This window comes from Beta vulgaris, chromosome 3, assembly GCF_026745355.1.
Source record: "Beta vulgaris subsp. vulgaris cultivar EL10 chromosome 3, EL10.2, whole genome shotgun sequence".
NCBI lineage: Eukaryota > Viridiplantae > Streptophyta > Magnoliopsida > Caryophyllales > Amaranthaceae > Beta > Beta vulgaris.
The window spans coordinates 48,190,753-48,332,505 of NC_079204.1; the positions used below are offsets into that span (position 1 = coordinate 48,190,753).

Below are 141,753 nucleotides of genomic sequence, written 5' to 3' on the forward strand. Positions count from 1 at the left end.
TCGTTATTTAGCTTCTAAGCCTAAATATTAGCTAGCGCTTATTAAGGTCATAACGTTCATTATCTTGTCACAACGGTCAATAAAGGTCATTACTTTCTTTGTCGTTAGTAACTTCGTAAAATGATTCTTTAACAACTAATTAGGTGAAATAACTCTTTTAGTTATGCTTTTAGAATTATCGAAACATTAAAGTTATATTATTACATATTATATAACTATTTGAAAGCATATTATTATTATAGGAGTTCATAGTTAATATCAATTAATCGTCTATTATTAATAAATTAAGTCTAAAGCTATAATAGAACCATTGACATTATTATAATCTTATTTAATCACTTAAAACTAATAAATCAAGCTAACTAGTTATTATAAGTAAACTTAAGGATTAGTGGAGTAATCATAACTTAAACTCATAATATAAATAACAAGCTTATTGGATTAATTTTAATTAAATCAAATAGCTTAGTAATCATGAAATATAGCCCATTAGTGGTTTTAGGAATCAAGTTAAGTGGTTTAATTAAACAAACTACTTCAGTCTATGAAACAAGTTCAAAACATCCTATTAGCCCGACAACATAATAAAATTCAGATTATAAACACTTAAGTTTAGTTCAAAAGTATTCTCCTAGGCCCAAACTAAAATAACTAATAAAATAACTAAACTTGGGCTTAGATTAATGAACTTAGGAAAATCAAAAAAATTTAAAAGGAGTAAGTCATTACCTCTGCGACTAAGAGCAGGAAAGACCACGAACGAGACAGAGAGAGAACGCTCTGGCAAACGGCGGTCGATGGCGACGGTGAGCAGCGACGCGACGATGGCGCGATGGCACAACGATGCTGGGCGACGGTGGTGCTGCGTGGTACAGCGACGCGCGAGGAAGAGGAGCGAGCGAAAACGAAGAGCGCGAGGAAGGAGGGAGAATGTGAGGGTGTTGTGGCCGGCGGAGTTCCAGCGAGCGTGCAGGTGGCCGGCGACATCGAGCGCGACTGAGACGCAACGTGAGTGGTGTCGCGTGACAGGTGGTGCCGGTGGTGGTGCTATGGAAGGCCCGAAACAGAGGACAGAGTGAGAAAATTTGGGGTTTTCTTTTTGGGTTCCTTTGGTCACATTTTCCGGCAAATTGTGACTGAAAATTCTAGTTAGTTCGTAGGTGGTGGTGAGATGAGAGGATGAGAATTGTTGTTGATGGTGTTCTTGGTGAGGCCATTTATAGGGGAATTAAGAACACTAAATCAGTAGTTGGGAGAAAGTAAATATTCTGATTTTTGACTTGAGGAAGCTAAGAAGATAGATTGGTGACAGAATTTTTGGCTGAAGAAAAAAGAGGGATGGTGGTGGCATGCTTGCCAAGTGGCCATGGAAGGGTAGAGAAGAAAGCAAAGTTATGGAGGATTGACCATAGAAGCTTTTCCTCTTTTTTTTTCCTTTTTATTTTGTAACCCAAAAATCAAAAAATTTGCTTTATTATTTGTTTCGGCTAAGAAACTAATCAAAAGAATAATGTATTTTGGGTGAGAGTCAAATCCCGAGTTAGGTTATAATTTCGAGTCTTGTCACTGCCAATCCTGCAAAACAAGGAAAAAATGGCCCGAGGGTGTTCCCAGGAAAACCCCTCCGACGCTCAAGTCAGTTGAGATTGAGGTAGAGAGAGAAAGTAAGCAAATCTAGAGAGAGATGCTCTGGTTTAGTTAGGTGAGAATTGATCGAATACCTGTTCATTATTATTGATGAGATTGTTGGTATTTATAGTGTTAGAAATCTCCCAGACAGGAACCCCTTTTGGCCGGGGAGCATTCCAATACCTAGGGAAGCCATCACCTTTTTAAGGTAAAGCTGCTGTGTTCCCTAAAAGCTGATGAACCTCCTTTGACCGATAGGGCCTAAGCCTTGAAGGAAGTGCCTTCTGATATTTATTGGGCCAGGTCATGGGCCCAAACATTATTCATTCTACTTGACGTGGCTTTGTAAACTTTAGTGAAATGTTGGTATTTTGTGCTCTAGTGATTTAACAACAAAGACTAACCTTCTTGTTTAACCCATGAAATTGAAAAATATAAATTATCGTCACATAGATATTAACATTTTAAGTTGGTAAATTTTATGTTGACATTCTATAATCGTTTTACTATATTTTGCTTGGTTAGTGAAACAATAAAATAATATTTTAACTATATTATTATAATTAATTATTTACTTAAACACGTTTAAGTTTTTAGGATATTACAAAACTAGCCCAAACAGGGTCAACCCTCATGAGTTAGGGGGTAAGAAGGAGATCCTAACCTATAAGGAACCTTCCAGAGACTGGAAACTGGAGATTTATACCCAGAAGCAAATATCTAGATAATGAGAGTCGAACTCCCAGAAGCAAAGCTTTCCTAGGGATTTCGTTGTAAGCTTTAACTTTGCATTTTGTACTTGTAGTAATTATGGTTTCCAATGGGATAATATGTTATCTCAGTTAGGAAAGCTTTATTTCAGATTGGAGTATGTAATGAATTTGCTGGTTTAATTTAAGTTGTTTCCTTTTGGTTAAAAAAAAAAAAGAGAGAGTCGAACTCCCAACCATAAGGGGATCCTAATTTTTTTTTACCCTTAGATTACAAAATTAATGTCGCGTAGGAAAAATGGTTAAACCGTAAACCAAACCGCACCAAACCGTTTTGCGTTGTTCGATTTAGGTTGGTTTGAGAAAAAGTTGTGTTTCGGTTGAATTACATCCCAAACCGCACCAACCCAAACTGCAAATACCCCTAATTTTGGGTACCCAAAAACCCGTTTATAGTTTTCGTTTAGCATATGCTTATGAAGGTAAAGTACATAGGATCAATCCAAGCAAGGAAAAGATAGCAATGATGCAGCAAAGTTACCACAATTCTCTCATGAGTATTCAGTGCGTCAATTCCACATCGGGTTCATCAATCTAAACTCCCATCCAATTAATTTATAGGAATTGGAGAGACTTAAGGGATTCTCTTTTAAAAGACAAAATTGGCTTGAACATCACAAATTATAGCTCGGGTGCACCTAAAATCACAAACTTTAACTTGTAATAAAAACACCACAAACTATTGGTCTAGGTGCAGACGTGCAGTGCGTCTCATAAATGATGCTGGAGGTATTTTTTCTTGCCATAAATAAATTTCATATTTTTCTCTCTTAAACTATTCTTCTTGAGGAAGCAATATGAAAATTGTTCCTAGAAGGCTAAGGGGTATCATGAAAAAGGTATCTCCGACGTTATTTATGATACGCATTGTACTGATAGTTTGTGGTGTTTTGCCTACTAGTCAAACTTTAGGGTGTTGAGTGTACCTGAACAATATTTTGTAGTGTTGAGATTATTTTTGCCTAATTAAAAAAGTTGAATTGCATGTGGTGCAAAATTTGTACAAGCTGCAACTTATTAGCCTCAGATGTGTTAAAAGCAACTGGCCATGGGCCATGGGCCATGCCCTGAATACGAAAACTGAGATCCTCATCACACAACTCTGCAAACTGCAACCACAACAACAGAATAGCACAGAGCTACGATGCTACATAACTTAGGGGGTGTTTGGTTCACTAGTTTTAGGTATGAGGTATGGGTTTGGAATGAACAAAACCCATACATAGTGTTTGTTTAATTTATTTCTAAATTTTAAACACCATACCTCAAACCCATAAGGTATGGGGTTTAGAAACCCATGGGGGGAGGTGGGCATGGCTCATACCTAGGGGTGTGCAAAAATATCCGATCCGAAAATCCGCCGATCCGATCCGAAATTTCGGATATCCGATCCGATTTTAAGATTTCGGATATTTCGGATCGGGTATCCGGAAAAAATTTCGGGTTTTCGGATCGGATACGGGTCGGGTTTTTTCAAAAATTTCAACGGACCCGATCCGAAAACCCGGTGATCCGATCTGAAAAGTTCGGATATCCGAAAATTTCGGATCGGATTCGGATCGCAATTTTCCCGATCCGAAATTTTCGGATATCCGAAATTTCGGATCGGATCGGATCTGACATTGAACACCCCTACTCATACCTTACCTCTAGGTATCAAATAAAAGAAGATCTTTCATTCCTAAATGAAACCAAACACATGGTATTAAGTATCAAGTTCCAAACCCATACCACTTTGATTTCATTCCTGATTCCAAACCCATACCATTATATGAACCAAACACCCCCTTAAGACCCTTTATTGGAATCAAAGTACCACGCACAAACTTAGTACCTAACCATTGATGCTACGCATTGAAATTAGGTTTGACGCTACAAGTTAGACATGGCAGAGAGCCAGAGAGGTGATGTAATTAGATATTAGTACGATTGTTCTAAAAGAAAAAAAACTCAAAGAACAATATAAGCTATATGGGCCTGTGACCCAAATTTGCAGCCTGCAGGTACCAAATGTTATCTAGTCGGGTTATGGATCAAATATTTTACTACTTCTCAAAGCAGGTACCTAGTATTGACTATTGAGTATCTTTAAATTACATCCTACCACTTCTTAACTCCATAACGTCTAATTGTTTTGTTTTTGTCATATCTTCTTACCGTGTGTTTGGTTCATTTTTAGTAAATGAAAGGAAGAGAAGGTGAGGAATCAGAGGAGAGAGAAAAGAGTGTGGAATTTTATAATGAATGTCATGTCATCTTTTTCTTTTGGGAAATTTCCTCAGGTACCCCTGAGGTTTGACGTAATTCCCAAATTACCCCTCACATTTGGGGAATTCCTCAGATACCCCCGAGGTTTGTGTTTGGGTCTAAAATACCCTTACTCTTGACGGAACCCTAACGCCGTTAACTTTTTTTTCTCTCTTTCTTCAGTTTCTCTCCTTCCTCCCACCCTCCTCCATGGATGAACCTCCAAGCTTTCTCTCCATCCCCCACCATCCCCCACCATCCTCCAAACTTTCCCCAATTTAATTTTCTTCAAATAAAATAATAAAAACAAAATTGAAGGAGGAAGAGGAGCAGCCACCGTGGCTGCTCCGATGGTCGGCCATAAGCCGGGGAGGGGAAGTGATGCAGACTGCCGGTCGGTGAGCAGTCGAGTCGACGAAGAAGGTGGTTGTAACAGCCACCACGTGACGCACACCGCGAAGCAGCTTCATGCTGCTGGCTGGCGCTGGTACTTTGCTGCCGGCGTTGGCTCGCGATACCGGCAAGGTGCCGGTAAATTTATCTGAAGGGGTGGCCGGAATTTTGGGCCGGCGAGATGCAAGCTGTTTCGCGTGAAAGCAGCCTTGTACTGCTAATTACTTCACGTGATTTTTCAAAGTTTTAAAAATAAAAAAAAAATTTGGAAAAAGTTCCTTAAAATCTGCCATGATTCATGGGCAGTTACAAATTTCTGGAAAAGGTTAGGGCTTTAGAGTGGGGTGGGAGGAGAGAGAAAGCTTGGAGGTTCATCCATGGAGGAGGGTGGGAGGAAGGAGAGAAACTGAAGAAAGAGAGAAAAAAAAAGTTAACGGCGTTAGGGTTCCGTCAAGAGTAAGGGTATTTTAGACCCAAACACAAACCTCAGGGGTATCTGAGGAATTTCCCAAATGTGAGGGGTAATTTGGGAATTACGTCAAACCTCAGGGGTACCTGAGGAAATTTCCCTTTTCTTTTTAACTAATGCCATGTCACATTTTTCTTTTATTTTTGGGGCTGATAACGGTACAAACCAAAGTTCAGTACCTTAAGTTAACAGACATCCATTTTGAGTACTCTAACTGGAACTTTGAAAAGTTCAGTACTCTAACTGAAACTTTTTCTAAAGTTCAGTACCCTCTAGTATCCTTAACTCTTTTTACTACCCTCCATCACTAGTTTTTTTTTTTCTTTTTTGAAGGTTTTTCCATTATTCTTTACCCTTCTTTTCATTTCATCTCTTTTCTTCTTGATCTCAATTGTGAATCTTTGTAGGGGCTCAAAAAATGATAAAACGACGTAGTTTAGAAAGGAGGAAGATCTAATCTCTATTCTCTATAAGAATCTAGAAGACCACGAAAGTATTTTCACCCAAACGACTATGCATCAACGAAAGTTGGTACAAAACCCTTTCTAAAAACCCCAATTATCCTTCAATTAGGTAATTTAAACTTGTTAGACTTTGATTATCCCTATTTTCTTGTAGATCGACCATTGACTTGGCTTTACTATATTCTTAGGACGTGTTTTTTAGAAGTTATAAATATAGTGTGAAGAGTGGTTGTGCCTTATAATGACACAGTAAAAACCTCTTATCAACATTATGAAAAATTTGAATATTATAAAAAGTTCAGTTCTTGATAGTTTTTCAAGATCCAATTATTCTTCAAAGAAGCTCTCTAAAAGAATTAATTAGGGCGGAGGAAGTGAAGGTATGGAAAAAATAGTGGAGGCATTAGAAATGGAAGAGAGATGCTGGATGATGAATTTTTGAATTATATTAAAACTTATTAGAACTTAGATAAATTTATTAGAACAAAACTATTTTATTTAAGGTGAAGTGAACACACGCAATATTGATATTTGCACATTCGCTAGGGGAGCACCTTAGCTTAATCCAAACTTAGAATTAGAGAGAATATTCTAAAATCATCTCAATATAAAAGAAATAACAAAATTATGTTGTCTTGTTTGATTCGTCTCAATGAGTACTGAATTTATATTCAATTATTATAATTTATATTTATATGCAATGAATTTCTTCCAAAAAAAAAAAAAGATATGCAATGAATATATAATCACATAAGTGAATTCCTCTCAAAAAAAATAATCACAGAAGTAAATTGATAAGTGTGCCAGTCAAAACAAGAAAAACAAAAAAGAACGAAAAAAGTGTATTTGATAAGGTAAAAAAAAAACACACTAAGGGTATGAATATTGGTAGTCTTAAGCAAAGACTATGCAATAATGTTGAAAGAAAAATATGGAAGTCTTGGAGTGAGTTTGATGATCAAAGACTCCATTCAAGACTATGACATGTAAGGAGTTAAATTTCTAGCCACTTAAAAGTTGACATTTGTCTTTTTTTAAAAAGAAAATCAATTTAAAACATAGTATGTGGAAAATTGAGGGATAAAATATAGAATTATAATAAATCTGGAGTAAGGATAGGAGTTAGCTTAAGTGGGTAGAGCGCTCCTCCTTAGCCCCTGAGGTCAGAGGTTTCCTAATGTGACGTAATCTAAAGTTTAAAGTTGAGTCTAAGTTGATGTTTGCACATTCGCTAGGTTCACACATTAACTCCAAACTTACACTTCTATCATAAATAAACTACAGGGAGGGGAGACCATCACTAGTGATGAAAGAAGTGTGATCAATCTATCCATATAAAAAAAACATGCAATATTTAAAGAAAAAGCAAATATTCAAAATACAATTTTCCTAATTTTTTTCCCCTTCTTTTCCGCAAATTAGATCATGCACCGAGGTGCAGGATGAGCATCCTGCACCTCAGTCAAAACGGTGCCGTTTTGTGTGTTTGAGGAGGGGCCAAAATTTGGCTTTTTGGCGCCTTTTGTGAAATGGGCCAGCTTGGGTTATGTCATGCAAAGTCATGCTGTACTTTGTAATCAATCAATCATTCTCTCTCTTTCTCTCTCATTAATTTTAGAAGAAGCAATTTAAATCTCTCTCAATTTTTTTCTTCTTCACTGATTTTCTCCATTAGTTTCATAATTTTCTTTTATGTTTTTTTACCAAAAGATTTAGATTGTTGGATTTTCGGTTTTGCATTTTATAAATCTTTACAAGTTTCATGGTACATAAGTTGGAAAATGGAGGATATAACTGAAAATGATGAAGTTTCAGTAGACAATATTGGTCTTCATAATGCAATGGAAGATTTAAGGAATGAAGGAGAAAGGGAAGAAGATGAAGTAGCTAAGGAGAATGGTATTTAGCTACGAATTTTTTTTCTAATGTACAAATGCGTGTTGGATGATGTGCAAGAGTATAGGAGTGTACAGTTGGGCATTTTCAATGTTCAAAGTGTTGACTTTTAATGTACAATATTATTTTATGTTTTTAGTTAGATACGTCAGATATCCCATGAAATGTCATTTTGCGCAGACAATTTTTTACTTTGGTAATTACATAAGTCAGTCATTCACTTTGTCTCTCATTTATTGTGGTAGAAACAATTGAATGTCTCTCATTTATTTTTCATTTATTGTTGTAAAAACAATTGAATGTCTCTCATTTATTTTTCATTTATTGTGTTCTTCATTGAAGTCTCCCTTATTTTCATGTATGTCTGTCATAAATTCCGGGAAGTTGAAATTATGTATGTATTCCTGTTTTGCATATGTAAATGTGTGATGTGTTTAATGTTACTCACTTTGACGATTAGAAGATAACTAGAAATATACATTTAGGGTATTCCAGTGATCATATCAATGGCAGCCAATGTACATACGTTTATATGTGGGGTAGTATTATGTTGTTGGTGTGTAATAATGCAAATTGTACATGTTGTTATGTTATAATTGTTACTTTATTTGTCTATAGAATACGTTGAGTGCGAGACATCTGAATTGATACACAAAGAGGTGGTTAATGATGAAGAAGCTTACAAGTTATACAATGACCATGCATTTAAATGCGGATTTGGTATCCGTAGGGGAAAAGTGTGTTGGAGATATGATACGAAGACCATCAGGCAACGTTTTTTGGTTTGTAGTCGTGCAGGATTGAAAGACATAAATAGTGGTGTGCCTAAGGTATGTGTTATGTTTGTTTTTAATATAAGTCATGATAATGTGTACATTAATTTGATATATTAGTGTTGGGGGGTTGTGATGATCATTAATTCAAAGCTAATGTTCACTGGAGTTTACTTGAGGGATTTGGTATATATAGTGATGATCATTATATGTAGGTCATGATATTAGTAAACATTAGGTAGTGATTTCAAATGATTGTAAAAATATTGGGTTAAGATGTATATTGGGCTAAATATATATAATAGTGTTGTGGAATGGTAATGATCATAACTGGAAACGAAATGTTCAATGGAGTATACTTGATGTTCTTTTTTGGCACAGGCATATACTAAGCTTGATCAACGGTGTGGATGTAAAGCGTACATTCAATTTGATGTATCCAAAGAGTCTGGACTTTTCATTGTTACTAAGCACCATATGATTCACAATCACCCCATGGTGCCAGTAATACAAAGACATTTAATTAGATCTCATAGGAAAGTCACTGTTGAACAATTGCACATGATTAATAATTTGAGAAGTTGTGGTGTTGGGGTTGCTGAAGCTGTGCGTGTATTGAGGAAGGAAGCTGGGGGATCTGCCAATCTTGGGTTTGCGCACAGGGATGCTTATGATGCAGTTGCTGCTCAAAGAAAGAAAGAACTTGATGGTTGTGACAGTAACCAGTTAATTAAGAACTTTTCACAAAGGCAAGCAGTGGAATGTGATTTTTACTATGACGTTCGACTAGATGCTATTGGCCACTTAATAAGTTTTTTTTGGAGAGATGGAAGAATGAAAAGGGATTATGAAGTGTTTGGAGATTTGGTTGTTCATGATACGACGTACCGAACGAATAAGTATGGGATGATTTGCGGTCCGTTTGTTGGGATGAACCATCACCAAAGGAATGTGATGTTTGGAGTTGGTTTCCTACTAAATGAAGACACCGATTCGTTTGTGTGGTTGTTTGAGTCTTTTTTGAAAAGTATGGGAGGTAGGTCGCCTATAACCATAATGACTGACCAAGATGCCGCCATGGCGAAGGCTATAAGCATTGTCTTTCCCAATGTTATACATCGTCTTTGTATATGGCACATAGGGAAAAATTCCATCAACAATATAAAAGGCTTGAGGGGGAAGGCTGGATTTGTGGATCTATTCAATTATGTTTTAAAACATTGTGAGACCAAGAGTGAGTTCAAGCACTATTGGACAAGGTAAAGTAGTTTTATTTGTTGAATTGGTGTTATATTGTTCATTGTTGTCAGTCAATGTTCACTGCATAATAGTTTTGTGTTCATTTGGTGGTTTGTTGATCAATGATATTTTTGTTGATTAAATTAACAAAGTAATGTTCATAGTGGCAAACTTAATGTACAAGTTGTTAAATGACAATGTACAGTAAGTAGTTGATAGTAATTATGATATTGTAGCTCAGTAAATGTCATGATGTAATGTACATAATATATGTGTATGATTAGAAATCTATGTTCACTGAATGAAATGCAATGTTCATTGAAATAAAGCGTATGCTCACTGGATATATAACAGTTGTTCTCTGTATTATGTATGCAGTATGACTACCAAGTACAAGTGTGCTGCATGTCCTTGGTTGATGAGGTTGTATAAGTTAAGGAAGATGTGGTGTCCTGTCTACTCCAAGGATTACTTCTCGGGGGGGTGCTGTCATCTCAAAGAAGTGAAACCACAAACCATTCTTTGAATCAAAGGCTCCATAGAATGCAAGGCCTTTGCGATTTCTACAAGGTGTTTATAGATGTTGTTGAGGAGTGGAGGGATAGGGAGAATGGTGAAGATTACAATGCACTTAATGGCAACAAACATCTAGCATTTGTAGATGTTAAGTTACTCAATGAGGCAAAAAAGATATACACTGTGGCTGTTTATCTGACATTCGAGGAAAATTTCATTAGAGGTGCGTCATTTTGCCAGAAACTAGTCAAGTATGATCCCCCTATTTTGAATACCATGTAGGTCGCACTGAGAAATAATACTTAATGCATCTTGTTAGATTTGACCAAGAAAATATGACAATTGATTGTACATGTAAGTATTTCACTGAGATGGGTCTATTATGTTCGCATTCATTGAGGATTTTCCACATTCATAATGTTGAAAATATCCCCGAAAGATACATTTTGGGTAGATGGGCAAAACATGCTATGTGTACAAGAGTTGACGATGACGTGGGCAAGGATGTAAACATTGTTCAAGCGTCGGTGTGGCGTGTTCAAACTACTAGGGATGCTTTAGCAATAATCAATTCAACCCAACATGACATAGCTGCTAGGAAGGTTGTGGAAAATGCTTTAAGTGATTTGAAGTCAAAGGTTGTGTTGCTTATTGGGAAGGTTGATGAATCTATCACAATTGATGAAGTGACAAATTTGCTATATCCTGTTGTGAAAGACCCACCTAAAAAGAGGAAGAAAGGAGCTAGGAATGTAAGGTTGAAGAGCACTGTGGAAAAACAGGTTAATAGGTTAAGAGGGTGGAAGAAAACTGCTGAGAAAGCTGCATTGAGGAACAAGGCAAAAGCGCAAAAATCTGTCCAGGTACTATTTGTACATTGCAGTTGCACAAATGTTCATCGGTTATAGTCGCATGTTCATTATCTAGTTATTTGGATAGTAGGATAATATGATGCATATTTTTTGCGTGCATAGTTATTTTTTTGTATTGATGTACACTGGTATTATGTGTGTTCATCTGTTATTGGTACATGTTCATTGTATGATTGTATGTATAGTTTGATACGAGCATGGCATATTTGAGTGGACATGCTAACAAGATATATATGGTATATATGGGGATGTTCAATGTGTCTTGGTGACATTGTCCAATAAGTATATTTTGAATGTTCATTGTCATTAAATGTTAATTAATTTATAATTAGTTTTAGTCAGCTAACATTGGCTAATACAGGAATACATTGATATACCTGAAGAGTGTAATGTAGCTCACTCACACACAACAAGTCTCTTCTTGATGTGTATGGACCTGACGATTATTTCCATATTAACCACATCCCTGGGGAAGGTAGTAATGTTGAGCAGCCGCATCATAAAGCCGCTTTGGAAGCCTACCATGAATATTCTGAGAAGCTTTTTGGTAATTGAGAATCGATATTTATTGTCAGCTAACATGAATATTTTGATGAGCTCTTTTGGGGGAATGAAACGTAGTCCACAGTGAATGAGTTGTTGATACACTATTTATTTTTTGTAATTCATGTAGCTCATTCACATTGTACTTTGTCCAAAACACCCAAAAACGTGCTTGTAATTCTTCTAGTAAAGAGGTATGTAATTCCTCTTTATATAATTCCTCTTGAAAGAATATTTTGATAATACAATGCTTATAAATCTTATATATGTTAATTTTAGGTAGTGAACATGAAAGAATTGATAATGTACATGATAAAAATATGAGTAAAGAGGTTTTTATTTGAAGAAATGCTTGAATATGCGTATAATTACGATTGAATGTGTAAGGAAATTGAGTGAACATGTAAGGAATAGCAATGTGCAAATCACACATGTGATAGTATATGTGGCAAATATATTGAAGTTAGCAGATACAAACATTGGAATGTTTACCTGCGCAAAAGTCAGTAGGTCTTGCTATACAAAAGTATTATAGAGAAGAAGTATCAAGCAACGGTATTGTATTGCTAATACAAAAGTATTACTAGAAATGTCTGGGGGGGATCATAAGTTTTGTTTAGTTCAACAAAAAGCGAGCATTACAAATGTCTGATAAAAGCGCGGAGGTGAAGCTATGTGTCCTTGGACTTCCCTTTAGCATGCGCCTTGGCACGATCAGCAACCCACGAAACACGGGTGTTGACTATGGTCATGAGAATGTCAATGCAGTACTGAATTCTCAGTTGCTTGATCATGTCAAACTGGGGACAAATTAATTGTGTGAGGGCTTGAAATATGAGTAATATAATGCAGTTCTACCAAACTTGCAGTGAATATTATTGTAAAAGCAATGTACATGTCACAAGGCATACAAACAACATCAAAGCAAGAAGAATGTACATGTGAATGACATACAATGAACATAAACTGTATTACAATGTACATGTATATGACATACAATGAACATAAAACTTTAATGTACATGAACTAGACATGTAATGATCATCATTGTAAAAGCAATGTACATGTCACTAGGCATACAAGCAACATCAAAGTAAGAACAATGTACATGTATATGACATACAATGAACAGAAACCTTATTACATTGTACATGTGTGAAAGTTAAAAAGTAGTAAACATGAACCTTGTATGACATACAATGAACATAAGGCATGTGTGGGAGTTAACAAGCAGTGAACATAATATAAACCTTTAATGTACATGAACCAGACATGTAATGATCATCATTGTAAAAGCAATGTACATGTCACTAGGCATACAAGCAACATCATGTAAGAACAATGTACATGTATATGACATACAATGAACAGAAACCTTATTACAATGTACATGTGTGAAAGTTAAAAAGTAGTAAACATGAACCTTGTATGACATATAATGAACATAAGGCATGTGTGGGAGTTAACAAGCAGCGAACATAATATAAACCTTTAATGTACATGAACCAGACATGTAATGATCATCATTGTAAAAGCAATGTACATGTCACTAGGCATATAAGCAACATCAAAGTAAGAACAATGTACATGTATATGACATACAATGAACATAAACCTTATTACAATGTACATGTGTGAAAGTTAACAAGTAGTAAACATGAACCTTGTATGACATTCAATGAACATAAGGCATGTGTGGAAGTTAACAAGCAGTGAACATAATATAAACTTTTAATGTACATGAACCAGATATGCAATGATCATCTAAGTAAATACAATTTCGATGTAAAAGACATGCAGTGGATATGAACATATTAAGAAGTATATTTTGTGTGAACAATGAAGACATATGTAGACAAATAATTTCTTACATTATCAGCTGTGAGGCCAGTTTCAAAGTTGTCTTCCCATTCGCCGTTGTATTTTTCCATATGGCGCATCGCATAAATGCCACAGTCATAAGTGTTGACGTTTGTTCTCCGTGGCATTTCCACTATGCGAGGTCTTAGAGGGCTGCTTATCATGTTGTAGCCCAGGGATACCAGGAACCTACCATAAGCAATTGCCTGCACACAAGCAGTAGGTGAGAATGCTGCAAAAACATGAGTCAGTGCTTGAGTTAAGTGGTGGGAACTTACAATTTTAGCTGGGTAGTCTTTATACTTGTCGTGAATGGAGACATTTTCTGGTAAAATTTTGTTGTCAAGTATATCCAAAGTCATCTTGTTGAAGTTTAAGCAAAAGACATAGAAGTGGTCTGATGCGCACACAGGGAAGAAAACCTGCGACATAAGAATGTACAATAAACAGCATCCAAAGAACAATCAGTATAAGGATAATGTACAATGTTCAGTTACCAATATCGGAGTAGAGAATACTGGTGAGAGTAATGTACATGTGGATAAATACAATGTCCAATTAAGTAAGTCACAATGTACAGCATAACATGTGAATGAGCAGGGAAGTGGACATGTATGGGAGAAAAATAGATAAGTAAATAATTCACAGACATGAGAGTAATGACAGAGTAATGTACATATGGGGAAATAGAATGTACAAGTGAGAAATGACAATGTACAGCAAGCAGTTTACATTATTGGAACAGGGAAGATAACATGTAAGACAGGTGCTGAACCATAGTGATCAATGATGCGAATGTCAATGTACAACAAGTAATTGAGGTGATATATTCACAGATGTGTGAAAAGCAATGTACATATAGACAAAACCAGCGAACATTGTAGGATACGAAAATGTACATACTACTATGTGGCAATGTAGAGTAAAACACAATGACAGTTATGAAAGAGCTTACCAAGTCAAATTGGTTGACATTTGTAATGCCCTGGTCTCTGCACTCATAGGTGAGCCTTTCAACAAATTGCTCCATCCTTGTATTCTCAGTGAGCCTTGCAATCTTTCTATCTTCTTGCTCTTGCTCAGGGGTGCTCGGGGGAGGATTTGAAGCATTGGGGAACAATAAGTGCTAATAAAAAAAAAATACAAGTTTATAAAAATATTTGTTAATACATAATAGATAGAACAAGTATATTAAAAAAAATAAGAAATAAATGAAAGTGATGTACATGTGCTATGGTTGAGAAGAAAAGTCGTTGAGTTGAGCCGGCCATTCGATCCGAGTTCCTTTGGTTGAGGATACGTGCCCATGCATCAAGGAAGCCGTTCCAAATTTCGACGTCGTTCCCCAAAGTAAGGAACTGGGATCTGTTGAGGAATGTGTCACCGTCATCGTAGAGCAAGTCCCTGAGGTTGATCAATAATTCAGTACAAGGAAATTATACCAATGGTTTAATATTAGTAGATCATAGAGAAAATAAATCCAATGTACATCATATATCAGTAGTTGTATACTAGCCAGTGTACATTGAAGTCAAAAATATGCAATGTACATCCGAAGGTATACAATGTACATTACAGAATAACAGAAAGTACATGAAATCATTTTTGTAAGTGGGTTGTGGATATTAGCCAAAGTAAATCAGTCAAAAGGAAGTAGTTTGGCAAGTAGTTTATAACTTACTCATTATCTCCAGCATCAAAAGCAAAGTCTGCCAAGTAGGTGTTGTCTATTTGTCGCTTTCCTCTTTTCTCTTCTATTAGGTGGGAGTACTTGACCAAATATGGGGATCGGAATATTGCGGGTTTGATGATTGTGCGGCGTGGCCTTGAGGCTTCTTCATTTCTAGATTATGCATATTCAAACAGAAGAGATACGAGGGATGATGAGTTAATTGGGGTGCAAGTAAATTGAACTTGGTACTGTACAAGAGATACAAGGGAATATGAGTTACCGAGGTGGGGGGGAATGATCTTCTGACCCTGACTCGTCACTTCTTTGATAAAGAAACACATGTAGTAGAAGTTATGATGTGGCAAGGAAGAACGTATGACGTGGCATTGGAAAATGTTAACAAATGCATACCTCATTGAACTACTCAGAAGCGAGTCAGCTGGATAATCCTCCAGTCGCAGTGGATCATCATACAGAACACTATGGGTTTAAAATTAGCAATGACCAAGAGAACCCATACTAACACACTAAGCATTGTACAGTGATCAACCTTAATAATCTAATGAACATGAAGGGAAGGTCAATGTACAACACTATATGATTAGTAGATTTTCGGGACAAGAGAATTGATCACAGTGATCATTAAAACCAACACAATGTATAGTAGGAAGGGTACATTGATCAAATAAGTTGATCATATGCCCCTGTTGAGCAACCACAATTCACCATTCTTGTGTGAGGTGATAGTAAGTAGTACAATGAACAACCAAGGTAACAAAGTCAACATCATGGGAAGTTAAATGTACAACATAAGATTATGATTATAATACAGAACATCAGTAAGCAAGATGATCAACCAAGATATTTGTGATCATTAGTAACCAACACAATGTACAACAGGAGATGCAGTTAGCATACAGCCCAGTGAACAACCACAGTAAGCCAATGAACACAATATAATAGAAGAATGTACAATTCCAAGCAAATTTCAAATGAACAATTATATACCTTTCATGTGATTGGATGTGAGGCTGTTGTGTAATTTCATCTACTTCAGCGTTGGAACTGGTGTAAATTCAATCATAAATAAATTAAAAATCACTGGGATATGTTTACTTAGAAAAACACTCACACAAAGGAAATAGTCATGGAACAAAGTAACTAGTTCATGTTAGGAAATTAGTAAAATCCGGGGACAATGAGTCAAGTGAACAGTAGGAAAATTAGTCCACATAGGGATTACCCCATAGGCGGATCAGTGTTAGACTTGCTGGTGTGGAAGAGTTTATCAACATGTATGTCGTCGTGATCTTTAAAAATATCAGCCAGTGATAGGATTGGGGAAAATGATGAAGATGGTTGATCTTGTCGCGCTGATGGCCTCCCGACACCCAACTCCAAGTCCAGGTTGAAACTTGGGGCCTCAATATCACATACTGGTTCTTTTGGCTTCAGACGTGATTGTACAGCTTGGTCCACAATTTCCCAAAGCTGTGATGAGAGGAAGAAAGCGCTGTCTTGACTCATAATGGAGGGATTGTCTTGATCATTGAGAGGGGGGGGAGGAGGATGGTTTGGTGGTTGTGCGGCATTCTCGTAGCGAGTGCAAATCGCCTGAAGAATGGTTGGAGCAAAGCTGCTGACCATGGGATCACCAGTGAGTTGCGGGCCTTGGTTGAGTAATGCCGTCAACTCAATGAGATTTGCCGTGAACTTGGAACAAACATTCATTAAGTTTGATTTCCAAGTCTGAAAAAAGATAAGGAAACGTTAGAATACTGAAAAACTGTGATAAATATGTAAGATGTAGAGTTGGTACTAATGAAAGGGCCCACCTCAAGGTCAGTGGGTGGTTGTTGGTGCTGTTCATGGTGTGGTTGTTGTTGTTGTCTGTGTTGTTGCTGCTGGTAATGAAAAAAGCCATTGTACAATCCATTAATACACAATGTACAAACAGTAGAAACCTAATGTACAATATAGGGATGGCAATGTACAAATATAACAGAGTGTATATTGTTGAATGTACACGCAGGTGGTACCGAATGTACACTAGTACCCAATGTACACTAGAAGGAAGGTAATGTACAAATATATATGTAGTGTATAGTTCAGAACAGAAGGCAGCATTAGTATTCAGTCAGAAGGCATTACCTGTTGCTGTTCATCTTGTTGGTGTTGTTGGTGTCGTTGGTGGTGTTGTTGTTGATCACGTTGCTGCTGAAGTTAAGAAGTCAAATATTGTAAGTAAAACAAGGTTATGTACATTATAACAATCACAATGCAGAACAAGGTTATGTACAATATACAATCCATTTGTTAACAATGTACAATAAAGGCAATGTACACTACAAGGAAAGTAATGTACAAATATATATATAATGGTTAGTGCACAACATAAGGCAGAATTATTATTCAGTCAGAAGGCATTACTTGTTGTTGATCATCTTGTTGTTGTTGTTGTTCATCTTGTTGTTGTTGTTGTTGATCTTGTTGTTGTTGGTTTTGCTGGTGAAGTAGAGTATTGTTAGGACAATGTACAATTAAAAACAACACAATTTGAATGGGAGCAGAGAGGATGCATTACTTGTTGTTGTTGTTCATCATCTTGCTGCCCGTGCATGGGAGCAGGGATCCTTGGCAGAACAGTCCCCATGCCAAGTCCCGACCGGAACTCGTAAGAAATCCTGCTGCGGATAATTTCCCGCTTCCATACAGAGAGGAGCGGGAATGCACGGGGAGGCTTGTGGAGTTCTTTCTGTAGACGGTCGAAATAGCAGACCTAGAAAATAGTAGAAGTATAAATGTTTGAACTGCACCAATTAAATGATTACTGGAGTATATAAGACAACTGACATCCGAATGTACATGAAAGTAGATGTACATTAAAAGAGCGGTTGCCCACAGTGAACAATAAAATAGTTGACAAATGAACAAGAAAGCAAACAACAATGTACAACAAGTAGATGTGCACAGTAATGTACAATGGGATAATTAAAGTGAACAATAATTATGTACAATCAAATGGGATCAGTATAGTAATTGAAACAAAAACAATGTACAATTAAGGGGGAAAACATTGAACAATCAGGTAAATCACAATGTACAAGTAAGGGACGTTGTAGGGTATAATAAGATTCATGGCACTGTACAAGGAACAGTTAGGTGAACAAGTATGATTAATGTTCAGATTAATGTACAATAGGATAATAACAGTGAACAATTAGTTATGAAGCAATGTACATATGTAAAATTTCAATTTTTTTTTTTAGTGGGATATTGTGTACCTGTAAAAAAGGCAGAGGACCAGCAAAGAATCTAGTGGTGTCCTCTTGCCAAGAACAAGCTGAATGAAGCAATGATTCAATGGTGTACTTGCACCAGTTGTAGTTTGGGATGTTGTTGACGTCAATGGTAGTTGACAAGAAACCTGTCAGAGGTTGGGGGTTGAGCGTTGATTTAATGCAGCAGTTAACGGCCACGACTAGGAAGGTCCTCTTCCAGTTGTCCGTTACTGGCACTGCGGCATCAGCAAGGTGCGTCGCCATCGTAGAAACGTATGGGGAACCCCTCTGGACGCCAACATATTCCCTCCACTCCTCCAGCATAAGCCTGTAGTCAGCAGCATCATTATCCTTGTTGTCATCAACCAACAAGCCTCCCAGTGGAATCCCATACACCAAGTGCACATCGATATCTCTGATTTCAATTTCCCTACCTCGGCGAAGCATGAGGGATCCACTACCAACAGAATATCTGCTAAGAAGCCTAGCACAGAAGATAGGGTCATTCTTTGGCATGTCTAATTCCAGTAGACCGCGAAGCCCATATCAATGATTGCTTGCCTCTTCTGTGGTTGATTAGCAATAGCAGCAAGGAAGGCTTTGAATGGAGCAGTACTTTGCCTGACTTTGACACAGGGCTCAGCAGGGGTTTTCGTTTTTTTTGGTGGGGGCTTCACATCAGGTGGTGAATCACTACATTGTACATGTGTAAAAAATACAGTGAACATTTAAGCAGAGTCCATTGTACACAGGTGGAAATGAGATTACAGGTCACAATGTACATACACCAATTACTAATGTACATGCGCATGGAAGACCAGTGAACATGCAATAGAATAATAATGTACATTAAAAAACACATATGTACCAAATCATCCTGACTAGGAATGTGACAACATAGTATTTATTCATTAAACATAATGTCCATGCATGTGTAACAATAAATTAATGTAGATTACAGTTCGGAATGTACATGCATAGGATACAAGTGCACGTTGAATCAGACTGTATAGGAATGTGTGAGAGTAAGTTAATGTACATGACGGTTCACAAGGTACATACACCCAATATTAATGTACATGCACATGGAAGACCAGTGAACATGCAATAGAACAATAATGTACATTAAAAAACACGTGTACCAAATCATACTGACTAGGAATATGTGACAACATAGTATTGTTCATTAGACTGAACAATATTGTTCATGCATAACAGCATAGACAGAATAGGAAGGTGTGAACATACAATTGTGTACTAATGTACATAAACCTAATATTAATGTACATGCGCAAGGAATACCAGTGAACATACAATTGTGTACTAATGTACAAACACATAACACATATGTACATGCACCCAATACAATTGTACATACAGAAGAATACAAGTGTACATGCATTGAGCACCTTACCTGGACTTAGTAGCTTTGTCCTTGCCCTTGCCTATTTTGATCTTGAGGGCCTGCTCTGGGGCTTTCCTCTTTCCAGACTTTCTTGGAGCTGCTTCAAGTGGGGCCTTGGAAGTTCTTTCAGGGATCTTTTCTTTCCCCTTTGCAGCCATTGTGATCTTTATTCTCTTGCTGGGTTGGGTGCTGCAAGATATAATTAGGTTAATATTTAGGCAGGTGTAAACATTGACATAAAATAACTGTATTGTATGGAGAACTTACGGCTGGGCATTTTTCCTCAACCTTGCCCTCAAAGTAGCAATTGGAACCCTGCACAACAATAATTAATGTAAATTATAGTAAGTGAAATGAACATGGAAAAAGTACTAATGATCAAATAATATATTTACATTGTACAGCAAGTACATATAATATAACATATTCCTTACTCTTCTTCATTTTCTGATTCATCTTCTGCAGGTATATTTACAGGACTGTGATGGGGTGATGATGGTTGTGAAATTGGTCTGTGAGTGACAGAGTCAGTAACTGGATAAATTAGTATTAGGTGAAAAGGAGACAATTGTAGAACGACTTACATCTCAGTATTTCTGGAATTGGGCCAGAATCATTAATTGGGGGCCTGCCATTGTACATCAAAAATACCCCAATGAACATTTGTGGGAATAGCAATATACATTATTCATTGATCATTATGAAATGACCAATGTACAAAACAAATGAACATGTATCTAATTACCAATGAACATGATTACATCTAATGAACACAAGTACAATTAGTATGTGGTGAAAATAAGACAATTTACCAATGTACAATAAACACAAGCACAACGACTTACATCTCATTATTTTGTGGAATGGGGCCAGATTCAGTAATTGGTGGCCTGGTATTGCACATCAAATATAACGAAGTGAACATTCATGAAATTACCAATGTACAATAAACAATGAACATGTATCCAATCTACCAATGAACATTATGACTTACAATGAACACAAGTGTAATATCAATGTACAAGTACTTACATATGAGGATTGAGTGGGATGTTCTGAGTTTCAGGAATAGTGGTGCTTGGATCAGTAATATGTGGCCTGGCATTGTACCAAAAAAATGCGACATACAAGTATAATATCAATGTAGGAGGAACAATTATGACATAAAATGATCATATGTATAATATCAATGTACAAGCACTTACATATCAGTGTTTGTTGGGATGTTCTCACTTCCAAGATTAGGGGGACTGATAATGAGATGAAAACGCAATGAACATTAGATGTAATATCAATGTACAATGAAGGCAATGAAGGCAATTATTACTTACATATAAGATGATATAAATGTACAATTGAGACAAAGCTGACAGAGTGTACAACAGAAATATGAACAGTGGGAATATGCACAGTGTGTACTTACTTCTCAGCAGTTGTGGGATCAGCACCCTTCTCAATAGTGGGCGTACTGGGGGGGCTGTCATTTTACATGGTCAGTTAGTTTTTCAACAAGCAAGCAAATAAGAATGTACAAACTATGCACCTTGGATAGAAGGTGGAGTTCTTATTGTAATATATACAAATGTACAAACATGAATAGACTAAAGTACATTGCATTTAGGGGAATGTACAACATAAATATGAATTAGTCAACTTACTTCTCAGCAGCGGTGGGATAATGTTCTGTGATAGGTATGGGGTCCTTCTCAGTGGTTTCCTTCTCAATAGGGGGCCTAGTGGTGGGGCTGTCATTGTACATGGTCAGTAGTTTTTGAACAAGCAAGCAAATAAGAATATACAAACTATGCACCTTGGATAGAAGGTGGAGTTCTTTTTGTAATATATACAAATGTACAAACATGAATAGAGTAAAGTACATTAAATATAGGAAAATGTACAACAATAATATGTAGACAAATGTTGATCAATGTACATATCAAGTATGAAGGAATGTACATTTCTATTCAGACATTGTACAACATGGCTTAATAGAACGTACTGGAGGGGACTGTCATTGTACATGCTCATTTAGTCTTTGAACAATCAAGCAAATAAGAATGTACAAACTATGCACCTTGGATAGAAGGTGGAGTTCTTTTTGTAATATATACAAATGTAGAAACATGAATAGAGTAAAGTACATTGCATTTAGGGGAATGTACAACATAAATATGAAGTAGTCAACTTACTTCTCAGCAGTGGTGGGATGATGTTCTTTGGTAGGTATGGGGTCCTTCTCAGTGGTTTCCTTCTCAATAGGGGGCCTAGTGGTGGGGCTGTCATTGTACATGGTCAGTAGTTTTTGAACAAGCAAGCAAATAAGAATGTACTAACTATGCACCTTGGATAGAAGGTGGAGTTCTTTTTGTAATATATAGCCAAAATTGTCAACAACTACCTAATATATATCACTTTTCATAAACAACTACCTAATATAAACTTTTTCTTATACAACTACCTAAGTTAATAATTCCGTCAACGTAACACTACCAAAAACGTTAAGTTTTGAAAATTCCGTCACATGTGGCCCACCTTTCCTAATTTCCCACCTTTTACTCTGCATTTCCCTCCTAAAACTATCTAATGCATTATAAAACCTCGAAAATCTGAGATTGTTGTCAACAGTGGGCGAAAATTCAAGATCCCCTCCTTTATTCACTGAAGGATTATAATTTTCAGGTAAGTTTCCCTTCGTTCCTTTACCTTTTGATATTAGGGTTTATGGAATTGTGTTTGTGGTCAAAAATTGAATGTCATTGTTGATATAATTGGGGAATTGTACTGATTTGAAATTAGGGTTTTTATAAATTGGGGATTTGTTAATTATGATAAATTTCTGTTTTTTTGGCTAATTATTTTTTAATTTGTTGGATTAAAGGAATGGGTAGCACATCAACAGGTTTGTCCAATAGAGTTCTTCCCAAAATTTGCAAATGTAAGATTGGTGTGGCAACTCTGACATCATGGACCAGCGATAATCCTGGGAGGAAATTTATAACTTGCAAGTTCTATGATCGCATTAGAAAAATCAGGCATGGCTGTGATGTGTGGGAGTGGGTTGATGAACATCAAGAGGAATGGCAAAGGGTGCTGATTAATCAACTGTTGTTGGAAAAGAAGCTGCTTGGTAGTGATATTGAAGTACTGAAAGCTGAGGTTCATAAACTGGAACAACAAAGGATGAAGCTTGCTAAGGAGAATGAGAGATTGGTGAAGAAACTGAAGGCAGGTAGCAGGGAGAAGAGAGGAAGTGAGAGTGGAAGGATTAACATTTTCTATGGGATTTGTTTGTTTTGTTTTCTGTAATTTGCTATGGATTATGATGAAGAAGTTTGATGTAGCAAATTAGGTAGGATTAATCAACTGTTGTACTAGGCATTTTATCAACTGTTGTGAACTTGGAATGGTTAATCAACTGTAATGGTTTCTTTTTCTTCAATGAGAAGTACTAAGTAGTAGTTTGTGTGAAAAGATTTAATTGTGAATTTGCATTGTTGTGCACATTAGATTACTCAAAAAAAATCCAACAATACAATAGGATAAGAAGCTTTAATTGTTAATGCTAAAAATTGCTCTTAACATACATTACATTAAGTTGTGTTCTTAGTCCAACAGTAGCCAAAACAAATGGCACAAATAGCCAAAAAATATTATTTCAGTAATCTTTGCAAATTACACTTGCCAAGCAGGCTTTTTAGCAGGCCCCTTTACAATTTTTTCTTTTTTTGGCTTCTTGACAGCTCCCTTTTTGGCAGAAACTTGTGAGGATTTTTCATCTTGTTGCTTCTCTTTACTTGGCTGCTTCTTCACCCTCTGCTGTCCACCTTGTACTTGATTTGATCCTTGGCTGCTTTGTGTCCAAGGTGGGATGGACTGGGCTACTTGGGCCACCTTGATGTTTGGTTGAACTGGGCTACTTGGGCCACCATGATGTTCCATCCCATGGGGTTACTAATGCATTCAGTTTCATAAACCTAACACAATAGCTAAACATATCAAACACAAACTGAAAAGTTCAAGTTTCTATAAAAACACATTCATAGGACAAGTATATTACCTTCCTTGTTACTCTGGCCTCCTTTCTACCCCTTTGAGCAACTGTCCAAGGATCCATGTTAAATGGTCTACCTCCCTTGGATTTTTCCTTTGGAGGAGCTGGAGGGTTGTTGCACTTGGTCCTGTAGTGGCCCAACTGACCACAATTACCACATTGGTTCTGCCTCTTAGGCCTCTTAACATAAGTGCTTTGCTTGTCTTGTTTTTCATCAGCTTCTTTTTTTCTTTTCTTAAGAGAAGGTCTGCCTGGCATCTTTCTGATTGGTGGAGGTAATGGATGAGGGAATTCAGTGGCTTTCCATTGATTCATTCCAGGCATAGGTTTTATATAAGGACCATATGCTTGCATATATTTCTCTCTGCTATAAAAGGGATCCACATAGTCCTCTGGTTTCCCCCTAATTCTGAGTATGCAAGCATATGCATGTATGCAAGGAATCCCTGTCATATCCCACTTATTACATGAACAAGACCTATCTCTTAAGTTAACTACAAATCTATCATGCTGGTAATCAACTTCCCACTCCCCCACTCTGGAAGGCACCATCACACACTGCTTAGTTCTTCTTTCACCCAACTGAAAACCTTATCAACAAAAGGCATAAACCTCCCAGTATAGGTTTGAACCCCATCCCATTTCTCTGTATTTCTTTTCATCACATACCTTCTTATCCATTCAAGGCATGTGATGATTGGTTTATCCCTTGCTTCCTTGATTACTGAGTTAAAAGTCTCACAGAGGTTGTTAAGCAACAAATTTGACTTTGACCTAGTAAGGAAGGCATGTCTAGCCCAATATTTGGGAGGAATTGCAGCTAAGTAGTTATATGCATCTTGGGAGAGGAACTTGATAGCTGCCATCTCAGCTATGAAAGTAAACTAACAACAACCAACAACATTCAACCAACAGATAACTTAATCAATACAATTATCAAGAATAAATATACTATGAACTACATTTAACACATAAAGACTAACCCTTGAACTTGTCCTAGCTGCTCTCCAAAATGACTCTTTGAATGCTGTACCAGAAAATTGAAGCTTGAAGTTTGCCCAAATGTGTCTTACACAAAATCTGACCTCAGCTTTTGGGCAAACTGTTTCAACAGCATCAATTAATCCCTTGCAACAATAATTTAGAAATAGGTCAGCAACATATACAAAGTACAACTTTTTTTTTAAAATAAAGAAGTTTAATTGCTCACCTTTTGTCTGTCAGACATAACAGTCAAGCCCTCTCCATTGTGGAATCCTATGTCATTAATCAAAAGCTCCAAGAACCATCTCCAACTTTGCTTATCTTCAACCTCAACAACAGCCCATGCCACTGGGAATATTTGTTATTGCCATCCTTAGCCACTGCTGCCAATATCATGCCAGGTATGCTCCCTTGAGATGACATCCATCAATACCAATAAGAGGTCTGCAACCCTCTGTAAATCCTACCTTACAAGCCTCCATGCACACATACATTCTCTGAAATGTTGGAGGTGGATTTTGTGCTCCAGTCACTGATACAAGGGCTGATGATCCTGGGTTGTATTTCAGGATTGCACTAGCATAATCATACACCCTTTTGTACTGATCAGATGCATCACCATATATGCTTAGCTTAGCCCTAACCCTTGCAAACCAAGCTCTATGGTACCCAATTGTCACCCCTGTGTCAGTGAACACCTTATGTATGAATTTTTTTAGCCTTTCACCTTGGTCATCTCTGAAGTAATTTATATACTTCTCTGCCAACCACTCAGATGACACTTTACTATTTGCATCAACATGACCACAAGTATGCTCAAGGTCTAGAGTTTTTATTTGCATTGTCATCTCCCTTGGCAAACTCACTGCATACACCTTAAACTTACACTTACTTTCATCATCACACACACACTTCACAATCTTCCCATGCTGCTTGTCCCATGGGCAGCTACACTTATACTTGCAATGAGCTGTCAGTCTCTTAGATGAATTGTGAAGCAAATAGTAGTCATAAGTGTTCTCAATAGCATGAAACCTAAGTGCTTTTCTCAATACATACACATCCCTGAACTTCACCCCTTTGTCAAGTTGATTCTCTTCTTGAAGTCAACTTCTGTGTTGAATGTAGGGTATGGATCCACTTCATCATCAGACCCTTGCAAACTCCTCAGCTCATCAGAATCATACTCATGCTCCTCAATTAAGCTTATGTCACACTCTTCCTCAACAGTCTTACTCCCAACAGCACCTCTATCAAAGGCTCACCCTCCTTGGACTTATTAATTTCCAAAGCTGCTTGACTTCTTGTCTTAACACCACCCACTGCTGCTGCAACTTCCTTAGTTATACTACCACCTAGTGCTGCTGTGAACACCTCCCCAACCTCCTTATCCTCTTCTTCAGGTTCAAATTGGACATCTAAATCTGAGAACTCACTATCACTAGAGCCTTCCCCTTCCTCATCTGATAAAGTGGTCTTTTTTGGTTTAGGTTTGACCACTTTTTTCTTTTTTGGACCTGACTTTTTCTCAGTTTTTCCTAAGGCCAATCTACCTTTAGTTGCAACTGTCTTCACTCTAGGTGTGCTTCTTTTTAGAGGGGAGGATGAACTTGGGGGAGTTAATGCTAAGGCAACAGTTGATGATGAGGGATTAGATGAATTTTTAGGTTTTGGAGAAGATGTTGAGATGATGGCAGAAGAACCAGTTGCAGCCTCAGGGAATCTTGGGGGTGATTTTGACTTACTGACCTTAGAATAAAATTGGGCTTTGGTTATAACCGAAGCCCCCTCATCACCAATAGTGGGGCTACTTGATTTAAGCCTAGTTGATCTTCTTATAGGGCTTAAACCTACCTCAGTCTTTGGCTCCTTCAACTGTATTTTTGGTTGAGTGGCTGGTACTAAGCCTAATACTTCAACCTGCCTTCTAGTTGGAGCCCAACTCACATATTTGCTCCTTGGTTTTGGCCCTTTCACCTTGGGCTCCTCCAAAACCCAAACAGTTACCCTATTCCATCTATCTGCACTATCAACCAGCAAATTAATTTCCCTCTCACCTTCAATCTTCACTCTCCCATCACTCAATGTCTTTCCCTTTAGCATAAACCATATACTGAAATTGGCCAAATGTTGCCCTGCATAGTGCATTTGCTTCACTACAACTTCTCTTAAACTGTCAATGGTTATGGTTGAAGTCCAATAGTGAAGTTTCATTCCCTGAATTGGAATACTCTTAACCCATTAATTTCCACAGCCACATACTGAGTTTCCCCATTAATTTCTACAAATTTGCCCCCAAACCAGATATTCATATCAACATACAGTGGCGGTTCCCTAAAAATTAAAAAGATTCACTCAATTTCAGCATCCCAAAATTCAGTACAAGAAAAAAAAAATTAAAAAACCACATTTACACAGTCCACATTGCAATTACAAACCCTAGAATTATGTTAATTTAAACAGGGCCCATTAAACATCACATTATCAAGCAAAAAGAAAACTAATTCAATATATTTTTGGCTTAATCATTGAACTAGGGTTTCTCAAATTTCAATGCAAATAAACAATTACCACAAATTTTTACATCTTCAGTAAGAGTAAGAGAACAGTGAGATACCTTTCTAAACCTCCAGTTGTTGCTTTATTTGCAATTTGCCACTTCTTTTTTCCCATTTATTCTGCTCTTTGGACCACAAAGGTACTTCTAAAACAAGACGCTGCTGACAGAAGCAAAAAACACAATGTGAAGCTTTTTCAGGAAGATGGTGATTGATGATGAAAGATGCAGAACAAGGTAGGTGAGAATTGAAGATGATGAGTGAGAAGAGTTAGAGGATGAATTACAGTTAGAGGTTGAATGCGAAAAGCCAAACGAAGGTAAACAAGGGTAAAAGGTGGGAAATTAGGAAAGGTGGGCCACATGTGACGGAATTTTCAAAACTTAACGTTTTTGGTAGTGTTACGTTGACGGAATTATTAACTTAGGTAGTTGTATAAGAAAAAGTTTATATTAGGTAGTTGTTTATGAAAAGTGATATATATTAGGTAGTTGTTGACAATTTTGGCTAATATATACAAATGTACAATCATGAATAGAGTAAAGTACATTGAATATAGGAAAATGTACAACAATAATATGTGGACATATGTTGATCAATGTACATATCAAGTATGAAGGAATGTACATTGCTATTCAGACATTGTACAACATGGCTTAATAGAACCTACTGGAGGGGACTGTCATTGTACATGCTCATTTAGTCTTTGAACAATCAAGCAAATAAGAATGTACAAACTATGCACCTTGGATAGAAGGTAGAGTGCTTTTTGTAATATATACAAATGTACAAACATGAATAGATTAAAGTACATTGCATTTAGGGGAATGTACAACATAAATATGAAGTAGTCAACTTACTTCTCAGCAGTGTTGGGATCATGTTCTTTGGTAGGTATGGGATCCTTCTCAGTGGTTTCCTTCTCAATAGGGGGCCTACATGGTCAGTAGTTTTTGAACAAGCAAGGAAATAAGAATGTACAAACTATGCACCTTGGATAGAAGGTGGAGTTCTTTTTGTAATATATACAAATGTACAAACATGAATAAAGTAAAGTACATTGAATATAGGAAAATGTACAACAATAATATGTAGACAAATGTTGATCAATGTACATATCAAGTGTAAAGGAATGTACATTGCTATTCAGACATTGTACAACATGGCTTAATAGAACCTACAACAGTAAAAATAAACAATGTACTTTGCATTTAGGGAAATGTACAACACTAATAGGAAGTTGAAGAATGTACATAACAAGTCTGAAGCAATGTACATTGCATTTAGAGAATTGTACAAACTATGCACCTTGTTTAGTAGTTGTAGTTCTTATCATAATATATTTCATTGTACAAACATGAATAAAACAATGTACATTGCATTTAGAGAATTGTACAACAATAATATGGAAGTAGTCAACTTACTTCTCAGCAGTGGTGGGATCAGCTTGTTTGGTAGGTATGGGGTCCTTCTGAGGTGTGGGCCTATCATTTGGGGGAAAACATTCCAAAAATGAACAGTCATGCAAAGACAAAAGTAGAACCTAGTATTAAAGGAATAAATGTACTCACTGTTCAACAGTTACAGGTGTGGGACCTGTCTGCTTGTCAGTAGCACCTGATGGGGTGTTACCTATTGGAGGGCTGTCAGTGTACATGTTGAGTTAGTTATTGGTGTACATGGTCAGTTAGTCTATGAACAACCAAGCAAATAAGAATGTACAAACAATGCACCTTGGATAGTAGTTGTAGTTCTTATCATAATATATACAAATGTACATTATGAAAAAGCAAAATGTACATTGTGTATAGGGAAGTGAACAACACTAATATGAAGTAGTCAACTTAATTCTCAGCAGAATAGTCACTTATTTATTCTTGTTATGTCAATAGAATAGTCACTTTATAGGCACTATACTATTTTTGTAATGCACAACCAATATAGTGCAATTTTACGGAATGTACAACAAATAGTAACGGGGGTGAATACTCCTTTTTTGTAGTGCACAACCACCATTGATCAAATGCAATGTACATTGAGGGTCACAGAATGTACAATAGATTACCACATGTCCATTGTACATATCAGCATTAGTAATGAACAATTAGGTGTACAAGGATGTACAAAAACATACGAATTTAAAACATTGAAATTGTTCGCCCGCTATATCAAAATTCATCATGCAATAATCGACATGCGAAATACAATTGGAGTCACACAATGTACAAGCCAAAGTAGGATATTTGTCACAATTCAGAACACAATGAAGAAGCCTAATTCACAGTGGACAGGGGTGAATACTCCTTTTTTGGTAGTGCACAACCAGCATACATCAAGTGCAATGTACATTGAGGGTCGCAGAATGTACAATAAATAACCACAGGTCCATTGTACATATCAGCCTTGGTAATGAACAATTAGGTGTACAAGGGTGTACAAAAACATATGAAATTGATATTGTTCGCCTTCTATATCAAAATCCATCATGCAATAATAGACATGCAAAGTACAATTGGAGTCACACAATGAACAAGCCAAAATAGAACAAGCCAATTTGAATTGTGCATCCTTTAACCGCCACAAATATGAAGACCAAATTTCCAAAATTATGTGACGATTTTCCAAAATGAAGCCAAATTACAATAAAGAAACTTACAGAATATCTTCACCCATTGTTAGTTGTGGAGATGGAGGAATGATTCTCAGAGGTGTTGGGCAAGGAAGTTTTCGTTGCCTCGGTTGCCTTGATTGCGGTTGTTTTCGTTGTCTTGGTTTCTTCTTCTCGCCACTGTCCATAAACACTACTGCCCAATCTTCTTTTGTGGTGGTGCAATTCAAATTTTTTGGGTGGTAATCGGAGTTTGTGTGGTGTGAATTGTAAGAAGTTTGGTTCTTTTTTGGAAAATGGAGAGAGAAAATGGCGGAGAGAGAAACTGAAAGAGAGAGAAAATTGGTAGAGAGCGAAAATGGTAGAGAGAGAAAGTGATGAATGAAAAATATGGAGGTTGAGTGTGAAAAATATGAACAGTATATTGGGCGACGTGATTAGCAGTTGATATCACTTCAGTTATTAATGTGTGAACAGTAAGGGTCAAATCAGTTACTTTTTTAAATCTTCCCATGTACATTGCGAACATGGGCTTGTACATTACGCATAAACCGCTTCCGAAAAGCGAGCGTTTCATTCACCTTTTTCTGCGTTTTGGACAAGGTGCAGGATGCTCATCCTACACCTTGGTGTATAATCTACTAATTGCTTCTTTTCACCCTTTTACCAACTGTCCAAACTCCTAACCTCCACTGTTTTAAAACACTTGAAAGAACATTATAAGCCAACAAACAAACAACTGTTACTAAAGTTACAAACTTTGGAATTGAAAATCAATTTGACAAAATCCCACAACTTTAAGGCAAAATCAATTTGTTTGTTCTCTCTCTCTCTAAACTAAAGCTCAAAAATATAAAAATTCTCTCACAACAAACTTGCCTTCTGTGTCTCTGACACTCATCATACTCCCACAAAATCAGAGACCAAGAACAAATACAGTTTTTTTTTCCTTTTTTTTATTTGCTTTTTATAGTAAAATTACCTCCTCACATCTTCAAAAGAGTAGTACCCTTCAAATCAATCTAAGTGTCTAGCTTTCTCCAATATTATTTGAGCTTTCTTAAAAAAAAATAAAAATAAATTGGGTATTATTTTTTTTTAGAGAGAGAAAGTGAGGAAATAGAAAGGTGGGTACTTCTACTGTTAACTCTAGTTGTCATGGCCCATATTGAGTCGTTCTTGTCTCCTTCTTTCCAATTCCCCACTAAAAAGCCTACTCTTTAAAAACCCAGTAATTCTTTTCTTCTATTTACTTCACTTGACTTCACCCTCTCTCTTTCTTCCATTTTCTCTCTCTAAAACCCAAATAATGAATTGGGTCTAAAAAAATGGATACGGGTTCAAATTATCCGACCGTTAAGGGGTCATCATCAACCTCTTCATCATCTGGGTTGTCGGATTCTTTAAATGGGCTGAAATTTGGGCAAAAAATATACTTTGAAGATGTGGGTGGTGTTGGAACTTCCGGCAAGTCTTCCGTCGCCGGAAGTGGTGGTGCTCCGGCGAAAAGGGCCGGAAAAGGGGTGGTGCAAAGTGGGCAACCACCAAGGTGTCAAGTAGAAGGGTGTAAGATAGATCTTAGTGATGCTAAAACTTATTATTCTAGGCATAAAGTTTGTGGTATGCACTCTAAATCTTCTGTTGTTATTGTTGCTGGTCTTGAGCAACGTTTTTGCCAGCAGTGCAGCAGGTTTTTTTTCACTCTCTCTGTTGTATATCTTTTTTTTATATTTTTAATACTCCCTCCGTCCCAAAATATCGATTTCTTATGACGGTTTGTGTTAGCTGACCCGAATTATTTTGGGACTAAGGGTATGTTGTTATTTGATATTTTTATCTTGTTACTAAATATGGGTTTTTTAGTAGCTTTGAATTAGTGTGGTTTAGTTTTATTTGTGTGGTTTAGTTTTATTTGTGTGGTTTAGTTTATTGACCCCTGTCCCTTTCTTTTGACATGATATTTACTATTTAGTTGTTCACCAATCATTTAATGTGACCAAGTTTTTATGTTTAGTAATTGTTTTAGTTGTGGGAGGCGGGGGAGGGGGGATTTAGTGGGGACTGTTGGATTTTTTGAGTAAATAATGAGGAAGCAAGATTTGGTTATTGATTTTTTTGTGATTTTTGGGTGAAAGATTTGTTTATGTTTATTGGGATTTGATTGGGTGTTGGTAGGTTTATTAATTCATACTGATGGGATAGTTAATGATAAATTCTGCTTAAAGTATACCTTACTTGTGTCATCCTGATTAAATAACAAGGATGTTGATGGTGCATTTTTGGAGATATGGAGTGGCTGTAAAGATTATAGCAGTCAACATTGTTTGTTTGGAGCTAGGGGATGGAATGTATTACATGGACATTTGCCTCCTGGAACCCAGGTTTCATATATGCCTCCAAAATAAAGAGCCAAATACTAGAAGAAAAGCGCCTATACCTAACAAGATTAAGTGAATGCCGAAGTCTTGTATAGTATGAAAAGTGATTGTAGAAGTAGGCTAAAGAACAAGTTTTTAGGCCATTTGATGTTTGTCGCTTTTGATTTCAAAGAAGTGAGGCAGAAAAAATGACATGATGAAAGTAATTGGTACTCGCTATTAAGGATTCTTACTACATTCACTGGGTACCTTTGGCTGTTCATGATTTATGTGTGATATTCCTGTTTTAGATTCTTTGCTCCTACACGGCTATGATATCCCAAACTTAAACGAGAGGACTAAGGAACAAGAAAAGAAAAGGAAAATACAGCATTGAAGAGATAATAAGAAACTTGTGGTTCTCCTGATGATTTTCCCTTATGGCAAGGACTTTGATGTCTGTCGTTCCATTATGCTTGAAAGCAGTTGGATGTGCAATTGGGCATTGTCCAAAATTGGTGAATCAAGCTGCTTGGATTTGGAAGTGTAGTAGTCAGTTGATGATAGCTTGTATTTCATTAGTTCCCAACTGTTTTTTTTCTGGCTTGCTTCATATCTTCTTTTTCCCTTTTCTTTGACAAGGGATTTTGGTACTTTCTTGAAGGTGTTGCTTCTAAGAAAAAGATATGCATAGTTGATGATTTGTCTTTTATATATCTATATACGTATAGAGGTAAGATACTGTATCATTTTGTGAATATTATTTGCAGTTCCTGAATCATACAACTTACCTTTCTCTTATCGCCAAAATTAATCATGATTTGCTCTATAGGTGATATATTTCATGCCTAATTGCATTATGGAATCTATTGAATTACTCATAATTCAGTTTTGGAGAAAAAACTCTACGGGAAATTATACTATCGTGCCATACCCATTTAATATTGTTTTCTAGATCAATAGGTGTGGATCTCGATGATACAGTGCTATCGACTTTCATGATATATACTTGAGACATATTGGTGGTTATTAGTAGTCGTGTCATACTGCGGAAAATTCATGTGCAAGAAAAATAAACTTTTGGTATCAGTAGAGAACCTATTCTTCTTCAAGTGAATGATTCCTTTCACGAGCATCTATCCCTGTGATTCACTCTTGTCATGTAAGGAAGAATTTAGCTATAGTATATGACTATTTAAAAAGTCATTCTTCATCTCTTTTTTCCTCATAGAGTGGCTGGAAACTGTTTCAAAGTGTTAGATAAAGAGTAGTAGCTTTGTGCTTGAGTTATTTGTTTAGTATTTTGTCCTCAACTTGCAGTGAGGCTTGATAAGATACATGTTTCTTGTGTACAATTTAATTCCATTTGTTTCTGTTATATTCTGAGCAAGTCCAATCAAACCTGATCACTCTTCTTTTAGCTCCCCATCCTTGACTCGAGAAATCCTAGAGGCATATATAAATGACTATTTAAAATGTCTTTTCATCTCTTTCTTTCTCTGAATGTGGCTAGAGATCAGAGTGTTCTAAAGATTTTTAATAAGGTGTAGCAGCTTTGAATTTGAGTTACTCGTTTGGTAGTAAATATGTAGGTAGTCCTACATATTAGAATGATGTAATTTCTTGTGCCGCTGATTATTGAATTCTGGACTCTGTTAAAATTTTGAAATTTGCAGAAGTTGCTACTGTTAGTGATTAAACATTACAATTGATTATTGCATATATGAAGCCTGTTTCAATATTTGTGAGAGGTACTGAATTTTGACTTATGTCAGACACTGTTGTTTCAATGTTGAGAGGGTGTGTAATCATTATATATTATGTATGTACATTAAAAAAGGAGCTCGCAGAGATGTGCGGTATTCATTTGTTTCTTAACTCTTTTTAAAAGGGAAGAATTTTCTTTTGACATTCAGAGGAAGAAATTCCCGTCTTTTTACGCTCTTCTATATATGTTTTTTAATTATGATTTTTGATGTAGAAATATACATGTAGGAGTTAGACCAGTGTAGTTGATGTGAAATCTACTATGATGCTTTACCATGTCCACAACAAGAATTACTGGCATAGATTTCTCTTGGAATTGGTCTTTGTCTGAGAAAGATATTACTACTCGTCTTATACTCTTAGTATACATGGCATTTTGTTATTTGTGAACAATTGAAAAGAGGCCTCTTCCTTTGGATTGGTCATGGCCCGTAATATTGTCTGTACAGGTTTACAATGCAATGGCAGGCACAGTTTGGTAGAGAGTGATACAAATCATGTGTATAAAAATTAATCATGATCAGTATTTTCAAACTTTATCATTGTCATTCTACTTTCTTTAGTCTTCTAGTAAAAATGAATTCATTGATTTCTATGTTTTTCTTATCTTAGTTATTAATTAAGGTTGATTCAAGTTAGTCTTTCTTATCATATGTTCTTTAGCTAATGGAAACATGTGGTCAGAAAATTGTAACCTGATAAAGTAATAGAGTTGTCATACGAAGTCTTGTATCACACGTTTTATGTATCAACGTACTTTAAAGATTAATGTGATTTATTTTCTACTTCAAGATATTTTAGATGCTTGGCGATTTTTATAGAGTTTATTCTCTGGGTGTTTCAATCTCTCACCAAAATTCATGCTGCTTTGGGTACTTTAATTGTATCTCAGATTTCATCGGCTTCCTGAATTTGACCAAGGGAAACGAAGTTGTCGCAGACGCCTTGCTGGTCATAATGAGCGTCGAAGAAAACCACCACCTGGGTCTTTGTTATCATCACGTTTGGGACGTCTCTCTTCATCCCTTTTTGGTGGTGAGAGATATCACAAGTTTTGTGTCTTTTCTAGTATATGTTCTTAAGTATGCTTTCTGCTAAATTTCGTTCATAATATTGCAGATAACACCGGCGGAAGTGGTGGATTCTTATTGGACTTCTCTTCGTATCCACGGCATTCTGAAAGGGATCTGTGGCCGGGTTCTGAGACCTCTGAGCAGGTATCTGGAAGTCAGTCCAGGTCCATTATGTGGCCAGGTGATGTAATCCTACAATCTGTAAACTGAATCCCCTTAAACTGCATCTAGAGAGGAAAATCATACACTTATAAGCCTACTAATTATGAGTTACACATATCTCTGTCATTATGTCGTAGAAAATGATCTACAAATAATTTAATTTTCTACTGTTAGTGCTGTTACTAAAAGTTAATGTTAACAGCCCATTTGGCATAAATTATGATTTGAATAACGACTTTGTATGTAATTTTTGCATGCATTTACATGTGAATTTCCATTGGATGTCCATGGTGATATAATTTCGATATTCATGGTAATATTCTCTAGTCCTGAACATATTATTATAGGTGAGAATGAAAGCTGAGGAAGAAAACTACATGGTTGGGAGGGTGTAGATGTGTGAGGACTGACACAAATATCTTTTGAAATTTTGCCCAATCTTAGTTCTTCTTATACTTGCATCATTAAATGGAAATTGATATTGCTTGCATCATTTTCTAGATTGGCAATATGTTATCTCTCTCTCTTCTAGCATTTGAGGTCCCTTTATCTCTCCATCCCTCTCCTTTCCTAAATAATTCTGCTGATGCTACAAAAGTAAAAAAAATGAGGAAGTATATTATCTTTTTCACATAATCAGGTTTTTTTTTTTTTGAGATATTTTTTTTTTTGAGATTTACTTTACTAATTAGGGGGTAATTTGGGAAAAGAAGAACCCTTATCTACCCATCTCTGAGATGGGTGGTATTGCTTCTCGTTGATGAATTGTCGTGGACATAAATATAAAGAATTCTTTGCAAAGTTATACGCAAACTCGTTATCGTTGCTTCAATGTATAAATTTTTGTTTGCTTCATTGGGCCGAAGTTACTCCTAAAAATTTTGGTTGGGTGGAAATGAGTCTCAATTGGTGGACTGAATTTAGTGATGTGAAAGTAGAATGGTGGACCCTTTTGTCATTTTTAGTATGTGGCAATATTCTAAAAATGCATGGTTTGCATACTTCTTTCATTAGCCATTCATTTCTGTTAAACACTTCATCTGAGAAATTTGGTTGTCCTTGTCTGGAAACTAGCACTTATTAGTGTGTTCATAACAAATATCATAATATAATAGGAAATTACTCACCAGCAGTTATTCTGTATATGATAATTTAGCAAATAGTTGCTTGGATTTGTCAAATAATACAAAGAACACGAATGCATGCTTCACTTTTACTAGATACATAACTGACATAATATAGGATAACTATGTTCATAAATTTTAATAAAAATTTATTCTTCATTATGCTCTTTGCATAAGCATATAGGATACACATTAAATACATAAGTAGTTCGAACTCGATCTAATCATACAATTATTATTTGCCAGACACCAGGAAATAGTAAATTGACTTGCCAATCTTCTTGTTGGCATCTTATGTTATGGTACATTATACTCTTTACCAAACTCTCTTTTTGTAGTAATTATTCAGAAATAGTCTACTAGCCTATAGACTGGTTAGAAGTAAGTCTATATATCACTGTATAGCTTCAGAATTGCAACTTGGAAGTTTGGTCTCATTTCTGTGGCATGTTATACCTACAGGCAACTCTGAGGATCCTCCTTCGAAGATGTTTCTGCAAGGTTCAGCCAGTGGGTCCAGCTTTTCATTTCCTCCGGGACAATGTATCGGAGGGGTCTCTTCTGACTCGAGCTGTGCTCTCTCTCTTCTGTCAAATCAAACTTGGAGCTCCAGAAATCAATCATCAAGTACTGGACTAGGTAACTCGATGAACATTGATGGAGCACCTGTCTCCCATTCTGCTGCAGGTCATAGTGTTACAGTTGCACACTTGCCGAGCAGCAGCTCACCATGGGGGTTTAAGGCCAACGATGATCCCAATTGTGGCTTACATACTGTGCCATCCGGTCATCTGGGACTTGGACAAATCTCCCAGCCACATTTCAGTAGCCAATATCATCATGGTGATCTTATGATGGATCAGGTCCATGATGGTGGGCGGCAATACATGGATGTTGACCATTCTAGGGCTTACAACTCAGCCACCACACACCATGTGGACTGGTCACTCTGATTGTTCTTTCCATTGCTTCATACTGAGCGAAAGAGCATGTTTCCCTTTTTTTATCGAATTCTTAAGTTGTTCTTCTGGGTGTGTAACAGTCTGATGACATCTTGTAACTGTTGCCTGCACCGATGACTCTTTTGTCATGGTACCGAACTGATGTTATGTCGCGCTTGTGGTATTTTCCATTTCCCTGGATAATTGGACTACTTTTGTATGCTGCTGGTTAATCTGAATCATTTTCTGAGCACGACGCCCTTTCCCTGTTTCTACTTTCTATACGTTTTGCTTATAGGATGAGGTGACCGGGTAGTTGCTGTTCAGTCACTTGTTGCTAGTGGGAAATGTCTGAAATCGTGCCTTGTTTTTTGGGGCAAAGATTGTTGATTAGAGATTTTCTAACACTAATTTTTTTTCTTTGGTAAGAACCTCTGGATTGGAGATGTCAAAAAAAAAAAAATATATACCAATCCCGGTAATCGACATGAAAAAATTACATGACCCCCAAAATCTGAATTTTGAGTCTCAAATTTGGTGAAAAAGTTAGAACTAGGTGATTTGACTCTCATTTTTCCATTTGCGCATGTTGCGTAATTGATTTTTGATTGCTAATATATAACAAAGAAAATATTACCTTGTTGAATCTTGTTACATCTGTTTTAGTGTGTACTCTACATTTTGATTCATTAATATAATGCTATGGATATTATTAATTAAAGTTTTGCCTAGGAAAAAAACAATAGGGTTGTTTGGCAATTGGTTGTTGGCTTTTGGTTGGTTTAACTGGCTGTCAGCATTAGCCGTATGTATTGGTTTTTTTTTAAGTTGGTTGTTTGCAAAATTGTTTGGTAAAATTAGTTGTAGTTGTTGGCGGTTTATTAGAGAATTTGTGGCCAACAAGTCAAAGGTTAATCCAAAAAGCTGCTCCGTTTTGGCTGACCAAAAAGGCAATAACCAAACACATTTTTTTGGTTGTTTGACCAAATTAAAAAGCCAAAAACCAAAAGCCAATGAAAAAATCATTTACCAAACATGGCCAACGTTTTGTTCATTAAAGAGACAGACAATGATTTTTGTAATTAACAGTAGTATTTTGGCCCAATCAAGTCTCCTTGTTATTGTATAATGTAAATATTCTCTGATCAAAATTCCCTATCTTCTTTATATCAATAAAAGAATTAAAGTGATAAATCAATTTTACACTAATTAAGGGTGAATTTTTTTTATATAGCCAGTTAAAATTGAGAATAAGAGAGATGTTGTTAGCCGTTGGGTTGACTCGAAATAAAAATAATGATTTCCAACCCATTCATTAGCTCATTTCCATCTTTGGAAGGGGAAAATGTGTGGGATAGCAATTTCCAATCTTCGATTGTAGACTTGGTTCATTCCAATCTACTGAATTTATCCTTGTTTCGATTTCTTAAAAAAAAAAAGTACTTCCAATTTGAAATGAGCTTACTTACAAAAAATTCAAACATAAGTCATCTGACTCAAACTCTTTTTTTCATTTCATTTTATTTTATTATTAAGAATTTGTCTTATAAAAGATCTACTTTTAAATTAAAATTAGACAATGGTAAGCCAATATTAAAAAGAAAATTAGCATAATAGTGACTAGGTTAATTTCTTTCGATAACTAGTTTAATTTATTTAGTGACTAGGTCTACTTTTATATTAAAATTAGACCATTTCTTTTTATAATTTTTTATTAAATGGCAGTATACAACATAATTATCAGTATGTAACCCAGCTCACTGCTGCTTTACACTTGCAAGAGGCTGCTCATGATTGAAATAAACTTCCTATTTTACAAGCTTAGTATGACAACATGCACCAACAGTTACGCCATCACTAGTATAAATTGCACCTGGTTACCATTATTCCAATCTTGTCTCAATATGCAACTGCATTGTGTGGCCTTGTGGTCACTTTTCCACCACATATAACAAAGCAAAGCAGTGTAAGCTGTCTCCACCAATACTAAAGGAAAGTACCTCGTCTCCATTAATGTTTCAAAGGACACTGATACCAAGCAAAGCTGTGTACTGTGTAGAAAAACTTTATTTGGCTAAATAAGAGATAGGAAGCTGTAGACCCCATATAAAGTGAAGTTACGGTTGTGGCCCCACTTGACTCGTGAAACAAAAATTTAGCTAGCTAAAATGTAGCCGCATTGCCCCACTCGTCAACCTTTCTCCAAGCACAAAGAATCAAATGAAGTGAGGCTCCAGAGGAATCTGCAAGAAAGCAATGCTGCAAAGATTAAAACAAGTTAACCAACAACAAGAAAAGGATCAAGGATTTGTTGTCACAACCAGAATCGCAGTCTTAGAGAAGACATAAATGGTTGGTCATTCCATAATCAGCATTTAGGTCCTTTTATGGCCAATAAACCCCTTCAATGGTCATCTTCATTTACTCCAGGGCAGTTGGAAAGGAGAGCTTCCACGGATTCATACTGAGACAAAAGTAAAGCAAATCAATTCCTGCACCTTACTGTCACTGTTGGCCTTTTCAGCTTAACAAGTTGATAAACAGCCTCATGATGATTTCGACACATACCTGACATCCACAGAAGAGGCAATAGTAATGTTCTCTCAGCTTCACCAATATCTCTACCAAATCCTGTATCAAATTCACCAGATTTTGTCATGTACAGAGTTCATAGTCTAATAAAATATACATATACCACTTCATCCATGTACCAAAAACTTCCATTTTTAGCCATATATGTGGCCAAAAAAAAAGAACAATTATGATAAGCATGGATTGGCTCATATTAGTATCGCTAAGCAGCACTGGCAGCTGTGGCTTAGTCAAACAAACTGGCTCTGGCGCAATGAGACTTCAAAAAAACTTTTATCAATTGGAGACATCAAGGATTACCAATAATTTCACCCCCCCCCCCCAAAAAAAAAAGGATAGACAAAAGGCAATGATAACAAACACCATTAATGAAACATAACAGATCAGCATGTGGAGCCAAAAGATTCACAAAAACCAAGTATGAGGGATGCATTGAATCCCAATTTAACATATCAAATGAAAATCAATTCAAGTTTCAGGCATGAGATGACCTCTTTCCAGGACATACCACACTAAAACTTGTGGCAGCCAATAGAAAAAGGTGGGACGCAAGGGCAACCAGTAAGTGGGAGGAGAAGATGCAGAAAACCATAAAGATAATATTCACGTTATCGTAATTATGTTATGCGCAATGAAAACGTACAAGGTACAAGAAAATTTTAGTTAATGATGGTACTATTACGTGGTTCAAGAAGTTAAAAAGAAACAAATGTCAATAAGAAAAGGAAAAGGAGAAATGCTTAAGCAAAGAAACTAAATGAACTGAAGATACGTACTATAATTTGCCATAAGGAAAGGAAAAGTAAGATTAATACGATCCACCATTTAATTTTGCTCTAGCCAGGTAGTACTTCCGTTCCAAATCAATCTACAGATTTTGCTTTTCACCGTAAGCAAGGAAAATGTATGAAGTACGGGAGAGAAGTATGTGAGAAGAATAAGTAACCGAAAAGTATACACATGGGGATTCGATTGGACTAGAGTAATCAGAGAATACATCACCTGAGGGTTTGTTTCTAAACCAAAATAATAATAAAAAGATATGGCGAGGTTTCCTGATCCTAAGTGGAAGGTACCTAAATAAATAATTTTTAAATGGGGTTTTTGTTTTGTTGGCAATGGACAGGAAAAGGCTTCTAATAAGAAAAGATCCAAAATGAAAGCGCAAATGAAAAACAAAAGGAGCGAGTACTGTTTTATGGATATTAAAACCATTTAACGTTGCAATTGCCACACTTCACTTCTTCACAGAGGCATGCACACAGTTGACAGCACACATTGAGTGTCATTCCAATACGATTCCATACAAGCATGACCTAAAGTCCCTGGATATGTTGCTCTTATCTTCTACATGAGGCCGGTGATCAGATCCACAGGGTCAAAAACTAGTTGTGTTTGACTTATGATGGACTTGACAAAAATGGCTCATGACATTGCTGCTTCTTCTAGATCACTGCAAAGCAGTTGATACTTGTTGAGTACCAAATAACAAGTCAGTTGAGGACAGCCTCCAGGTACCGCACGTGTAAGGCTAGCCACCTTCAATGATCCAGCTGCCAATACCCTGGCCTGAGCAAGTGCTACAGCATTGGGGTGATGTCGTTACTACAGAAGTACAAAACACAAATCTACTTTACTTTTTTCTTGACCTCTATTTTATCTTGACCTCTACCTCCAGTCTTCCTGAATTACTCCCCCTGTTTAGAAGGATGTTTAATCCAAGCCTTGAACATAGGGGAAATCCTTGATAAGATTAACTCCAAAATCTAACAGGGGATCCGATCCAATTTTTAACTAAGTTGGTATCTAGTTGAGCAAAGATGCATGGATATTGGTCATGTGGTTGGTGCGGCAGGCTACTGTCAACAGATCAAGCATATTTTTCTTTGTGCTCTGGTTAGAAGAGCTTAAAATAGCTAATGTTAGCTATCCCCTAATCGTTTTGTATAATAAATGTTGGCTCACTGAGATTAGCAAATGGGCGTTGTGCGTTAACACTTTACTTTTTGACTTTTGCTGGCCATGAATCTCTGCGTTCTATTAGCCATGCACTTGTTGGCATGGCTCATCTAACATTAGCAACCTTTCCTGCATGTCCCTTTACAAGGACCAAAAGGATAGAAGTCCCTTCTTCCCTTCCTTCGGCCTTTTGTAATAGCCTTCAGCTCCCTTGACCTCTAAACATTGCACCAGCTTTTGTCATACTGAACTAAATGGAAATATATTCCACGGCTGTTCCAAGGATATTAAACTTATCAACTACACTATAAATTTTCAATTAGCCTTCTAAAGCTTGTACCACCACTTTGACTTTTGAACAACTTTGATCTTTCCCCATTTCAGTTCAAGATATTTATGTCGCAAAAATTATTTACAGTTTCAACTGGGAGATAGCAGTTAACAGTTTTGCAGCTTGAGTTTGGAATCTTAACAGTTAGCTGAAGCTCCCCAAAAAGCCAATCTTAGGCCAAAATGCTAATGCGAAATCCAAGTGCTCCCCCCACCAAAGGGATAGGATTCTTTCCTGTTTTATGTTTCCAATTCCTATCTGCTTGTCCAATTCATCAACTAAGGCTTATAGAATCTAGCTACTAATTTTGCTTGAAAGTGCTTTTCCTAGTTGAGAAAGACTGAAAACACTTGAAGAGAACCAATAAGAATAGCGAACAGTGAAACATTGCAATTCTATATATGAGAATAGGTTTATAGAATCTAGCTACTGTATTTGTTTCAAAGTGCTTTTCCTAGTTGACAAAGACTGAAAAACGATCAGGAGAACCAATAAGAATAACTGTCAGTGAAGCATTGCATTCTCTGTATAGAGTATATATGGTAGCAAATACAGTCAATTTAAAAGTTATCATATATAAAGAGGACCAATCTGAAGTATTATGAAATGAGTACTGATATGTTATGCTTTATGTTACATTCAAATTGTCAGCTGAGATAGAGGTCGCTTCAACCTGCGGCAGCTACTAGATTCAAGAAAAGGTGAAGTGAAACCTCTCCAACGGGCATAGTTCAGTAATATTTTGAGATTCTTACAGCTAGCCTAGCCAACAACAAATAATATGAACTTTTGGCCTAAGGGCCATGTGAAGAATGGTATTTGCAAGCTTCATGCAATGGTTCTTATCACTCCCAGATTTTGATAAAACAGAAGCAAATGAAAGGGTGTATCATCAATTTCATTCAAACTTTCATCTATTAGTTCCTATATTTTCCCATTGCTAATGTTTTAGATCTTGTTCTCGCATATAACTTTTTCAACAATTACAGCATGCCTAGCAAACGCTGTAAATGCCAGCCATATCGTAATACAAGTCCCTGATCAATTTAAGGGGTGTCCAAAATAAATGTCACCTTATCCCCTTTGACGCTCTGAGTTTATCATCTCGCTCTTATTTCAAGGCTTCTACCAAAGAACCACCCTATCACCACGGTTGAAAGACTTTTTCTTAAAACTTGCCTAATTGCAAAAGCTATGATATCTAGACTCTTATACCCAGGTTTGACATGGGTACATGTCCAAGTGTCTGACTCCGCTAATCTATGAAAAATTTCAATGATTTTGGCCCAAAATGAAGTGTAAGTGTCCGTGTCCACATCCGAGTGTCAAGGATCTGACACGGGTCCTTGAGGTGAATTGAAGAGTCCATGTAACTAAGTGCAAAAGGCAACTTAATTACATTGACCTAAGAGGCATTAATCTTTGTAAGATAATAAGTTTGATGCAAATTAGCTAGAAATAAGCAATCGCAAAGCAAAAACAAGTTTTAAAGAAAGATACATGATTATAGCTAAGTACGTAAAGGTTTGCCTTTTAGATTCATGAGCCATCAAGTTCATTGCAATGCATAAAAAGATCAAGGCGCATCAGCGCGATAGGGATCCCAGTGCGCCTCGTTGAAGTGAGGCGCAACTAAGGAAAATTCAAAAATCTGATGTAAAAACAAGTGTGCCACGGGTGCATTTTGTGCACTTAGGTGCGCTTTTTGAGCCTCCAGTGCTCTCTTTAAGATCACCTAGCCTAATACAAGAAGATTCTTAACCCCAATCGCTTTGCGCCTCAGCGCCTAGCATGCTGTTTAAGATACTGGTTCACTGTCTGGAGAGAGTATGCCAACACTCACAGCAATATTCATGATGTAAGACATACAAATTTAAAAGAAGCATTCATGATTGTAGCCAGGTGCATAAAGTTTTAGATTCATGAACAGTTAAGCTCGTTGTCTAATTATAACATGCCTGTATCTAGCGTCTCTTAGATCTTAATCCACGATTATTAACTATTGCAACTTGCAAGAGTAGTAGCTTCATAATACACGCAGAAATCTAATAAAATCATTTTATGTTGTATGAGGCTTCTAAATAATTTTAAATTTTCTTCATAGAGGGGTTTGAGGCCCTAATACCCTTATATCTCCACCATATATCTGTATTATCATTTTCATACACCTTGCCTAGTACAACAATCTTCACCCCTCCACCCCCCAAAAAAAAAACATATTATGTCAGATTCACAGCTTGGTAGAGCAAGCTCACATACACCCTTCTAAGCATATAAATTACCTATAACTCAATCCGTTCAAACTAAAAAAATATTCTCAATGTGACTTGAATTAGTAGTTCCAGCAATGTAAATCAATAATACGTCAACCTAATTGCTAATTTCCTTAACTGTAATCAGCTTCAAATCTGTTTAACCAATTGATTTTATAATATGTAAATAAAAAAGTCACAGTGAGATGGCACTATTACCAGCAACTAAAGACTCTTGTCAAAATTTTATGTGGATTGTCATCGCACATAAATTGATCCAAGTGTAACTTAAACAAGGAAATCCATCATACGAGACAAGAACACTTATGCTAATCAAAACATATCTTTCCTAAATTTCACTCAACTTCAAATGCCTCAACCCTATCAATTTTTACAAGAAAACAAATAAAAGGTCAGAATAGCATCATATTGGAGAATGGACACGGCTACTATAAGCAACCAAAGTTCCCGGCAAACTTCACATGAGATGCCATTGCAAGTTCGACTCCGCAAACTGATGCACTATTTCAGACCTATTTACAATATCAAGATTGCAGGAAAACCAAAACACACTATACAATATGAACATACGCAATCTACAATGGAAACAATTAAACTATATTATACTACATAGAAAGTAATTATATTCACATAAACAGAAAACAGACAACACATTGTAAGAAAAAGCTCTAAATTTATATTCAATACTAATGTAACAATGATAGTTTGAAAAACACATACCTCTTCAGTAATCACTTCCTCTTCCTCCTCCTCCTCATCATCATCATCCTCCTTCTCCGGCTCAACCGCCGGTTCTCTATTCTCCAACTGATCAAGCGCCGCTTTCGCCTTATTATAGTTAATCATTACCCTCTTACTCTTCCATTGCTCCTTCTGCCGAACCCCGAATTCCTCCAACATAACATCCTGACTCCTCTTCTTCCACTCCACCTTCTCAATCTCTCTCCTCGCCCGTTCTTTCTCTCTCCTGGCCCGCTCCTTCACCAGGTCCTCCCGCCCAATCCCCGCCCTGGACCTCCGGATTTCCAGCCCAATGGGCTGCTCTCGGCCCATAGAACCCTCCTTTCCTAATCCCTTTCCTGGTGTATACCCCATTTGTTTCAGCAATTTGAACCCAATGTTTGATTGAGGAATTGCTGATTGTAGATTTTGTAGGGTTTGTTGGTCTTCTTCGTGTTGTTTTCTCTCTTTCTCGATTGTTCTATGCTCTTGCCAATTGTGGAATTTGGGTTTCTTCTTTGAGGGTTGTTGAGATGAATTGGTTAGGGTTTTGGGGGGATTTTTTTTGGGGTTTGAAGGTTGGTTAGGTTCTGTTGGAAGGAATTTCGAGAGGTCACTCATGTAATCTTCTTCTTCTAATTCTGATTCTTTTTGTTTCTCGTTGGTTGTTTTTGTGTCCGCCATTGATGCGAAGATTAGGAGAAAGTAGAGAGGTATTTGGCGGGGTTGTGTAAGTGTTGATGATATACCAAGCTTCCAAAAATTAGAATTAGAGGAATGTTTGTTTTGCACCGGCATTTGAGGTAGCGAGTAGAGGTTTGACAAAGTCATCAAAAGACTACTTAGAAATAAAATAAAATAAGTGTTTGATTAGGTAGCGGACTTAGGTTATGTTTAGTTCACCTGAAATTTCCTAATCTGAACTTATCTGATCAGATCTGAACTTATTTTTTCTGATCTGATCTGAACATATTTTTTCTGATTACAAGATCTTATCTTTTAGATTTTTCTCAATATATAAGAAAAAATATAGTCATGTGGGGTCTTGTTTGATTCGTCTCAATGAGTACTTTATTAATATTCAATTATTATAATTTTTACTAATATGTAATGAAAGATATAATGATTTTTAAATATAAGCATGATCTGAACTGATCTGATCTGATCTGATCTGATCTGATTAGATCTGAAATAAGCAAAAATAAGGTGAAGTGAACATAGCCTTACAGTCACAATATAGTGTAGAGGTTTAAGTAAAGTTTGAGTAGCTTTTGACATACGCTTCATATATTAACATTCTAATATTAAGCAACATACAATAGTGGTTTAAGAAACCAACTTTTTAAAAAAAAGAAAAAGAAAAAAAAAAAGCTTTGTAAAAAATTTGACTTTTATATTCGACAAGGCAAAGATTTGACTATTAATAATTTTAATTACAAAATTGAAATGAAATGTGAAAGTTTAGTCATCAATTCTGTAAAATTTCAATGTTTAATTTTTGAAAGTTAACATAATAAAGTCTTATAATTACAAGTTAGTGAGTTACTATAAAGACATGACAAGTTTTTTTTTAATCTCTAACACTTGTATAGTTTATTAAGATAATAATATTCTTTTACGTCAATTTCATGGAAATTGTTTTTTTAATTTCTAATTGCTTAGATTTTCTTTTAACAACTTATCATGTCATAACATCAATTTTCCAAATTCACTAGACAATTTTTTTAAAAAAACTAATAAAATCAATTATGAAATTAATGAATAAAAGTAAAAAAAAAATTATAAATATTGATATTTGGAAATTTTATGTTGAGATTAATTTGACAAATTATTCCACATGACTATTTTGTCCTTAAATATAAATCACAAATGATAATCAATGTGGATAGTATCAAAGTACAAAGTAGGTAGATTGATAAGAAATAGGGGTAGTAAATTTCTCATTTATACAACAATGTCATGCACATCCTAATATACATCAATATTCGCAATTTTCACAATTAAGTAACTTTTTTGTAACCAAGCTTGTTTGGTGCAGTTGGTTGGATTTTTACCATATAACCTTAAGCTTACAAGATCGAATTCTTTCAAATGCCCTACTTTGATTAGGGGTTCCCCTTGTCTTTCCCCTATGCTAAAATGCACTCTTCTATTTAAAGTCTTGACGTGGTCCTTCTTAATATGATATATTATTGTACTAATTTTTTTTTTAAAAAAAGATATTAAATTCTATGTGGAATGTGGATAATACAAAAATGGTTTAGAAGATAAATGAATGGGGGCAGAATTTTAATTCTCACAAAGCTTGCTAAGTAAAGGTAATGACATATTTATACTAAAGTTGCCAAAATTTTCTTTTAAACTATCAAAAGTTCACAAGATCATTTGTTTTTTTTATAAATGTTCTATAGCATTTATAATTAAGCTACACATTAGGTAAAATAAACACTTGATCATTATTTTCTTCCAAATTTCAAGAGCTCACATATTTATTAGAGAACATATTGTGTCGGACTCGTCCGACCATAATCTTTGGTTGGACGACTTTCAGGTGGTTCCAATTTTTTTTCAGTTAGTCTTAATTTTTTCAGGTAGTCTTAATTTTTTTTCAGGTAGTCTTCATTGTTTTTCAGGTAGTCTTCATTTTGTTTTCAGTTAGTCTTCTTTTTTTTTTTCAGTTGGTTTTTGTACTTCAGTTAGACTTACTTTGGGTTTCAGTTGGTCTTTATTCTTTTTCAGGTAGTCTTCATTTTATTTCAGGTAGTCTTCATTTTTTTTCAGGTAGTCTTCATTTTGTTTTCAGTTAGTCTTCTTTTTTTTCAGTTGGTTTTTGTACTTCAGTTAGACTTACTTTGGGTTTCAGTTAGTCTTTATTCTTTTTCAGGTAGTCTTCATTTTTTTTCAGGTAGTCTTCATTCTTTTTCAGGTAGTCTTCATTTTTTTTTTCAGGTAGTCCAACTGAAAAAAAAATAAAGTCCAACTGAAACAAAACAAAGTCCAACTGAAAGAAACACAAAGTCCAACTGAAAGAAAACAAAGTCCAACTGAAACAAAACAAAGTCCAACTGAAACAAAACAAAGTCCAACTGAAACAAAAACAATACCAACTGAAACAAAACAAAGTCCAACTGAAACAAAACAATAACTAACTGAAACAAAAACAATAACCAACTGAAGTAAAACAAAGTCCAATTTTCATCTTCTAGTTGCAAAAACAATACCAACAAAACAAACCAGAAGTCGAGAGTGCACGACAGTGTTGTCTTCATCTTCTAGTTGTTCTCTGAGGGAATATGAAGAAACTTTGTGGATTTTTTCGGGAAATAAATAAGTCTGGTGCTGCTTGTGCTTTGTACATCTTCATTTCTTCTTGTCCGTCGTAGAATTCAGTTGCAAACATTATTTATATTGCACAAGATGGAATAAAGCTTTTATTTGTATGATTGTTTTATTCAGAAGGTATCATGTACTCCAATCTTCTTGGAGTTAAACTTGAGAGCTCGATGCGCCCCTGTTTTGTTGCGGAGTTTTTGTTTCGAAAATCAAGTTGATTTTGTGTTCTGGAATTTCAGGAGAGAGAGAAATGAGGATTGAAAATGAAGGAGAAGATGTTCAGCTCCACCGAAACATCTTGTGTTTGCTTTTAAAAAAAAGTTTCAGTTTTGGGCTCAGCCCGTCTGACAGTAAGTATTGGTCAGACGGTCTGACCCAATACTTTCACTATTTATTATTGTATGTACTTCAACAATATCTAATTTTATGAAGAAATTGACATAATATCAATGACATATACTATTGCTTTAGCTTCAAAGGTAAAGCCCACAAAGAAAAATTAGTTGCTTAGTGTTGGTAAGGTGAATGTGTTAAAAGACAAAAATGAGTGTTGTCTACCTAATTGTTCGGTAAATAGAGTTTGAACTTTGAATGATTAATAAAGTGTATTATCCCTCTTCCTACAAAATTGTTTCACAAACTTGCATTTGAAGGGATTTATCCTTTCCAAAAATGTATATATTTTACACGTTATCTCTAACGTTTTACACCTTGCGCGAGACGTGAGCGTCGCCAAATAATTAAATTGCTAATTTGACAAGATCATTTGGCTTGTGTGCAAATAATGAAAAATGATACATAAGATGATAGAGAATGTGCAATCACATTATAAATTTTTGCAGGAAGTTATTTGTGAAATATGATTGGAAAGTGTCTATTATGCGTTGTTATGGAGAAGACAACTTTGCAGTAAATTGATTAGCTAGTAAAGGTGTGGAACCGAAGTTGCGAGACCATCATCATTCACGAGGCTACTCTAGAGTTACACAGATTAGTGTAGGAAGATTTTATGGGAATTGAGTTGCAACTTTTAATGTAATTGTTGAGTGTCCATTTTTCTACTGAAAGCTTATCCATCGTCTGTATATGAACTCTTGACTCTCCTCCCCAACAATGTTGTTAATATTGATGCTCACATGATAAAAAGGGATTAATGTGGGCATGGAGTGGTGATAAGGGACAAAGCTGGTAAGTTGATGACTTGTTGGTGGCTTGAGTCCAGCAACTAAGTGTTTAGCGAGTTGTTTACACTGGTTAAAGTTGTTGCATCCTAGTAAGGTCTGATGCTGCGATGCAGACTAATACCCCAAAAATTGATATTCGAAAATGACGAAATGCATATGATTCGAGCAACCAATCCAATCAAAGTGGCATTACTCTTGTGTTTGTGTTTTATGAAGATATATGTAAGATCATCTCTTTTTTGACGTATTCTCTTATATGCACGTGAAAAATTAAAAAGTACATTTACTCGCTTCACAAACTAATATTGGTGTTGAGGGTATCTATATGGATTTGTGTTCTTTCTTCAAAGTCTATTAACTTTGGTGACTGTAATTTATGTCTTTAAAGTTAATCGCTCATTTTGCTCTCCACAATAATACTAATAATAATAATAATAATTAAAAAGTCTTTTACCACTCTTTAGTAAGATATGCTTACTGACGTCGTCGTTTCAAGCTGATTTTAACCCGACTTTAAAAACGGTTTCAGCTGCTAGATTCCCCCCATCTCTCTCTCTCCTCCTGCTAAGAAAGCACTCCTAACAAACTTTCATACTAACACAGACACAGTGGCACCACACCTCCTACTTTCTCTCTCTTCTTTCCTCTCTAATCAAGAATCAAGAACTAAAACTTCAAATCAAAACCCTAACTCCATTGTTATGCCATTCATTTTCTTTGGTTTTTTCATGCTCTTCTTGTTAACGGCACTCTGTTCTTACCTTACTATCATGTTGATTCTACCATTGATAAACTACTATTAATTACTTCTTCTTCAGGTATTCTTATCGCTACAATCATCTGCTCTGAATTTGTGATTCTCAGTTTCACCTCTGTTTTTGAATTTTTCGCGTTATTTCTTTACGAAATTTCATCTTATCTTCATTGTAAAATTAGAAATCTAATTTTTTCTGTTTTGTTTGAGTGTTTTTCGCATTGTTAAACTATCTGGTTACTGATTGTGCATTTGTGATTCTCAATTTCACCTCTGCTTTTGAATTTTTTTCGCTTAGTTGCTTTACGAAATTTGAAGTTTGTAATTCTTAGTTTCACCTCTGTTTTTGAATGTTTGCTTAATTGATTCACGATACTTCAATTTATCTTCGTTTCTTTGAATTCTTGTGAAATTCGAGATTGTTGCTATTTCATTTGATCCTTTGTTATCTGATTATTGATTGTGATTCTCAATCTGAGCTCTGTTTCTGAATTTTTGCTCAAGTGAGTTGCAGAACTTCGTTTCTTTGGATTATATTGAAACTCAAAATGGAGTTATTGCTGCGTCGTTTTAGTTTTTGTTTCCTGGTTATCGCCTATGTGATTCTTTCTTGCGAAGCTACTACGGATCATCTCGACGGTACTCTCTCTCTTTCGCTGTGGTTTCCTATTATTCCTTTAGTTTTTCAGTTCAAGTACTTCATGATTATTTACATATTTGCGAGGCTTTCTGTATTTCAGATTATTGATTGGAGTATGCATACATATATATGTATTTCAGTTTTAGATTAACATAATGTTTTCTGAGACAAAATCGCTGAAGATGTTAATAAATTTCTCATAGTATGGTAGGAGTAAAGTAATTCAGAAAATAAAAAAATTGCATTGTGTTCTGATACAATCATATGAAGACATTGAGTCTTACCCTATGCAGCATGTAAATGATGTGATGTTCATCGTTCGAAGTTCGAACAATATTAACACTGAATGTTCGGTCTGAGTATAGCAATCTAGGCTTGAGTTGCTATGTAAAGCATGTAATGTTCTGAAATTTTGCTCTGAAATGTATCCAATAAACAGATGGTACTGAGGTTGTTTTGGAAGACTTGAAAAAAATAAGTTATTAGCAGATTTAAATTAATGAGGAACTGCATAAGTATACTGTATTTCTGTTGCAGTTTTAGGGTAGTAGATCACTTTCTGAGTTCAGTAGTGTACAAAAGTTTAACTTAAATGTCGTGTAAATTGAATATCCCACCCAGCTTTTAACTGAATGCAGTTTTAGCATTACAAGACATGTACAATGCCCTAAATAGGCCAAAGCAGCTGAAGGGGTGGAAGGCTGTAGGTGGAGACCCATGCGAGCAATCTTGGACTGGAGTTGAATGCTCTGGTTCATCCGTCATTCATATGTACATCTGCCTTAATTCCCTCTAGTTGTACTCTTCTACTGCAAATTAGCTGAATTTTGCGTCAATTTCACTGTTCTGGTGCTCCTTTTTTAATTTTTATTTTTATGATGAAGCAAACTTCATGGACTAGAACTCGAAGGTTTTCTGGGTAATCAGCTATTCAATCTTCATAGCTTGAAAAACTTGTAAGTGGGATCTTCATGTTTGTCAGCCAACATCAATGGCATCAAAAGCATGCATTTGTTTCTGACTTCCCCTTTGCAATATTAGGGATATTGGCTCAAATAAAATCGGAGGTGAAATCCCAAATGGCCTGCCACCTAATGCGACCCACTTGTAAGGCTGCTGTATTTTACTGCTTGTATTGGTTATTCCTATTTAACGTCCATGAATCCTCAAGCCCTTTATTATGTTATGCAGGAATCTGTCATCGAACAAGTTTTTACTGAGCATTCCACATTCCGTTTCTTACTTGAGAAGATTGAGACATCTGTGAGTTGCTTGCTTCTCTAGTTTCTAGTGTGCTTGCTTGCTTGTCTTTTTCCCGAAGAAGTTACCTGAATTTCTTTCTTTGGTAGGAATCTTAGCCACAACTTGTTATCTGGGCCCATTGGAAGTGTATTTGAAGGTCTTGAAAACTTGAAGGAGATGTAAGTTGCTTCAACCTCACATTCATTTTAGAATAGGTTACAATGTAAAATATGGCTAGAAACAAAATCCTGCATGCTTTCAAAAATCCTAGAGTGGCATATGCACCAAAAGCTAATTCTTGTGTGCACAAATTTTATTAATGCCGATATTGTGTATTTGTTACCTTCTTTGTCTCATATTGATTTACTGCTACAGGGATCTATCATATAACAAATTTAGCGGAGATCTACCAAGCTCGTTTGCATCTCTGAGAAATCTTACCAACTTGTAAGTTCAAAATCTTCAGAGATGAGAGCTAACATGTCTAGAACCAAACATGTTTGAGATCCTTTACTTCCATATTGACTTTTTTTTTGTTTTGAATTTGAAGATATACTAATAAGAGTTTCATGCAGATATCTGCAAAACAATGAGCTCACTGGTTCAGTGGTATACCTGGCTGACCTAGAACTGACTGACCTGTAAGTTATATTTTTCAAATGCATTCTTCGCTTATGATTTACTGCTATAAGATATCCATATTATTCTTTGTCCTGTCAGGAACATCCAAGACAACCATTTCAGTGGCATAATCCCGCAACATTTTCAGACTATTCCGAATTTATGGTGAGAGGAATCCCCATTTACTCTATAGTCTCAATTTGCACACCTGATATCACTTATCATTTTGCTGTTTCTTGTTTAATCAGGATTGGAGGCAATAATTTCAATAAAGTGGGTGCTTACTCACCATGGAATTTCCCTTTTGACAAGGTCCCAAACGAGCAGAATATTAGTAGTCCCCCAATCGCTGAGTCAAATGCCATAGAGAATGATCCTTCTCGGGAAATGCAACACCACAAGAAAAAGAGGAAGACTTTAGGAATAATAGCATTAGGAGTTGGTGGAACAGCCTTGGTCATAACTCTTCTGGCACTTGCTATTACTGTTCACATTAAGCGAAATCATGTTCCTCAGCATGAAAGCTTAAATAGTAGCAGTAGGTCTATGTGCTCCTTTCCAGTTAGCTCAACTGGAGGTGATTATTTAATCTAGCATATGAATTTCTATTATATGTCTAATTTCCTTCTATTATTTACTCTATCTTTCTTGTTAGGATGATAGAAGCACTGATATGAGTGGTATGCTTATTCCTATCTTCTATTGCAATACATGTCAATTTGCTTATTCCATATCAGATCAATCTCCTGGGAGATATGATGAAATCCCGCAGATTTCAGCTGTCAAAACTGCACCTATGGTCTTTCCCAGAACTATACCTGCTGTTCGTGTGTCAACAAAATTCCAAGAGCCCCCAAATGCAAAGCTTTATAGGATAGCTGAACTCCAGTTTGCTACAAACAACTTTAGTGAAGAGAACTTTCTTGGAGAGGGATCACTTGGTTCTGTTTACAAAGCAGAGTTTCCTGATGAGCAGGTACATCCTCCAATACTATTATGATGTTCTCCAATTATGTGCACGTCTCATGATATTCTGACTAAAATATTTGTGCTTTTGGTTTCCAGATTTTAGTTGTAAAAAACATAAACATGGTATCACTGTCTCTTCATGAAGAGGAACAGTTTATGGATGTTGTACGTTGCACATCCCGCTTGCAACACCCCAATATTATACGTCTTGTAGGCTACTGTGTAGAGCAAGGACAGCATTTCCTTGTATATGAGCATGTGAAAGATCTGACACTTGACAAAGCTCTGCATTGTAAAAACTATTTACCTCTCACCTGGGACCTCCGTATCCATATAGCTCTTGGTGTAGCACAAGCCCTCGAGTAAGTATTCCTTGTGATATGAAGTGCGAATTCCTTAATTATGGGAAAAGAACATGTTGGGATCTTTCTGGCATCTGCTCCCTTTATTTGACTAGATAAGTCTTATTCATTCTCAGATATATGCATTCCTTGTCGCCCCCCGTTGCACACTGCAATCTGAAAGCCGCCAACATATTGCTAGATGACAAGCTTAAGCCTAGAGTATGTGACAGCGGACTTTCTGTACTGAGGCCTCTCTCTAGCAATAGTGTCAAAGTCAAGGTAAATGCTACTTTTGCATGCATATGCACTAGCAATCCGTATACCCATGCTAAAGAAGTTGATGTAGACATTACAAGTTACAAGAGTGTACATCATAATGGTTCATCAAATAATTTGTCTCCGGCATGTGTTTTGTACAATATAATAATTCAGCAACTAGCTTATCTTTTTTATTATTGTGATAACAGGCTTCTGAGATGGCTATTACTGACTGTGGCTACATTGCGCAAGACTATGGGCAAACAGGAACAGAGAACATAAAGACTGATGTATACGCCTTTGGTGTCTTGCTTCTTGAACTTTTAACCGGAAGAAGACCATTTGATAGGTGTTGTAATTGTTTGCTATATTATTCATCATCTTGCTGCTGGATTTTTCTTGCATCTGCTGAAAAAAAAAATATATATATTTCCTGTTTTCCTGCTTCAGTTCTCGACCAATACAAGAGCAATGTCTGATAAAATGGGCTTCAAGTAGGCTTCATGATTACGGCTCTCTTGAGGACATGGTTGATCCTATTCTAAGAAGATCATTCACTGCAAAGGCCCTCTCTCGATGTGCTGATATCATATCCTTATGCGTGCAGGTATTGGCTTATTCAAAACAACGTTGAGTCGTGCTGAAATCTGTTTGTATTTTAACTTCATTACCTTTACATTCCATAGATGTTTTAGTTTGAATTTTAAACTTGGAAAAGCTCCCCTCTCTAGTATTCACTTTGCAACACATCTAAGATGATATTCTAGCTTATATGAAGTTCCACATGCTTGTCTTATGTGTTCACTGAGACTACCCAATATAATTCCTCTGTCCCTAATGTTTTCTCATGCAACTGTTACAGCCAGAGAAAGAATTCCGGCCTCGAATGTTAGAGGTTGCTGAAGCTCTGACGAGAATCATGCCAAAGCCCGGGACAGATAGTATTGAACTGGATGCCTTTGAAAAATCATTCCGGTCGACTAATACTCGTTTTCTGAACTCTCCTGAGACAAATTTCATGCCTATCTGACGTGGCCAGACTGGGAAATTTAGAACTCGCCAGTCTGCTTAAAAATAAGATGCACAAAGCTACTTGCTTAAACATATAAGTCTTTCTGTATGGACCAAGTAGGCTAGGACTCCACCATACTGTAGTAAAAACCAACAATATTTCTTAAGTTTCTTGTAACTGTCTAATTCTTTGGACAAGTTTGTTCTCCACAGTGATCAAAATCTCATTCAGCTTTTGCGGAGTTTTTATAGTCTACAAGTACCTGAGAATGGAGTAAAAACAGAGTACTAAGTAACTGATCATGGAGCCTGAATTAATTTACATGAATCAGATATTCTGTTTATGGTTATGTCAATTCTTCATGCTTTAATTTTCATATGATGAGTTGTGACTGCTGTTCTCTCGCAATTTCCTCCAGCAGAAATTGAAGACTCAATTTGAATTTACACTTCAAAGCAATTAGTGATGAGCAGAGAAAGAAATTAATCCATATGGAAATTTCAGAAATTGATCAAAACTTGAAGCTCATTACATTAAGTGTATATTACAAAAGTGAGTAATAAAAAATCAAGAAGTTTCTATATCCAACCTCAGTCGGTACCAGCCTAGTTCCTATTACATCCTAATCCTAACACTGGTGGAAAAGCTACAAAGATCATACTGCTGCGCCACTACTTGACAAGTTACAGGGTATTGATTTCTCCAATAATGTTGACGGGTCTTCCATTGAACATGGATGAAAGAGTGATTTCACATAGTTTCTTAAGCTCCCTTGTTTTACTGACTGCTACTTCCTGCAAATAATCGAGCATATCATTAGATTTTGTCATACGCAGATTCAGGGCTCATCACAGTAGGTTAATTTAGAAATATGCAGATATGATCCATGCGCAAGCACAAAACAACAGGGAGTGAAGTAAATCTAATTTCTGACACTCAGCCAGCTTTAGTAGAAGTCTATGAAGACTTCCATTTCAGAGGTGTGTTCTAGAAGTGGAATAACACCAACTGTCAATAAAAGAATTTACTACCAAAAACATCTTAACTATAATTATCATTTATTTGTGTCCATCCCTGACTCTTCCACAAGATTAACAATTAGGACACTACTGCAGTGCGCCACTTGCACCTTGAAGCTGCCAGAGATGAATTTGCAAGTGATAAAGAGATTAGGCAGGACCGCATAAGAAAGGACACAATTGCAAGCAAACAGCTCAAAATCCCATCAACGGCAATAATAGTTCACGATCCTCAAATGAAAAACTTGGAATCTCCCCCATCATCTTCTTCTGTTGCAACTTACAACAGAAGGAAGCACAACTTCTTCCTTTCCTGCCTCCTATTTGAGTTGTTCTCTCTTAATCCAAGGTTCAATAGGGAGATTGTCTTCATCCATGAGAAGGCCCTCTTACATGGGAACACTCTCCTTTTAGTGTCTTCTCCTAAGAATGGGCCTCAACTTTCATTAAATTATCTTGTCCAATAGGCATATACATACATAAACATAGCTTTTGCCTCTAATACTTGTGAAAGATGATCCCTCCCTTCAAGAACAATCACATTTTCAGGCAAGGAAGATGTTACGGGGAATTCCAAAAAGTGAATGGGAAAATTTCAGAAAGATGTACCAACTTTAACGTGGGATAACCTAGATTACAAAGAATTTGACAATGAACACACTTATTTCTCCCCTCAGCTACAAAGTCAAGTAGACTATTAACATTTCAACACCATTAATCAACTCAGTACACAATCTCACCAAGCTACCTTTAACTTCTGAAAACACGACCATATTGGGTTTCTTGATCAACCAAGCACTTATCATTCATAATATGCAGATTATTGTCCTGCACCACAGCATAACATCCTCTCCAGACTACTAATGGCTCTCGAATCTAACAATTGAAGCATGACAGCAGAAACAGACAGTACTCACTTGCTTTGGCCAAGACGAAGACAGCGAATTCTGCAGCTCCATACGTTTTGCAGACAAGTCCTTCAATCCATCTTTCAACTTTACTTCATGATGCTTCTTTTCCTCCAAGGTTCTAACCAGTCTATCTAAGAACCTGTAAAAAATGAAAGAAGTTAAACTCCATCTCCGAACTCCTAACCAATAAACATAAATCTTTGATAAACTGTACATCACACAGATCTTCCAATTATATGAAGAATCAGCATAGCAGAAAAGCAGAAGGCTCAAAAGTCGGAAACAGCTGAAAGCTAAGCGGACTATGATGTCATCAGAATGGAAATCTGAAGAAATACATTCTTTCCGTTTACTGGTAAACGAAGGGGTTATGTACAAAAACACTGCAAAACTGTAAGCACCTTCTTGAATTCAAAATCATGATCAAGTCTCTTGCTTTTTTGTTTGTTAGCAAGGATATGGCCGAAGAAATGTCAGAGAGCATTTTCTGGATGTTATCAGAAGAGTACTGCTGCAGCACAAATGGACCAACTGCTTGAACTTGATGTTGCAAGGACAAAGTCTCTTCATTTCTCAGCTCCATCAGTCGCTGATTTAAAAATGCCTTAATCTGATGACAAGATACAATTACAACACAAAAGAAGCACCTTACATCAGTCGTATATCATCCATCCCTTTACATTCACCAGATTACAAATCAAATGTAGGAGTGAGACAAGGTGCTTGCATGCAAAACTAAAACAAAGAATTACCTCAAAGAGATCATCAAGAATTTTGTTCCTGTACTCCGTCTCCAAAAGCGGACTTCTATCTCCTGAAACATGAGCATCAGCTGAAGCATTTGGAGCAGATGTTGGAGCTTCTTTCGCAATATGTGTACCAGAATCTTCTTTCATTTCCAGTTGAGGATTCTCAACACTAACATCCCAAGATAGTTCTGAAACCTCAACTTCAATGGACTCTCCACCACATAATGCAGCCTGGTCGGACTTCTCATTCTCGTTTGCTAAAGAATCTTGTAGAACATCATTAGCATTTATAATCTCATAAGGACCAAGTCCATTAGCAGCATCATCAGTCTCTTCAATAGTACCGATATCCCAGTCAATCTGAGAACTTTCCAAGGTAATATCCCAATCGATGCCATCTGCCCCACTATTCATGGTTCCACATGTATCAATATGTTCATCAAGGTTGGACACTGCATTTGTGGTGTCAACAAAATCAGATCCCACAGAGACACTAAGTGGAGGAGGGTTGTCAATAATATTTCTTAGATTTGGCACCACAGTAACAGATGCACGCTGCAAAATACAAAAATGACTCAAAATAAGCAGCAGGGATCATTGTCATCATAAAAACCTATCCTTCTTAAAAAGCATAATATAACAACTCCAGTCACTAATCACTAACAAGCAAAATAAATCGGGAAATATGATATGAAAAGAGTCAGCTTACATCCTTATCAGTATGAAGATCCGTAACAAAACTGGAGTAGTACTCAATAGCTTGTGCAACAGATTCACCCTTTACGACTTCCATAATACTACGGAATGTACTTGGAAGAGAATCTGTAGCACTCTCTAAGAGTTCCAACCTGACATTATTCCCCTAAAAAAGAATGAAATTTCTCTTTGTTCAGAATCACAATGAGAGATGAAGTTCAGTAATACAGCCCAGCATTAAAACACACAACCGCACCTGTAATCCTAGTTCTTGACAAGCTTCTGCATACTTCGCTGCTGATAAAGCTGCACTTCTTTTAATGTCAGCTTCCTTTCGATCAAGCTCCGCAAGCTGTTGCTGTGTCTTCTGGACCTGCTTTTTTAGGTAAGGGCTTCAAATCGAGACGAAAATCAATCACCAGCCAAGCTAAACAAACCGAAAAACCAAAACGTCTCTCATAGTGACGAAGAAATCAGAATTTGAGCTTACATCTCATAATTCACATTCTGGGCCATTGTTTGAGCAGCCTCCCCAAGGAATATATGGTCCTTCTCAAATGCCTGCACGATAGCTTCCCATACCCCCTGTCATCAAACCACAACAATTATTAAGAAGTATGACTTCAGGTGAGCATATTGCTGAGCAACAGAGGAGAGAATACAAGGACTTACAGCAGCACCTGAAAGCCTACCAAATATGTTCCGGCTTTCTGGAGTGGCCCGCAAAAGAAGTTCATATATTTTTTTTGCTTCCAAGTAATCAATTCCTGATGTTAAAGAGAAGGCAATGTCACACACAAAACTAGTAGGACAAGGTGTAATCTCCCCAAGACAAAGAATAAGTGAATACATAACTTTCTATGTTTACTGACGACTGAATTTCAGCTTAAGTGAATAAGCTTCCACTAAAACGTAATAGGTTCAGGAACTTTTAATAGTGTATGTCAGTTAACTAATGTACTTGAATCCCAGAGCATTCTAAAATTGTTCCCCAAATTCATAACTCAAAAACAAAATTAAAAAAACTGCACAATCGCAGTAAACATTAAAAATCTTCTTATAGTAAGAAAAAACCAAAAATACCATTTTACATATGTATAATAAGCTCATCATATAAGTAACACAAAATGAACCCTCATCCTTCACCATCTCTGCAGATATATCCCCAACACACAAAAAAAAAAAAAAAATCATTTCTTGTCTTTTAGAAAAAGGCTGGTAGAAAATACTTGTTTTTTCATTAGTTAAAAAAAGTCAAGTTAAAGCTCTATATGTCTATGGAGTTGTGCCTCATTCCAAAACGTTGAACAATCTCTGTTCTGAACATGTACACATGTTGTATATCTAATAACAAATGTTGCATATAAACATTCACCATCTTATACAACTAATATAGGATAATGACACCTGATTTCTGTACACAACTTTTATGATTCTATATACAAGATTTATAATTCAATATCGAAATTTATGATCCAATATACAACAAGTAATTGTTCCGAACAAAAATTTGTCAACATTTCGGTATCAGAAATTTCTCATATGCACAGGTTATAAAAGGTCAAGTAGAGTAAGAAACCAAAATTAACTTCAAAAAATATTCTGGTAATTTCGCCGTATGTCCAATAGTTTGGAATGAGAAAATTCAGTAAAATTAATCATAAGAATTTGATAAATTAACAGTCTTCAAAGCAAATAATCATCGACCGTCCAAAAAAGACACCAAATAGTTGAGAAACAATCAGTCAATATTGATTACAAATACTAAGAATTAAGATTGATGAGAGTAAATCAGTAATATTAACAACAAAATTCAATTGATTGTTAAACCTTCAGAATCGAGAGTAAGGAAGTAAGGATCAACATCCTGTGGAAGCGATGAAAAGGCCGATGAAATTTTAGGTTTGATTGCAGTTAATCGTTTTCTCCAATCTGCAGGAATTCTCTTCCGATCCACCAGCCATTCTTCAATTTCCAGAAAAATCAAAGGTGAGATCAAGCACTAAAATCAACGAAATTCAATCGAATGCTGAATGAAATTTTGAAGTAGATAAATTAACCAACCTCCTAGACGGGAGAATGCGATGTCAATCGGAAGATTTTGAATGTCTTCTTGAGTTTGCATTTGAGGTTTTGGAGAGAGAGAGAGAGTGTGTGTGTGTTTTCAGGTGAGAAATTCTATACAACGGGTAAGTTCCGTGGACTACTGAGTTTTTACAGACTATCGTCTTTATATAATTGTTATAAGGTGATTTATCAATTTTAACTACTAACTTATGAATTTCAGCTATCAACTTATCAGTTTTAGACACTTGTTTACAGGGATTATAAGAAACCATTGTTAGCCTCCCCCCTCCTTTTCTCTCTCTAAAACCCTAGCCTCCCTTACCCCTTCTTCATCAATTAAGGGGCTGTCATGGATGTTTTCATCCATGGTAAGCCCCTTTTTCCCTTTTATTTTCAGTTTGTAGTTCATTTGCTTGTTTTGTTCGATAAATTAGTATCTCTTTGTGAGATTTTCTAAAACCCTTTTATGGGGTTTTTAGTTTCTGTTTTGGAAATGTCCTTCTCCCCTATGGGAGTTGTGAGTATGGTTCTTTTGTTTTTAGGTATGAGAAATTATTCTCATTGGTTGAAGTTCGAGACTCAACATGAAGAATGAGGGTTTCACAACTTCTGTAAAATTATGGAAGACTATTGGAGTACGTTCATCCCAAAATTTCCGCATCTGCAGATCGTATGCCGAACCAGAGCGAACTCACAGATTGCATTGCTTCAGATGAAGATTTTTATTAAGGCAAAATTAAGTCAAATCTGCGATGTTTACATTCCTAGGGTGATATGTATTTCTATTAGAATTTTATGTTTTTCAGAAATGACTTGTAAGTGCCGTTTGGCGAAATATTAATGAAATCCCTTTTCTTTCAAAAAAAAAACTTATCAGTTTTAGACTTTAAGCGATCTTTTCAATTTCAGCTCTATTTCAACTAATACTGTCAAACATAATCTTAGAGAGTTCACGTAAAAACTACCAACAATATTGCAACACTTAGCTATGCCCAATTCCGCTGAGAATCGAGAAAGTTATGACTGATTTACGTTTCGCCCGATCGAGTCGGGCGAGGAAGCCCGATCGGGCGCGCAACGAATTCCAGCGCAGCGTATTTGTGCATTGCCTGATGGCATCGGGCCGCTTCGTCCGATCGGGCAAGACACCGTATTACGACTCGGGCGTGTCTTCGCCCGGTCGGGCCCGGGACGAGTAATGAGAAGGTTTTAAGTGGCCAATCGGGCGTGGGTTGCCCGACCCGATCGGGCGGGGGTGCGTTTTGTGCGGTTTTGATTCTAAAACGCGTTTTTCTCGAGGGGGTATATATAGGTGCCCTAATACGCCTTTTATTGGATCTTTCTAACAGAATCATAGGACTTAGTTTATTTTTCATTATTCACATATTAGAAAGAGAAAAAGCTATAGAGAGAGTTCTTGAGCGCTTTTGTAATCTTTCTTGAATATTCATCGATTCCTAATGCATATTCGTGGTTTTTCTCCCAGTTCTTGGGTTTCCACATAAAAGTTCTTGTGTGTTCTTTCTTGCTTTGTTATTTGTTGTTCTATTATTGTTTGCTATTATTTCTAAATTAATAGTCAATAGGACTTACATCAATGTCTTCAATAATATCTCATGTATGTAGAGTGGAAGTGGCCGCAACTAGTATCTCATCATCTCATGCACGCGGACTCATGATAAATCATTTTATAAAATGTCTGATTTAAAGCTATGCAACATTTCTTTGTTAATGCATTGAAATTCATACAAAATTTCATTTATAAGTGGGATGCTAACATTCTTTTGCTAGTTTCCTTTTATAACATGTCTCAGCTAAAGCTATGCAACGTATCTTTGTTAATGCATTGAAATTCATATAGAATTTATCAGTGGGATGCTAACATTCTTTTGCTACTTTCCTTTTAAATTACTTATTTCACTTTGCGGAGAATAAAAAAAAAGCCTAAAAATAAGAGTGATGATATATAGATTAAAAAAAAAAGGATAAAAAAAAGTATATAACTTTTTTTAGAATGAAGGGAATATAACACTATGAGCATTTGTTAAAAACTGTAAAGTGATTTGATAACATGGCATAAAACATTTTAAAATGTTGGGTGTTTAGTGTTTATAGAGATAATATATAGAGGGTCGACTTTGCTTCGGTACAACTTTTCAACTCCAATATTCAGGGGAACTCCCCCATGTGATAGCCAGGGCCTTAGCACCAAGCATGTAGCATTTCTTCCCACTCTATTTATCCAAGGCAAAGCTCTAAATTATGTAACATATGAGACAATAATAAGGTCACAATGTCACTGTATACACAAATTTCGAGTCAAAATATATTAGACAAGAAACAAAGTAACAAAGAAATTATACTTCAATAAATATATTGAGTACAAATCTCTATAAACAGTTTATAATGAAAAATAAACTAAGTCCTATGATTCTGTTTCGTAGCTTGAGAGCGACACGTGTTGGTGTCGACGTGGAGTTAAATGTAGACTGGCCTATTGTCAACGTCTACCTGAGTTTGAGTTTTATTTGGGTATATTCGAATGAGGGCTAACAAAAAGCTTGAATCTCAGTCGAATATGTTTGAGTGTATCTGAACAGTCGACACAGGTTTGATGTGCTTGTTGACTAATTGCAGAGAAAATTCTAAGAGAATTTTATGAGCTCTTGAGAATAATGATTTTTCTGTTCCCTTAACTGAGATATGTGAGGTCTATTTATAGAAAATGTAGATTCCTTCATGGACTTGCTAGTTTATGGATTTGGGCCCGTTTATGACTTGAAAGTCTTTTTACCTTTGCCATTTGACCGTTTTATTCGGTCTAGTAATATGGGCTAGCCCAAATATTTTATAACCCAAATTATATTTGTTTAATTTAAGTTGGATATGTTATTTGAGTGGGCTGAATTAATTAAATTGGGCTAATCATATTTAGTTTAGCTCAACAATAATTAATTCATTTTAATTGTAAAACACAAATAAATTTTTAGTGTCTACAAATTGCCCCATCGTGGCAAGGTCTCGACAAAGTTAGGTCTAATTTAAAAATTAGGTGTTAATCACCAATTTCCTAATTATACTAGTATAGGGTTATTATTCGGCAAAAAATCTCATCTTGTATAAATATGCTAGATTTTCGATGCGTGCTTCTTTGCTAGCCTAACAGGTGCTTATACTTTCATTTTTTTTATCACTTGTCTTTTGTTTGCCATGATCATCATCAACGATCAAGATCATCGAATTACTTCGCTTTTTTTATTATTGCCTTCGCTTTGGTAGTCTACAACACCACATACTGATTCATATTTGCCACCAGATTTACTCACCCCCTTTTTCTTGTTGCATGATAATTGCAGCACAAGCAATAAATTAATTTGATCTATACTCTATAGTGCTGGATTCTTCATCAACGTCAACGTGCATCATACATCAACCGGTAAATATTTTTATCTTTCTTTGCTTTATCTTTTCACTTTCTTTTTCTTTTATGTTATATATTATGTCAGTCTTGACATGAATCTTTTGAATATTATGATTGCCGCAATTTGCTTACTACCACCAGTAGGCTAGTGTTGAGTTGAAGATTCTTGACATATTGCAAAGTCGAATTCTCAATATATTTTTTTCAGAATACTCCTGCGAGTATAGGCAATCTAGTACTAATACTTGGACTTAATTTTTTTTTTTTTTCCAACAATCTGGATATATTGAAGGATTTTGTCCTCGATCAAGTGTAATAAACTAAATAATATTAGGATAAGTTATGGAGATAATATATTCAATAATATTATATGATCACAACGTTTTGCTAGAAGCTAATTGTGGTTTGTTGGACTAATATGATTAGGGCCAACTACTAATATCATTGAGTCCTATGGGTCACACAAGTAATGACACTTGGATATTTATCCAAATCCATTTGTGAAATGGGTTGCGCGGTTTGATGATGGATGGGAAGAGTTGTAACTCATGAGTTTATTAGACTCATAATGTATGACATTATGAGGCAAAATAAAGCCTCATGAAACACCTCTTTTGTAACCACCTTATATATTGATATGGGGTTACAAAGGTGTGCACATACTTTACTTTACAACTTCTAGAGTGAAAAATCTGATTTTTCCCTTAGTCTTTTCACACTCATTTTCGGCCCTCACCACAAAAGTAAGAGAGTGCTTTTCTCTCTTCCGTACTAGCATACGTGGTGATCCAAGTGTTGTTCGTGGACCAACATTAGAGGAACGGCGCTTGACGTTCTAAGGTGATCTCCACTAGAAGTTTGGTGAAAAGAGGAACATACGCATCAAAGGTATAATTCTATACTAATGTTTGATTCATACTAATTTATGCAATGATCTTGGGATAGATGTACAAGTATTTGATACTTGATTTTCCGCATTATGCATCTAAGTTCCTACAGTGGTATCAGTTAGCCTATTGCATAGATTAATATGATCATGTTGATGCATGTTTTATTTCATTTTTTAATTCAATTAGGGAGGGCTTTATATATGAATTTATTTGCATAATTGATATTATGATATTAATTGATTGGAAACATAAAATTGGATTTTTATGTATATATATAAATATATATTATACTCAAAATTGAAATCTCACATCACAAAATATCAGATTTTGTGTATTAGTTTATATCTTTTTTGAGCTTTTGTTAAACAAAATTGATATGAACCCTAATTTTTTCCCCAAATCAATTTGTTGTAACTTCCATTCAAATTATGCACAAGGGTTGTTGATAATTGAAAGGGAAGGGGGAAGGATCGCCGGTGGTCGCCCGCGTGGTGGCAGAGGCGCCGCCGGAATGTGGCCGGCGTGGTGGTGGCGGCGGGTTGCTTCGTGCGACTTGACGCTGCTGCTGCCGCGCAGATTGCTGCTGCTGCCAGCGCAATGTCGTGGCCGCCAGCACCGCCGGTGGTGACCGGACCTGTTGCGCGCGGTCGGTCGTTGCTGGTGGTTGCGTGGTGGCCGGCTGCTGAGGTGGCAGTGGTGCTTGCACACTGCTGCCTTGGCAGCTTTATTATAAAAAAAAAAAATTTTTTTTTTGAGTATATTCCAATTTGCAAATAAATTAATTAATGGTGATTAATTTTTTATTTAAGTCATAATTGAATTAAAATAATGAGCTTTAATTTTATTAGTTAATTATATGTGATAATTGACTAGTTAATTTTAAAGGGGGTTACTAAGGAGTTAGTAACTACTATTATTATGATTTTCTTTTATGATGTTAATTACTTTTTAGGTTGTTAGTATTAATAGTTGATTAATTCTTCCATGCCTATTTATGTTGTTAGTCATCATGTTAAGTTTTTGTTTTTAATATGATTAAATTATATGTGGTGCCTACAATTGCTTTAATTTTTCTTTAAGTTTAATATGATTAAATTTGTTAGATTAATATTTTAAAGCCTTTGTGAGACGAAATTCTAATATGATTAAATTTTGTCTTAAGGTACCAACCATAGGATTTAATGTGTGATTAAATCTTCATGGTGTTATTATGTTTTAAAGTTGTTAAAACATGATAATTTATTTTAATAGTTGATTAAAATGCATGTTTTATATATTTGATATTATGAATGCATGCGGTGACTAGTATGGCCCAAAACTTGGATAGAAAATACGATCTGCGTATCGTTAATGTATTTTTGTAATCTAAATACGATCTACGCATCGTTGGTATTTTTGTAATATTTTAGTTTATAATTCCAAAAATATTTATTCAAGTATTAATAAGAAGAATGGTGATTCAATCTTATCCTATGAAGCACAAGGATGGAGATCCATGGTGATTCAACAAGGGAGCCTTAAAGAGTAGTCTTTAGGTTTAGGGGCCATACTAGGATCACTTTTATTTTATGCATTTAAATATTGCTTTTAAATGCTTTCTAAGTTTATTATGCTTGTGATTTAATTATTTAAATGTTCACTAGTAATTAAATCAACATAATAATTTACTTAGGTCCCTTAAATAAAATATTGGGTTTTTGCTATTCCAAATAAACACCTACTAAAACTTGATCGTTAGTAATAGGTTCTGCCAAAGCAGAGTGTTACTTTCAATCTTGGGCTAAGTAGAGTAAATTTCCGAAATTTGCAAGTTTATTTGGTTTGGCCCAACAAAATCATCAAAACGGTTTTGGATTTTGTAGCAAAGTTTATGGGTTTTGTGTTTGGGTGACATGCTCTGTCTAGGATTAGGAAGGCTCTCCCCAACGTTGTGGGTAACTTCCTTACCTGGGAGCGTAATCACCTTAGCAATCACCCATTAACTAAGAGTTACAATGTTGTAATTAGTAAAGGAGTTTACTTACCTTTTAAACTTGGTTTTAAGTTGAGGCCAAAGTCCACTTATAAATCATGTTTGATAGGATCTTAGAACCACTTGATTCAAAAGGGACACATTAAAATTGGTCAAGTGCATAGCTTTTATTTTAAAGTGTTTAAAATTTGTTAAAAGCTATTATGATAAACATACTTATACTTTTTGCATCTTCTATGTAGATATCATGTCTGGTAACAACAATAATTCACCTTTTAACTTACGTTCAATCCTTGAGAAGGATAAATTGAACGGGAACAACTTCCTTGATTGGGAAAGGAATCTAAGAATTGTTCTTAGGCCGAAGGTCGAGAGGATGTTCTTGAAACCCCGATCCCAGTTTTAACTACTACCTCTACTGATGCTGAGAAAGAGGCCCATAAGGCCGTTGCAGAAAGGTCAGTAATTGTTACTTGCCTTATGCTAGCGGCTATGGAACCAAGCCTTCAAAAGAGGTTTGCAAGCTTGGATGCCTATAGCATTATCCGACAGTTGAAAACCATGTTTCAACAACAAGCTCGGATAGAGAGGTATGAAACTCACAAGGCTATTCTTGAGTGTTCGTTAGTTGAAGGCAAGCCGGTCGCCACTCATGTCTTCGAAATGATTGGTTATTTCGAAGCCATGGAGAGGTTGGGCTTTCCTTATAGCCAAGAGTTGGCTACTGACATCATTCTGCACTCACTTCATAAGGGGTTCAATACGTTTCGATTGAATTTCAATATGAACGGGGTGTCGAAAACCCTTGCTGAGTTACATGGGATGCTCATGACTGCCGAGCAAAACATCACTATTGCACCTAAGAAGGAAGTTCTTATGGTTCAAAAGGAAAAGGGTTTTAAGAAGGAATGGGCTGGCAAGAAAAAGCAAGATAAGGGCAAGCAAGTTGCCACTAAGACTGCTATTAAGCCACAGGCAAAGGCAAAGCCAAAGGTGGCCGCAAATGCCAAGTGCTTCTATTGTGATCAAATAGGTCATTGGAAGCGTAACTGCCCAAAGTACTTGAAGGATAAGAAGTCTGGGGCTTCTTCTTCAGGTATCTATGTCATTGACATTAATTTAGCAACCTCTACTTCTTGGGTATTTGATACCGGTTGTGTTTCTCACATTACTTCGAATGTGCAGGGACTAAGAAGGAGTAGAACTTTGGCTAAAGGAGAGGTGGAACTGCGAGTTGGAAATGGTGCAAGAGTTGCAGCCGTTGCAGTTGGGACTTATAGTCTACCTTTGCCTTCTGGATTAATATTAGAGCTTAATAATTGTTATTACGTTCCTGCTATTACCAAAAACATTATTTCTATTCCTGTTTTGGATAATGAAGGGTTTTCATTTACAATTGAGAAAGGTTGTTTCTCTGTTTATTTGAATTCAATGTTTTATGCCACTGCTAAGAGGTCTAATGGTCTATATTACCTAGACTTAGACAAAGATGTCCTTAACATAGACAGCAAAAAACATAGATCAAGCGATACTAATCCTACTTACTTATGGCATTGTCGTTTAGGACACATAAACGCGAAACGCATTCAGAAGTTGCATAAAGATGGACTTCTAACATCTTTTGACTTTGAGCCATTTGATGTGTGTGAATCATGTTTAATGGGTAAAATGACAAAGTCACCTTTTACTGGAAAGGGTGAAAGAGCCAGTGATCTATTGGGCCTAATACATACTGATGTATGTGGACCAATGAGCACAAAAGCTAGGGGAGGGTTTGGATACTTCATTACTTTTACGGACGATTTAAGTAGATATGGATATGTCTATTTAATGAAGCATAAGTCGGAATCATTTGAAAAGTTCAAAGAATTCCAGAATGAAGTCCAAAACCAGCTTGGCAAAACAATCAAAGCACTGCGATCCGATCGTGGTGGTGAATATTTGAGCCAAGAGTTTAATGATCACTTGAAGAGTTGTGGAATTCTTTCACAACTCACTCCGCCTGGAACACCTCAGTTGAATGGTGTTTCGGAAAGGAGGAACGAACTCTACTTGATATGGTTCGGTCTATGATGAGTTTTGCTGATCTTCCAATATCCTTCTGGGGATATGCTCTCGAAACTGCTACTTTCACACTTAATAGAACTCCATCAAAGGCAGTAGATAAGACACCATATGAGATATGGAGTGGAAAAGTTCCAAACTTGTCTTTTCTACGTATTTGGGGATGTGAGGTTTATGTAAAGCGTTTACTTTCAGATAAACTCGCCCCTAAATCAGATAAGTGTTTCTTTGTGGGTTATCCCAAGGAAACCAAGGGCTATTACTTCTACAATCGCACTGAGGGCAAAGTGTTTGTTGCTCGTCGTGGTGTCTTTTTGGAAAAAGATTTTATTTCCAAAAAGGCAAGTGGGAGTAATGTATTTCTCGAAGAAGTTCGAGAAGAGCAACAAATGGACATAGTTCATCCTATGTTAGAGACAACGACACAAGAGCCAGATGTTGGGCTTGAAGTAGTTCCTCCTTTGGAGGAATCTTCTCCCATAACTGACCAAGTGTTGGAGGACGTGCATCCCGTACACGAACCTCCTATTGTCCCACTCGAATCTAATTCGTGCGAAAATTCTCAAATTGTTGAGAAGAAAATTTCTCCTGTTGCAGCCCCTCGTAAGTCTAGTAGAACAAGAATACCAACCAAGAGGTTTGTTGATTTCTTGTTAACTGAAAATTCTGAGATAATGATTTTAGAATTTGAGGAACCTACTACTTACAAGCAAGCTTTGATGAGTGAAGACTCCGAAAAATGGCTCGAAGCCATGAGGTCCGAAATGGCATCCATGTCTGAAAATCAAGTATGGGACTTGGTAGATTTGCCCGATGGGATCACACCTATTGGTTGCAAATGGGTTTTCAAAGTGAAAACAGACAAGGATGGTAATATTCAGGTTTACAAAGCAAGGTTGGTTGCAAAAGGGTTCAAGCAAGTTCATGGTATAGACTATGACGAAACCTTTTCACCGGTAGCCATGCTTAAATCCGTTCGGATACTCCTAGCGATCGCCGCCTTCTATGATTACGAGATTTGGCAAATGGATGTAAAACCGCTTTCTTGAATGGGTTCTTGAAAGAGGATGTGTATATGACACAGCCGGAGGGTTTTGTGGATCCAGAAAATCCTAGGAGGGTATGTAAGCTTCAAAAATCCATTTATGGATTGAAGCAAGCATCACGGAGTTGGAATCTTCGTTTTGATGAGGCAATCAAAGAGTTTGGTTTTCTTAAAAAGGAGAAGAGTCTTGTGTTTACAAGAAGGAAAGTGGGAGTAACATAGTCTTCTTGGTCTTGTATGTAGATGACATACTTCTCATAGGAAACAACATTCCCATGCTTGAGTCAGTCAAGGAATGGTTAAAAAGTTGTTTTTCTATGAAAGACCTTGGAAACGCGAGTATATTTTGGGGATCAAGATCTATAGGGATAGGTCTAAGAGGATGATCGGACTTAGCCAACGAACTTATATAGATAAGATCGTCACTAAGTTCAACATGGAAAACTCTAAGAGAGGCTTCCTACCCATGCAACATGGAGTGTCGCTTAGCAAGACTCAGTGTCCTTCTGGGCCTGATGAGATTAAGCGAATGAGTAATGTTCCTTATGCGTCAGCTATAGGGTCCATTATGTACTCCATGATTTGTACTCGCCCAGATGTTTCATATGCCTTGAGCATGTGTAGCAGATTCCAATCAAATCCAGGTGACGCACACTGGAGTGCAGCTAAGAATATCCTAAAGTACTTGAGAAGGACTAAGGATAATTTCTTAGTGTATGGAGGTGAAAGTAAGTTAATTGTTGAGGGTTACACAGATGCGAGCTTCCAAACTGACAAAGATGATTTCCGATCCCAATCTGGTTTCATCTTTTGTCTAAATGGAGGGGCAGTGAGCTGGAAAAGTTCAAAGCAAAGCACTGTCGCTGATTCTACAACAGAAGCTGAGTATATTGCTGCAGCAGATGCAGCAAAGGAAGCCGTTTGGATGAAGAAGTTCATTCTGGAGCTAGGAGTAGTGCCTAGTGTTGGAGATGGTGTTGTTTTACATTGTGATAACAATGGTGCCATAGCTCAGTCTAAGGAACCAAGATCACATCAAAGATGTAAACATGTACTTAGAAAGTTTCATCTCATTCGAGAAATCGTTGAGAGAAAGGATGTAATAGTTTGCAAGGTTCATACGGATAGCAATGTCGCTGATCCTTTGACTAAACCTTTGCCACAGCCCAAGCATGAGAGTCATACTAGGGCTATAGGGCTTAAGCATATAGGAGAGTGGGTTTAATTGTGTACTATTTACTTTTAATTAGTTCACAGTTATAATTACTCGCTTTGATATGTTATGTTTATGTTTATCAATAAAGTTTTGTTCTTATTTAATCTTGGTTTAGTATTAAATAAAACGTTCAAAGTATTTTATAACGTTTGATAGAATTGTCAAATACGTGATTTGACGAATGGAACTCTATCCAGTGAACAGGAGTTATAATATACCTTAGTCCCTAGTTCGAATCATTAAGTTGAACGTAAATGATTCAATTTCATGGACTAGATTGCAAGTTGATTGATAGCGCAGTTTCATGGGCTATAGGGACATGGAGATGTCTAGTCATTTGCATAGGCTTGTATAGTTGATACACGCTGGGCAGACCTAGTGGGAGTTCTCTAAAAGGTTTATGAGACTCTTATTAATATATTTAGTGGATTCCTTTGACATGAGTATGAAACTGTTCTTACTTAAGGATTAGTATGTTCTTGACGCTGCAAAACGCCGTGCCGTAAAAGGAGGTCATAAAAGCAGCGATCGGAACTGCTATGAATTTAGTGGGAGTTTGGTCATACAAGATTGGATAAGTCCTCCTAAGAGTTAGGATTGGTGTCTTGGCCTCTTGAAGAGTGAGAACTGAAAATGCATGGCCGTGCTCAAATGGATTAAGAAGTTAATCATTTGTTTTGACAGTTCGAACTCAGATTTCAAGGAACGACTTGAATATTGGTATGATGAACATATGATGTTATCATATCATCAAGTTAGACATTAAGCGACTTAAGGAGTTTGAAGGTTACACACTTGTTCTTAGACAAGTGGGAGATTGAAGGATTTTGTCCTCGATCAAGTGTAATAAACTAATAATATTAGGATAAGTTATGGAGATAATATATTCAATAATATTATATGATCACAACGTTTTGCTAGAAGCTAATTGTGGTTTGTTGGACTAATATGATTAGGGCCAACTACTAATATCATTGAGTCCTATGAGGTCACACAAGTAATGACACTTGGATATTTATCCAAATCCATTTGTGAAATGGGTTGCGCGGTTTGATGATGGATGGGAAGAGTTGTAACTCATGAGTTTATTAGACTCATAATGTATGACATTATGAGGCAAAATAAAGCCTCATGAAACACCTCTTTTGTAACCACCTTATATATTGATATGGGGTTACAAAGGTGTGACATACTTTACTTACAACTTCTAGAGTGAAAAATCTGATTTTTCCCTTAGTCTTTTCACACTCATTTTCGGCCCTCACCACAAAAGTAAGAGAGTGCTTTTCTCTCTTCCGTACTAGCATACGTGGTGATCCAAGTGTTGTTCGTGGACCAACATTAGAGGAACGGCGCTTGACGTTCTAAGGTGATCTCCACTAGAAGTTTGGTGAAAAGAGGAACATACGCATCAAAGGTATAATTCTATACTAATGTTTGATTCATACTAATTTATGCAATGATCTTGGGATAGATGTACAAGTATTTGATACTTGATTTTCCGCATTATGCATCTAAGTTCCTACATATATATATCTTATTAATCTAAGACTTTTTAACTATTTTTTTTGTTTATTGCTCCTAAGTTTGGCACCAGATATTTTATTTTCACATCATGAAAATCAAAATAGGTCGCGAAAGATGCAGATGTTCAAATTTGATCAACACAAGTATTCAAAGCGATGATCCAAAATTGAACGAGTTATGGCCAACGCCAATACCTAAAAGCAAAAGATCAAAGATGTTCTCTCGTGGGGATTCACTACTTATTACCAACTTTCCAAAGAAAGAAGAAGAGACTTTTTTGAGTGAAACTACTCCTACAACAAACAAATTAGATTCTTTGTCAAATTCAAGATTCAACGAGAAAGACAAAAACAAAAATAAAAAAAGAGAAGAAAAAAAGGAGTTTCGTGAAGTGGGAATCCTAGAATCCGTGTTATCATCAAGGGTGGATTCGTCAGATCCTCTTCCCTGGTTACATTTATTTGTGGTACCAGGGCCAATTCCAGATATGAACAGTGTAATTATGGAGCAAAATCTGTTTGAAAATCTTTGGAAAGATATACCATATTGTTAAAAATTTCTAGTGCATCTCAGAAGATATTAAAAATTGTAGTGTAATATTTTTTTTTTTTGGAATATATTTTGATTCATGTTTGTGCAATATAACGTGTTTAACTTTTTTGTTGATTTCATGGGTTGAGTAGCCTTAGAGTACTAACTAATTTTTTCGTCGATTGAAGAACTCCAACTGAGAAACAATATGATGACGAGCTCAAAGATCTAAAATACAAATACCTTCATAGAATTATTGAAAGCTTGAATGACATGAGAGGTTATCTCTTATCTGAGTAACATGAAACATCTTTAAGGATTCTCAAAGGGATGCAGTATTTGAACTCCCTCCAGACACACCAACTTGAGTATGGTCAGATCCATATATGGTAATCAGATGCTACGAGAAAGATATGGAAAATTAACTGGGATGGACTTGGCCCAAAATTCAACACATTCCTGATTGATTATTTCTATGTAAAATTATTCTAAAGTTGCCTACTTTATGTACTTTTATATTGTTGATTACTCTCTCCGTCTTTTTTTAATTACTACATTTTACCATTTAGACAAGTCCAGTAGCGGATCTTGAAACTTTTGCTATCGGGGCCAAAAAATTTCACAGTATATATATGAAAATCTAAAATTACAAAAACATACGAATATTATTTCCAAATCAAAGTAAACTAAGCTCTAAATTATTTTTATACCGATAAATAAAAAATGTTGTCGCAACTTGCAAGATCTATTCTATTATTTGAGTAATCTACTAATGGTCTATACTTGTCAATGTTTTGTATGAGTTATCAATTTGATATTATGCAATTTTCCGTCTTAAAGTTGGACACAGATTCATGGACGACTGATATATAGATTTTTGATATTTATTTAATTTTTAAATAATTTTGAAATTTGCAAAAGGACAAAATAAAAAGGTCAAATGTTTAAAACTTTAAAATAACACAAAGTAAAACATATATTTTCTCCATTATGTTTTAAATAAAAAAATCAATTTTGATTCCAACTTATCGTCATTATATAAAGAAAAACATAGTCAAGTGGGATCTTGTTAGATTTTTCTAGATGCATACTATCAAATTATAACTTATATATATTTTTTATGAATGCACAACTAAATATATTAATGGTTAAAGAAGCGTGTTGAGTTGCGTGAAAAACAAAAGTTTTATTTAAAACAGAACGGAGAAAGTGAGAAAAAATAGATAAATTGTGTAAAAGAAAAAGATTTAAAAAATTCAACAAGATAAAAAGCCCCTCCAAAAAAAGAAAAAAAGAAAGAAAAGAAAACAAAAGATACAACACGTGGACTAGACTTTGGAAGCATTAACATCACATAACAATCCCCAATGTGGTTCCCCTCCCCCATCTTCTTTTCGGCTTTTCTCCTATACACTATACTTGTAGCTATTTGTGCCATATAGTTTTGGGCTTTTTTTTTTACTGGGTCATAAATATAACATGTATTATTTTTTCCCAGGACCTTTTAGGGGTCAGGCCCAGGCCTGCCCCTACAAAGGTCCCCCTCTTGATAAGTCTCTTTTTACTTGTTACATTTGCCAAATATTGGCCTGCCTCTATAAAGGTCCGCCTCTGGACAAGTCTCTTTTTAGTTGCTACATTTGTTAAATATTTCTACTTTTATGTGGTACCACATATTATTTACCTTTATACCCTACTTTTGTTTTCATTACACAAAAGATAACTACTTTATGTTTTTTGCTTTACTTTTCAATGGACCCCACATGTTTCCCTTCATCTGTGTGATAAAGATGTAGCAACTTAAAAAAGGCGGAGGGAGTAGTTTAGTAGCTACGTACAACCTACCCATGGAAGCAAGACATTCCTTGTGCCACTTGTGTAATGATTTCACGTTATTGCTTTCTTTTTTTTTTTGACAGGATAAATGCAAAGATTTGACTGGGTCATAATCATGTATTCCGTTCGTCTCATAATAAGGTACTTGTTTCTCTTTCTTGATGTCAAACTTTAAATTTTTTGATCAAATATTCTCATTTGTATATATATAAAAAAAAACTCATTTGAGATCTTGTTAATTTGTCGCGATGTGTAGTTTCAAAATATTAACATTTTACATCTTTTATTAATAAGGTTTTGAAGATATCGAATGTTAAATGTTTATCTTGGACACCGTCTAAAAAAGAAACAAGCATTATAATATGGAACTAATGGAGTAATATTAAATATTAATATTCCTTCTTAGAAAATGCTTACTTCACTGACTTCAACCCTTAAAAAAAAAAAGAAAAAGAAGAAAAAAAGAATTTTACTGTCTTCAAATATGAAGCTATACCTATTTTTAAACATATTTGAAAAATTGAAACTATGCCTACCTAGAATTTGTCCTCAATTATCATGATTATTAACTAGTAATTTTCCCCTCTCACAACATTTTACAATTGTCTTAACTCTTATCTAATTAGGATGCTGCCCTCGCTTGAATGCAGCTGAGATGAGCTCGATTGTGTTTGTTTCAATATACGGTCTTGACTTTTGGTCTATTAGTCATTAGTTCTATTCTTATGCTTTTGCTGTATATGGTCTTGGTCTGTTTCAATTCAACAACGTATGCGTCATAACAAAGGCGGTGCTTGCTGACATGTATAAATAACAAATCTCTTCTAGATACTTTTTCTTTTTTAATATTTTACTCTTAAACTATAGATCTATCTTTTTTGTATAGGGCTCCTTATTAATATTATCTTTGTTTTATCTCTTTTTAAACATATCTTTTAGTTTTAAAGCTTTGGTTGGATAATAGTATAATATAGTTAAAGTCCTAGTTCAGGTAAAAAAAGAAAATAAAGTTTCTTGGAATCCTAGTTCAGGTAGATAATAATTAATATATATTTATCTTATTGATCTAAGACTTTTTAACTATTTCTTTTAGTTTATTGCTCCTAAATTTGACACAATATATTTTATTTTCACATCATGAAAATCAAAATAGGTCGCAAAAGATGCAGATCTTCAAATTCGATCAACACAAGTGTTCAAAGAGATGATCCAAACTTGAACGAGTTATGGCCAACGCCAATACCTAAAAGCAAAAGATCAAAGATTTTCCCTCGTGGGGATTCACTACTTATTACCAACTTTCCAAGGAAAGAAGAAGAGACTTTTTTGAGTGAAACTACTCCTATAACAAACAAATTAGATTCTTTGTCGAATTCAAGATTCAACGAGAAAGACAAAGACAAAAACACAAAGAAAAACAAAAAAAGAGAACAAAAAGAAGCGATTCGGGAAGTGGGACGAAGTTCAATACCTTGAACAACAAGACCACTTTTCCATTGAAATTCATCAATCTCCTTCAATGTCATCACCAATGTAACCCCTTCATACCTACCCATCTCTATTTTCATCCATCCATCTTCCCTGCCTTTCGATCGAAAGTTCTTTCGGCCTTCGTGAACGTCTCCTAACCATTGGTTGCCTTGATATCGTCTTGTCCGGACAACCCATCTTCATCACTCTCATATATAAATACATTCACTGGTGTATTATCAAATCCTCGATGATTGTTCTCATCCATCTTAAACACAAAATATACACCATAAGTCGTGTTTGGTGAAAGGAATTTGATGTAAAATTTTCCTATTATGTCAAGCCAACATACATCTTGGAGCACAACAATAAGCTCTGGAAATCTGCAATTAAAACATATTGAGATCATATATATGCCATTCAATGTCTTCAATAATATCTCATGTACGTAGAGTGAAAGTTAACAAAGATATATGTGGAAGTGGAAGTGGCCGCAACTAGTATCTCATCATCTCATGCACGCGGACTCATGATAAATCATTTTATAACATGTCTAATCTAAAGCTATGCAACATTTCTTTGTTAATGCATTGAAATTCATACAGAATTTAATTTATAAGTGGGATGCTAACATTCTTTTACTAGTTTCCTTTTATAACATGTCTCATCTAAAGCTATGCAACATTTCTTTGTTAATGCATTGAAATTCATATAGAATTTATCAGTGGGATGCTAACATTCTTTTGCTACTTTCGTTTTAAATTACTCATTTCACTTTCCGGAGAATTAAAAAAAAGCCTAAAAATAAGAGTGAGGATGTATTGATTAAAAAAAAAAAACGGTTATTTCACCAAATACCCCCGACAAATCGCGAAATTCACAATATACCTCAATGTTTCAACAATTCACCATATACCCCTGACTTTTCATTTTTGTGCACCAAATGCCCTTTTTTAAACTGCCATAAACTCACTGTTAACTTTATTTACCATTTTGCCACAATTAGCTCCTAACCCTAAAATCTAAACCCTAATCTCTAACCCTAATCTCTAACCCTAATCTAAATACTAACCCTAAAATCTAAACCCTAATCCTTAACCCTAAGCCCAGCCCAGCCCAGCCCCCTCCCCTTCCCCCTCCCCCCACCCCTCCCCTTCCCCCTCCCCCTCCCCCCACCCCTCCCTCCCCTCTCCCGCAACCCCCCTCCCCCTCCCTCTGCCGCAACCCCCACCCCTCCCCCTCCCTCTGCTGCAACCCCCCACCCCTCGTGGCCTAGAAATTCGAATAACCCCCCCTTGAATTGAACACAACAGCACGAAGAGCAGTTCCGGCGACGCAGCAGCTGAGCGAGCCGAAGAGAGAAGTTCCGGCAAAGCGAGCATGGTGCAACGCGACGCACGAAGAGCAGCAACGCAGGACACCCACGAACAACAGTAGCCGCGATGAAACAGAGGAGGAGGGAGTGGTGCGGTATCTCCGACAAGCCTGGCAAATCGCTGGCGAATTGAAGGGGAGGTCGCAGCGAAGAGAGAAGAACAGGGGAAAGGGGCTGCGGCGGAGGGGGATGGGTGGGGGTGCTGCACCAATGAACGAAGAGGGGGAGGGGGAGCGGTGTTGCGGTGGTGGGGGAGGGGGGAGGGGAGGGGGCTGGGGTGGGGTGGGGGCTGGTGTAGAGGAGGGGGCTGGTGTAGGGGATGGGGTGGGTTAGGGTTTAGATTTTAGGGTTGGGTTTATATTTTAGGGATTAGGGTTTAAATTAGGGTTAGTGAATAATGATGGCAAAATTGTAAATAAAGCAAATGGCAAGCTAACGTCCGTTAGAAAAAGGGTATATGGTGCACAAAAATGAAAAGTCAGGGATATATGGTGAATTGTTGAAACATTGAGGGTATATTGTGAATTTGTTGATTTGTCGGGGGTATTTGGTGAAAAAACCGATTAAAAAAAAGGATAAAAAAAAAGTATAGAATTTTTTTTAGAACGAAGGGAATATAACACTATGAGCATTTGTTAAAAACTGTAAAGTGATTTGATAACATGGCATAAAACATTTTAAAAGGTTGGGCGTTTAATGTTGATAGAGATAACATATAGAGGGCCGACCTTGTTTCGATATAGCTTTCCAACTCCAATATTCAGGGGAACTCCCCCATGTAATAGCCAGGGCCTTAGCACCAAGCATGTAGCATTTCTTCCCATTCTATTTATCCAAGGCAAAGCTCTAAATTATGTAACATATGAGACAATAATAAGGTCACAATGTCACACCATTCATAACAAGGTCAAATTAATTATTATCCATATCGTCATTTCTCATCTTAACAATTCCCATGGCATAATTGATCAGTTGAGTATTGGTCTTAAAATATTACAAAAGTTAAAACATTGTAATTGTATTGTAAGATTATATCATCTCATAAAATTGAATTCTTTTCACTATTTCAAAATTTAAATTCATTAATTTTGACCATATTATTTTGCTAATATAAGAGGAGACAATATCATATGATATCTTACAATTTTATATTTTCGAATATAATTCATTTTTGGCTAGAATATAATCATTTTTCCCTCGCGAAACCAATTTTTCTAAATAATTCCAATTTTAGAAAAAAGGATTACTATGTGATATTTTAACAAAATGATGACCTTTTTGCTAAAATGGCCGTTATACTATTCTCATGCAATCATTTAAAAATTATTTTTACTTAAACTTTATATATAGAGTAAAAGGACATGTATTATCTGTTCAATTAAACTTACATATCTTTTGAATTGAATATGTATATTCTTAATTTCAAGCTGAAAAGTGGTTTTCCTAAAATAACTAGTAAGTGTCCCGGGCGATGCTCCGGGTTGTTTCTTTTCTTAGAGTTTTATCTTGTGAGGAAAAAATTGACCACAATAGTGTATTATCATTACTATTAATGTGTTAAATATCTAACTACTTGTATAGTCTTTTAATGAGATATAATTACAAAACCTTATTATATTTTATTTTGAAATATTAATCAAAGATGTTATGTTGGATCAATGGTTAAGCTCTCAAATTTCCTTCAAAGGTCACATGTTCGATACCTTCTAACCACACAACATTATTTTTTTATTTGAGAGGTCATTTGACATGAAAATAGAGCATATGCCTTAGAGTGTTAGAGGAGAGTGCCACATGGCACATAGACGTTCTTATGCACGCCTTTTAATATATTAGTATAGATGCACACTTTGCGAACAAATAATAGACATGATAAAAAAACGCATATTCAATACTTGTGCAACTTTATTCTCATCTATAATAATCTTCTCATATACCTCATGTGTTCTTTTTTCAATAATAACATTTGACTTTTCTACTATTAACAATTTACATAAGGATAAACATAGTCATATGAGATGATCTACACACAATAAGAGTCATACGAGATCTTATTTAATTCGTCTCAATGTATAATATTTGAATATCTCAATTGCATAAAATTTACAAATATATAACAAAGTTATTAATGGTATCCTTCAAAAAAAAGTTATTAATAGTCAAAATTATGCCACGCCAAATATAAAAAATGCAATGTTGCAATTAAAAATCCAATAATTCCAAGCAAACACCCTTCAATCTAATTATTACTTCCTTTATTATAACTCTAATTAGTAATTCCTATAACTCTAAACAAACATTGCCATAACTCTATTTATAAAACTTCCTACCACTTAAACAAGTGTTGATATAGATTTAATTAGTACTTTGCATAACCCTAGACAAATGTCGCTATAACTCTAATTAGTATTTCATTTACCTCTGGCAAATATTGTTACTTGAATTAGTATTAGTTCCTGCAACTCTAAACAAGTATCGTTATATTACTATTTGTATAGCTCTTGACTACTCATAACTCTAAGCAAATGTTGCAATAACTCTAAGCAAAAGTTGCTATCACTCTAATTATTATAACTTACTGCAACTCTAATTCATATTTCCTATAAGGCAATAACTCTAAACAAATATTGTTATAACTCCAACTAGTACTTCCTACTAACTCTAAACAACTATTAGTATAACTCTCAACAACTATGGGTATAACTTTAATTCCTATAACTCTAAACAAATATTGTCATAACTCTAATTAATACCTCATATAGCTCCTAAAAAGACGTAGCTAAAAAAATGATTGTAAATCAATTTTATAACTATAATTAATTTTATAGCAAATTAATTTTATCACTCTAACCACTAATTTCTATGAATCTAAACAAGTGTTGATATAACTCTACAACTACTTCCTGTGACTCTAAACATGTGCCAATATAATTCTAACTACTACCTCCTATAACTTTAAGCAAGTTTTGGTATAACTCTAAATACTACGTTTTATAACTCTGAAACGTATTGTCATTGACTCTAACTACTAATTCATGTCACTCTAAAGAAGTTCCCCCATAGTTCTAACCAGTTGTTGTTTTGTTATAACTCTAAAAATATGTTACTATAACTCTAGTACTAGTTAGTGCTTTTTGCAACTATAATTAGGTAGCCAATTACACACAAATACCCGTTTTCTTTCGAATTAGGTATCACCGAGGAAAACACTAGAAACATGTCATTATTCATCAAACGATAATGTAATTAAGGAGCACGCTATAGCATTTTGAGAATGGTATCTGCCCTTGTGCTAACTTACACCCAAGTACAAGCTTGTCTAATGACCTTTGTCCTCTCCATCCAAATTAACCCTAAAAAAAAACAGTTGATGATGAGAATTAGAGTGAAAGTAGGGTGCTGATTGAGGCTAGAAAAGTCAGCTTTTTATGGAAATCTAAACTACTTCAGTTGGAGTCTTAACATGAGTGAGTCAGCCATAAATACAATGATAAAAACAGTATGCATGCAGGTGAAAATAGCCTATGAAGATATGGCTTAGAGCAAAAATGAAAAATCCCCCATAAAAGTATCATAGAAGGTAGAACTATCATTGTGGCTATCTTTCAACCATCAAAGCTCTTCACCAACAACTATTGAAAAGTGAGGTTCATCAACCATAAAATATAAAGAAGTGGAATAAGACAACTGTGAAATGTGAACAAAAGAACAAAATCATCAATTGGCGGCAGAGGGATTACTAAATCACAACCCAATCAAAATATATGCATCTTAATTCACAATACATAAACCATAATGACAATGATGTCTATCTCATATGATTCCTCAACTTCACATATATTGTAAGTACATAGCAAAGAAAAGAACTAAAACTAAACTGGTCAGCACTCAGCACAAATGTGGAATTGAACAAGGACAGCAAATGTGAACTTCAATTAAGCAAATTAGCCTTACAGACTTGTGCACCAGGTCTGATGTTTCGACCAACTCAACCAAAAGCTTAAGCTGATGGTTGAGGCCTCAGGAATAGATTTATACTCTATCACACCCCCTCACGCAAGAGCCCTTAATATTCCACTGAGAAATGAGGAGTGGATGAGATTCGAACCCGTGACCTTTTTGTCACGCTGGCTCTTGATACCATGTCAAGGGACCAACTCAACCAAAAGCTTAAGCTGATGGTTGAGGCCCCAGGAATAGATTTATACTCTATCAAGCCACACCAAACGCCATCCTATTCGCCAATTTGTCGGTTTTCGTAATACTATATCTTTCCTTGGCCTTCCTTAGCCTACGTCCACCTCTTTTGTTTTTCGGTCTTAAATCAGGCACGGGAAGAGGTTTGGACATCCTAGGATGTGGTAGCTCTTGCCACTTCTCAATCTTCTTGTAAATCTCTTGATAAATTTTCCTCCCAGTCTCTCCAGTTTTATCTCCTGCTATGGAATCCATTCGAGCTACAAGCATCGATTTTGCAGCCACAACACGACATGCTTGCTTTCTCCAACGAGGAGGCGTACTCTGAACTATCTTTGTCTCCTCAATATAGCCGCCACCACCACCACCACCACCACCACCACCAACTCCACGAAATTGTCTCGAAAACCCTGTCAGAATCTCCTTGTTGGCCTCGGCCCCAAAAGACATAATATCACAAGCTGCACGATTAGCTAGTGCTGGTAAACCTCCAGCAGTCCCAATAAGTTTTGCTGCAACCGCACTCCCAACAATAGCCGAAAGATTTGGTGCAATATTTACCATCCTTGTTTCAACAAAATCAAGGATCTTTTCCCTTGTCGAATCAAGCTCTATTGCGCATTCACAAGCTTCAATAGTCTTACGTAAAACATCTTTTACAAGAATATTTCCATTGGTACACGAACCACTTATCGAAACCACCATAACTAGAGCAGGAGACAGAATTTCGTGCAGATCATGAACTAAACTCATGTCCATCTCGTTACCAATCTTCTTTACAACACGAGCGTAGTCAATAGGGTAACGAACAATAGATTCGAGTTCTGGAAACTTTAGACGGTAATTATCACGGATGAAATTATGAACGATCGTAATCTCATTGTCAATATCCACTAACAACGCATTACAATCAACAATCAACTGATCATGATCAAGATTCTCGCAACTTTTTTGCTTTTCATCTTCGATTCTCTGCATTATGTGATTGCAACGTCGTGAATTTTGTAGTTTCCACACGTTATCAACGTTGTTGTTGTTTTCCGAAATTTCTTCTACAACAACATTAGTTTCATCATTTGATAATTCGTTAAGATCAGACATGAATGAGTCTAAAATAATTGCCATAATAATGATTTATTCAGCCCGATATACCTACCAATACTAGAATGCAAAAGCCTAGAATTGTTTGAAAAGAGGGAGAATTTATGCAGATATGGAACTATTGATGCTGCTTTGTAACGCCTCTTCCTTTTTTATATTGGTCCGGCGGAGTCTTTTCAATCCTTTTGGGAAAAAAAAGAATCTATCCCTATAAAAATATTCTCTTGTTTGATTTACAGTAATTGATATCGGTGCAGAAGTTTAAGCGGAATTATTGCAACCCTAGTCGTCTGTCTTACTAAAGGGATCGAGGAAATCAGAGGATTGCGATTATTTCGATGGTTACTTTTCTGACTCTCGTCTAATTGATTATTTTCTGCTGTCTCTAATTTTGATTTCAATTCAAACCCTCCTTTTTTTTTTTTTTTTGAGGGGAAAGAGATGTGCATTAATCAATCAAGGGACAGAACGTCCATCAATACATACGGAGCAACTTCCCTGGGACAATGATTTTCCCAACACTGCTCGACACCCAACGGCACAACTCTAGCAAGGTTATGGGCTACAGCATTCCCATCCCTTCTAACATGACTAAAACAAACAGAATTCAAACTTTTGCTTAAATAAAGGACATCCCCTAATACAGAATCTAAATCAGATAAAAATAAAGACCCTTTGGTCAACCTCGAAACTACTACCATAGCATCCGACTCAATTATGACATCCGAAAAACCATGAGATCGCGCACACCGTACCGCAAATAGGATAGCCTTACACTCAGCAATATCCACCGGCCATCGAGCTTGCTGTTTTCGGACACTAGCAAAGAGGACCTCCCCAGCAGAGTTCCTCGCCACCGTAGCTATACTCACCCATCCCTCCACACCAAGATAAGCGTCAGTGTTTATTTTAACCGTACCTGGCGGCGGAGCGTGCCAGCTACACGAGCTCACGCATCGGTTCTGTCGCGGCGGGCCTTGCATCCGGGATTGGTATTCCGTGAACTCCTCCACTTGCCTACTCACTCTTTGGCTCAATACCGGTAAAGGACAACAATTTTCCCCAAAGACGAATCTATTCCTTTCGAACCAAATGTTCCATGCTAGATAACACCCACGCTGAACCATCTTTTTGTCAAGCTTCGACCACCGTTCCATCATATCGCACGCCTCCTCCTCTTCATCATTTCCCACCATCTCACTGCAGCCATGATCAACCCACGGGTCCCTGATCCGTTCGCAGCTAAAAATCGCATGATGCTGCAATTCCAGCGAATCGGGGCACCAAGGACAGCTGCCACTATCCAGCAGGTGTCGCCCCCATAGCGTGCCTCGGGTGGGTAACGAGTTCGTACATACCTCCACAGAAAATGTCTCACTTTCGGTGCCACATCAAGCCCCCACAACACCACCCGCACGATGAAAATCATCCAAGTTCCCCCTTTCCCAAGCATATAAGCCGTTTTCACCGAGTAAATGCCATCTTTTGAGAGAGCCCATGTTACTTCATCTTTCGCCTCTCGAGAGCTTAAAGGCACTGACAAAATAAATTGTTGATCTCGCACCCCAAAGCACCTCTCAATACACTCGACTTTCCACTCATGCGTATCCTCATCAATCAAGTCATGCACTACATTTAGCCCCTCCACTCTCGCGCTCGTAATATATCGACCTTGCCCATCCCCTATCCAAGGCTCACTCCAAATATTGATATCACGCCCATCTCCCACTCTCCATATTATCCCCTCCTTCACTAAACTTTTCGCACTCCATATACTTCTCCACGAAAAACTAGTAGAGTAGCCAAGTCTAGCATTCAACACATCACCATCAGGGTAATATTTAGCCCTTAACACACGACTCAACAAGGAATTTTTGAGTTGTATAAGGCGCCACACTTGCCTTCCCAGAAGGGCATCGTTAAAAACGGAGAGATCCTTGAAACCCATACCTCCCATACATTTAGGTTTGCACATTTTTTCCCAACTTAGCCAATGCATTTTCCTTTCCCCACCCTTACTTCCCCACCAAAATCGAGCCATCGCAGAGTGAATCGATTGAATAATTGTTGCAGGAATCTTATAAACTCCCATCAGGTATGTAGGCAATGCTTGTATAACAGCTTTTATCAAGACTTCCTTCCCCGCCCGAGATAACATTTTCTCCTTCCATCCACCCAATTTCTTCCACACTCGATCTAACAAATCCCGGAACAATGTCTGCTTCGACCTCCCATAAATCATCGGAATGCCAAGATACTTTTGGTGTTTCTCAACTTCCCTCATCTGAAGAATTCCCGTCAAACTTTCTTTCTGCACACAGTTCACTCCTTTACTAAAAGACACCTCCGACTTTTCATAATTAATTTTCTGCCCAGATGCCGCTTCGTATTTGTTGAGAATATCAACTACTTTTATGCATTCCTGTCGGGTAGCCCTAGTAAACAACAAACTGTCATCTGCAAACAAAAGATGAGAGATTTCGGACCATTCCTACTAGCCTTCGCTCCATGAAGTTCCTTATCATTAACCTTCTGCTGAATCATCTGGGAAAAAGCATCAGCCACCAGAATGAAAAGAAAAGGAGATAAAGGATCACCTTGCCTCAAACCCCGGGAAGGGTTAACAGCTCCACACACCTTCCCATTCACAACAAAAGAGTAGGACACAGAGGATACACAACTCATCACCAGATTTACCCATCTACCATCAAAGCCCATTGTTAGCAATAACTTGCGTAGGAAGCCCCACTCGACCCTATCGTAGGCTTTACTCATATCAAGTTTCATAGCAATGAGACCCTTCCTACTGTTATTTCTTTTCTTCATAGAGTGAAAAATTTCCAGGGCAATCAGAGAGTTATCTGTAATCATTCTTCCAGGGACAAAGGCACTCTGGTTCTCCGTAACAATCTCATGAAGGAAGCTTTTTAATCTAAGCACAATAGCTTTCGAAGCAATTTTGTACAACACATTACATAAGCTGATGGGTCTAAACTCAGATACAAGAGTAGGGGACTTGACTTTTGGGATAAGCGCAATATTAGTACAATTGATAGCACCCTGACAGGAATAACTATGCAACATATTACTAACATAGAAAATACCTCATGTCCGATTATGTGCCAGAACCGTTGATAGAAAAGTGCATGCATACCATCCGGTCCCGGAGCTTTACTGGGGTGCATTTGACTCAGTGCATTGTAAATTTCTTCTTTCGAATACGGTTTCATCAACATTGCATTATAATCCGCAGTTACCGATCGTTTCACGCTTTTTAACACCTCATCCATATCGTCATCCGACGGCTCATTTGATTTGAAAATGTCCCTAAAATATTTTTCCACCTCCATTTCAATCTCCTCCTCTTCTACTCGCCACACACGCTGCGAATCATAGAGACCCTGGATCTTATTCCGTCACTTTCGTTGGGATGCCTTGTGATGGAAATATGCAGTATTACGGTCTCCATCTTTTATTTCAGACACTCTCGATCGCAAGAACCAATGTGCTTCCAATTTTGCATTCAAGCTATCAAGATTCACCTTCTAGCTCTCCACTCCTCATTACAATTAGCTTCAGAAATATCCTCCTTTTGAGTCCTATGCAACTCTTTTTCAACTCTATCGATTCGTTTTGATAAAGCACGAACCCCCATCTTGTTCCACCCCACTAAACCACGCGCAATTGCCTCCAGCCTGCATTGAAGCGCCTCCCCCGTCGACCCCTCCCATGCTGTTCGAACCACATCTTCGCACCCCTCCTCCAGCAGCCATTTTGTTTCAAACCGGAATCCCTTAGCTCGCTGTTTTGGGGGGGAAGGCACTTTGCCACGCAGCAGAACCGCGGCATGATCCGACCGATAGCGTACTAGGTGCTCTATGTAAGCCTCCGGATATCGTTGCACCCATGACGATGAGACCAAAAAGCGGTCTAATCTCTCCCGAATTCTCCTCTCTGGACTATCCCCCCTCTCCTAGGTGTACCATTGCCCTACAAATCGCAAGTCATGTAAATCACATTCATCCTTAGCCTCTCGAAATCGCCTGATCTCCCGTCTTTCTCTCTCGGCACCCCCTTCTTTCTCCGCATAAGTCAAGATTTCATTGAAATCTCCCCCGAAAACTAATGGACCATCAAACTCCGCCTTCAACTCCTTCATCAACTCCCATGTACAATGCTTATTAGCTTCCTCCGGCCACCCATAAATTCCACATAAACGCCACTGAAAACCGTCCCCACTCACCACATCTCCACAAATATGATGCTGCGAAAACGATACCAATGAAAAATCAACCCTGTCATTTTTCCAGTAAAGACACAATCCTCCAGAGCGCCCAACACTCGACACTCCAAAAGCATTTGAAAAATCAATCCGATCCTTCGCTTGCTCCGCAATCTCTTTTTTAATCATAGTTTCCGACACAAACATCATGTCGGGGGTATTAGAAGAATTCCATCTTCTAAGTTGTCGAACTGTCCAAGGGTTACCCATACCCCGACAGTTCCAGCATAGAATATTCAAACCCTCCTTAATTGAATTACAATTGAGATATTTTTCTGATTGATTATACGATAGCGATAAGTAATTGCTCTTATGCTTTTGATTAGGCCTGGTTATTGGACAGGGCTGTCCAATGGCATAAGGATCGGGCCATTATTAAAGGCTTTATTACCCTTTATTCTTTAATGAACAGGGCTATTATTGAGTTTTAAATGGAAGGGCCCTTAGTGGATCTTATTGAACAACCCACTTTAAACCACTAATGTCCACTAAAATCATTAGAAGGGTCTCATTTTTTTTTTCTCTCCTCTCTCTCCTCTCTCCTCTCTCCCCTACTCCACTTCTCATATCTTACAAACAACAAAATATACTACTCTACCACCTGGTCTCTAATCCATAAAGACCATTATTCCATATGTAATGTACGTCCTATTTTTTCACCTTCCAGAAGATCGATAGATCCAAAGCTTTATTTTTAAAGAAAAGAAAATACCATGTTTTCATAATATTTTAATTTTTGCTTTTTTTATTTACATATTTAGAACTTTTAATATTTGACAAATTTCTGATCCCCAGACTTCACTCCTCAATCACATGTTGGCACTTGAACTTCTTAAATCATTTAATAGCTTTTTTTTTTAAGATAATAGAAAATTGTATATTTAAGCATGTGCGTTATTGTCAAGCTTATTGATCATAATCAATCAACACCATCAATGGTGGGATCGCAGTATATATGCCCTAAATAAGGTACATCCACTAGATTGAAAGACATAAATTGGAGGTGGAATTGCAGACTGGAGGAACATATCCCTTCATGGCCCGTTTGGTAAGAGGTTATAAATTATGGGAATGGTAATGCATTATAGTAAATTTGTACTAGAAATCCAATGTCATTACCAATGGTAATGCTACTTAATCACAAGATATCCATTATCTTACTAAAATCTCATTACTATTCATTACCACTTGGGAAGGTGGTATTAGGTAGTAATGAAAATTTATAAAGGAAAACTCATGTTTTGAGATAAAATTTCATTCCCATGGTTATGGTCACATGTGAAAATCTTTACAAATTTACACTAAATTTCATTACCATTACCACTATTTATAACCACTAACCAAACGGAATGTAAGGTATTTCAGAAAGAAGTATAATGCTTTTATTGATCAAATTATTTTCAGGAAGAGAGTGATCTAACACAGTAGTATTTCTGTTTTCCATAAGCAAAAGAGAATATTTCCATGGCATGCCCTTACGAGGTAGTGATTGGTTAGGTCGTGCAGATTTGTGTGAATTGATTGCTTGGACTTACCTGGCACTAATAAGGTTCGAGGTAGTGAGGGTTTTCCAATTGTGAAAGGCCCTCTCCCATCTATAGTCATTGTAATGCATTTGCGGCCTTGTTGCTCATTCGGTGTTCAGACCCATAAAAAAGAATAGGAGTGTAGCTTTTATGAAACATTAATAATTCATATGCTTGGTCACTAAGACAAGCAATTTAGACAAGATTTGATGTCATGTTCATGGGCTTACAATCTTTGCATGACATCAACTCTTAGCTTGAAGATATTCAAACACGGTATCAAGGATTCTAAGTTATGGACATGGCATAAGGACACTTTCCCTAGCTAGTTGGATTGAAGTAAACAGCATAGTTTCAGTTCCTCCTAAAATTGAAGCATCCAAGGGTCCACATTCATGTGAGATGTGTGATCTGAAATGGATACAACAACAACAAAAGCCTTAGCCCACAATTAATTTGGGTTCGGCTAGACATGAATCGTTACGAGAAACCACAGAACGCATCTGAATTTGTCCCCTCTCCGTATCCTTGTTTAATGCCAAATTTTTCTGAAATCCCAATAACCTCATTTTACTTGCAACCACCCTTCTAAAAGAATTGGATATATTTTCTACCTAATAAATGTTGTTATGCTTTATATCTGTTAATAATGCCCAATTTTTTAGTTATTGCAGAAAATATATTAATAAAAAGGGCCGAGCATTTGCTTAGGTACTACCTTGTACTGTTTAAAATAAGTCTGCATTAATTTGACTTTTTCAGGCCATATATGATGATTATGCTGTGTAGAGAATGGAATACATTGCTCCAAACCTTTCAGCTCTTGTTGGCAGTGCTGTTGCTGCCAAACTTGCAAAGCGTGCAGGATGTCACCAAGTAATGTGCCACATTTAGGATACTCAGTCAAGGAATCTGAAACATCGAAGCGTCGGGTAGCCTATCTTGAAAGTACATAATTATATTCCCTTGCTCCACCTGAGTCAAGAAAATTATGTCTTCTACTATCAGCAGGAAAATCTCTCGTAGCAGCTCGCGTGGATTTCACTAGGCAAGATCCTACAGGAAACACAGGTATAAAGCTATATGATCTGATTGTTAGGAAATTAAACTTGAGTTGTTGAAAAGATAATATAAGCTTTCTACTAAGAAAAGTTAAGACATTAGTAGAGTTCCTGTATAAGTGGTTGGTGTGCTTCACCTTTAATTTCTCATCTAATGGTCATAAGGTATGGGAGGGTCTTAGCTAGAGATTTTGTTCAGATTCTGGGAGTCAAATGTAATAATGTGTCTAAGACTTTGATTCTTGAGAAGAGTCCTAACATCAAGACTCTCTTCAAGACTTTATGCTTCAGATGGATGATATTATACAATCCAACTTTTACCTTTCTTGTCTAATTAAATTGCGTCGTATCATCGTTAATCGTATCAAACTTCTTTTCCATGAGTATGAGAGATAATGTACAAAATCGGAGCAAATCTTATGAGTCTGAATTATATAATGGTGGAAATCCAATGTGATATGGTCTTCAAACCAAAAGAGAACCTAAAAGATAAACCCATCCTTAGGTGCTCTTAAGTAGTTAATATTATGTACTCATAAGCCAAAATATTTGTCATATATTTTGCTCAATTAAGCAAAAATAATATTGTCATATATTTTGCTCATATAAGCAAAATGTGCCGAAAAATGTGGGAGCAGCTAATATTAGGTGCTTATGGAAGTACTATAAAAAATTTGAGATGTCAGTAGAGCTTTATACACAAATGAACGTTAGAAGGCAAGGAAGTCCCAAATGGTTGATTACTTTCAAATTTGAATATTCTACATCAGATTAGTAATAGATTTTAGGAGCTACTTTATCCACAAATTTAGGGGAGAATTTGATTAATGGTTGATAAGTAGACAAACTGATTTGGGGATGGAGATGTGAATCTTACTTCTTTATCTGATGTGATTTTTTTTTTAAGATTATGTACGTGATCTTATTTAAGATCATGAGTAAGGTTTCTCTTAGGCACTTGGATATCTGGGACGGAGGGAAAGGAGAGTGAGGAGGAGGGAGGTGGAGAGGGGAAAGGGTGGGTTGGGACTTGGGAGGGCTTCTGGGGCTGTGCGATGTTAGGGACAAAGGGAGAGGAGAGAGGGGAGGGACGAGGAAGGCGAAGGGTGAATGGGGGAGAGGACGTACGGAGGTGAAGGGTGGGGTATGTGGGGTTAGTGGCCTGCAGGGGATGGGGGACTGCACGTGGGTGAGGTAGGGGTCGCAGGGGTGGGGACAGGGGCTGGCGGGGATGGTGGTGGCAACAGTGGCGGAAAAGGTGGTGGTTATGGAAGAAGTAAGAAAAAGTAAAGGAAGGAGAAAAAAAGAAGAAAAAAAAAGGCGATATTATACATGCGACAAATAGCATAGGTGATTTGTAATCATGAAATCTACTTACCCTTAATGACCAAAAATATATTGGTGTAAACATGACATGATGATCTATAGTATTGGAGATAGGATGAGACAAGAACCAGTGTATTAACATTATTTTCATTATTAGTGACGGAATAAAAAATGTCTAGATGAGTAATAACTAATATTATTTGAAACATGCTTTTGTTCATCTTTAACATACAACAAAGTACACTTAAAAAAAAAATACAACAACGTAGGTTCTTTATTACCCTACAAGTATTATAAAAGAGATAAAGTACAACATAGCTCCGTATTGCTATCCATCACAGTTCACAGTAATCAGTCCAAAGGACGAAGTTCAATACCTTGAACAACAAGACCACTTTTCCACTGACCTTCATCAATCTCCCTTAATATCATCACCAATGTCACCCCTTCATCAATGCCATCATCAACACTAACATGATGGTACCTACCCATCTCTATTTCCATCCATCCATCTTCCCTCTCGATTGGAAGCTCTTTCGGCCTTCGTGAACGTCTCCTAACCATTGGTGCCTTGAGATAAAAGCGCTTAACAACCTTAACATCGTTTTCTCCGGAGAACCCATATTCATCACTCTCATATATAGATACATTCACTGGTGTATTATCAAATCCTCGATGATTGTTCTCATCCATCTTAAACACAAAATATACACCATAAGTCGTGTTTGGTGAAAGGAATTTGATGTAAAATTTTCCAATTATGTCAAGCCAACATACATCTTGGAGCACAGCAAGCTCTGGAAATCTACAATTAAAACACATTGAGATCATATATATATGCCATTTAACGTCTTCACTCATTTCTAATTTTTCCATTTCATCAATCTCAATTAACAAAAATAATTTATGTAGAGTGAAAGTGGCCACAAGGCCCACAACCAATATCTCATGCATGCCGACTCATGATAAATCATTTTATAACATGTCTCAACTAAGACTATGTTGCATAATGATCGTTGCAATATTTCTTTGTTAAATGCATTGAAATTCATATAGAATTTAGAATTGGGATATTAACATTCTTTTGTTATTATTCCTTTCGTTTCTTTTCAATTTACTCATTTAATTAGGAGAAGCAATAATAAAAAAGTTTAAAAATAAGAGTGTATATTAAAATGAAAAAGTGTAAAAGTGAAAATATAGACTAAAAAGAAAAGGACGAAAAAAGAAAAATATATAATTTTAAAAAAAGGGAGAAAGTATAACATTATGGGCATCGACGTTAAAATCTATAAAGTGCATTGATAACATGGAATAAAACATTTTAAAATGCTATGAAATGTAGATAGAGGGACGACCTTGATTCGGGTACAACTTTCCAACTCCAATATTCCGGAGAACTCCCCCATGTGATCGTTAAGGCCCTAGCACCAAGCATGTAGCATTTCTTTCCACTCCGTTTATCCAAGGCAAAGCTCTAAATTATGCAACATATTCGGGACAATAATAAGGTCACAAAGTCACATCATCAGTAATAAGATTACAATGTCACATCATCAATAACAAGGTCATGTTAATTATCATCTATATCGTCATTTCTCATCTTAACATATCACATAATTAAGTTGAGTATTGGTCTTAAAATATTATAAAAATCAAATTGTTGTAATTATATTGTAAAAGTCTATGATCTCATAACGTATTGATCAATCCACTACATTATTTTCAAAATTAAAGTTCATCAATTTTAACCATATAATTTGATAAATATATGAAGAGAAAACTATCATATGATATCTTAATATAATTTTCTCAATTTATATTTTCGAATATAATTTATTTTGGCTATAATGTATGATTTTTACCCACGTGAAACCAATTTTCCTAAATAATTACAATTTCAGAAAAAATGATTACTATATAATATTTTAACAAAAAGGTTACATTTTTACTAGAATGAATCGTCATTATACTATTCTCATGTATGTTGTCATATAAAATTTCACTTAGACTTTATCTATAGAATTAAAGGACATATATTAATTGTTAAATAAACGTCCATATCTTTTGAATAGAATATGCATATTCTTAATTTCCTAAAAATATTTTTGTTTCAAAAAAAATGCATGAGCAAATAATAAACATGATGAAAAATACATATTTAATACTTGTGCAATTTTATTTTCTCATTTATAATCTTCTCAGGTGATCTTTGAAAGAAAATGTGAAAGTTTAACCACCAACCCATTACCATTCCTATTTTTCCTGTTTCAAAGTAAAACATAATTATATGTAAGTATAGTATAGAGACATAGACAAGTTTTTCGATCTCTAACAGGAAAAATTGTTTTAAATAAGTCAACCTTTGCGCAGTCTTCCCATTTTAAGTCTACTTTTTGATTATTCCTGATTGAGTTAGACGTGTATATGTCTGTTTCCTTCTATTGAGTTTTAACATGTTTGTGACTTGTTTAGTAGGTTACTTATGATACGTCTTTAGTAATTTTAACATGTAACACGTATAATAAGTAACCTATTAAACAAGTCACAAACATGTTAAAACTCAATAGAAGAAAACAGACACGCAAGCCTAACTCAATCAGGAATAATCAAAAGGTAGACTTGATATGAGAAGACCGCGCAAAAGTTGACTTATTTAAAATAATTTTTTCTTTTTAATTAAGGTAATAATATTCTCTTAACCCAATTTCATTTTATCATATTATAACGTCTATTTTTAAATTTCGCCACAAGATTGAAAATTACGAAAAACTAATAAAATCATATTATAGATTTATAAATAATAATATCTCTATTCTATATGGGAAGAGGGGTAGGACACCAAAATATTAGAAATATTTTACCCTCATAACATCCCTATTCTAACTACTTACTTTGATGAAAAAATAAAAAATAAAACTACCTAATTAATTTAAAAATAAAAAAATATTACAAAAAGAAAACCATCAACAATTCAAATATTCCTAATTTATTAGAAATAATTAATTTAAATTTCTTCATCTCCTAAAAGAAATTAATTTTCTATGTATCTTCGCACGCATCGCGTGCATATAAAAACTAGTCTCTATTATATAAGCAACACATTGGGGACACCAAAAAATAGGAAAGGGAAAAAAAAAAGAAAAAAAAAAGAAATAGATAACTAATATTTTATTTGTTATCATGCGTTCGCACATTACGTGTATGTAAGACTAGTATTTAACAATTGTAACTGGATTCGCCTTAATCAATATATAGTAGTATAACATTAAATCGAAAGATTCAATTTTTTTAACTCATTTGTTTTATCTTATTTTATTAATTATTTTTTTCTTAAATGAATGAAGATAAATTGAACCGAACATCTCATCAGATCTTTTAATATGTTAAATAGGTTGAAGAAAATAGGGCCTAATATGGCGAATTAGAGAGCTAGAAAATTATTAACAGAACATAAAAAGGTCACCTGAGTGTCATTGTTGAAGAGTAGAGGAGAACGACAGAGATGGAGAAAGAAGTTCTTCAAAGTTAATTGTTGAAGAAGATATGGTGTAGATGATTGAGAAATGATATCATCAATATCCAACGGCAGAAACTTCTTCCATACGACGTCGTATTCAGAGACTGATGAAAACTGCTTCGTTACCACCGATGATCGGAGGACATCGCTCGGCGACGTCAGCGACAAGATAAGCGACATACATTCATCAGGTAACTCCGTTACATTCATACAAGACATCTTTATTATTTCGGGGTTGTGTTAATTGAATAAGCAATTTTTTCTTTCTTTAGTTTGCACAAGCTAAACAAGAACTCATGAAATTTTGATCTTTGAAGCATGGATTTCGAGTTAGGAATCGAAAGGTGAAGCCAATAATGAGGAATTAAGGATTATGAGAAGGTCACTAGTCAATGATAATAGTCAATTTATTATTGACTAGTATTTTGTTTTAAGAAATATAATTAACTAATCTTATACATTAGGTTAGTGGTATCATTCCGCTTAATCATTCTTTGTCATTATACGAGTAACATGCAAAGTTGACTGAATAGACTTTTTTGTTTGTCCACAGGAAGTTGATTGAATAGACTTGCTAGAGGTTGTTCATTTTTTATTTTTATTTTACAATGAGAAATCGTGTATTAATTTGCATTAATTAAAAGAGTAAGTACAACCTAATGTTCATACAACCAAAGCTAAATCAAATAAACAAATCTTAAGAAGTTTCATGAGCTCGTACATTCCATCTAAAACAAAAATAAGTAAAATCGATAAAAAAGAGTCGCTTAGGAAAGGGGTGTTGCTGGTCAGTGCTTGTAATGGTGGATGCAAACCGTAGATGGCTGATGAAAGTGGTAGAAGAAGCGGATGGTGTGCACGATCTGGACAACGAACAATCAACGACAAGCTTTGCATCTCGCCGCATGAGCAATCCCAAGAATCTTCTATTGCTTGGGTTTCTGGGCTCATTATCTTTTGAAGAGTCACGTTCTATTGTGACTCATCACTCTCGCTCGAGAGTAATTCAGGTTTCTCCATTATAGAGGAGAAACACAAATGAATAGAAGTGTTGAAAACCCCCAAATGCAACTGGGGTGCCGCATTCATATTTGAAGTTGTCAAGGCAAGGACCATTTAGATTAATGAAAAGCTAAAAAGAGAGCCAAACAAGGTGAGCTCTCGGACACACTTCTGGTTTGCAAAATCGAAAAGCATATGTCCCAACCATGAAAAATGTTCATCACCTCGCCCATGCTCATAGTACTTTTTGAGGCACCTGTTCCCACGACACATATTCCAAAAAAAAACTACATATTCTACTGGTACAACCTTGATCCACCAATCCTGAGCTAAGTGACAAATACTTGTTGATGCCCACAACCGACCATGGACAACATCTTTAGCAACTCGAAAACAGCACACTCCTATTATTCGGAGATTTAACACACATTTTAAGAAAAAACCAAACATACTGACATCCAAGATAACTAGTTGGAGAGCCCAACAACCAGGGGGAGGGGAAAGGGGAGCTCGATACAAAAAATGGGGGAGGGAAGGGGAGGACCAATACCCATGGGGAAGGGAACCGAACAGCGAAGAACACCGGGGAGGTAGAAAAGACCGACGCGAGAACGGAGAAGGGGAGGAAAACCCATGCAACCACGGGGGAGGGGGAGATCAACGCGCCAGCGGGGGAGGGGAGGGAATCCCACGCAACTACATGAGAAGGGGGAAACCGACGAAAACGGGAAGGAGACACGGCGCCGGAGGAACACGGCAGGGGAAGGGGGACACAGTAGGGGAAGGGGAAAGGGACACTGCCAAACAGGGGAGGGGAAGGGGAGGGCGCTGGAGAAACGACGAAAGAGGGGAGGGGACATCGAGGAAGAAGAACAGAACGAGAAGCAGGCTCGTCGGGGACACTGCGACCACTAGCGAGCTTGCAGCGGTGGTTTTCTGTGAAGGGGCATGGTGTTTCGAAGTGAGGGGCAGAGAGAAGTTAGGGGCTTTATGTCAATGGTTATCTTTTTTTGTTCATGTGAGTCCAATAGAGTCGTTTTTTTACCTACCTACAAATATGTGAAGTTTGAGCTTGCACACAAGACACTATAAAAACGTTGTGCAAGTTTTAAGTGAAACTGATTTAAGATCACAATTGATCATTGATATGTGTAGTTATTTTTCTTAGAGTAAGACTAATTTCTGTTATATAAGGGATGAGGGATATGATGACCCCTTTATAAATTTATTTAACTTCCATTAGTAAGTCAACTACTACCAAAAAAATAAAAATAAAGTCAAACTCAAATATAATATTAATTAAATGTTGAAGACAATCAAGTCATAATTGAGCCGTAAAAAATAAACATTAAATATATATGTATAAAGAAATATTACATCAATCAATGGATCAATTCGCTAATACAATCAAGTATTACATCAAAACGGAAAAATCAATCAATTAACAAAATATAATAATTTATTTAAGAGTTTTTTGTCAGAAACAACCTTTTAAAAGTGTCATTTTGTGAGAAACAACCTTGTAAATTTTTTTTTTGTGACAAACAACCTTATGCGATTTTCTTGTCATCAGACCCTTCGACCATTTTCCGGCATTGACTTGATTTTTCCGGCCAAAACTTGATTTTTCCGGCCAAGACTTTTTTCCCCCTCCCTCTCTTATTCCCTCCAATTTCTTCTTTCAAACCATTCTCTCTCCTCTCTTTCACTTCCTTCCCTGACCCCTCATTCTCTCAGGCAACATCTCTCTCGCCTTCTCCACCCTCGCTGAACACCACCACTGAACACCGCCACTGCTGCTCATCCTCTTTCCTTCTCTCCCAAATTTGTCGCCTTTGTTTTCTGTCTCCCTTCTTATTGTTAATGGCAACAAGCTGAATTTTTCGTGCAACCACGGGGAGATGAGAGAAAAGAGATGAAATGACATGTTCACAAGAGATTCAAATGGGGGCAGATATTTGAAAGAGAGGAGAGGGAGAATGTTTTCTTTAGGTTTGAAATAGGGGATCCGCCCTAGGCTTCCAGCCAGTGCCGATGTGGTGGCTTCTTGTGCGAAGGAGAAGGCGAGAGGGTGAGGATGGAGGATGGAGAATGGGGGTGAGGCTGAAGGTTGGGGTGGGGTTGGGAGGAAGAAATTGGAGGGAAAAAGAGAGGGAAGAGGGTAAAAAAAATGTCTTCGCCGGAAAATTCAAGTCTTCATCGGAAAAATCTAGTCAATGCCGGAAAATGGTCGAAAGGTCTGATGTGACAAGAAAATCGCATTTAAAGGTTGTTTCTCACAAAAACAATTATAAGTTTGTTTCTCACAAAATAACACTTTTAAAAGGTTGTTTTTGACAATAAACCATTTAATTTAACACAAAAGGTCTATGTCAATACAACATAAGAAATCCTAAATAAATTCTTATATCGTTCATGAAGTTTAACTTTAAAAACCTAAAAGATAGAATAAGTAAAAGAAATTAATAAAAAAAAAGTTTAAGTGATACAGGCTTAACTTACGAAATTTAGTCAAAGAAAATGTATGTATAAAATTTTACCCCTACTTATACCCAAAAAAAGCTAGAATTTATCTTGAAAATAAATCACACGTATCGCATGCATAATGTACTAGTAAAGTAATAAAGTAAGGCAAAAAGCTTATTCGACGGGTAATTTTTTAATATTAAAAGAAAAGTAAACCACTTAAAGCAAAGAGTAACCCTTGTCTTATAACAATTTATTGTGCATCCACTCATGCAAGAATGGTTGTTATTACCTCCCAAGTCCCACTCCCACCCACAACCACAAGGAAGTCCAAAAGATTGATTGCGTTCAGATTTACTTTATCCACATAGTGTGAGCAGATCAGTAAGGTTTGGAAGGGTCTTAATTAGCTAGAGACTTTGTTCAGATTTTGGGAGTCAAATGTAATAATGTGCCAGACTTTACCTGAGTCCAGTCTTGAAAATCAAGACAATCTTCAAGACTTTATGCTTCATCTGAGTTATATTGTACAATCCAACAATTACTTTTCTTCTCTAATTAAATTGCCTCACACCATCACTATTCTAATAGTATCGAACTTTACTGGTGTAAATCTGGTATGAGTCTGAACAATGAACAGTTAGTGGAATCTAATGTGACATAGTCTATACACTAGAAGAGAGCCTCATGTATAAACACACTCTTATGTGCTCCCTCGAGCAGCTAATATTATGTACTCATAAGCAAAACTATTTGTCATATATCTTGCTCAAATGAGCAAAATGCAAAATGCGCAAAAAAATTTGAGAAAGAGCCCTATTTCTAAGTGCTAATGGAATCACTATAGAGACTTTGAGATTTGAGTAGAGCTTTATACACAAATGAAGGTTAGTAAGCAAGGAAGTCCAAATGGTTGATTTGGTTCATATTTGATAATATTCATAACAAATTAGTAATGGATTTTAGTGGAGCTTTATCCACAAATTTAGTGGAGAATTTGATTAATGGTTGATTAGTAGACAAAGTAATTTGGGGATGGAGGTCTGAAATTGCAAATAAGTGCGGACAGCTAAGTTAATAATCTCTACTGGACTGTGGGGCGCATAGTGCCAAGAATAATAATATAAAATAGTTTGGTTTTAAAAAATAAAATGGTTGTGGCGGGAATATTATCATTATTTCACCTAACCATGTAATCTCTTTCTAGTGCTTAGTACTTTTAAATTGAAAGATTCTAGTACCTAGTATTGCTGATGCTTCCTACGTTGTTTTATTGTCGGCCTAATTAACTTTAATGCATCACCTTAGTTTGTCCATTTAATTTAAATTCACTGAGTCTAAGTTTACAGTTCTTCATTCGTTCTAAAATAAGTGTTACACTTCTTGTGTCGAACCCAAAGACAAAATATATTTTAGAACGAAAGCTGCACATTGTGTCCACTCTTGATTACCAAAAACAGTCTGCATTTTTGTAGTTCTCATTTGCTGTTGAGATTAATTTCTGGTTTTCACCATTACAAACAATAATGTATTCCTTTTAGTTCCACATACACTGCAGTTCCTCCTTTACCATTTTAATTATAAAGTAAAGAAGTGTTTGATACAGTCATTTGTTCTTCAGATTGAGTTGTTCCTTTGCACCACTTAAATAAAGATGGATGCAGTGAGTAGCTATGCAGTTGTTCCTTTCATTTCAGGTCTCTTCAATGTCTTGCTTGATAGGTTAGCACCTGAGAATATAAGGGAATACTTGATGGGTAGTCATTCTGATTCAACTGCTACCGAGCTCTGGAAGCTGAGAACTTCAATGATTAGAGTTAGACGGGTGATCAACGATGCAGAGGAGAAGCAGGATACTGATCCTGATGTGAAGAGTTGGGTTAATGAAGTGAAGCATGCTGTGTATGATGCTGAAGATCTCTTAGATGAAATTCATACGAAAACCCTTGTGAAAAGGGTGGAATCTGAAACTTCATCTCAAGTTATGAGCAGCATTACTGCTACCTTTGGCAGAATGGTTGCTGCGCTTGATCCATTTCATCAAGGAACAATTTCCAAAATCCATATGATCAATAAGAGATTTGAAGGATTCTCTCAACTGATAGATGTACTTAATCTGAAATCTGGTTTGGAGAAGCCTCGACTTTTGTCATCCTCACGACTCACATCGAGTCTTGTGGATGAATCAATGATATGTGGTAGAGATTCAGAAAAGGAGCTATTTATTCAGCTTTTAAAGGATGGTGTGCCGAAAACTGATAAGCATGGAAGCTTGATCAAAGGATCAAGGTTTCCAGATTGTAGCATTCGTACATTTGCTATCATCGGAATGCCTGGGATTGGGAAGACAACACTTGCGCAATTGATATTCAATGATCCTAGAGTGGATGACATTTTTCAATTTAAATCATGGACTTGTGTTCCTGAGGTGTCTAATGTTATCAATATTATGAAGTCAATTCTTAGTACACCTTTCGACCCCAATCAGCACTTTGAAGATTTGGAGTCCAACCAGACCTGTCTTCGTAAAAGGGTATGCAAGCAGAGGATCCTGATTGTGTTAGATGATGTTGGGGATGAGAACATGATTAGTACTGGATGGCACGCCTTGCTTATCTCGCTGAAGTCTGCTGCCCCAGGCAGCACTATAATTGTGACAACATCCAATGAGGGCATTGCTAAAATGTTTCGTCCTTTCTATACTCATCTCTTGCACGAGCTTTCTCATGATGATTGTTGGACCTTGTTTAAAATGCATGCATTTGGTGATCCACTTGCAGCTCCAGATGTGAAGTTGGAAGCTACTGGTAGACAACTAGTTGCAAAGTGTGGTGGTTTGCCACTTGCTGTCAAAGCTGTCGGGTGTCTTTTGAGCTTTACTTTGGATGCCAAGGAATGGGAATTCATAGAAAGCAGCAACTTGTGGGATTTGCCTTCTTGTAAGAAAGAAATTCTTCCAGCATTATTGCTGAGTTATAACTATCTTCCTGCACATCTGAAGAGGTGCTTTTCATATTGTTCTATCTTTCCCAAGAATTACCAATTTGAAAAAGATAAACTGGTCTTGTTGTGGATGGCTGAAGGTTTTATAGAGCATGGAAGAAATGATAATAGAAGAATAGAAGATATTGGTATCATCTACTTCCGTGATTTAGTGGCACGATCCTTCTTTCAAGTGTCAAGCTCCAAAAAGAATTGCTATGTCATGCATGATTTGATTCATGACTTGGCCTTCTATGTTATGGGTGAATTTGGTGTCATACTGGAGCCAAACGTTTCACACGTTGTCATGGGAACTCCTCGTCATTTATCATATAAGCAGAGCAAGTATGAAACAGTTGAAAAGTTTGGGCCTGCTGCTTGTACTGACCGTCTACGTACATTCTTGTCAGTTGGATGCTTCTCCAGTCAATCTCGTTATTACATATCATACAACCTGTTGCATTCATTGCAGACGTTTGTTTGCCTGCGTTTGCTGAGTTTGTCCGGTTACAAAGTTACCAGCTTACCACCTTCTATTGGCAGTCTAAAGTACTTGCGCTACTTGGATTTCTCATGCACCCTTGTTGAAGAACTGCCAGAGTCCATCTGTGACTTGTTGAATCTACAAACACTTATCTTATATCAATGCGAACAGCTGAGAATATTGCCAGCAATGATGAGAAAACTTATTCACCTACGCCACCTTAACATTGATGGTACATGCATAGAGGAGATGCCAGAACATATTGGCAGATTAACCTGCCTTCAAACTTTAACAGATTTTGTAGCGAGTGACAGTCATGGAAGTAGCATCAGAGAATTAGGGGAACTATCACAGCTGAGAGGAAGTCTGAGGATATCTGGACTTGAGAATATTGTTGCCGAGGCAGATGCTTATGCCGCTAATTTAATGGATAAAGGACACCTTGATGAGTTAGTTTTTATGCAGCATGACGAGTGCTCTGTTGCTGATAGGCAGCATGAACAACTAATGCATGCGTTAAAGCCTCATACAAACTTGGTACGACTTACAATTGATTTTTACGAAGGGAAGAAGTTCCCAGATTGGGTAGGTAATGATACATTCTGTAACTTGGAGGTCCTACATTTGAAACAGTGTACAAATTGTGTTGAATTGCCATCCTTGGGACAGTTGCCTCTACTCAAGCACCTCTTAATCAAGGGTTTTCATAAATTGGAAACTCTGGGTGCAAGATTTTATGGCCAGCATAGTGCAACTTCATCACCATTTAAATCATTGCTGACTCTGAAGTTTGAAGGGTTGCAACAGTTGAAAAAGTGGTGCATGTTTGAAGGTAATGCTAGTCCTTTTCCTTGTTTAGTAGAGCTGTCGGTGAAAGATTGTGGAGAGCTCGAGGGTGATCTTCCTTTGGAGCTTCCTTCTTTAATGTCACTGAGTATATGGGGATGCCGAAAGCTCTCTGGAATACTTTCTAATGCACCACTTCTCCGTGAATTATGCCTTATAGCATTTGGAAGGATAGATGTAATGAGTATTGCTCGCTTTACTCATCTTACAAACTTGTTTGTGGAGCAGGTTCAAGATGATTTAGTTGCTAAAGTTCAAGAAGCTATTCGGGACTTGACATCTTTGGGGAATCTGTCAATTTCGACAGAGGGGAGGGGGACAATAGCTTTGCAGCCTTGGAATCTTCCTGCTTCCGTCAGATCAATAAGAGTCTATACAGATGAACAAATAATATTTAATGGCGCCTCACAATTGCAATATTTGTTTCTACTATATATTTCTTCTCCTCTACGATTTCCAGCAGGCTACTTCCAACTATTACATTTTCTGGAAATCTCCACTTGTGATGGTCTCACTGAGTTCCCGATTGTTCTAGATGGGGCTGATACGGGTTTTACATCTTTGCACGACCTGAGCATTAGCAAATGTAATCGGCTGGTTTCCTTCCCAGCCGAAGGGTTCCTTGCTCCCTATCTCACAACCTTAGCTATTTATGGATGTAGCAGCCTTCAGTCACCACCCAACAATATGCCTACCAACTTTCCTTGTCTTCGGTGTCTCTCTTTCGAAAATTGTGTACAGCTTGAGTTACTTCCAGAGGATGATTTTTCTCTTCCTCTGTTGTTGACATTCCGCATTGCAGGTTGTCACAAACTTCAAACTTTGCCTGAGGCACTGTCTAGCTGCATGTCACTGGAGTGGCTCAACATAGAATCTTGTACTGCATTGGCATCCTTTCCTGCAAGTGGTCTACCTGCTCACCTTCAAAGATTGCGAATATATAATTGTGAAATTCTTACTTCTTTGCCTGATAGACTCTGCAGCACCCTTAAGCACTTGGATATCTGGAAGTGCCCCAAACTCGAGTCATTTCCTCCAAGCGGATTGCCTCCTAGCCTAGAGTCCATGCAAATCTTTGGCTGCGGGCAGCTCACCCAGAAATATGCAGATTGGAAACTCGGTGGACTCAGCTTTCTTAGAGAGCTAAGCATTGGAGGACTTGTAAATGTAGAGTCATTTCCTGCAGATGGTTCCATGCCCACCAAACTCAACATTCTTAAATTAGATCAATTCTCCAGGCTCAGGTCAGTTAACTGTAAGGAGCTTCAACGCATAATCACCCTCCGTGAATTTGAGATCCAGAGGTGCCCAGCACTTGTGCTTTTCTCTGACGACTTACCTCAGTCTCTTTGTCGTCTAACCATCCGACAGTCTCTATCGATGGTGAAAAGGTGCCTTGGCCCTGATGGATACTATGTAGACAAGATCTCTCATATAACCTGCCTTGAATTGGATTCGTAATCTGCAGGAGCAGGACCTACTTTTCTTTTCACTGTAATCCCCTTTGTTATGTAAATGCATTACATGTAGAGAGTAGTTTTTTTTTTCCTGTAAGCAGGTTAAAAGATATAAGCTTAATCTTAAGGTTATAGAAACAAAAGATAGACCAAAGTGCACATAATTATAACTTCTGTTTCTGCAATGATACAGAATTTTCATAGGAGTTTGCATTGCATCTCCAATTAGGTAGTCTCAGTCTGTTAGCTTAGCAGAAAAAAGTAAACACTTTCTGTTTTAAATTGTAGGATTCTTACCCTGATGTTGTGTGTGGTAGCAGGCTTTGAAAACCCACTAATAATCATATTTGATTATTGAGCTCATAAGTTTTGGGAGCTTGTACTAGTACTGTCATCTCTTTTTTGACGTGCAGTACTATGAATTATGATATAATCATCTTTGGTTACTCCTGCATGTTATTATTGTCATTATTCATAGTATGAGATATTACAAGTTTTTTTACAGAAATGATTTACTTCCTTGGAATGCTACACCAAATGTTTACAACAACAAAGCTTAAATTACTAAGCATAAACTATGTATAATGATGAATCTGCAGACCCTAAGAACCTAATTACTAGAATGTAATACCTGATTTTGCTAGTACTCAGCCATATTTTTAATTACATGCTATATTATTGTGGGAACAAATATATAGCCCATATAGGAGAGGAGTCTGGCAAAGGAAAAAGTATTTAGGAGATGAGACAAGTCGTAGTACAGGACCATAATCTTATATAAAAATGACAAAATAAAGAACATTAATATTTCTTTTGTGGGTCATAGACTGGTTACAAAATAAATAAATGTAGCAAGTGAAATAAGATGGATGAAGATTAAACTAACCGTATTTCTTTTGTTTTTTTGCATTATTTATAGCACTATTTCTTTTAGTTTGATAAAATATTGTTGGATTAGTTCTAATGTATATTTGATAAAAAAAATATATCAACTTTTTATAATATTAACTAATAGATAGTTAAAAAGATTAATAGTTAAACTTGCTCTTTCATAAGTATTATAGATACTTTAAAACGGAGAAAATATATATAAATATAAATCGTCAAAAGAGTGACCAGTCAGTATTACCCTATTATTCTCGATTGCTCACTGTCTATCTCTTTCAACTTGTAACCATGATGCTCAAAACCAAAGGTCCAAGGCAAATATTTATTTGGCTGGATGTTTCCCTAGAAGATCTATTATTTACAAGATTTCAGCTTGAGTTATAGTGGAGTTAATCATACTGGCTCGATGAGCTCTTTGTACTTAGTTTTGGTGAAGTATAGTATAATTACCTCAATAAGTTAGATTAAGGGCCTGTTCTCTCCAGCTTATTTTCAGTTCAGTTCAGTTCAGATCAGTTCAGTTCAGTTCAGCTCTTGACAATACTTTTACTCTCACATATCACTATTCATTTCAGTTCAGTTCAATTCAGTTCAGTTCAGTTCAATTTTATTCAGTTCAACTCAATTCAGTTCAGTTCAACTGTTTTATGCCGAAGAGAACATGCCCTAAAGGTGCATTCTTTACTTCTCTTCACCTTAATAAATTTACTGTACATTTATTAACAAAAAATAATATAGAGAAAATAGGATAAAATTAAATACAAATAGTACTATACTAATGTTATGAAACTATTATCTTACGTGCTTATGTCGAAATGATCACGACTTATATATTTTAACAAAAGGAAGCAAAACTTACACCTTAGAACATTTACCATTAAGATAATGCCTCACTACCATTTTTATCCCCATCATGTTCTCTCTAGTCTCTCCATTTGAGATTCAAGAGTGGAAACTTGAATCTTTTACTTTAACTTGTGTTATTGTTCCCATTTCACATCATCGAATAAGGAGAGATTTATGTTACTTGAATTCTTTGTATTACTTCAAGTATTCGTGTCAAATTTTCGACACTCGGACATAGGTAAGACACTTTTATACTTCATTTTGGGCCAAAATTATTAAATTTTTTTTTTCAAAAAAGCCGAATCAGACACTTGAACACGTACCTCAGTATGTGTAACATAGGGAGAGATTAATTAAATATAAATTATAGATTTAGATGTGCATCATTTAGAGCAACATTCGCATGGCACTACAAATGCCTGTTGACCGTTGACTGTTGTGTTCCTCATCAAGGGTTATTATGACAATAAGGTTTTTTTTTTTTTTGGTACATAAGTGAAGTTAGGACGCCCTTCTCTCAAGGGAGTACCCTAACGAATTAAGGAGAACGAATTTTTGAAGATTAGGATCCGTGGATGGATCGATGTCAACTGTGTTAGCAGAACTGATGTGACCTTTTTTTGATAGGAGATCTGTTACTTGATTGGCTTCCCGAAAAATATGTTTAATGGTATAGAATCTGAAGCGAGTAAGAAGTTGTCGTATGTCTTCAATGAGAGTTTGTATGACCCAGGGGCACTGATAATATCCTTGCAATATTCTTATAAATACTTGGCTATCTCCTTCAATGTATAATTCTTGGATTTGATGTTGGATGGCAAGTAGAAGCCCATTTTTTAATCCCCATGCTTCCGCAACAAGAGCTAATGTTTGACCAAATCAATATATTTGAGCAGCTATAAGTTGCCTAGTAGAGTCTCGGATGGCCACACCAGCAGCGACCGAAGAGCCATTAACCGACCCATCAAAATTTAACTTATAATAGACAACTGGGGGTGGATGCCAACTGACTGTAATTGATTTATGAGACCTGTAAGGAGGAAGAGAAGAGATAGTAAAAGAAAAATCCATCATAGTTCTTGCATCCCATTCCAGATACAGGTGTCAAGCTCTGTAATAAATCCGATTGGAATTAAAAGTAGTGTTTTCAAATACTAGTAAATTTCGTTCCTACCAAATAGAGATTATCAAAATAATTGTAAGGCTTTTGGGTATGAGCGTAGGTTTGTAAGGCATTGAGCAAGATCTTGTGGCACTATATCACGAATTTTTTGTCGTATAATCTATGAATTTCAATATTGAGAAATGGAAGGGCAAGAGAAGAATATTATTGAACTAGGAACCTTGACTTCCTAGATGCATCATTTATAATTCTTTCATCATCTTAATTGTTGTTGTTACTTAATTTAGTTGGTAAAGTTTAGAAATGACACCAATAATTTGAAATCGAATTTCATCTCTATCACTTTTTTTTCTTTGAGGTTGATTGGCTATATAGAACTATCTCCGGAATTCCATATTATACTTTCAATCTATGATCAACTAAAATCCCACTTGCAAACCTTTTTTTTTTTTTTTGCAAGCACTTGCAACACTTAGGCCCACTTTTTCATAACACATCTTTATAGTTTTATATCAAAGTTATATCGATTATACAGAAAAAGGCTATTACAGTGTCGACACAGATTAACTACACAAAACTCACTCCTCCCTCCAATTTCTCTCTCCTCCCCATTTTCTCGAGTTCGTCTCTACTCTATTCCTCTCCCATCATTATCAGGTACATTTCTGAGATTTTTGTCTCGTAATTTGTAGTTCATGTACTTCTCTGATCTTAGATTCATCTGTAATTTCGAGAAAATTGGCAGTCACAATTTATTTTTTGTTGCATTTTGTGATATCGTAGCTGAGCTAGGTTTGAATTAGGGTTTCTGTTTGACTTTTGTTCAAAAAAAGACCTCTAATTCAATATCTGGCTTATTTTCCTATGGATTTTCTTGATTAAGATCGAACATCATGAAAATCTAGGGTTTTGTGACCTTGTTCTAATTGAAGTTTAACTCCATGAATTTGTTTGATTACTTGTGCATTTTTCTGTTTTATAATCATATTGAGAACGATTTGGTCATTTTTGTGTCATTTGATCCAAAAGCTTTTGATTTCATCTTTTTACTAACATTCGCCGAATCGGATTGCACATTTGCTGCTACATTTATATTTGGCTCTAAAATAATTGGTAGTTTTATTATGCAATGCCTCGCTGATAGATTTTTTTTTGGTCAAAATCAAGCTAATGCTAGCAATCATGGTCTTTTACTTCTAGCACTTTGGTTCAGTTTTGCTTGCATTATTGTTTGTATTAAAATATCTTGAAGCAAGAATCACTTCCATTGCCACGTGGTTCTTATGTTGGTATAATCCTAAAAGTAAGACTTCGAATTTGGGGATAATGTTCTGTTACCATTTCATAATTCATTTCATTGCAAAATGGCCTGCCTGTATTCGTAGAGCCTTCATTTTCGATACAGAGATATCTTTTTTTTCATTGTTCCCGGACTTTCTTTCTTCAACCGCTAAAAGGGAACTAGCACTCTGAGCTATGTTATATCCTATGTGATATGAATTGGTTTTTTGTACCCCTTTGCCGGTGGTGGTTGTTGGGGGGGGGGGGTTCTGGAACTGAATGCGTAACAGGTTTATTTGAGCCGAATGTATCTCTCATGGAGCTGAAAATACATTTTCTTCCAAAAAATATTTTAGCTTGATGAAATCAAATACACATTCAGCACATATGGGCTATGTTACTCGACACCTTCATTTACCTAAAAAACCGGGTGTCGTGTCGGACACGACACTTCACTTGGATACTTCATTTTGAACTAAAAACTTGTCTTTTTTCTACAAAATAACCGAGTCGGACACTTGGACACCCGTATCCGAGTAAACAATCAATCTGTGTCTAGCAACATAGCATATAGGGACATTTCTAGTACAGGAAAGGAATTTATTATCTACTTACTTATTATGCTCTTTGTTAGGTAAAGTAATGGACTCATTGGACCCAGCAGACCGCAGATACTTCGAAGACGATGACACCCCCATGATGAAGGTGGTTAAGGGTACAACTAGTGGTTTAGCAGCTGGAACAATCTTTGGTACCGTTGTGGCAACATGGTATGACGTGCCACGTGTTGAGAGAAAAGTCGCATTACCAGGATTGATTAGGACTTTGAAAATGATGGGAAACTATGGGCTTACGTTTGCTGCTATAGGTGGTGTTTACATTGGTGTAGAGCAGCTGATGCAGCATTATAGGGCAAAGAGAGACTTTGTGAACGGGGCAGTTGGTGGCTTTGCTGCTGGAGCTACTGTGTTGGGCTTCAGAGGTATTCTTTTGCCTTCTTATGTACTACCTCCTTTCCTAAAAAATTCTTTACACTTTGCTTTGTGGGATAATCAAGACGATTCCCTAAGAGTAAGAGAGAGAAAGGCAAAATGGTGAAAGCCACTTTTGAGAAGTACAAAACTAAAATAAAATATTTGTGAGAGAGAGTATATATGAGTGGAGAGATAGGTTGAAAAGATAGGGAAAGATGATGGGAAAGGTTACCATATTTGGATAAAGTAAAAGCATGTAGATTAAAATGAAACGGCCTAAAAAGTATAATGTGTAGATTAAAAAGAAACGAAGGTAGTAGTAATTTTCAATGAACTTTTTGACATACGACTTACGCACTATACCTTGGAACTTTGGGTGGGATGAAACCTAAAAGCTCATGAAGTAAATGATATTGAGAAATCATAGTGGTTATTTAATGTATACAGTGAAATCTTTATTTTTTTTTTTTCTTTTTGTTTGGGGGAGGGGGATGGGAATGCCCTTCTTGTATAAACAAACAAAATTAGGGTAACTGCATATTAAGATTATGATTACATCTGGAACTATACAGAAACTTATATGGATCTGCCATAGAAGTCATGATAAAGCTCCATGATATTAATCCTTTCAATTCCCTCCCCTGTTCCTAGATACAGTTTGAGAAACAATGCTGAACTAGTCCCGGTGCTTTCATGATATTTTTTGCTGAACATGCTGATTGTGCCCTGCAAAGAATAGTATAAAGACACTTGAAGTCTTTATTTTACTCTAGGAATTTATAGTCATTTTTAAGAATCCCTTTTAGATTTGCATCTGCTTTTGCCATGGCTTTACCTTGTTGCTTCTTTACTTGGTTTTTGATTTCATTAGGATTGTTATTTGCACAGTTTACAACTTTAAATTGTGGTGTTGGCTAGCTTTATTAAGATTATATTGGTTTTAGAGTTGAAGCCCTATGTTATGTCTGATGATTATAAAGGAATGATGCTTACTAGATACTACACCCTGGGTCCCTAGAAAATTACTCCTTCCGGTTTTTGTTAGTTACAACTTACCTCGTCTTGCTTTCTTACCGTCTCTAACGCTCTACCTTAATCGCATATTTACCATACTTAGACATCCGTGTAGCAAAATTGTAAAGTTAGGGTCTGTTCTCCCCAGCTTATTTTCGGTTCAATTCAATTCAGTTCAGCTTTGAACAATACTTTTACTCTCACATATCACTATTCATTTCAGTTCAATTTAGTTCAATTCAATTCAATTCAGCTGTTTTATGCCGAAGAGAACAGGCCCTTAATGGGTGATGTTCTACTGTACTTGTAAACAAACTTTTCTTCTCAGATCTACTGAGATTGGGAGATCTACTCAAACCTTTCTACTCTGATCTACAAAGATTCCATCCTCAAATATGTGTTTTTGTCTATCAATAAATTTCGAGTACCATTTAATACTACCCAGTTATAAATGGTAATGGATGCTACGAAATTTATCACCATGGAAAATATTAGCATGGACATTGATGTAGGTATCTCTCACAAAATAACACTAGAAGTCATTGTCATTGCCATCATTTTTCGCCGCCTACCAAACAGGCCCTAAAAGTTTATGATACAATTGGCATTCTGGTCCTCTTTGAGTTTTTTTTTTTTTGCTCGGCCTCCTATTGCTCTTGCACTTAGTAATGGGCAATATTTTGATACATGTTCAAGCTTCTTAGTCATTTCTTCCAATATCTCTTTCTGTTGTTTGATGTATGTGCTGTTTTTAGGAAGGAGCATTCCAACAGCAATTTCTGCAGGAGCAGCATTGGCTGTGACTTCTGCTCTCATTGATGCTGGGGGTCAAACAACAAGAATCGACAATGGTAAGGAGTACTACCCTTACACCGTCAAGAAAAGGCCTGCACCCACAGAATAACCTCTCATAATCGCTGTCGTGTTTGAGAGGCAATGCTTTTGCTTATTCCAAGAAAAGATGTATTTTCTTTTGTGACATTATTTCGCCTTAGCCTTACCTTTAAAACTCATTAGTGACACCTTGTTGAGTGAATTTTGAATAAATTGATACTGCCATTTTGTAACTCTTTTTTTTATTTAGCTTCTTTTATGACCTATTTTGCTTTACAAAATTTGAAGCAAAGGAATACATTGTGCTGCTTCAAGGTGTCGTCTGTAAATTTGTCAAAATAAGTTGACAGAAGTGAAGCATTAAGAGTTTAAGACAGTCAGGGCCTCTAGTCTTAACCTTTTTTAACCACTTTCACATCCCCGTAATACATTTGATGCCCACGTTCAGGAGCAGAGCTAAACATTTCACATTCTCCCATTTTTAGAACTATAACTAGTTGTTGAGCCAGGCGATGTTTCAGGTTATTTAATAATGTGAATTTGAAGTGTTAAATCAAATACTCTTTCTGTTCCAGAATACTTTTTGTGCTTTTCATTTTTATTTGTCCCAAAATGCTCTTTATATTTCTATTTTGGAATATGATTCACTATTATTTTAATCATTCTACCTTTTAATTATTGGCCTACATTATCTCTTCTCCAAAAAAAATAATACCCTCTTATTACCTACCAACTCTAACCATAGCCCGCATTCTCTTTCCTTAAAATAAAATAATACTACTTTAAATAACTACTAATTCCTATCACGTCTACTTTTCAATAAAATAACAATTGATAACCTAACAACTTATCATCTAAAACAATGTGTCTTGATAAGTGTCAAGAGTGTTCTGGGACAGAGGGGGTATTTGAGAGGAGTGAAAAAAAAGTTACAGACATTATATTGTGCCCATAAAATAATATTCTAGTTCTGAACCTTTGACTTCAAGAGACTACGTATATATATAAATATATAATTAATTTTTGAACCTCTCATTTAGGGCCTCATTAATGACTCATTGATCCACTGTGACACTTTGTGGAAGTAATCCTTGCCTTTCCAACCTTCTTTATCTATGATGTGGGTTCTTGTAATTGTTTTTCTCCTGCACTTAAGAATTTCCACCATCACATACTGCAATAGGAGCCATGTATAATTCAATACATCTGGGTCAAAACCATCATAGTAGTCCTAAACTTTGGTGATCAAATTATCTATGGTCTTAGGAAATGATTGATACTATAATGTTTGTATTGCTCTGAAAAATTCTAAATCTAACACATTTAGATCATGACACTGAGTTGGTTGATTAATCAATTGAATGTTCAACCTATTTTGAGTTATTGCTGCCTTAAATATTGGACCATCTGCATGAATATGTGGCTTTGCATTATCTTAATGGATATAGATGTCTTTTGATAAATCATCAAGTCAACTTCTCATGATGGTAGGGATGATATTGTTATTCATAATGTTCCTCAATTTTTTTATTGTGTGTCACTATCAATTGCTCTAGTCTTGGTGGTGTCTGCTCTTCTTTTTTTTAGTTAAATATTTGGCCCTGACATACTCAACAAAAGGATTAAATTCCAAACTTCACATCATGTATCATGTTTCCTTGGGCCTTGAATGTCCTTGACAAGTCTTGAAGTTGCACACTTGAACGTAGCTTTAATTTTGTACCTTTTAGACTGACAACATCTATAAGGATCATCATCAGCAAGAAGTAAAATCTCCTCATATTTGGATTTAAATAAAATCACTTCTCATAAATATGAATAACATTATACATATCAACAAATGTTAATGGCTTTGTGCTAGTTGTTGGTAATATATGTTTCAGCACCTAGTTCATTATATCCAGCTTGTGTTTCTCTGTCAACTTCGGGTGATTGTTGCTTGTATGACTTCTGAGTTTGCCCTATATAAGCAGTCTATACTTAGATGACCAACAAATGCCCTAACACTTGTCCTCAAATGAAATGGAAGTGACTGAACCATGCCTCATTATACACTTTGAGTTTTCCAGCCACATCTTTCAAATTATTTTCCTCCTAACATCTACGACATGGTCATTTGCTCTGTGTTGTTTTGCATCATTTCATATTTTGTCGAGTGTCATCCTATGAATGCTAAAATTTCTTGATAATTTTCTTTTAGCACCCCATGAAAGTTTACCATTTGTTTCCAATGTACGAAGTTCATCAATTAACAATCTCTTTCTTTCTAAACTCAATTCTTGTTTTTTCCTACCCGAACTTACATTGTTTTCTTGTGTTGTTTGTGGTTGTTGTTACTGATCTTCTGCTTGTTGTTGGTGTTGTTGTGATTGTTGGTCTATTTGTGTGTCTGCATGAGTATATGTCATCACAACTATCATAATGAGTTCTCATTTCATGCAGCAGCAAGTTTTCCTCCGTGCCTTCAATTTCGAGAAGTTGTTGAAGGCTTTGAACACATACATATCCCACATCTAACCATTTTGGTAGATAAGTTGTGAAGAAAGAAGACTAAAATTTGATATGTTTTTTTTGAATTTCAATCTGTTAATTTGGACGATCTATTCTAATTAATGTGTTGTCCGTGCTATGAACTAATTCCTAACAATTGACTTCTAATGTAACTACACCATCCCAGTTGATAAACAATCTCTCTATCTCTCCGCATTTTGTGTAAATGCTCCTCATTTAGTGTTGGGATATATATAGAAGAGAGAGTATTATAGTATTATTTTGGATATAAACTTAAACTTGTGAAATTTGAAATATTGTGGAAGATTGAATGAGGTTTGAAATTTGACAAATTTGAAAATTTTGAGTCCAACTTTAATTTTCGAGAGTCAAATCTAAATTGGTGAAAAAACTTGTCACTTTTCATCATTCCCTCCAAATGAGCGTGGGAAATGAGGCGGGAAATCAGGTGGTCCCTGATTTCTCTCTCCTCTCTTCCTTTTAACCCCATGTGCGGTGATCCCCCTTCCCTTTTGATCACTTGCCCTTACTCTTTAATATCCCATTAAATTTTTGTCTAGAAAGTTATGTACAACCAAATTGTAGAAACAGATGAAGTAATAAGGTTATAAGGATACCCATATAAAAATTATTAAAAGATTAAAAAAAAAACTACTTTTTATTGCTATTTCGTTTAACAAAATTAGTTTGACTAGATCAAACCTTGTACTTCCTCCGTTTCATATTATATGAAACACTTGCACTTTTCACGTATACCAATGACAAACTTCAAGGAGATATATCTTTAATTTGTATTTGTAAAAATTATAAAAAAAATATATATTAAGACGAATCTAACAAGATCCAACATGACTATATTTTAATTCACGTATAAATCACAAACGGTGGTCAAATTAAAAATTGTGAATAGTATAAAATGTCAAATTGTAGCATCTAATATGAAACGGAAGAAGTAATACAAAATGTTTTGTTACAAAGAGGTATCCTTTTGCAAGGTAACAGAAATTCATGAAATATCATTCAAATGCGGCAAATCATAAGTAACAAGACAGGGAAAGTCCTAACCATCACAATGTTCCCACATCATCGACTCAATCTAACCCAACTCCATATCTTTCTATACCCGCTTTAGCGCGAAAAACATTGATCCAGTAGAGGTCTGTTGAGTAGCAATACATTTAGACTCTCAATGATGGCTTAGTAAGGAAGAACATATAGCGACGTGTAGAGAATGACATACCCAAAGCCCTAGTCTAGAGTTTACCGTTCTTGCTTTCCGATCATATCTGTATCTTGATTCTAGAATCTAGATGTAAGGTATATAATGTCACTTCAATATGCCTAATCTAAAAATTTAAAATACACCTAAATAAGACTATATGACGGGATCATAAACCAGTGGATGTGGATATTATTGCAAGAATTTGCAATTACAAGCAATTGTATCCTATACCTACTCTAGAAGAAACAATAATCCCACTATAAAATAAGAATACTTTCACTAATTATATGCATAGAACATTAATCCTTCCACTTGTAATATATTAAAATTTTCTACATTGCGCACAATGTTGATATTATAGAACATTACATAAAGTTCTACAATGCCATTACTAAGTAAGAATGTATATTGCATTAACAAAAAAATAATGATGGGAAGAAAATGACATACATTTTAAATCCGAGGGAGCAAATAAATATAACTTTAAAGTACAGCCATTTGCCACCAATATTAGAAAAAGCACCAAAACCTGCATATGTTTCTCCTTGCACAGCTACACATGAAACAAAGAAGCAACAACTATATACCAAAGACTTGGCCTATATCAATTGGGAATAATGAGAATACCATTAGTCCCATAAAAATATAGCTTAAATAATTAAATCACACAACAGCTTTTAAGTACAAAATTTCATTCCCATGAACAACTGAAATTCTGTCCAGCATTGTATCAAACAATGCCAGGAAACCTGCTTACTGGTTAATTCTGCAGGAGTAAGTTACATGCAACATCAACAGAAAGAAATCAAATTTAGCTCATGTGCGCAGTCCTCGTTGCCAAGGAAACAGCTCAATGTACTGCTTCACCGATCTTCAGGTAAGTGTAACTGGGAAATGGAACATCTAATCAAATATTTGGCCCAAAGCAAAAAGTAGCTATTGTATTTATTTTATACACAATACACCAAGTGTGCATGATCTTCATAATAAAGCAGTGAGCATAGCATGATACGGTTGGCCGATGGTCATGAAGAAAACACAGCATCACCACTCTAACTGTATATAGAATACAAGAATGTCTCTGGAACAAAATGCAAAAAAACCAAAACAATAGAGGCCAGAAAAAATGTCGCCCTACTTCACATTGAATATAAAACAAGATACACACAAAAAATCTATAATGTAACATACATCATATTAGCTACAACATAGAGCACTGCAACTATAGCTATAGCTTCTGCACTAGTTGTAACACATGAAATATTAACTACTAATTGTAACACATTGTACTAAATACAACCTTCAATGTCAAACCTTTTATTCTTGAAAACAACCATAACGAAAAGTAGTAGGGAATAATTATATGTAACTAGAGGCTTAGGAGAGAAAAAGAAGATACTGCCAAGCATTTCCATGGACAAGAAACTGTATACTAGTTTTACAACAGATTAAGATTGGCTTCTTTTGTTTTTGCTGTGTGGAGTGCAACTACTACAATCACATTCGATCCTAAGTTCCTATGAAAGGACAATTTAAGGGAAGACGAGTCCAAAGTGAATTTAGCAAATCCACTTTTCCCCTCACAGCAACATTCAGGCATGAATGCTCAACAATCAAAATATTGAAGATTGCCAATGGAGAAAACTGAAAGGAGTAATAATTAGTAGCATGTAAACAGTGGAGGGTTGCTATCTCGCAAGCTACAAAGTGCAGACACCACAAGCAAAGACCGACTAGTTATTAAAAGCAATAACAAGAACTTTCCCTCAGCAGATCAACGAACTAGGTTCTAAAAACCTTTGCAGAACCTTTCCCGAGCTCTAACTACTACATCTGATATGTTTGCTAGCAGACAGAATCAAACAATAAAAGAAGCAGCACGCTAAACACAAACAGGCTACAGCTTGATGACAAGCAGCGACGCAGGTTGCCAAAAGCTGAGAGATGGCCTGAACCGGACTCGACTCAAGATAAAGAAGTCATTGAAATGAATAAAAAGCAAGCAGCTAAAACAGAAATTCAATCAAATACTTCTAGCAATTTAAATTACTAATGGGAAGTAAATAATCCTTCAAATTTTTTAATAAGCAAATAATCCTTCAAATTTTTGTACCAATACTCTGTTATGCTTCAAGTCATTTGTATCATTCAACAATTGGTTCTTACCAATTCTAATAAGGCCATATAGATATATATGTCTGTTGATAAAACTTTATTAAAACGTGATCAACATTAGTTGCTTTAATTTTTAAGCTGGATCAGTCAACTTCAGTCCAAGTCAATATCATGTTATCTAGTTTTGGGCACAGTTTGTGTATGGGTTGGGTGATTCAATTCAAGTAATCAATATGAGCCAGTTGTGCCAGGTCCAACAAATATCACTGCATTCCTGAACAATAGCTACTATCACTTTGAGGCCAATGTTTAACTATTAGTTTATATATTTATACAAGTGTTAGATAATAAAATCAAGAAAATACTTTTTACTATAATCTAATGATATTTGTTCATGATTCTGAAAATTAACTGTCAAAGTTCGACAATGTGAAAGCATACAGCCAATAAGGATCCGACGGATTAGTCATCAAATTTGCTCAAGAAGACCAAACAGTCACAAATAGGCATCACGGTTAAGTATCAACCGTAACTATTGATGCATTGCCTTTCATTTCATGGAAATAATTCCCGAAGAGCTGCATCAGAAAAAAATTCTAAAAAAGCGTTACTGCAATATGGGATTTCCATGTTTTCTCATTTCAGGCACAGGGCCATTTCCACTTGACTGATCAAGGGGAAAAAAAGAGTATTAAGATACCAAAGATCACTTATTAATCCATTTGGGCCATGAAGGCCAATGGTCCTTTAACCTGTGGCCTGTGGGAGCAACCAAAGTTCACCAAGGGGATAACAGAACCCTCAAGGACACCAAAGCAATTAAGGATTTTCCTAAGTAGCCACAACGTATTGCTTCTCAGATCCAATAGGGTTTCCAGGTCATACTAGGCAATCCGGTCTTAAGCAATCAAAATTAGAGGTCTACACTTTCTCTTTGACCTCCATAAAAAGACACTTGCCTATAAGACGAGGATATCTAGAACAGTCGGGGAACGCAACCATGCCTTGCACACATGTTTTGACAAAAAGGATCTGAGCGGGTAATAGTTCATTTGGCTGTAGACCTGATTGACACAAACACTAGGTTGCTCTTCTAACTGTGCGAAAACAGCTCCACAGGAAGCGAAAAAAGAGACCTAATTAACACCATTTTCAAGTTTATTCCAGATCTAGCATCAGTCTAGTATGTCTAAGAAGCTATTGTATTAGGCAAAGGTTTAATGAAGCATTATTTAGACTAAAGCTTTTCTATTAGAAAAACAAAACAGGAGGAGAAAACAAAAACTGAACTAATCACAACAGACTTACAGAATCAGCCATACAAACAAGCTAAGCAGAAAAAAAGGACCAAATTATTAAAAATTGAACAGTGGACATTTTTTGCAGATTATTGCTAGTGCGGAAAAAACAAAGTATATGGAACAGAGAAACAGTTAAAATTGCAAATCAGATCAGATATATGTATCATCTTAAGGGGATCACCTCTTAATCTATTTCACATCCATGCATATGATAAGGGATTAGGAACAACATTTAGAATAATTATAATGTTTCGAACTTTCGATTGATGCACGTCATTGTTTAATGTGATAATACAGTTCACTTAAGGGAAAAATAGTGGTCAAGAAGCCTATAAGCTAGACAGCAAAATTTCACTTGTCGGAACAATTTTACTTTTTTCTGTTATTTTATTAACACGGACGAAAGCTCACTGAAACATAGAAGCACAAGCACCAAATAGATGGCATTCCAGGCGTACCTATAATTTTAATCAAGCAGCTGCATTATGCTCTACTACAAACAATATGTAGGTAGCTAATAGCCCAATTTATGCTTCATGGAAAAGATAAACAAGCTTCAGGCATGATTTTCCGGTACAGGCCTTTTGTGATCTCTATCAGGATAAGCAAGGCGGCCTATCCGGCTACTATCTTCAGGAAATTCCCCTGGCATATCACGCCATCTTTTTCCATCACTTATTTTGTCCGGTGGACTCCCAGCCTTTCTCTTCCGATCATTTGACTTGGGTGATTGATAATCCCAGTTAGAATCATCTAATGCGGACACTTCACCTTCTTCCACATTCTCAATATCAAGTCCATGTGATTGCTGTCCCTTTAAGCCCACATGTGGTCGGTCTCCAGACATCTCAAGATGCTTGCTATTATGTGACCTATCATTATCTAGCCGAGTAGAGGGTTGAGGCCAGTTCTGCTTTTTTTCTTGCTTTATTTTCTCACTCTCAGCAGCAGCTAACTCAACACCCTCTTCCAGCTCCTTCACAATAGGATCATACTCATCCATTGAGTCTTTCTTCCTAATTGGATCCGCTCTAGACTTCCTTCTCTTTTCACATAATTCCTTCAACTTGTTTGTATCTATCTTCTCCAACGTTTCAGCTGGTGATTGGGTTGGCCCAGCTTCTTTAGATTCTACATTATTGCTATGGTATTTATCTTTCAAATCCCCCCCTTCTTTTACTCTGATTCCCCCAACGTTCTTTTCTTTACTATCATCACTACTATTCCAATCTGGGCCAGTCCTCATAATTTGCCCATCCCCCAAATTCTCCTCATAAACCGAGGGCTCCGTAGTTCTAGGTTCTCCATGCCCCTTGTGATCTGAATTCCCATAATCGTTACTCCGATTATGAGAGCCTCTAGGGGGTCCAGCGTGTTTGTTTGAAAGATCAGGCAACTGATGAGCACTTGGTGGTTTCAAGGATCCGGGCTTTGCCGCTCCGGCTTGAGAAGAATTACTATTCAGTACTGGCTCCTCAGTTGAAGTTCTTGATGTTGGTCGATTAGCAGCCCCTCCTGCTACACTGCCTTCAGCTTCACTACCTTGGTTTGGTGGTGCTCTGTTCTGTTCATACAGTTCCAACATTTGATTGCTAACCTCTGCAGAAGTGAAGCAAGGAATATGAATGCGACATAGAAAAGTATTACCTTCTTCAAAAAGAAAAGTATTGCCGCATGTAATCTCCTGGATCCCCATTCTCGAATGTAGAATAGGGGGAGGGAAAACAAAGAGATAAAAGAACTGAGAGAATATAAACATATTACGAGAAACAACTATCTGCTGCTATGGTTCCAAAGCAAGTTCTTAAATTAAAGGACCAACCCTCCAATTGACGTGGGGTGACATCAAACTCTTGCCACCAGACCTTCTCGCCATCTGAAGGAAGTTTGACTTTGAGGAACTTGGCAGCAAGAAAGATGGCACCTGCTGCTATGTGATGGGGCTTAAATTGCAAGCAAAGAGATGTCCGCAGCCTACATGGCCAATTTCAGTGTCAATTTTATGGGTTTGGAGGAAAGATCTCCATGTCATAGTACAAAATTTTCAGATGCATCATACCCATCATTGACAAAATTCCATGCAACCTGGGCAAGGGCATTCTGTGCGACCTTGAATTTCTTTATTGCCTCAACGAGAGGTTTATATGGATGTTGCACATTCAGATCAAAACCAAGAGTTGCCAGTACAACCCTTTCCCCAAGTAAAATTAGCTCTTTTTGTTGTTCATACACATCCTGCATGTTAAATCAAACATATATAGATCAAAACATTCACAGGCAGAAGTATATGAAGTAGAAAGCAATAGTATCTACTACAATTCTTCATTTAACTGTCAATCCCCCTTAGAATCAGTTTTCAGTTAACTGTCACTGGCGCTTCTGCCTGACTTTTTTAACTCAAACATACAGAAAACATGTAATGTGTTATTCTGCTATAAAAATCTTCATTTTCAGCCAAGTAGTTAATTACTTCATTTTAGATAAGTAACAGAGAGACGAGAAGTCGAGAACCCCCAGCAAGAAAAAAAAAAATTTAAACACCTATAGTAGGCAGAAAACGAACATTACAGGCTAGTGTTGTCATGCTTAATTTTCAAAATGGGATATGATCTTTCTATTCTAATTTTCGTAAAAAGAATGCAAATGATATGCAGTAGCAGCATTGTCCCTGGAAGTCACTTCCACCGTCTTCCCTGGGAAAAGACTCACACTTGTAAACTTCCAAAGAGCAAGAATCCTGCTGTAACAAAGATATTTGATTCTAACAAAAGGACACCGGAATTTTTGTGGCACTTGTATAGAGAGAAAGATGAAACTACTACATTGGAACTAATAAAGGCAAAAGGTTAAAATTCTTCTGTACAGTCAGAACAAAATATTAAAATAAGGAAAAAAAAACAGAGATAAACAATACTTTTTGCTTAATCTTCTGAACTGCGGCAGGATCCTTCTTGTGAATTATTTCATAGGAAACAAGGATGACATCTTTCAATGGACGTGGGGTTTCCTCCACTTTCCCAGCAAGAAACATGCAAGCTGTGGCTATAGTCTGCAACACATGAGAATCTAACTCAAGAGTGTTCTTCACAACAAGAACTGAAGTAAAATAAATAATCAATTTTTCCTATCAGATTCGTAGGATCTTAAAACATCAGCAGGAAGAAAAGTAAACAAGTCTAGAAACTGGGACCAACGCGTACCCTTCTGTCATTCTTGGCATGGGACTGCCGGAGATAAAACCGGTGGCAAAAAATAATTGCAGTAGCAATTGTTACCTGAGGCCTGCATTTACAAAAACGGAAAAAAAATGTCACACTGAAGCTTCAGGAGCATACACAGACATATACAGAGACTATGACATACAAAATATGTCGCTCTTCTAATATTTACTAAAATAGTCAAACCAATATTGATGCCAATAATCACATTAAATTGTTCAGCCAGGTAGTAATTAATGTGAGAATCTACTTAGACCATTAATTAGAAAACAGTGCAAAGTAGATACCATAAACATAGAGTCATAGACTTATTCCTCCTACACAGAGCAAAGCAATATATAAGCGACTGTAAAGTGAAGCAAACATCCTCAAACCTTTTCCAATTTTCCTTCTCCCAAGTTCATAATATAAACACTATAAGTCAATAAACATATGAGTTTGTTACACTCCCATCAATTTCAAAAAGTTGTACTGAACTAAAAGAATATTTTTCAGATATTAACTACAATGACTAGATCATGTCTCCACCAGAGTGATCTCTGCTTCTTCTTTGTATTGAAAACAGACTATTCAATTGCTTTTCCGATCAAGCTCCAAAAAAAACAGCCTCGAAGCATTTGTAATCTTCAGTAAGCCTCTTTGCAATTGTGCAATAATGTTGCCCACTAGCATTGAAGTAGCAATAAAGCATGATATTTAATTACAAATGAGGTTCAGCATTCATCATATAGCTAACACCACATTTAAAACACAATCCCACAAACACAGATGTGTCAAACACAAATACATAAACGCCCACAAAATAGTGTTGCTTCCATTTCCGACGACATTTTAATACTAGTAAAACAATTATCATATAATATCATAGAAGTAATTGATTAGTCAACTGCTCACAATAGTCATACTACTGTTCCTTGAAACGAGAATAACAACTTAATATATGCTAAATGTAAGAAAAACACCACCCCTGGTATCTAAGCCTTTATGCTCTTCAAAGCTCATATATAATTAGTTACCAGTTGGCACAGTTATTTAATTAGATGGAATGGGTTGGCCTGCAAGGCTGCAAGCATAAAATTTCGAAGTTTGACCCGTGCTACCTGTTCTAGCATGCTAAGGATTGATTAAAATAAAGTTCCGTCTTCTTATCATTCGTATTGCTCCCCCATCCACTTGAAAATGAGTTATGCTTCTGCCTTTTTTCTTCCTCAACTGACTACCCTCTACTTATCCCGATCATTGCATCCAATACTTGGACAAGAGCTCGAAACAACAAAATCGCGAGAACTTTGCTTTATTTTTCGCTTCTCAAGTCTTGGGACCAGCAAAATTTTCCACTCTTCTAGATAGGATTAATCCCAATCAACGATGATCAAAAGTGCATACTGCTTGATCAATCACAACTTTTTTTTTTTTGAATAGATAAACCTTTTTTGAAACATGTGCTAAGCAAAGAGCTCCAAATTTGCCAATTAGATCCTTTAATGCATCGATATTTTGCATAGAAAAAGGAAAGGAAAATGGAAACAAAACATACTTCCTCTGTTTTTGCTTTTTTTAGTACCACCATTTGCTTTTTCACGCATTGCAACATGTTTCTTTGGACATTAATATCTGTGATTGCGTATACGTAAAAATTATAAAGAGTTGATATTTAAAATCCTCGTAATGAGACAAATTTAACAAGATTCCACTTTGACTATACTTTTCTTATATTATGATGAGAGAAAACTTGTCAAAATTGGTCGACGTAAAGTGCCAAAAATGGATACAAGAAAAAAAAAACAGAGGAAGTAGATATGCAAAATTCCAATATAGGGAAACATGGAAAAGTTAAGGAAAGAGCAATTTAACCAAAAGAAATATAAAAAAACAATTCGTTATAACAATTCTAGAAAACCATTGCACCAAAAAAAGCAACCAGAAGTATTGAGTTCATATTGAGCAAAATAAATAAAATAAACAGAATCCAGTAAAGAAAGAGAAGTAGTATGTATTACGTACTGATAAATCCAGAAAACAATTGCACCAAAAAATTAACCAGAAGTATTGAGTTCATATTCAAAACAGAAAAAAGGCGCTGAGCGAAATAAATAAAATAAACAGAGTCCAGTAAAGATGGAGAAGTATGTATTATGTACTGTTAAATCTAGTAGCTCCTCTACAGGGCTTCATATGAAATTATAAATAAGAAGCAAACACATAAAGTAAGAAACCCCACTGTTAGACAGTTTCCCAACCTCCTTTCTCTCTCTAAAAGCTTATTTCCTCTTCCCCTCTCTTATTTCACATCAACGACAAAAGAAAAGTGCAAGACCACAGCAGAGATGAGAAAAAAAATCAACATATGTGTAAGATACTAGAGGAGAACTGGATTGCCGGAAAAGAGAGAGTAGAGGCAACCAAAGAAAAAATCTGATCCAACCTGCTCAAAGATGTGAAAGCCTGGAAATAATTGAGAATGTGTTGAGTCCATAGAGGGAGTTAAGTGGTTGGAAAAGGAGATTTACCCAAGGGATGGTCGCTGACTGCAATTTAGGCCAGTGACTTCACTATGAGAGAAAGACACAGAGTAGGAGTTTTGTTGAAAAAAATTGGCTGGCTTTAAATCAAGAAAGGGAGCTCTTGTTTGCTCAGGAAGAACATATTCATTAAGAAAACATCTCCTTCGTCTTTCAAAGACTTCTCTTCCAAATTTGTCTAAATTGATTTTTCACATGAAACAGTTCGGAAACTAATATCTATATCTATCTATCTATCTATCTATATAGGGCAAGATCACATGAGAAAGCATCTTATTTGAAAAATGAGGACTTAGAATTACAACACTTAAGAGTCACAATACTTCTTCTCACTAAGGACTGAGAGTCGCATCCACTTTTTTAAAGATGCTTTCTCATGTGAACTTATCTCCCCCCCCCCCAACCCCCCCATCCCTCTATCTCGTAATATATACATATATGAGGGGCATGAAATTTCAAGAAAACCATTCCAGAATTTTACTCGTAATATAAGGCCTACAAAGCACGGGAAAGATAAAAAATTGATAGGAAAGGAGAAGGCTTGACATTCAGCCCTAGTTACCTAGTGTCAAAGAGTTGCTTCTTTCAGGGGAATAAGAAGATATTTGCAGAGATTGGGCACTAAATCTCAAGAACTACTTCCTCCATTTCTTTTTACTTGCAATGGTTTGACTTTTACACTATTCACCAACTCTACTTAGTTTATCTATGGTGATTTATAGTTGAGAAAAAACATATTCATGCAAAATCTTGTTAGATTCGTCTCAATGTATATTTTCTGAATATCTACTTTTCATAATTTTAAAATATTGGTCATTAAAGATACTAATGGTTGAAGTTATGCATTGGTAAACGTGAAAATCAAACGGTTACAAGTAAAAAGAAACAAAGGAAGTATATAATAAAGAAATATCATGTACCACTTGGTAGCATTAGATACAGAAATACCAATTCATGTAAAGCATTACAAAAATTACCGAAGGGGACTTCCTGATGATGAGAAGACGCAAGAACACGGACATCAAATCAAAAGGCACAAGAAAAATGGAGCCCACCAACAAAATCGTAAGTCACCAGAGATTGCAACATGTACTTTATACAAAGAGATAACATACAAAACGTATGGAAGATAGCCCTTGTTAAGTTTTACTTTATGACTTATGAGCTACCCACTTCAAGATTTACTGCGATGACAGCAATTCGCAGAAAATTACTGAACAAAAAACCAGTCCTATCTATTCAAATCAATAAGAAAGTGGTAATGGAAATCAACAAATAATAACACAAGTCGCATACATATTCAAAACAAGCCTGGAAAGGGAGGCAGGAAATAGAGCAAATCAGACATTAAACAAAAAATCAGTGTACTTGTTTCCCCCCCTACCATCAACAACAACAAAAAAGTAACAAAAGAACTTCCATTATTGTTGCCATAGGTTTACACCAAACAAAATTCAATTTCCATGTGGGTCACAGGAATATTGAAGTTCAACTTTCAGTTTCAAGACCTAGGTCAGTAATTAACTTCTCAAAATGTGGGATGTCCCTCGACACAGACTTGTCTGTTTCCCCAGCTACAGTACCCAGAAGCTCTTAGAGAACCCCAACCATCTTCAGCCTTCCCCAACTTCTTCTAGAATCTCCCATATCTCAACCTTCAAATTAACCAAGCCAATGCATCCTCTAGACAGCTGATGGCATCTCAGATGCATAAACCACAGTAACAGATTCTCTCTTATCTTGCTCTCAATAACTCAATGTGTTTTCACAAACCCATCTCAACACAAACATCCCTTCTACCCCACCAAAAATAATATTTCCTAAAAGCCACACGTAGCCTAAACCCTTGAGATTCTAATGTTTGCCTCCATCTTTCCACTTTACCATTAACTCTGTCCCTTATCTCATGCACTAACACGATATCATTTGTAAACATACACCACCTTATCTCGCCTTAAATAGGCCCTCTTATTTCATCTATCACAACACCAAAGAAGACAAGACTCAATGTCGATCCCTAATTCAGTCCTATACTATTAGGAAATTGGAAAGTAAAGAGAAAAGGAAATCATTGGAAAAAACAAAGGGTATTTCCACGTAAGCATTCTAAGCCCTCTCATAGCAATCTCATATGCTGTGCAAATCACTATCCTATCAATTATTGCTTTAACATATATTTCTTCCGTTCCACAACAGATGTATCATATTCACTTTTTACAATATTTACACTACATTTGGTAGGGAGTAATTTGATGGAAAAGAAAGGAAATGGAAGAAAAAAAGAAACAGTCCTATGTTTGGTAAAAAAAAATTACTCCCTCCGTTCCATTTTAATATACACACTTACACTTTTCACACATGCCAATGCAAAACTTTGAGGACATCTCTCTTTAGTTTTGTATTTGAAAAAATTATAAAAAGTACATATTAATAAAATACATGTTATGATGAATCTAACAAGATCCCATATGACTATATTTTCATCTGCGTATAAATCACAAATGATGGTCAAAGTGAAATTTGTGAATAGTGTAAAATATCAAAGTGTAACAATTAAAATGAAACGGAGGGAGTATAAGGGATTCAATTGGAAGTGAGAGGAATGAAAACCTAATAGATCTCTCATTCTCTTTCCTCCCAAAATTGGAGGAATTTAAGAGGAAAGAGAAAATTAATTAAAATTCTTCCTAGTAACCAAACATTAGAAAGTTTAGTTCCTTTCCCATCTCTTCTTTTCAACTTTCTTTCCCATCTCTTCTCTACCCTTCCTTTCCTTACCTTTCCATTTCTTTACATTGTGTTTGGTAAGGAGGAATTGGATCGAAAAGGAAGGAAATGGAGAGAAAAATAAACTTTCCTATCTTTGGTAAAAAAGAATTATAAGGGATTCAATTGGAAAAAGAAAGGAAGTAATGAAAGAAATCTTAATAAATCTCCTCTTCCCTTTCCTCCAAAAATGGAATTTGGGAGGAAAGAGATAATTAAAAATATGAAAAGACAAGTATTATTATTTTAATTATTATTGAGTTGATCTCCATGTATTATTTTAAAATTTTACTTTTTCTTGTAATTTTTAATAATATATAACTAAAGATATTAATCGTCAAACTTGTGTGCATTGGCAAGTGGGATGCACCTATTAAGAAACTGCAGAAGTATCATATTCAACATATGTTAACTTGTCCTCATAAAGATGAGGACAATTAGTTTCTCGCATCCATACACTTATCCTATAACCCAATAAGATGGAAAACAGTCCTCTAAGATCCCAACGGACCAAGGAAGCAATGAAGCACGGAACTCAAAACCATATTGATCTTGCGATTTAAAGGTCCAACTCATAAAAATTAAGAAAAAAATGACCAACAAGCGTTTGACAGTGAGGACAAGGGAGCCAGCTCAAACTCCACAAGATTATTGGCATGACAGGCTTCTTATTAAGATGAGATATTGGATGGGAGCAGGGTCAAAGGAGCCTGTTACCTCAAGATCGTTCATTCAAACCAAGAAAACAGCTTTGCAGTTGATAACTCAAAGACAGGCAAGTAGTCAAGCACAACACTTCTGACCTAGCTGGTTATCTGTTTCTCTAGTTAGAAAAAGGTAAAAGCAGAAAGTCCTATCAGATTCAAATGCTCTGCTGAGAACCTACCCCCACCCCCACATACTCTTGATAGTTTCATTAGTCACGCTCTTTATAGAATCAATTCCACAAGTAAAATGAGATAGAAATGACATTTGTTGAGCTGTACCACCGTACATTCCCTTCAATTTGTTAGCATCTAAACCAAATATCACCTAGTTTTACCAGTTGAAACAATGGAAAAAGACTAAAAAGACATCAAAATAAGCAAGGAAAACATTGGAGGCGAAAGAGTACGGAAAAATATCTATCATGAGTGAGAGACAAAATCAAAAACAAGGACTCACACTTTCAGTCTCATTCCCAAATCTTGTAGAAAGGTGCAGTACGACTTGCGCAAGTATGTTTCCTTCTTCAGGTCAATACCATCACGTCTAGATGGCGAATTCTCTTCAATTTCCTTCCTAAAAAAGTACCATCGACCACCATCCTCAGGCTTCTCTTGAGACATTCTGAGTGACCCCACTTCCGGAGCTCCGACCTGCGAGGAATCTCCGGAAGCCAAACTGGCCATAGTATATCTTCCAGCAATACTCTCTGAGAGCAAAAGTGAAACCCTTAGATCACAAATTACAAAAGTGAACTACAATCAGCATATCCTAGTACAATGTAGCTATAGTAATCCAGAAATGAAAACATAAACTTGGTTTCCTACCCCTCATTTCTTTTGCAAGAAAGAGCTTGGCATTCTCTGAACCCAATAAGTAAAACTCCTCAAAATTTGTAACACAAAGCAACCAGTAATTTCAAATTAACAAAGGCCGCTGCTTTCTGATGATCTAAATATATGTCGGCAAAGCCCTAAATAACCTACTTTTCTGATGAATTGTGCTTAAAATACTTAGGGTTTTCCATAATTGAGATTCACAAGATTATATCTTTCTTTATATCACAAGAAAACGGATTTATTCCATGTACAAATAAATATAGAACTACAACTTAATATAATTTCACAGAAAATTCAATGGCGTATTCAAGAAAGGTTCAACTGAACCCTCAAATCTGAAACCTTCTTGAGCTTACGAATGTCAATAAAAATAAACAAAAAAGACTAAAAAGATATTCTAATTCACCCTCAAATTTGTGGGAGATCCCATTTTTCAATTTTAAAGCTTAAATTAAAACTGCTTTGAAACAAACCTTTGAATTTATCGAAGATCCGAGTTTCCGATCTCGTCGAAGAAGTTCAATTTGCCGCAGAATATGTCACGCAATCTCCTTCTATGTTCCTCAAATTGGAAGAAGGTAAATTGATGGCGAAAATCCGAAATTTTAAGTAAAAATCGTCAATTTTTTGATGGAAAGGTGGAAGAAGATGAATCTTGAAAGAGAAAGCGAGAAGAGTTGCAAAAGGTAATTTAGGGTTAGAGACTTGGGCATAAACCCATACCCGAGGCTAATACTTCCCCTGCAAGGACTGATAAACCCATACCCGGGATTGGCAAGGTGCCCAAATGAAGGGTGCTTTGGTCATTTCACATATAAGAAAATGATACTATATGCGTTTCACAATATGTGTCATGGACAAATTCGCATTTCTTGGATTAGTCTCAATTATTACGCTTAATCAGGGGTGCTAATCGAGCGAGCCGATCATGAGCACAGGTTGCTCGATTCGTGCTCGCTAAGTTTTGAGTCGAGTTGAGTTGCTCAGAACAGCTTGTTTAAAGTTTTGGTATACTTGAATTGTAGGCATTTGATCATTATATCTTTTTTTTTTACAATTTTTTTTCCTTTTAGACTATATCCTTTTATTTTCAATGAGTGTTAATGTATTTCTTTATTTCAAAGAGAAATTATTTGAAAACAACTGAGTTAATTGTATGCACTCTTATCGAATTTCGAGCTCAATCTAACTCGAGTCGAGCTTTGACTGAGTTGATTTCGAGCTGCTCGCAATCTGCTCAACTCGATTAGAATCCCTACGTTTAATACGTCAAACTTTTGTAATTTTTACTAATAATATGATGTAACATGTTAACGGTCAAATTGGCGCATTGACATGTATGAAAGTTAACATGTTAAATGTAGGAGAGATTGTACTTAGAGGTGGGCATGGGCCGGCTTGAGTAAATGGGGGGCCGGACCGGGCCCAGGCCCATGAGTGGCGGGCCGTGCCGGACCGGTCTTGAAATTTTAAAAAATTGTCCAAGAGCCGGCGGGCCGGCCCATGTTTTATGTTGTATTTTTGTATTTTTGACTGTTTTAGGGTAAAAAACAAAGGAAATGAGCGTTCGGCCCGCGGGCTCGTGCCGGTGCGGGCCGGAAATAAAATTTCTTGACCGTGACAGGCCCGTGGCCCACGTAGCGGACAACGGAGCGTGCCGGCCCGGCCCATGCCCACCTCTAATTGTATTAGGTGACTTGCTCTACTTTCTTTTATTTTTTTCTCACTTTGATTTGTCACATTTGTCAATGGCTCGATACATAAAATTGATTGTTGATAACCTTAATTATCTATTTGTAAAGGTTAATAAAATTTGGTATTTATTTGGTATTTTGAATTATATGTTAAGACAAATCCTATATTCATAGAATAACATCTAAAAACTTCCTCCTTCCTGAAATACTTTTTTTAAAGAGAAATTTCATTAATGGAAGGTCAAACGACATCTAGAATAGATATTAAAGAATAAAAAGATACAATTAAACAAGCTTAAATCATATTCTTCTTCGAAGAAACTACAATGAACCAGATCGAGCAATACAACACAGCCTTTTTGTATTTGCTGAATCAAGCAACTATTGATGAGGAAGTCTACCATTGTGACATAGTTTGGGAAGAGCATTCTTGATTGAGCCATGTTAACCACATTCCAATACCTTCATGTTAAGTCTCGAACTTCAATCAATGAGAACAATTTCTCATACCTAAAAACAAAAAAATCATACTCACAACTCCCATAGGAGAGAAGTAGGTCTTTACAATAGTCTAAAAATCCCATAACATGGTTTGAACAAATCTCATAAAGAGATACTAATTTATTCAACAAAACAAAAAGAAGAACTAAAAACTGAAAATAAAGGGGGGAAAAGAGACTTGTCATGGATAAAATTATCCATGACAGCCCCTAACTGATGAAAAAGAGATAGGAGAGGTGAGGGTTTTAGAGGAAGAAAATAGAGAGAGATATGCAGCTAATTTGGATTGGCCTTACAATTCCGTCCCGAAGTACTTTGAACAATTATAATTGCACATAGTTTAGGAGATAAGTTATTAAGTGATTAGCAATTATTATTAATGAAAAAATTAGATTGTATAGGAACAAGTGGTATATTTTATTAAAGGGGAGAGAAAATGGGTTGCAAGACGAGTACTAAAATGTCGGTGGTACCATTATCAATTAATAAGTACATTTAAACTACTTTGAAATGGATGAAAATTAAGGTATTTGAACTAATATGAACTAAAATAAATATTATCAAAAGAGATAACATATTTATGATATACTCTATCCAACAAAGGTGGCATTATCCCTCTTTAAAGGGGGACTAAAGATAGCAATATACCAATTTATTATGTTATTATTGCCTTTTTTTGTTAAGTATAAAATGATATTAGTAACTTTCAACGGTAATCAAAGCGTTTAAGTTACAATACTATGAACCCTATATATACACACAAAATGACTTAGGCCTTGATCTCTTGGGATGAACTGAACTAAAACGAGCTGAATTGAAGTAAAACTGTGAAAGGAAGTAGCTGAATTGAAGTGAAACAAGTTGAACTACACTGAACTGAAAGTATGCACAAAAGAACATCGCCTTATTCAATTTGTTTCATAATATTATTTTGGTATGACGAGAGTCGTAAATTGTTGTATTCTAGAAGGGATTGGATCTCAGGTTTTGAATGTCACCCATTATGACTTTGCCAAATAAGTTAAATGGTTTTGCATCCACTTTTTTCTTACCGATATATTTTTACACCAAAATAACAACACATCATTAGTTGCTAACAATATGACATGCAACAATTTAAGGCATCATTTAACCCACTTACTAATGGGTTATTTTATGTGAATATATAACAAAGTCAAAGTTGATCAAGCTAAAATACGAATAGAATATTTTTATACAAAAAAAAGTTCAGAAAATGAATTTATTAATTATATGATTGTTGTGTATCTAAACCAAATTATCGAAAAAGATAGTATGATATTAAGCTTAATGTCGGATGGCAAAAAAAAATAAACGGCCAGCACACATCACTCTTATTTCTCTATCCTTCGCCAATTCTCATCTCTCTCTCCTTCACCTATTCCCATTGAGAATATTTATAGTACACCTGAGTGTACCATGCTCATGGTACTCCCAAGACTATTTTCTCCAAATGAGTAAAATGAGCGAATGAGCAAATGAGCAAAATGAACAAATGAGTAAATGAGCAAACATTTCTACTCATTTAAGAAAATGAGCAAACACTTTTATTACAAAATGAGCAAAATGAGCAAAATGAGCAAATGAGTAAATGAGCAAAATGCTCATATGAGCAAATTTGGTGTCAAATGAGCACCTGAAGTTCTAATTTATTACAAAAATACCCCTGGGTGTACCATGCTCATGGTACACTCGGGTGTACCATGAGTGAACTCATTGCCATTATATTTCCTCAAGTCATTGATATTTTCCTCTCCTCCACCCAACTATTATTTCCCTTTCTTGTTGTAGCCTATAATCATATTGTAATATCCTAAAAACTTAAACATGTTTAAGTAAATAATTAACTATTATGAGTAGTTAAAATGATATTTTTATTATTTTACTAATTAAGCAAAATGTAATAAAATAATAACATAAATTTTTACCAATTTGCAAGTGTTGAAATCTGTAACACCCCCAAAATTCATATAGTTTAAACTATGTTGCATCGACTTTAGAGTGTTATCGTCGCGGTAAAATGCAAGGCTTATTGAAATTAAAACATTAACTTGCTCTTTATTATGAAAACTAAATTGCATCGGAAGTAAAATGTAAACTTAAGTACAATTCGAGAATCACTATTGACCCATTTTATTTAAAACCATTAACTAATAAATCATAAACAAACTCTAGAAGGTGTTTAAGTAAATCATATTGTAATATCCTAAAAATTTAAACGTGTTTAAGTAAATAATTAACTATAATACAGTTAAAATGACATTTTTAATATTTCAGTAATTAAGCAAAATGTAATAAAATAATTAAATAAAATAATAACATAAATATTTACCAATTTGCAAGTGTTGAAATCTGTAACACCCCCAAAATCCATACAGTTTAAACTACGTTGCATCGACTTTGGGAGTGTACCGCCATGGTGAAACGCAATACTTATTGAAATTGAAACATTAATTTACTCTTTATTATGAAAACTAAATTGCAGTGGAAATAAAATGTAAACTTAACTACAATTCGGGAATCACTATTAATCCCTTTTATTTAAAATTATTAACTAATAAATCATAAACAAACTCTAGAAGGTTCAATCAAAACACTTAAAAAGTCAACAAAACCAAGAGTATCCCTTGTATGCCCGAACTCATGCAACTTCATCAGCATACCTAATCTGCTCCCCCTTGAATATCAATGGTTCATCACATGTCAACAAACAAACACAAATAATAAACAATCAGCGATGCTAAGTACGTACTTGAACGGTGAAATAATATACTAATTAAGCATAATTAAAATATTGAGAATCATTCCTAAACATGATACTACTGGAGTATTGCAATTTATTACTTTTATAATTTAATTGGCAACGAACGGGCACTGTCATCTTTCTAGAATCATACACTCTACTTAATCCTTAATAGACAACTTGGTCTATTAGATGGAATACAAATACGTTTCGTTCCGCTTCACACCTATTACCTTAGTATGCACACCCCCAAAATCGTACGGAACCTATACCACCAACTTGAGTTGTCAAATTTATAACGACACTATTGTCGTCACAGTAGGCCTGCGTAAGAGTGTAGAACAAGTCCTACACTCCCCCCATTGTTCACTACTTATAGGGATTCCAACTACAAGTTTATTGCCAAATATCCTTCTTAATGATATTCATTCATGTAACATTAAGCATATAATCCTTTAATTTTCCTTCTTAGGCACATTGCTTAATTCTTTAGTTTAGGCAACCTCTTGTAACATCCTTGCTACAACAATAAATCACATGCACTAGTTCATAAAGTATGATTTGCGTCGGACATAGGTCCGACGGCACAAATCTCGATGCAAATTCGATAGAGGTAATGTGCATCGGATTAAGACACGACACAGATTTAGAATCTTTTGCGTCGTATGTATTGTGTTGTCCGACGCAAATGGCCATTTAGTCCCAAGTCCAACAACACCATCTGCGTCACATGATAAGTTGTGTGCGACGCAAATCAATCATTTCATATTAAAAAAAAAGTCAATCTGCGTCGGACATTGAACACCATCCGACGCAAATGACTTTTTTTTTTAAGAAAATAATAATAAACTTCGTTCATTCCAGACTCCAGAGGTCGGATCTTCAAGAACAAAGTTTTTTTGACATTCCTAATATTTCGTTCAAAGTCTACGAATAAAGATTCACAAAGTACAAAAAGTTAGGGTTTATATCAAATAGAATCAGAGTTTATTGCAAACACTTAAAGAGTTATTTGAATAAATTACAGAAAGACAAATACATAAATTACATAATTAAAAGTAAAACAAGATAAAAGACTCAGATCTTCAATCTTCGATCCTTTTGATAACCTGAGATTAATCAATTGAAAATTCAACTCAAAATCATACCCTAAAATTGATAAGAAAATAAATTAGAAAATTCCAAAACTTAAAGAGTTCCGAAAATTCTAAAAAATTCCATCAAAAACTAGCGAAAACAAAACCAAGCAGATTAAGTTTAACATACCAAACCAACGAGTTTTATACATTTTGAGCCATGACTTCTTCTTCGCTGCTCCTCTGTCGAATCTATGGGCAATGATTTACTTTCGTTCTCTCTCCTCCCTTCGCCGGAAAACCGCCGCATTAATTGCCACAGGATACCGCCAACGAGAGATGCAAAAGATATCGGAAAACCGTCGGCATTATTCGCCACACATTGCCAATGAGAGATGCAAAAGTTACCAGAAAACCGCCGCCATTATTCGCCACACACCGCCAACGAGAGATGAGAGAAAAGGAGAGATGAAGGTGAGAAAAGGAGAGATGATATGAAAGGTGAAAAAACGACATATGAAGAAAAGAGAGATGTGGAGGTTATGAGGGAAATGAGGGAGAAGAGAGATGTGGAGGTTATGAGAAATGAGAAAACGGCTGAAGTAAGGTAATAAAAAAACCCTAAAGCACACCTTAAATGGGAAACCCATGATTTGCGTCGCGTCTCTTGGCCCATGCGACGCAAATCATGGCCCAAAATCTTGGGCTTACCATATGCATCACACACTTGGGCAAGTCCGACACACATTGTTGGATCATTTGCATCGCGTTCTCTAGACAATCCGACGTAAATGAACTTTTTGCGTCAGATCTTTGCTGACATTCGACGCAAATAATATGTTTCTGAACATTTGTGTCAGTCTTTATTTTGTCCGACGCAAATAGGGAGACGCAAATTATCATTTTTCTACTAGTGAGGATTCCAATCCAATTCTCATTTCATGCTTGTATACGATAGAATTACGCATACCAATAATAATTCATTCGAACTCACAAGTCATACAACAAGAAAATACATACAAATTTCCAATTGATTTCATGTTACAAACAATCTCATCAATCATAACGACCAATAGGTCCCTATTATGATTCTAAGTTCCAATAAACAATTCATAGCTTAGCATTATACTAACGTATCTAATTGAACTATACATGTACGTATCTTGTAACGGAGAATCTTCGCTGACTACTTAATACGTCCTGCTTATGAAATTGAGACCGAATAATAAGAGTATTTTAGTGCTAAGTCCTTGATATTATTAATAATAAAAATCAGCTTATCTAATTATGTAAAATATGATATTTTGAATATTAAAAATAACCAATCGCGTAGTTTAAAATTTCTTTTCATAAACTTTATTGAAACTAATGTATTTAGGACATAATAGTATGTTTTCAAATCTGATTCTTCTAACTTATATTATACTTGTTCATAACCACAAAACTTAAACAACTATATATAAGTATTATAAAATCAAAATTAAGAAATAACATCATCCTAAGAACTAATAGTATAATGATAAATCTGATTTCCTTTAACTTTTACTATCCTTTATTTACAAAACACTAAAACCAATATATACACAAGTATTATAAAAATCTTATTTGAGAAATAAAAAAAATCATAAGAATTACTTCCTCCGTTTCAAAATAAGTGCAACATAGAGAAGTGGCACACAGACCAATGCTCCTAGAGAGAGAAAGTTGGGGACCACACTTAAAAAGAAGTTTAGGCAATTTAATTAAATAAAATATCTACCCTAATTACCCAATAATTTTAAAGCCCAACCCCTTTCACTTGCCATACACCACAACAACGCCACCACCGACCATCGCGACCGCCACCACCGCCGCCACCACCACCGCCGCCACCAGCAGATAATTTCTTTCCCTCTCTGCCGCCTCTGCCCACCGGAAAACACCGCATTTTCCCTCCCCACTCCCGAAACCAGCACCTCCCCTTCGAACCCCCCCCCCCCGAAATCACCACCATCCCCTTCGAAACCACCCCCAAAACCACCAACATCCCCTTCGAAACCACCCCAAAATCGCCATTTCAACTTCAGCAACCACCACCACCACCATCGGATGCGAAAATCGCATCTGCAAATTCGAATACTCCATAACAAGATGAGAAAAAGAAGAGAGAAGAAAGAAGAAGGAGAAAACTAGATTCGCGAAGTTCGATCTAAAAATTTCGAACACTGTTTTTGCAAGAAACTACTGTTCTTCGTGGTTTAGAGAAGAGAGAAGAAGAAGAAGTGTAGATTCGCGAGGTAAAAAAAAAAGATCTCAAGAATCGAATGTAAATTTTTCTAGAAATTAGGGTTCTTCGTGGTTTAGGGTTTGAGATGCTATGTGTTGATGAATTAGGGTTCTTGTGGTTTGGGAAAAGTTTCAGATGAGATGAGATGGAGAGAGAGATATGATCAGATGAGGTGAGGAGATAAAAAAAAAAGGGAGGGAAGGATTTGGGTAATTAATGTGGTTTAGGTTGGTAGATGGGGAGTTAATTGAGTTGTTAAAGATATTAAGTAATGGCACTTTCGTAATTAAAATGAAAAAAAATTTCCAAAACAAGCTTGGTAGCACTTATTATGACATTTCCATTTTAGGGAAATGTTGCACTTATTTTGAAACGGAGGTAGTATGTTTTTTCACCATATACCCCTTACAATTTTTTTTTGCACCATATACCCTTTCAACTTTGAAATTCACCACGTACCCCTCAACTTTCAAAAAACACATTGACTTATCCTTTTGACTAATGTTGTTAGACTTTCGTTAGTCATTAACCCCTACCTTCCCTCTAACCCTAATTAACTAACCTAAATCTACCCCTAATCCTAACCCTAACCCTAATCCTAACTCTAATCTAATACACTAACCCTAACCACCCCTCCACCCCCACCCCCACCCCTTACCCCCACTGCTCATCACCCCCCTCACCACCGCTGACCCTCACCACCACCACCTCCTCCCTCTTCCCCACTTCGGGTTGCTGCGTTTCGACGAAGAATCTGGTTTGAATGGGTTTCTTCGAAGAACATGGGTTGGATGAGTTTCTTTTAAAAATCTGGGTTGTTGGGTTTCTTCGAAAAACCTGGGTTGTTGGGTTTTTGCAAAGAATCAGTGAAAAGGGAGGGGGTTACGGCGGGGGAAGGGGAGGGAGGTTGCGCGACAGCGGGGGGAGGGGAGATTCAGCAGGGGAAAGGGAGGGGGCTGCAGGGAGGGTGGGGGTGCTGCGGGGAAATGGGGGTTGTAGGGGAAGGGGGAGGGAGGGGGCTGGGGAGGCGGTTGTTGGAGTGGTGGTACAATGGGGGTAAGGGGTAGTGGGGGCAGTGGGGGGCTGGGGTAAGGAGGTCGTGGGGGTGGGGGTGTTAGGTGTTAGGGTTACGGTTAGGGTTAGGATTGGGCGTAGATTTAGGTTAGTTAATTAGTGTTAAAGGGAGATTAGGGTTAATGACTAACAGAATTCTAACACCGTTAGTCAAAAGAGTAAGTCGATGTATTTTTTGAAAGGTGAGGGATATATGGTGAATTTTAAAAGTTGAAAGGGTATATAGTGCCAAAAAAAGTTGTCAGGGTTATATGGTGAAAAAACCGTAAGAACTACAAATATAATTATAAATTTGATTTCTACTTTATTTACAATTACAAAACTTAATCAAAGATACATAAGAATAATAAAATCAGATTTTATAATTTAAGTTAAAGAAGAAAAGAGAGAGAACGACCACCGGAAGAACAACGACGGCCACCACGACGCCGACCACCACTCGAACCTTCGACTGGTCGGCTGACCTGCGCAAGACAAGCACACTCGAACGAACCCAGCCACGAAGCCTCGCACGACACAACTTGTATACCCATCGACTCGACCCATGAACCGATGCACAACACCATTGAGAACTCCGACGAACAACACCACCCGAACAACACCACCCGAACAACACACGCCTAGCCTAGCGCGACCACACGAACACCTGAACCACCCTACGCGAGCTTTGAACGCGACCGATTAGGGTGGCGGACTGGCAGGGGATGGGGGTAGCGGAGGGGGAGGTAGAGGGGTGGTAGGAGAGGAAGGAGAGAGGAAAGAGACAGAGGAGGAAGAAATTTTAAAAAACTTAACCTATTTAACAGGTAACTAGTCAATTGAGACCTTTTTGTAAAACATACCCAATAGTTGGGCCGGGACAATTGAGAAACAATCGAAAGTTGTGACTATAAACGACAAAACACCCATAATTAGGACGATTCTTTTTAATTTTTCCAATAAGTAAATGATCTTATATCGTTAATCTATGTTAATTATCAAGATTGTTATATTACTAGTTTCTTTGAAGAGATGCTTCCATTAATAGTTGTTAGGGTAAACATGTGTATTAGAATTATATTGTTTGGTTCACTGTAATTGTCTTCGTAGTAACATTTATTCAATACATCATCATGTCATTAGTAGTGGATCATTTGAGATTGGAAACGATATATTTTATAGTTCACATATAACCGTGGTCTGTATAGAAGGAAACGCGCAACCTTTATGAGATCCTCTTTAGTCAATAAATTAGGCAAGAAAAGAAAATAGTGAACTAGAGCGATTAGATAAAAGTATGATTTAAATAAAAAATATAAACTACGTTGATAAGTGCATTTCTAACGCGCTTTATGACCTCCTTTTGGTTTTTTTTCGTTGTCCTTATTCTATTTTCTTCCCTCTTTTCTCCTCATTTCCCTTTCTACTTCCTCACTTGATCATTGATTGATCATAGTGACATTTTGCTAGATTTTCGATCTATTTTGATCGAATTTCTAGTACATATGCTTTCACCAGGTTTTCTTGTGTTTTTATTGCAGGTATGACCTTTTTCGGGGCCGAGTATTGCGAGATACGACTTAAGGGGACGAGCGAGAGACACCGAGGGAGCTTGAGGTGCGCTTGGAGGCCCCCACACACAATGGTGCGCCCGCACGTGCAACTGGTGATCCCGCACCTTCAGCGGTTTTAGAGGCAAATCACATAACACATTGGTGCGCCTGCACCAAGCATAAGGTGCCCCCGCACCTGTGTGTGGTGCGCCCGCACCATCTGATGAAACATTCCAGTTTGAGGTAGACGAGTTAGGTGCGCCCGCACCTCATCATGGTGCGCCCGCACCCGTTGTTTCCGGAAAAAGAAGCTTGTGGCTTCATTAAACGAAGGTTTTTGGTTTTAATTGAAACTTATGCTTTATTCTAGTTTTTATAGAGTATTTTTAGGGTTTATACGAGAGAGAAAAACACTTGAGTTTTATTGAGATTTGAGATTTAGCCATCATAGTTGGTGATTTTGATAACATTTAAGGTACTTTTCGTTGAATTTAATTTGAAGTTTCAGTTTTTATTTCATTCCATTCGTGTTTGTTCTTGCTCGTAGTTACTTTTAGATCTTCATTCTCATAATTGTGATTTCTATTAGTTTAATTATATTTTAATCATGTTTAGCCTTAGATTAGTCATAGATTTTATGTTTAATTGCTTAGAATCCATGGTTAGTGAGTAGTTTCATATCTAGGGTTAGGGTGAAAGTATGAATTAGGGTTTTAAATGTTTTGTTGATGAGATTGTGATGTTCTAAAGAAAGTTATGCATTGCTCTTGGTGTTTTGAAACCTTAGGATAGATATTGATCACATTTATACTTTGGTATTTTGAATTCAAATATTCTTAAATCGAATTTTGAACTCTTTGATCATCCCCAAGAGTCAACTTAATTTCCAGGCCAAGATATTGGGTAGAAATTAAGGGGATTCTTTATTTTGGGGTTTTTCGAATTTATTGAATCTTTTAATCAATTAACTAAAGACCATTCGAGAGAGGATTTAGTTGATTGATTAAGTGATTATTCTTGAGGACCGGCTATTCGAGAGAGGACTCGAGTATTTTAGAGGAAAACTAAACCTTGCATGATCGTCTCCATTGCTTCACAATCACATCAACAATCATTGTCCGTTCTTATTCATACTAGTAACCTTAACTCTAGTGTCTTCCTATTTGATATTTAAACTCTTGTTATTAGCTAGTCATAATTGTTATCAAATATTTTCAAACCCCAAATACCATTCAATTAGGTAGTTTGGACTTGATAGACTTTAATTAATCCCATTTTCCTTGTGGATCGACCCTTAACTTGCCCTCACTATTTTCTTAATAATTGCTTGTTAGGATATAGAAACATTGTATAAAAAGTAATTTTTGGTGTCTTTACGACACACTAAATACCTCTTATGATACGTGTATAATGACCTAAATGTGTAATGAGAAAAATAAGGCACAAGAGCCGTATTTAAAAGAGAATAGACAAAAAGCAATTGTACACTCGTTACGGCAAAAGTTACCTCCGTTGTACAATAAAGTCTCATACAAGAATTTATGTTAGAAAAATATAATTAAAGTAAAATATGCGAATAATGCAAAAATCAAAATGAATCATCTATTTAAAAAGGATATAGTATAACGCAAAATCTTGTCACATGAAATCTTAATGATAGTTTCCATGTAAGCCAACAACATCGATTGGAGGCCATGCATAAACATTAATATAAAGAAAATAAGATATCACTACAAGCTAGGATTAAGTAGTAGCACTAAATTAT

At 36.2% G+C, this 141,753-nt stretch overlaps 16 protein-coding genes and 1 long non-coding RNA gene across 20 annotated transcripts in view; 7 read left to right on the forward strand and 10 right to left on the reverse strand.

Annotated features, from left to right (window-relative positions):
• The first annotated feature begins 7,753 nt into the window (after positions 1 to 7,753).
• Positions 7,754 to 10,645, forward strand: LOC125495737 (protein FAR1-RELATED SEQUENCE 5-like). The gene is made up of 4 exons (XM_048640546.2): positions 7,754 to 7,871; positions 8,487 to 8,698; positions 9,023 to 9,900; positions 10,259 to 10,645. Exons 1-4 carry the CDS (start codon positions 7,754 to 7,756, stop codon positions 10,404 to 10,406), a joined length of 1,356 nt encoding a protein of 451 aa, XP_048496503.2. The 3' UTR covers positions 10,407 to 10,645.
• A 54-nt stretch (positions 10,646 to 10,699) lies between these two features.
• Positions 10,700 to 12,067, forward strand: LOC125496087 (uncharacterized). Its single transcript, XM_048641581.2, has 2 exons — positions 10,700 to 11,259; positions 11,630 to 12,067. Exons 1-2 carry the CDS (start codon positions 10,702 to 10,704, stop codon positions 11,897 to 11,899), a joined length of 828 nt encoding a protein of 275 aa, XP_048497538.2. The 5' UTR covers positions 10,700 to 10,701; the 3' UTR covers positions 11,900 to 12,067.
• Positions 12,068 to 14,380: 2,313 nt separating this feature from the next.
• On the reverse strand, positions 14,381 to 15,759 carry LOC130590833 (uncharacterized). Its single transcript, XM_057393406.1, has 4 exons — positions 15,755 to 15,759; positions 15,353 to 15,514; positions 14,898 to 15,075; positions 14,381 to 14,797 (listed from the first exon to the last, which is right to left on the reverse strand). Exons 1-4 carry the CDS (start codon positions 15,757 to 15,759, stop codon positions 14,405 to 14,407), a joined length of 738 nt encoding a protein of 245 aa, XP_057249389.1. The 3' UTR covers positions 14,381 to 14,404.
• Positions 15,760 to 16,307: 548 nt separating this feature from the next.
• On the reverse strand, positions 16,308 to 20,559 carry LOC125495738 (uncharacterized). 2 transcript variants are annotated; one of them, XM_057393278.1, is made up of 9 exons: positions 20,464 to 20,559; positions 20,297 to 20,344; positions 20,039 to 20,218; positions 18,628 to 19,317; positions 17,928 to 18,122; positions 17,774 to 17,848; positions 17,495 to 17,557; positions 17,179 to 17,244; positions 16,308 to 17,092 (listed from the first exon to the last, which is right to left on the reverse strand). In XM_057393278.1, exons 4-9 carry the CDS (start codon positions 19,138 to 19,140, stop codon positions 16,583 to 16,585), a joined length of 1,422 nt encoding a protein of 473 aa, XP_057249261.1. In that variant the 5' UTR covers positions 19,141 to 19,317; positions 20,039 to 20,218; positions 20,297 to 20,344; positions 20,464 to 20,559; the 3' UTR covers positions 16,308 to 16,582. The 2 variants fall into 2 exon arrangements, with proteins under 2 accessions (XP_057249261.1, XP_057249260.1); XM_057393277.1 differs by having other exon boundaries at positions 16,309 to 17,092; positions 17,495 to 17,560; positions 20,464 to 20,558.
• Positions 20,560 to 22,909: 2,350 nt separating this feature from the next.
• LOC130590834 (uncharacterized) lies at positions 22,910 to 23,335 on the forward strand. Its single transcript, XM_057393407.1, has one exon. It carries the CDS (start codon positions 22,910 to 22,912, stop codon positions 23,333 to 23,335), a length of 426 nt encoding a protein of 141 aa, XP_057249390.1.
• A 5,168-nt stretch (positions 23,336 to 28,503) lies between these two features.
• On the reverse strand, positions 28,504 to 30,933 carry LOC125496088 (uncharacterized). Its single transcript, XR_007272781.2, has 3 exons — positions 30,279 to 30,933; positions 29,194 to 29,265; positions 28,504 to 29,106 (listed from the first exon to the last, which is right to left on the reverse strand). It is a non-coding gene; the product is annotated as an uncharacterized LOC125496088 (long non-coding RNA).
• Positions 30,934 to 31,346: 413 nt separating this feature from the next.
• Positions 31,347 to 37,910, forward strand: LOC104889216 (squamosa promoter-binding-like protein 9). The gene is made up of 4 exons (XM_010674387.4): positions 31,347 to 31,920; positions 35,247 to 35,389; positions 35,474 to 35,608; positions 37,176 to 37,910. The coding sequence occupies exons 1-4, from the start codon at positions 31,559 to 31,561 to the stop codon at positions 37,664 to 37,666; spliced, it is 1,131 nt and encodes a 376-aa protein (XP_010672689.1). The 5' UTR covers positions 31,347 to 31,558; the 3' UTR covers positions 37,667 to 37,910.
• A 1,417-nt stretch (positions 37,911 to 39,327) lies between these two features.
• LOC104889217 (uncharacterized) lies at positions 39,328 to 46,330 on the reverse strand. Of its 2 annotated transcripts, XR_789538.4 has the most exons (4): positions 45,530 to 46,329; positions 40,223 to 40,285; positions 39,976 to 40,118; positions 39,328 to 39,897 (listed from the first exon to the last, which is right to left on the reverse strand). XR_789538.4 is itself a non-coding variant. In XM_010674388.3 (3 exons), exons 1-3 carry the CDS (start codon positions 46,325 to 46,327, stop codon positions 40,059 to 40,061), a joined length of 921 nt encoding a protein of 306 aa, XP_010672690.2. In that variant the 5' UTR covers positions 46,328 to 46,330; the 3' UTR covers positions 39,328 to 40,058. The 2 variants fall into 2 exon arrangements, 1 of the variants encoding a protein (XP_010672690.2); XM_010674388.3 differs by having other exon boundaries at positions 39,328 to 40,118; positions 45,530 to 46,330.
• A 4,675-nt stretch (positions 46,331 to 51,005) lies between these two features.
• LOC104889218 (protein STRUBBELIG-RECEPTOR FAMILY 2) lies at positions 51,006 to 56,235 on the forward strand. Its single transcript, XM_010674389.4, has 16 exons — positions 51,006 to 51,439; positions 52,079 to 52,211; positions 52,325 to 52,396; positions 52,482 to 52,547; positions 52,632 to 52,703; positions 52,790 to 52,861; positions 53,058 to 53,129; positions 53,258 to 53,323; positions 53,403 to 53,468; positions 53,552 to 53,880; positions 54,041 to 54,279; positions 54,369 to 54,634; positions 54,751 to 54,895; positions 55,084 to 55,223; positions 55,325 to 55,481; positions 55,737 to 56,235. Exons 1-16 carry the CDS (start codon positions 51,349 to 51,351, stop codon positions 55,902 to 55,904), a joined length of 2,154 nt encoding a protein of 717 aa, XP_010672691.1. The 5' UTR covers positions 51,006 to 51,348; the 3' UTR covers positions 55,905 to 56,235.
• A 133-nt stretch (positions 56,236 to 56,368) lies between these two features.
• LOC104889219 (CDK5RAP3-like protein) lies at positions 56,369 to 61,481 on the reverse strand. The gene is made up of 10 exons (XM_010674390.4): positions 61,326 to 61,481; positions 61,092 to 61,226; positions 59,934 to 60,028; positions 59,752 to 59,846; positions 59,518 to 59,653; positions 59,275 to 59,427; positions 58,569 to 59,120; positions 58,218 to 58,426; positions 57,823 to 57,955; positions 56,369 to 56,680 (listed from the first exon to the last, which is right to left on the reverse strand). Exons 1-10 carry the CDS (start codon positions 61,384 to 61,386, stop codon positions 56,570 to 56,572), a joined length of 1,680 nt encoding a protein of 559 aa, XP_010672692.1. The 5' UTR covers positions 61,387 to 61,481; the 3' UTR covers positions 56,369 to 56,569.
• Positions 61,482 to 82,887: 21,406 nt separating this feature from the next.
• Positions 82,888 to 83,997, reverse strand: LOC104889322 (U4/U6 small nuclear ribonucleoprotein Prp31 homolog). The gene has a single exon (XM_019248344.3). It carries the CDS (start codon positions 83,995 to 83,997, stop codon positions 82,888 to 82,890), a length of 1,110 nt encoding a protein of 369 aa, XP_019103889.2.
• Positions 83,998 to 84,425: 428 nt separating this feature from the next.
• Positions 84,426 to 85,130, reverse strand: LOC130590835 (uncharacterized). Its single transcript, XM_057393408.1, has one exon. It carries the CDS (start codon positions 85,128 to 85,130, stop codon positions 84,426 to 84,428), a length of 705 nt encoding a protein of 234 aa, XP_057249391.1.
• A 7,203-nt stretch (positions 85,131 to 92,333) lies between these two features.
• Positions 92,334 to 96,218, reverse strand: LOC104889220 (putative F-box protein PP2-B12). The gene is made up of 3 exons (XM_010674391.4): positions 95,635 to 96,218; positions 93,527 to 93,645; positions 92,334 to 92,973 (listed from the first exon to the last, which is right to left on the reverse strand). Exons 1-3 carry the CDS (start codon positions 95,905 to 95,907, stop codon positions 92,520 to 92,522), a joined length of 846 nt encoding a protein of 281 aa, XP_010672693.1. The 5' UTR covers positions 95,908 to 96,218; the 3' UTR covers positions 92,334 to 92,519.
• LOC104889324 (putative disease resistance RPP13-like protein 1) lies at positions 95,742 to 105,358 on the forward strand. Its single transcript, XM_048641583.2, has 2 exons — positions 95,742 to 95,879; positions 100,879 to 105,358. Exon 2 carries the CDS (start codon positions 100,910 to 100,912, stop codon positions 104,927 to 104,929), a length of 4,020 nt encoding a protein of 1,339 aa, XP_048497540.1. The 5' UTR covers positions 95,742 to 95,879; positions 100,879 to 100,909; the 3' UTR covers positions 104,930 to 105,358.
• A 2,924-nt stretch (positions 105,359 to 108,282) lies between these two features.
• LOC104889221 (outer envelope pore protein 16-3, chloroplastic/mitochondrial) lies at positions 108,283 to 112,149 on the forward strand. Its single transcript, XM_010674393.4, has 3 exons — positions 108,283 to 108,439; positions 109,698 to 110,045; positions 111,807 to 112,149. Exons 2-3 carry the CDS (start codon positions 109,706 to 109,708, stop codon positions 111,953 to 111,955), a joined length of 489 nt encoding a protein of 162 aa, XP_010672695.1. The 5' UTR covers positions 108,283 to 108,439; positions 109,698 to 109,705; the 3' UTR covers positions 111,956 to 112,149.
• Positions 112,150 to 116,202: 4,053 nt separating this feature from the next.
• LOC104889222 (cyclin-T1-3) lies at positions 116,203 to 129,826 on the reverse strand. 2 transcript variants are annotated; one of them, XR_789539.4, is made up of 8 exons: positions 129,558 to 129,826; positions 128,705 to 128,954; positions 122,235 to 122,316; positions 121,949 to 122,083; positions 121,094 to 121,269; positions 120,857 to 121,008; positions 119,493 to 120,633; positions 116,203 to 116,505 (listed from the first exon to the last, which is right to left on the reverse strand). XR_789539.4 is itself a non-coding variant. In XM_010674394.4 (7 exons), the coding sequence occupies exons 2-7, from the start codon at positions 128,929 to 128,931 to the stop codon at positions 119,591 to 119,593; spliced, it is 1,815 nt and encodes a 604-aa protein (XP_010672696.1). In that variant the 5' UTR covers positions 128,932 to 128,954; positions 129,558 to 129,826; the 3' UTR covers positions 119,282 to 119,590. The 2 variants fall into 2 exon arrangements, 1 of the variants encoding a protein (XP_010672696.1); XM_010674394.4 differs by lacking the exon at positions 116,203 to 116,505 and having other exon boundaries at positions 119,282 to 120,633.
• Positions 129,827 to 141,591: 11,765 nt separating this feature from the next.
• Positions 141,592 to 141,753, reverse strand: part of LOC104889223 (thaumatin-like protein) — a 3,636-nt gene continuing 3,474 nt past the window's right edge. The window contains exon 3 of the mRNA XM_010674395.4: positions 141,592 to 141,753. This exon is cut by the window's right edge and continues 642 nt beyond it. The gene's annotated coding sequence lies outside the window, so the exon portion shown is untranslated.

Excerpts from the sequence above, each read along its gene's own strand:
- LOC104889218 (XM_010674389.4), top strand. The coding sequence starts at position 51,349 with ATGGAGTTATTGCTGCGTCGTTTTAGTTTTTGTTTCCTGGTTATCGCC. Across the intron at positions 51,440-52,078 it reads TACTACGGATCATCTCGACG|TTTTAGCATTACAAGACATG; the intron begins GTACTCTCTCTC and ends AACTGAATGCAG. Across the intron at positions 52,212-52,324 it reads GGTTCATCCGTCATTCATAT|CAAACTTCATGGACTAGAAC; the intron begins GTACATCTGCCT and ends TTTATGATGAAG.
- LOC104889220 (XM_010674391.4), bottom strand. The coding sequence starts at position 95,907 with ATGTCTTGTATGAATGTAACGGAGTTACCTGATGAATGTATGTCGCTT. Across the intron at positions 93,646-95,634 it reads TCTTCAACAATGACACTCAG|AGCTTTGCCTTGGATAAACG; the intron begins GTGACCTTTTTA and ends TGCATAATTTAG. Across the intron at positions 92,974-93,526 it reads AAAGTTGTACCCGAATCAAG|ATTTCCAGAGCTTGCTGTGC; the intron begins GTCGTCCCTCTA and ends TTTTAATTGTAG.
- LOC125495737 (XM_048640546.2), top strand. The coding sequence starts at position 7,754 with ATGGAGGATATAACTGAAAATGATGAAGTTTCAGTAGACAATATTGGT. Across the intron at positions 7,872-8,486 it reads TGAAGTAGCTAAGGAGAATG|AATACGTTGAGTGCGAGACA; the intron begins GTATTTAGCTAC and ends ATTTGTCTATAG. Across the intron at positions 9,901-10,258 it reads TTCAAGCACTATTGGACAAG|TATGACTACCAAGTACAAGT; the intron begins GTAAAGTAGTTT and ends TTATGTATGCAG.
- LOC104889217 (XM_010674388.3), bottom strand. The coding sequence starts at position 46,327 with ATGCCGGTGCAAAACAAACATTCCTCTAATTCTAATTTTTGGAAGCTT. Across the intron at positions 40,286-45,529 it reads AGGAAGTGATTACTGAAGAG|GATTTGGTAGAGATATTGGT; the intron begins GTATGTGTTTTT and ends AATTTGATACAG. Across the intron at positions 40,119-40,222 it reads GCCTCTTCTGTGGATGTCAG|TATGAATCCGTGGAAGCTCT; the intron begins GTATGTGTCGAA and ends CTTTTGTCTCAG.
- LOC104889221 (XM_010674393.4), top strand. The coding sequence starts at position 109,706 with ATGGACTCATTGGACCCAGCAGACCGCAGATACTTCGAAGACGATGAC. Across the intron at positions 110,046-111,806 it reads TACTGTGTTGGGCTTCAGAG|GAAGGAGCATTCCAACAGCA; the intron begins GTATTCTTTTGC and ends TGCTGTTTTTAG.
- LOC130590834 (XM_057393407.1), top strand. The coding sequence starts at position 22,910 with ATGGGTAGCACATCAACAGGTTTGTCCAATAGAGTTCTTCCCAAAATT.
- LOC104889219 (XM_010674390.4), bottom strand. The coding sequence starts at position 61,386 with ATGCAAACTCAAGAAGACATTCAAAATCTTCCGATTGACATCGCATTC. Across the intron at positions 59,428-59,517 it reads GTCAAGAACTAGGATTACAG|GGGAATAATGTCAGGTTGGA; the intron begins GTGCGGTTGTGT and ends ATTCTTTTTTAG. Across the intron at positions 59,121-59,274 it reads ATCTTCATACTGATAAGGAT|CGTGCATCTGTTACTGTGGT; the intron begins GTAAGCTGACTC and ends TGTATTTTGCAG.
- LOC125495738 (XM_057393277.1), bottom strand. The coding sequence starts at position 19,140 with ATGCCAAAGAATGACCCTATCTTCTGTGCTAGGCTTCTTAGCAGATAT. Across the intron at positions 18,123-18,627 it reads GTCCTCTGCCTTTTTTACAG|GTCTGCTATTTCGACCGTCT; the intron begins GTACACAATATC and ends ACTATTTTCTAG. Across the intron at positions 17,093-17,178 it reads AACCACCCACTGACCTTGAG|ACTTGGAAATCAAACTTAAT; the intron begins GTGGGCCCTTTC and ends ATCTTTTTTCAG.
- LOC104889322 (XM_019248344.3), bottom strand. The coding sequence starts at position 83,997 with ATGGCAATTATTTTAGACTCATTCATGTCTGATCTTAACGAATTATCA.
- LOC104889216 (XM_010674387.4), top strand. The coding sequence starts at position 31,559 with ATGGATACGGGTTCAAATTATCCGACCGTTAAGGGGTCATCATCAACC. Across the intron at positions 31,921-35,246 it reads TTTTGCCAGCAGTGCAGCAG|ATTTCATCGGCTTCCTGAAT; the intron begins GTTTTTTTTCAC and ends ATTGTATCTCAG. Across the intron at positions 35,390-35,473 it reads CTCTTCATCCCTTTTTGGTG|ATAACACCGGCGGAAGTGGT; the intron begins GTGAGAGATATC and ends ATAATATTGCAG.
- LOC104889324 (XM_048641583.2), top strand. The coding sequence starts at position 100,910 with ATGGGTAGTCATTCTGATTCAACTGCTACCGAGCTCTGGAAGCTGAGA.
- LOC130590835 (XM_057393408.1), bottom strand. The coding sequence starts at position 85,130 with ATGGAACGGTGGTCGAAGCTTGACAAAAAGATGGTTCAGCGTGGGTGT.
- LOC130590833 (XM_057393406.1), bottom strand. Across the intron at positions 15,076-15,352 it reads TTTGATGCTGGAGATAATGA|GGACTTGCTCTACGATGACG; the intron begins GTAAGTTATAAA and ends GATCAACCTCAG. Across the intron at positions 14,798-14,897 it reads TCTTCTCAACCATAGCACAT|CACTTATTGTTCCCCAATGC; the intron begins GTACATCACTTT and ends TTTTTTTATTAG.
- LOC125496087 (XM_048641581.2), top strand. The coding sequence starts at position 10,702 with ATGCATCTTGTTAGATTTGACCAAGAAAATATGACAATTGATTGTACA. Across the intron at positions 11,260-11,629 it reads AAGCGCAAAAATCTGTCCAG|GAATACATTGATATACCTGA; the intron begins GTACTATTTGTA and ends TGGCTAATACAG.
- LOC104889222 (XM_010674394.4), bottom strand. The coding sequence starts at position 128,931 with ATGGCCAGTTTGGCTTCCGGAGATTCCTCGCAGGTCGGAGCTCCGGAA. Across the intron at positions 122,317-128,704 it reads TTGGGAATGAGACTGAAAGT|GCCTCAGGTAACAATTGCTA; the intron begins GTGAGTCCTTGT and ends TTGTAAATGCAG. Across the intron at positions 121,009-121,093 it reads TGGAATTTTGTCAATGATGG|GCTGCGGACATCTCTTTGCT; the intron begins GTATGATGCATC and ends TTGGCCATGTAG.